Below are 143,013 nucleotides of genomic sequence, written 5' to 3'. Positions count from 1 at the left end.
TCAATGCGGTTGGAGAGCTACATAACTGGCACAAAAAGAGTATTTTCTGGGATCTACCATATTGGGAGAGTCATCTATTGCGGCATAATTTAGATGTCATGCATATTGAGAAGAACTTCTTCGATAATCTGATGAACACAGTCCTTAACATCCAAGGTAAAACGAAGGATAATTTGAAGTCAAGGTTGGATTTAGTCGATATTTGTGATCGTTCTGAACTTCACGTTGATGAGAACGGTACGGCCCCTTTTCCCATTTATCGGCTAGATGGTGCTAGAAAAGAAGAGTTCTTTGATTGGATTACAGAGAAAGTGAAATTTCCTGACGGATATGCATCAAATTTGGGGAACTGCGTTGATAGAAGCGAAGGAAAGTTTACTGGCTTGAAGAGTCATGATTGTCATGTAATTATGCAGCGCCTCCTTCCGTTTGCCTTTTCAGCATTATTGCCACGTAATGTTCATGAAGCAATTGCAGGGATTAGTGTTTTTTTCCGTGACTTATGCAGCAGAGTATTGACTGAAGAGGGTATTAATAATTTGAAGACAAACGCACCAGTCAGCATGTGCAACCTTGAGAAGATATTTCCTCCATCATTCTTTGATGTAATGGAACATCTTGCTATTCATCTCGCAAGAGAATTGGAACTTGGTGGTCCTGTGCAGTACAGATGGATGTATATTTTTGAGCGTTATATGCATCATCTGAAGAAGATGGTCAAAAATCAAAGCAGGGTGGAAGGATCTATAGTGGCACAGGTGATCAATGAAGAAACTGCAATCTTTGCTGAAAATTATTTTCCACCAGAAGTGCAAACAAAACACCGAAGACCTGCTCGGCATGATGATAGAGGGGAGAGAGCAACATATCATGTTACTGTCCCAAGCATGTTCAAGGAAATAGGACGACTTAGTGGAAAATTCACGAAGCGGAGACTTACGGACACTGAGAACGCTCATTTGCAAACATATTTGCTCACCAACTGTGAAGATGTTCTACAATATGAGAGGTAAAAATATTTATTCATTTATTGTTAGATTAATATTCAATAAATTTATTTCATATTGATAATATTTTTGTATATAGTGTATATATGGCGGAGTTGCGTATGACTCACAGGCATGCAACAGAAGATGAGCTTCGACAACTTAGAGATAACGGATTTGCTGCGTGGCTTCGTAGTTATGTGAGTCATATATCCTATTACCCTATGCAAATGATTAGTTTAAATTTAATATATATAAACTAATTAATTTTGCAATCATATATGTTTTTTTTTATAGGTGAATGATGGTTTGGCCAGAGGTCTTGTGTTCGATGATTGGATACGCGAATTTGTGCAGGGACCAAACTATGTGGTCAAATCATATCCTAAATTTTGTACGCGAGGATATGCATTCACAAGGAAAGGTCATTCTAAGACAACATATGATGCTGGTGTTTCATCTTCTTCTGGTGACGATGTCTACTACGGCAACATAAAAGAAATATTGGAAATCCAATTTCCTGGAATGGTTGGATTGCGTTGTGTAGTATTCTATTGTGATTGGTATGACACCACCCCAGATAGAGGAGTGAAGATTGATGCGTTTGGTGTTACATCAGTTCATTCGCGGCGGAAACTTCAATATTATGATCCCTTCATTCTTGGTTCGCAAGCTGATCAGGTATGTCAATATATTCATAATTTTTTACCAATATAATTAATTAATGTTATATATTGAACTAATACTTTGTATAATTGATATGTATAGGTGTGCTACATCAGTTACCCTCGGGTGACGTACAGAGACGATCCATGGGTTACTGTAACGCAAATCAACCCAAGAGGACGAGTGGATGGAACTTCTGATGATGATGAACCATTGCAACCAGAGTCTACCAGCAACGCCCAGGCAGTTGAAGATTTGGAAAATGTTCAACTCGTTGAGAATTTGACTGTGTTTGGACATGATGCTGTCGTACATTCAGAGCCGGAAGCCGAGGTTGGGGAGTTTGATGAAGATTCAGAAGATTCTGATTAGTTTTTTTTTTTTTTTTTTTTTTTAATGGTCCGTCGGAAATCCCTCGCAATATACCGACGACATAGCGACGACAACGGGTTTCATTGAAAATTGGAAAGGTCGTCGGTATTTCGTCGGAAAATACCGACGACATGTTTTTCTATAAAGTTTCAATCATAAAAATCTATAAATTTAGATGCCAAAACTATGAAAATAACACATAATAAGTGTTTAGTATAGTATTAGATCGCAACCGTTCAAATATAACAACTCATTAAAATATTTATGTATGCATATCATTGTTTTCATAACATCTCATCTTAACATTATGTACTTATACAATCATATTTATATAAGCTTACACTACAAAAAATATTGTTGTGTAAAATCGTGTTATAAAACATTTTTATTGTTAAATCTTTATGCAAATACTATATATATTATCAAAGGTTTGGATTTTGCATTTAGAAACTTGAAAAGAACACCCTAAACACTAAGTCGTCGGAATTCCGTCGGAATATACCGACGGAATGTGTCCGTCGGAAAATACTGACGGACACGTTCCGTCGGAATTTCAATTAGCCCGGGAGAACCAAACCGCTTGAAAATTTTCGCGAATCGGCATTTGGTATATTTTAAATATACCGACGGAATACCGACGAACCCGTGTCCGTCGGAATCCACGGAAATAAAAACCCTTCTCCTTTCTTCTTCGTTATCTCCGCGGCCTCTCTCTCTCTCAAAACTCTCCGGCGATTTCGGCGATTTCGGCGACTCTCCGGCGATTCCGGCCTCTCTTCACCGGCGAATCCTCTCCTCACCCTCCTATCTCTTCCCCAAACCCCAAATCATGTAAGAATCATCCCAAACCTTTTTTTTTCAATTGTTTAGGGTTTTGGAAGTTGATCTCGGATTTTAGGTTGTTTGATTGAACATTTTAGGATTGAATGGATAGTTTAGGATATATAAGTTAGGATTGTTGTTTTAGTTTTTTTTGGAACATTTTTTGATTTTTAAAAACGTTTTTTGATTTTTTAAAACGTTTTTTTTATTTTTAAAAACGTTTTTTGATTTTTAAAAACGTTTTTTGATTTTTAAAAACGTTTTTTGATTTTTAAAAACGTTTTTTGATTTTTAAAAACGTTTTTTTGAAAAAAATATAAATATTTAACACCATTTTTCTTCATTTATAAATTTTAACAACATTTTTCTATATTTATAAATTTTTTATAATTTTGTATACATATATATATATATGTAAATCATGTATAGTAAAAATTTTAAAATTTTAAAATTTTTTATATTTTTTTTTAAGTTTCCACTAATAAATATTTAACAACATTTTTTTTTTAAAATATAAATATTTAACAACATTTTTCTTCATTTATAAATTTTTAACAACATTTTTCTATATTTATAAATTTTTTATAATTTTGTATACATATATATATATATATATAAAAGGTTTAATAGTTTTTTTTAAAACGTTTATAAAACCTTTTGTAAATATATAAATGAAAATATGTTTGATGGGTTAATTTTTTTTTTTTAGGGCCGAGGATGAAGCCCGCCCCGCAGCCCGTCTTCGACGTAGTTCGGTGAGCGGTTCCCGTGCATCGGTATCGTCTCATGACTCGGTTCCCGCATATATTCCCGCTCCAGCTCCCTCTGCCCCTCACGCTGCCCCTCACGCTGCTGCTCAACAGGATCCGGGGGTCATGCCGGTTCATCTATTGGTTCAACAACCAGGTCGAGAGCATCTCCCGTTTCTCCAACTCAACCCACGACGAGGCCATAGCACTTGGTTAGTATTTTTTTTTATTTGTACCGTTATATTTTTTGCTTTAATTAACTTGCTAACTTGTATTTTTTTTTAAAGGTTCACCAAGTCGAAAAATGGCATTAGCCGGAGCATCAACCAGATGATGTACTCCATGCTCCGTTTTGGATATCCAAAGTGGAGTGTGATCCCTTCCGACGAACGAGAGTTGTGGTTTCGTCAGTTTGCGGTATAGTAACCCTTCATTTTTTTTAAGTTTTTACATTTTTTTACATATATTTACTTATTAAATTGTGTTTGTTTTGTAGCAAGAGTTCAACTGGCACTCCGATCTTACGGAAACAGTCCGTAAGAAATTCAACGAAAAGGCCATGGACTCTTACACAAAGCAGATAAACGCGTGGAAGACAGTTTGGCAGAAGAACAAGAAGCCACGGTTCATCAACGGGGGGGGGTGTGGGAGCAGTTGATAGCTCATTGGGAGAGGGAAGACACTGCAGAGACGTCTTCTAGGAACTCCAGGAACCGGAAGAGCGATCGTGGCGGGAAAGGTATGTATGTGCACAACCTCGGCGCTTGCTCCATGTCTACTAAGGAGGATGAACTTGTAAGTTTTTTATTATTATTTATCTTTATATTTTTTAAATAAATATTTTATATATTTTTTGGCTAATAATGGCGGTTTTTTTAGATCGAAGCAAATGACGGTAATCCCGTTGATCGTCTCCAACTCATTAAGGTGGCTCACACTAACAAGACGACGGGTCAAATTCAGGACCCCGTGATCAGAGGTGTAGTTGATTTGGTGGAAGCTGAGATAGTTTCTCAATCTCAGCCTCTCTCTGATGACGGCGACTCCACGGGAGCTTCAACCAACCTGTCTCTATTGCAAATAAATGAGATGGTTGAAAAGGTAATTTTTTTTATTATATATTTTTTTTATAATGTCGATTACTTACTTGTCCATATTTACTTACTTTAAATTTTTTGTAGGCGGTTCCTAAAAGGAAAGGAGGCCGTTTAGTTGGGTTGGCCCGTCGTGCTTCTTCGTATCCGGCATCTTCTTCGCAAGCTCCGTATGCCGATCCCATGATTCTCGAGGAGCTACATGACAAAGATGAACGGATTGGGGCATTGGAGGAGCAGAACACCACTATCCTTTCGGAGAATGCCACTATCCGTTCGGAGAATGCCACTATCCTTGCTGAGTTGGCATCCCAGAAGAAGTTCAACACCGAGATTATGCAGAAGCTAGATCGTTTGATGTCTTCGAGTTCATCTTAGTTTATTTCGGCTTTATAAAACTTTCGGAATGTTTTTTTTTTCTATTTCGGTTTGTATGAATTTTAAACTTTATGAATGTTTTTTTCCTATTTCGGTTTTTATGAATTTAAATTTTATAATATTATTAGTTTTAAATTTCCAATTTTTTAAATTTATTAATATCAAAAAATATATAAAAATGCAAAATTAATTTGTAAAAAAAAAGGGTATATACCGACGGACAACGGTCGTCGGAATATACCGACAGACATATATCCGTCGGACTTTACCGACAAACTCATTTCCGTCGGAATATACCGACGAACGTGGTTCGTCGGTATATTCCGACGACCGATGTCCGTCGGTAAATTCCGACGCCCAAAGTTCGTCGGAATAAACCGAGGAACCACGTTCGTCGGAATTGTAGTTTTCCGATGAACTCTGGTCTCGTGTAGCCGCATCGTAATATCGTCGGAAGTTCGTCAGAATGACGTTTCTTGGTATTCGTCAGAAAGTCGTCGGAATTTCTGACGAAATTCCGACGAATTTTTTTTTTCCGACGAAACGATACCGACGGACGGGTTCGTCGGAATAGACCGATTCCGACGAATTTCCGACGATTTCGGCCATCAGAATCCCCCTGTTTTCTTGTAGTGACTATATGGATTGATATTTTAATATGTTGTGATTGATTTGTTTGAGTAGGGGGCACTTATATATATTTATAGCATTTGTTAAAGAAAATTTTAAAATTAGTACGTCATACACTCCGTCCGTATACTTCGGTAAAAAGGGTTATATATGTTCGGTGAACACGAGTCTACTTCAAAGTTTGTAAAATGGGTAAAGATAGAACAATCTTATATGCCTAAAGGCTTAAGCATTTTTGCCACATATCAGTCTCAAATAACATATATATTAATGGAGGATTGTTTTCTAGTTTACATAGCTTTGTTCCAAACAAATAAATACACAAAAACACAATATGTTGATGACAAGCACTTAGGCAGATGATTGGCAGCAACCATGATTAAACGTCCCGAACGATAACATACGTACACAATAATAGTTAGACGTAGACATGGGAGCATGTTTATTTATAAATATCATCATGAAGGGAGTTTTGTTTTGCAGATCTTACGCAGCTCAATAAGGTAAAAAAACACCAAAGGCCATGGAAACAACTTTGATGCAGGCTTTCAGGTGTTTATGTAATTTGTATGTTTGGTTCTATCGATTCATCCTTTTGAATCATATTGGTTTTTTATCAATTCATAACTGAAATTTAGTATGTTATATCTCGAAAATAAATAAAAAAAACTTAAATTCTATTTTTTAATAAGATCAACTCTGAATTAAGGAAAAAAAACACTTGATGTAATCAATAATTAAAGATAATATACCTTTAAGCACTGACATGATGGTAACGCTATAACGGTGTAAAAAAGAACATAACGGTGTAAAAAAAGAACATAACGCTATAAATATTTCTCAAGAAAAAAAAATCATAAAGCTAGAAATGTATTTAACTTGCGGCTTATAATTTTGTTTAATTTTTAATGTACTTTCAAAGTCAACTCTTTTTGTTACGGAAATTTGTTTAATGTTCTTATAAAAGTAATGGAAAAAGCATACCACAAATGAGTAAATAAATTTTATAAAAACCAAAAATGAGCAAAGACAACCGCTCCGTTGCATGGTTTAAGAATATTATTGCATTATTTGAAACAACTGCTACGTACTTCTTCTCACGCTAAAGTAACTCATTGAAGTTTTGTACCTCGAGTAGGTTCTCCAAAGTCTCAACAAATTTATCAGTGTAACCGGTTAATAATCCAGGACTAACCACAAGCTCTTTCAACTTGGAGTGGTTCTTCCTCACCTGACTCCCAATCTCACTATCTTTGTCCATCACAGAGTTGACCGCAACACTCAAATTCTCCTTGGAGAACCATCCTGTTTCTTCTCTTTGCACTTCAACCGCAACCTCGAGTTCATCAGTCAACAATCTCGTGTTGAGAACTTGATCAGCCAAATATGGAATCAAGACTATCTGGCAATCACTCATTAGAGACTCCCACATCGAACCGAATCCACAATGGCTCACAAAGCAGCCTACTGATGGATGAGCCAATATCAACGGTTGCTGCACCCATTCTCCCCAAACTACTCCACGACCTTTTACCCTCTCCTCGAATCCTTCAGGTAAGGCTTCTTGAATAGTCTTTGCACCTCTTGGTGGCGTTAACGCTACAAAAAACGGCAAACCAGTGAGCTCCATTCCTAAACATAGCTCTTGGAATTGGTCTTTCTCCAGAGTGATTTGGCTGCCAAGTGCACAATACACTACAGATCCTGGTTCAAAACCTCTCAGCCAATGATTCCATTTTTTATCAAGTGGTTGGCTTCTGTCTAGCTCAGGAAGCATTGGACCCGTCAAGAAAACATTCTTCTTGTACTGACTCCCTATATAGTCGCAAAACTTACCTTCAATTTCTTCACACGTCCTAACCGAAATGAAATCACAATTCGTGAGACTTGTGGTAAACCGATCGTAAAACCTCTTGTAGTAAACAGAGAATGACGACATGGCGTGAGCATCATGTGCGCGGAACAACAACTTAGATGAAGGATAGCCAGGTGGAGGAACTCCGAATCCACCACCAGGGACAAGGTCATGAGCTATACATGTTGCTGATATCACGTTGTACATCATACTCTTTACTCCATTCTCTTTAGCCACTTCTGGAACCCAGTAAGCATAATCGAACAAGATCAGGTCCGGTCTCGAAGCACGAACCGCGACTTCGACTTGATCGCGTGTACGATCTATGGCTACGATCAAGAACTTCCACAACGTGATGGGGATGTCCGAGGGGGTCTCTGCGCCAGCAGGAAGACCATCAACATGAGGAATGGTAATAGGATGTAAGACGATGCTGTCTGGGAACAGGTTAAGAGGTTCTAATTGTTTTTTAGCTTTCGCAGGCAGCAAGAAAGTAACCCTGTGACCTTTCTCAGCTAACTTGTTGGCTAGATGCAAGTATGGAGTAAAGTGACCAAAAGCGAACCATGGGAACATAAGAGCGTGGAGCTTTTGTCCCATTTTTCTTCACTTATTGAAACAAGCAAAACACAAAAAAAATTAAACTCTTCAAAGAGAGCCAAAATTAAGAAGAAAATTTTGTTTGATAATTTACAATGAGGTATCACCCCTTTATATACACATTCCAACTTTCCTTATGGACGGCTGAGATCAAACCGATCTAACACATGAATATGCTTACCCCTTACCCCTTAAGCTGTGTATACAATTCCTTGAGTTTCTACATATTTCTACCCCTTTATCTGCAAGACTTCATATCTCTTAATATTATCTACATGATTTCATACCTCTTAAGATTATCTACAATATTTCATACCTCTTAAAATAGTATCTACATGATTTCATACCTCTTAAGATTATATCTACATGATTTCATACCCCTTAAGATTAATTATCTACAAGATTTTATATCTTTCGGTGACCATTATAGGAACATTAGGAATGAGTAGAGAAAAAATGCAGAGGAATAAAATTAGAAGAATGAAAAAGAAGAGTATTCCTTATTGTTGTAAAAGTAATGGAAAAGTCTATCTTTATTCATAACATAGAGGTTCCTTATATAGGAGATTACACCGTCATAGATAAATGGAAAGATTACAAATTATAATCTCTTGGTTATGAGTCATCCACAATTTGGTTCATAACACTCCCCCTTGGATGCCATAACCATTTAGAGCTTGTAATGTGCTTTAATGTTGCCTCATTAAAACCTTACCAGGAAAACCCAATTGGGACAAAACCATGGTGAAGGAAAAAGAGTACAACACACATTACTCTCCCTGATTTGGACATTACTGAAGGTCCCTTGGACCTCTCCAATTTTCTGCAATCCGTAGGTGATGAAGATCTTAGGCAGAATATGTTTCGTCCTCGAACATGATAGTTGATTCTTCTTTACCATCGGCCATGCCACAATCTGATCGAACATATTGAGTCATCGACCTCAAATACACACACACGAAATCTTGGATGATATTGCTGTGATATGCGTGTACCACCATGTGTAAAACATAACCTGTCTGAAAACAAATCAACAAAACCAAATAACCCCTCTTTGGGTTGGTTGGTATAAAATAAACCAAAATCAAAGGCTTCTTCATCGTCCTTCTTATGGACCAATCAGATCAGTGTCTAAAACAAGACTTCTGCATCGTCCATCTCAGGACTAAATGGACTTCTTTATCGTCCACCTTTGGACTGAATGGATCAGTGTCCAAAATAAGTGATCTCACGCCCATGTACTAGATAATGGGTGAGACTGGTCCATATTAAATATCTTGCGTACCATTTTCTGTATATACTATTTGATGCACAAGGATTTCATTGTTAATGTACTCAAGCTGTAATCCCAAACAAAACTTTGTTTTCCAAGATCTTTCATCTCAAACTCTTTCTTGAGATATTCAACTGTTTGGGAAATTGTATCCAGAGGTTCCTAGGACATTCAGATCATATACTTTGATGATTATCAATATTGTTCTCGAGAACTTGCTGTACTTTCAGCTCAATACCCTCTAATACTTTCATTATCCAGTGGACCATATAAATATGCAGTCACTACATCAACTTGCTGCAAGTCTAATTTTCTCTCTTATATAGCCAGACTTATGGGAAATCTAAAAGTAGTTGCATCCACCACATGGGAGTACATAATCTATTAATGGTCTTTGTGAGAATCCTTGTGCAACATCAGCTTTATATCTCACGATTTCTATTCCTCACGAGACCCATTTATATCCACTGGTTTTAACATCATATGGCGTCTTAATCATATGGCCTTTTAGGAGATTATATATGGCATCTTATATAGGAGATTACACCGTCATAGATAAATAGAAAGATTACAAATCATAATCTCTTGGTTATGAGCCATCCACAATTTGGTTCATAACACTCCCCCTTGGATGCCATAACTATTTAGAGCTTGTAATGTACTTTAATGTTGCCTCATTAAAACCTTACCAGGAAAACTCAATTGGGACAAAACCATGGTGAAGGAAAAAGAGTACAACACACATTACTCTCCCTGATTTGGACATTACTGAAGGTCCCTTGGACCTCTCCAATTTTCTGCAATATGTGGGTGATGAAGATCTTAGGCAGAATATGTTTTGTCCTCGAACATGATAGTTGGTTCTTCTTTACCATCGGCCATACCACAATCTGATCGAACATATTGAGTCATCGACCTCAAATACACACACACGAAATCTTGGATGATGTTGCTGTGATATGCGTGTACCACCATGTGTAAAACATAACCTGTCTGAAAATAAATCAACAAAACCAAATAACCCCTCTTTGGGCTGGTTAGTATAAAATAAACCAAAATCAAAGGCTTCTTCATCGTCCTTCTTATGGACCAATCACAGTATCGTCCATCTCAGGACTAAATGGACTTCTTTATCGTCCACCTTTGGACTGAATGGATCAGTGTCCAAAATAAGTGATCTCACGCCCATGTACTAGATAATGGGTGAGACTGGTCCATATTAAATCTCTTGAGTACCCTTTTCTGTATATAATATTTGGTGCACAAGGATTTCATTGTTAATGTACTCAAGCTGTAATCCCAAACAAAACTTTGTTTTCCAAGATCTTTCGTCTCAAACTCTTTCTTGAGATATTCAACTGTTTGGGAAATTGTATCTAGAGGTTCCTAGGATATTCAGATCATATACTTTGATGACTATCAATATTGTTCTCGAGAACTTGATGTACTTTCAGCTCAATACCCTCCAATACTTTCATTATCCAGTGGACCATATAAATATGCAGTCACTACATCAATTTGCTGCAAGTCTAATTTTCTCTCTTATATAGCCAGACTTATGGGAAATCTAAAAGTAGTTGCATCCACCACATGGGAGTATGTCTCCTCATAATCTATTACTGGTCTTTGTGAGAATCATTGTGCAACATCAGCTTTATATCTCACGATTTCTATTCCTCACGAGACCCATTTATATCCACTGGTTTTAACATCATATGGAGTCTTAATCATATGGCCTTTTTTTTTAACACAACCTTTTTTTTTAACACAACTTAATCATATGGCCAAATACACATTTCTTCCTTAAACTATTTAACCCCACGTTTCCATTCAATTCAATCTGTTCTACGAGTGCGCACTCTTATATTGACGTGGGTTCATGATCCTCGCTTATATTCATAAATTCAAGTGCTACCTTGTATGCAAATAAATCATCTTATGTCAACATTCCTTATTGGTTCCATTATGTTCCAGACATGATATAATCGATTGAGATTCATTATTATCAGGACCTTTAATACTTTACAGCTTGGCGTCCCAAGCTACATTGTTTGGTACATGTACCTTAGAGCCGGCCGGCCTTATCTCCATGTCTGGGATGGTTTCCTTAGTAACCTCGGATTTGGATTTTGATTATCATTCTCTGCACCTTTCTTTTGTTTCCGAGTATTCTTATCTTTTGGAACCTATTGGTCTACCACGTTTCATACGTTGTCTAGACTCTGTAGCAACTTGACTGTGTCTCTTCTTGGACATCAAATTCGTTGGTGCTTTACAAGCTGGTTTATATATGACTTAGTCATTCTTTTTGGGTCAGCAAATGTGTCTGGCATTTGATTAGCTAGCTTTGTAAATGTATAATCTTTGGACTTCTATTTCACATTCTTTAGTCCAAGGATCTTGCCAAGACATTGATGGTTGATTCCATTCTATTTCTTTTACCATTCTTTTACCAACTTTATTATTTTTTTCTCCTCCTGGTCTTAAAATAATCCGTGTATCTGGCCTCAAATATAATCACCCATAGTTGGCTCAAAGTACTTTATTATTGTGGAAGAATCATATCCAACATATATCTCCATTCTCCTTTTGAGGTCCCATCTTAGTTCTCTGTGGTGGAGCAATTAGTACATAGACAGGACATCCAAATGTCTTATGATGGGGTATGTCTGGCTCTTGACCCGTTAATAATTGTGATAGAGGATATCTATGCTCACTAAATGGCCTGATGCGTATTAACTTAGGTGCATGTAAATTTCGTGTGGCCCAAGCTGTGAATGGGATTTTTGACCTCATAAGTTATGGTCTATCAATCAGCTATTTGCGTTTTAAAATATTTCGGCCAAGCCGTTCTTGATATGGACATGTATCACATAATTGTCCACACTTACTACCCCCATGGACATACCTTAATCATTTAAACGCTTGGGACATGTATTCACTAGTATTATCTAGACATATAGTCTTTATTTATGAAAAAGGGGCTCGTAGCCGTTTTACTGGTGATGGCCTAATGAGTTTCCCTTGTGTACATGCTACACACGTGAGATTCTTTGGGATAACTCTACACACGTGAGATTCTTTGGACCAGGATGGCCAATCCGGTCGTGCCATAAAGTGTATATTTTCGCAGACTTTTAGCCTCTATCATACTGATCTATGCATAGTCTAGGTCAGTAGAGAATGCATGTATAGTCTTTAGGACTTATTATGGTCTTGGGCGATTTTATATATATATATATCTGAAGGAACTCTTTGTTTCATTCGCCCATTGTTTCAATATGGAAACTATTCATTCTTATATCTTTAAAACTCAATAGACTGCTCTTGCTCTTAGAGCTGGGTGAATATAAGGCATCACTGATTTCTAGATGCATACCCTTAGGCAATAATATATTAGCCTAGCCATAGTCTTCTTTCAGACTGGCGATACCTGTTTTAGTACTTATATTGGCGTTTTCCAGTGTACTCATATAGAAAAATCATTCATTCATTTAATCTAAGCAGACAATGTAATAGAAATAAATTCAAGGAGATAATAATCAGAGAAAGCATACAAGCAAAGCAATCACACAAGTTTGATGTCGAAATCAGATTATCAACTTGATTCTTTTAGGCAATCATAAGTCTCATATTCCATAAGATCATCTTGATCATGTTCGAAATTATTTTCACCATCTTTATAGACCAAGTGGGTTTCAGGATTCTTCCCTTTCAGACTCTCTTTGATAGAGGTCACAAAAATGTTTGGGAGTCCTTCATATCTTAGCCCAATGGTTCCCCATTCCACATCTATGGCACACTGATTTGGTCGAGCTTTGTGGTTTAAAGGATATACCACGGCCACTGCCTTGACCATGGCTCAAATTGGGTTGATACCCACGGCCTCTGCCATAGTGATTCCCACGGCCAAATGTGTTATAGTGGCCATGGCCACGTCCTTTCCACCCTCCACGGCCATGACCGTGTGGTCTATCATTCTGGACGTGGTTACCTTTTTTTTCTTCTGCGGCCTTATTGGTATCAGGTAATGGGGTTAATCCAGGAGGTCTCAATTCACTGTTTCTCATCAGTAATCCATTATTTTGCCCAGCTAGCAATAGACTCATCCACGGACTTATAGTCCTGGATTCTGGGATTCCTCCAATCAAATAGGGCCTTTGGTAATAACACCGTTCTTTGGTGATCATATCTCGATTTTTAACTCTGTCCAAAGGTCTAGAGGATTCTCTATAGTCAGATACTGATCTTTGAGACTCTTAATAAGATGATGGCTAATAATTAATATTGCCCTGTATCAATCTTTCTCATTGGCATTATTGCCTTCTATGATACATTCACCAAGTCTTTTTGACTTTAGGATAATCTTTGTATCCAATGCCCACCGTAAATAATTATCTCCAGAGAGATTTAGGGCAGCAAAATCCAGGTTGATTTTCGACATCTCAAATCATATATCACTCAATATTTAGGTATAATTTTCATGCGGCCTTACTCTTAAAAACAATCAATTCGGATTTCAATCTTGTGAGGACAATGAGACTATCAATCTTAAAGCATTTAATCAATCAGTCAATTTCTAGCAAGTCTCAGCAATAATATTTCTATGTGCTCATAATATTATGTTTTATCAAGATTAGCAAAAACAGATTCAATTAATCATGCAATTAGGGTTTAACAATCAATGGATTTTAGCAAGACTAGTAAAAAGATTTATTAATCACTCAATCAGTTTCAAGGCTGATTTTAGCAATACTAGAATATAGATTTCAAGCATGAATTTCAATGAATCAGTTTCAAGGCTGATTGGTATTTAGCATAAACCATGTGTAAATCATTTATCTAGTATCCGAATTTATCAAACCTCAAAAACATATAATCAGATCAATCAATTTAATCGAACTTAGCATACAATCTTAAACCTCAAGACATTAGATTTTATCATGAATCTATCAACCTAGCATACGGATTCTCAATTCTCAAAGACATCCAAATCAGATCAATATAACCTATCATATGGATTATTTAGGGTTTCTATTTAAAACAGATCAGATTACAAAACTATCAATCCTAGCAGATGATATTAAACCTCAAGAATCATGCAATCAGATCATTCGGATTTTAAACAAGTAAACCTCAATCAATCTATCAACCTATCGGATTATATAAGCAAAGCAAGCTAGCAACCTATCGGATTCAATCAATGTTTTAACAGGCTGGTCGGTTTAAACAATTTTAAATCAGATGAACAATTAACCAAGCAGGATGAGAAAATAAATCTATCAATTTAACGGTCAAACAATTCTAGCAACATAGCATCAGATTCAATCAGATTTAAAACCTCAATGATCAAAACCGAAAACAGTTTTGATTTCAAAATATTCGATTAGGGTTTTAATATGTGATTTGATAATTATAGTATAATTAATTCTGATACTTATATTATTTAGGGTTTATAGATATAGGGTTAGGGTTTATCGGATTTTAACTTGTAAAAACCGATTTGGGGTTTTAATCATGTAGGAACATGATTTAGGGTTTGGGGTATCAAACTTTTAGAGCTTCGATTTACTCAATTAGGATTTTTGATCTATTACCCTATGGTTTTGATTCATAGAGATTAGGGTTTTAAGGATTCATTTTTTATCAATCAATCCAAGTTCGATTATGGGTTCTTAGGTTTTGAATTACCTTTTAACCTTAGATGATTGTTGAATCGGACCACCAAAGGAGTTGAGCCGCGAGCTGGACACAAACGGGACGCGAGCTGGAATGGATCGAGTCGCTTCTATCGGGTCGTGGACATCCTTTGTTACTTGATCGGGAACGCCTTGATCGTCGGACGCGAGCTGTCTAATGTTGTCGCGAACGAGGAAGAGGCCGCGTGCTGGAGCTGCTCTCGAGTCGCGAACGTCTGAGCTAAGATCAGGAACGCCTTGGGCTGAAGCTGATCGGGGACGCGAGCTGGAACAGATGCGGGAACAAGAGACGCGATCGGAGTTTAGGGTTCGTCGGATCGCCGGCTAGGGTTAGGGTTTTAGGGTTTTTCGATTTGGGTATTAGATTAGGGATTTAGAGTTTCGTGCTGATAACGTGTTGTAAAAGTAATGAAAAAATCTATCTTTATTCATAACATAGAGGTTCCTTATATAGGACATTACACCGTCATAGATAAATGGAAAGATTTCAAATCATAATCTCTTGGTTATAAGCCATCCACAATCTGGTTCATAACACTTATCAATTTTAGTGAGGAACAAATTTGTTCTATATTCCTCTAAAATAAAAAGTATGAGAAGGAATGAAAAGAAAAAAACTATTCCTTATAAATGGTAAAAAAAATTAGGAATAGTAAAAAATATGAAAAGTATTAGCTAAGTATTTTCTTTTAATTTTTAAGACAAAACATAGCTATAAATATTTTACATCTATATTTAGGTTTAAGCTTCCACATATAATTTTTACAGAAAACAAAAGTATTTATATGAAAAGTATTACCTGAGTATTTTCTTTTAATTTTTTGATACAGCTCAACTTTTTATTATCCTTATTATATCTCATGATGCTAGCATAACTTTTAATTTTGATGTTATTGTCGTACATGAGTATGTGTGAATATGATAAAAATGTGTTTGTATGTATAAGACAAAATATATAAATAATTAAACAGAATTTTTCTATTAAAAATAAAATAGTTGTATAAAAATCTAAAATAAATAAAATAATTAATTTTCTTTTTAAAAGTCTAAATAAAATAAAAACGTAAAAGTAATCTTATTTTTCTTATAATTAACTAACTTTACTTTTTAATAATTTTTAATAGAAAAACACCATGACTATTGAAATAGAAATACTAATCAAAATTGATGTAAGAAAAGAGATTATTTTTACTAAAATAAGTCATCAATATATATTGGAAAATCCAAGATCTAATGTGAAATAATATTTTCATTCTTTTTATGTGTTAGTGATAACATCAAATAAAACCCGTGCAACCCACGGATTCATATCTAGTATGATAATAACTCATATCTTCATCAAAGTAAATATATTCAAATATATCATTAAATAATACAATAATGGAAATATAACAAATTTCAAAAAATTCCAAATATCATAAATTTTAAAATATTATTTAATTCTACTTTTTATAATAATACATTTTTACTAACAACTTCTTCAAAATTTTATGTATTTTTTAAAAATATAAATTTTTATCTTAATACCATTAGTTTCTTTTTGATATCTAAAAATCTTAGAAATACTATTTAGTTTTACTTTTTGATTATTATACAATCTTATATCAAATTTTTTATTCTTAAATTTATACAATGATCTAATATATTTTAACAAAAAGATATAAATAAAAATATATATATTATTATAATTTAAAATATATATACATATATATTTTTAAATAGAACTTTAAATAAATAAAATCGTTTATTTTATCTTGATTTTTAAGTTTAATTAAATCAAAAATTTATGAAAATATTGGTAAGGAAATAATAAAATCTGAAATATTAACAAAATTTTAAATTTAAATTTTGAAAATTTATTGCTGTATTTAATGAAGGAAAACACCTAGATCAATATATATTTACATATATATATATATATACAATCTATGTTTAGAGAATGCATAACCAAAAAATAATAATAATCTAGCCCAAAATTCTTACTGAGAATTGGGAGAAACGTGATGGAATATAATTTTTTCACCTCAGTTTATATCACATTTTGTATCACTCTGGGTATGTTGTTTCTCATAAAAAGGTTCTTAGGACTTCTTCTTGGGGGTGATGGTGGTGGTAAGCAGCTCCCTCCATGCCCGCCTGGAATTCCGATGATCGGAAACTTAGTGGGAATGCTCATGAACAGACCAACTACCAAGTGGATAGTTCGTGTGATGAACGATATGAAGACGGATATAGCTTGCTTCCGCTTCGGTCGTGTTCATGTCATTGCCATAACGTCTGATGAGATTGCCCGTGAAGTCGTCAAGGAAAAAGACTCGGTGTTTGCAGACAGGCCGGACTCTTACTCCGCCGAATACATAAGTTGCGGGTAACTATATTTCATAATAGAGATATTTATCCACCACTTATAATATGAATTACCTATGTTCATCGTTTGAAAATTAAAATAGCCGTTTAATGTCCAAAAAAAAAATGGGTAACCTACGTCTTCCATAAAACTGTATACATGTGAAGTGATTAAGTTTTGCCTAAACATTAGGTACAAGGGGGTGGTGTTCGATGAGTACGGCGAGAGACAAATGAAGATGAAGAAAGTGATGACGTCCGAGTTAATGTCCACAAAGGCTTTAGACTTATTACGCGACGTTAGAAACTTGGAATCCGACAACCTCCTCGCATATGTTCTTAACCTATACAAGAAAGGTAGGTTAGTGAACGTAAGGGATATCGTATGCACCCACACTCACAGTGTGAAGATGAGACTCTTGTTTGGTCGAAAGCATTTCAAGGAAACGACAAAGGATGGGAGCCTCGGTCCGATGGAGAAAGAACATTTTGACGCCATTTTCAAGGCTCTTGATTGTTTCTTTAGCTTTTACATAGCTGATTACTACTCTTTATTTAGAGGATGGAATCTTCAAGGAGAGGAGGTTGTGTTAAGAGAAGCCGTTGATGTTATCGCTAAGTACAACAAAATGATTATTGATGAGAAGATAGACTTGTGGAGAAAAAACTGCGATGCAAACAAGAACGTGCCCAAGGATTGGCTAGATATCCTCTTCACTCTCAAAGATGATAAGGGCAAGCCGCTGCTTACGCCCGAAGAAATCACACATCTTTCCATTGTTCGTGTTAAAAATCTACTCATTATTGCTAATTTAAATTGTATATATTGTTGATAAGTTCTTTTTCTTGCTGGCAGGATCTTGATGTAGTGGGCATTGATAATGCAGTGAATGTAATAGAGTGGACATTAGCGGAAATGTTGAACCAAAGAGAGATTCTTGAACAAGCAGTGGAAGAGATTGATAGGGTTGTGGGAAAAGATAGACTTGTTCAAGAATCAGATGTACCAAAGCTAAATTACGTCAAAGCGTGTATCAGAGAAACTCTTAGACTTCACCCTACCAACCCTTTCCTCGTCCCTCACATGGCTCGTCAAGACACAACTCTCGCTGGATATTTCGTCCCAAAAGGTATATATGTATATATCTCTTTTATTTTTCTAAAATTAATTAGGAAAATTGGATGTACATATCCATTAAAACATGTTTTCGCAACCCTAATTGTATCTATCTTTCTGCTTTTCTTCAGTAAATTGCCCTTAAGTTAAATAACCTTTTTGTTCCAACATATATAAAGAATAATTTTGTTATATCTCCTAATTATAATTGTTACTTTTTTGCTTAAAATACCATGATAATTTCTAATAACAATTTCTTTATTTTTCATATCCTTTTTATTTTTATATAAATAAATAGGAAAACTGGAGGTATCCATTAAAAACCCCATGTTTTCTCAAACTAATTTTCTCTATCTTTTAACTTTTTTTGTTTTTCCAGTAATTTGCCCTTTAAAAATAACTTCTGTTCCAACATGTTGAAAAGAACAATTTTGTTATATCTCCTTATTATTATTATTATTATTGTTATTATTATTATTATTATTATTTTTCTAAAACACCATGATAATTTATTAAATAACTTTTTTATTATAGAACACATTCACCTTATAAATAACTTTTAAGTTCCCCTCTTTCCCTTCAACTTCAAAGCGATTAAGCAAAATTTCACTTATTATTGTTCTTGATATATCTAGAGTATTTGTTAATTCTGTTATGTTTACGATATAAAGAAATGCATTATGACATGGATATTGTTATCACTTTTAAGTTTTTCTTTACTCAGTTCAATATAATATTTTTGAAAATGTGACAGGCAGTCATATTCTAGTGAGTCGTCCTGGTATTGGTCGAAACCCTAAAACATGGGACGAGCCACTCATCTACAAGCCTGAGCGTCACCTAACCGGTGATGAAGTGATGTTGACTGAGCCAGACATGCGACTCGTTTCATTTGGAACCGGTAGGCGTGGCTGCGTTGGGACTAAGCTTGGGACCTATATGATTGTTACATTACTGGGAAGGCTTCTTCAAGGGTTCGACTGGACGCTTCCTCCAAAGACGGGCAAAGTCGAGCTAGTCGAATCGAAAGAAAACTTATTCATGGCTAAACCTCTCTTGGCTTGTGTCGAGCCTAGATTAGATCCCAACATGTATCCTAAACGTCGGACCAGACTGGCTTGATCACAACGGTTAACTATGACCCATTAGTTGTTTTTCGAATTTCGTATTTATTTTACAGGGTCATTTATGAAAATTAATACAAATATTTAATAAAATATCAATGGGAACTTGATGCAGAGAGAATATTTGGATAAATTCTAAATATTAAAGAGTACGTCTGTCTTCTTCTTCTGGATTCTAGCGTTTTATTTGTGCGTCACTTGCTCTTTAACTCCTGATTTTAATTACCAGTTACCGATTACTATTTGCGGTTGTGGGTTTTATTTTGTATTTTTGTATCTGCTAAATATAATCTCATGTATGTTGAAAGACTTTCTATCAGGTCACCATATTCTCAAGAACCACTCATTACATCCACTAAGGAGCTGTTCGTTTCGGCATCTGTCATCTTCATCCAAATAATCCATTTGTATGATCTATTCAGATGATCCATTCAGATTTTTATGAATATTTGTTTGTCCATCCAAATAGCTCATCTAGATGAATCATCTAAATGAATTTTATGTTTGTTTATTTATTTTCATTTCCATCTAAATGAGTTTAGTAAACAAATTACCAAAATACCCTTGTGTTGATTTAATCATATATTTGATATTAATTTTAACTATATTATATTTAATTATTTAATCTAATATATTTACATTAGAATTATTTCAAAATTAACGAGTTTTTTGCGGTTTTGGGGGGAAAACAAGATTTTTTTGTTTTAGCGGGAAAACGCACTTTTCGATTTTTGCCAGAAAACGAGATTTTACGATTTAGGCGGGAAAAAGCGTTTTTGCGGTTTTGGCGGGAAAACGAGATTTTCGGTTTTGGCGGGAAAACGGGGTTTTTCGATTTTGGCCGGAAAACAAGATTTTGCGATTTTGGCGGTAAAACGCGTTTTTGCGGTTTTGGCGGGAAAACGAGATTTTCGGTTTTGGCGGGAGAGCGGGGTTTTTCGATTTTGGCCGGAAAACAAGATTTTGCGATTTTGGCGGGAAAACACGTTTTTGCGGATTTGGCGGGAAAACACATTTTTGCGGTTTTGGCGGGAAAACGAGATTTTCGGTTTTAGCGGGAAAACGGGATTTTTCGATTTTGGCCGGAAAACGAGATTTTGCGATTTTGACGGGAAAACGCGTTTTTGCAGTTTGGCGGGAAAACGAGATTTTTCGATTTTGGCCAGAAAACGAGATTTTGCGATTTTGTTGGGAAAACACATTTTTGCAGTTTTTGCGGGAAAATGAGATTTTCGGTTTTGGTAGGAAAACACGTTTTTTTTTGTTTTGGTAGGAAAACAAAAAAAATCGGTTTTGGAGAAAAGAAGATATTTCATTTTGACGGAAAAATGATATTTTGCAATTTTGACGGGAAAAAGCGTTTTGCGATTTTGGTGGGAAAACACATTTTTGGGGTTTTGGCGTGAAAACGTGTTTTTGCAATTTTTGCGGAAAAACACGTTATGGCGGGAAAACAGGTTATGGCGGGAAAACACGTTTTTGCGGTTTTCGTGGAAAAACGCATTTTTGTGGTTTTGTCAGTTTTCGTGTGTGACAAAATAACATTATGTTTAGGTTTGTAATTTGTGAATTACATTAAGGGCATAATAAACATTATACCATTTTGAATGAACCATCTCTATTCAAATGATCCAAATTGGTTCAGCTGGATGGACTTTAAAATTAAGCCTAAATTTTTGAAAGTCATTCGGATGATTCATCTGGATGAGTTGTACTTTTAGTGCCTAAACAAACAAAACTCTCATCTTCATCCAGATGACTCATACAAACAGCCCTAAAAAGAGTTGAATACCTTTTAAAAGATCTTGAATTGGAACAAAGTTTATATAATAGTCTTGATGAATATGTCGACAACGAGGACGACCCCTGTCCAAGAACCGACCGAAACCGGAGCTAGTGGCTCCGGCAACAACAACTTCAACTCGGCGGTAGGAGAGCACATGTTCGACAAAGTGCTAACACCAAGCGACGTCGGGAAACTAAACCGGCTCGTGATACCAAAGCAACATGCAGAGAACTACTTCCCTTTAGAGGACAATCAAACCGGTACGGTATTGGACTTTGAAGACAGAACCGGAAAGATGTGAAGGTTCCGCTACTCGTATTGGAGCAGTAGCCAGAGCTACGTGATGACTAAAGGATGGTGTCGTTTCGTCAAAGAAATGAAACTCGAGAGCGGAGACATCGTCTCGTTCCACCGTGGATACGTCCCCGACGATAACGAACCGGAGAAACGAAAGAACATATTTTTCATTGACTGGAGGCATAGAGCCAACACAAACCTCGTACACAACATTAACTATCATCATTACCCTTTGTTGGGTTAATTATTGTCTCGGCTCTAGAATATGAACTCAAGAATTATAGAGTTGATTACACTAAAAGATACTTTTTGACTTTTTATTACATCTATAGACACTTCTTACATGTGACACATTTTGTTGTGGGCCACCGACAAATTGTAGACAATTTTACCCTTAATAGAAACGACACTTGTGGACACTCAGGTAACATGTGGATGGGTGATTTGTGGACGGGTGATGCGTGATTGGATGTTTTGTGGACGGGTGATGTGTGGATGAGTGATGAGTAATATGTGGACATGCAATGTTAATGTGTTTATAGTAGATAATGTGGACAAACTCTGTGTTTTGATTCTATAAAACTATACAACAATACGTAGACATGTACTCATGTTACTAAAATTATACCATAAAACATGGACACAAACTCTCTTATCAAAACCCTCACCAAAAGAAAAAAAAAATTTGTCGATATCTAACTTCTTTGTTTTGATACCACAAGTTGTGGACTGATACAAAGCCAATACATATGTTTTTGATACAATTGGTTGTCACTGCCAAGAACTTCTAAAGGATACCATTGATATGCATAGAAAATCCTCTATTTTTCTTATTTTTCTCTCTCATATGGACCTCCTGAGATACATTACAAAAGATAATATTGAAGTTTTCCTTAGATTTAGTACCACCACCAACTAGAGATGAAGCAGTAGGTTCGTCATCTCCAACACAAGCAATTTGCTTCTTCAGCCCAATTGATAAATTATCTGTAATTAAACTTCAATCAAGATGAGAAGAGATGATAATGTGAGTATGAGCGGAGAGAAAAAAATTGAAGAAGTGTTTACCTTCTGTCGGAGAATAATAGATTTTGCATGTCAGAGATTTTTAATCTAAGGGATATGCGCTTCGTTATGATGTGGATGGATGCAAATTTGATTAGAGTTGAATTTAGATCCCAAGATGATGAATGGAATCGAATGAATACTGCTCATGTTCACAACTAGTTTATAACTAATTTATAATTCTGTTAAGATGTCCATGTCCACAACTAATTTATAATTAATTCTATTATCCACGTTATGGTATCCATTTCCACATTTAATTTTGTTTAAACATTAATATATATAAAATATATATATATGAAAATAGATCTTAAAAAATAGAGAATTTTATATATAGTTTATTATGACAATTATTTTTGTTTAATATATTTTAGAACTTAAGATAAAAGTAAATGAAAACATAAAGTAGAAAAAAAATGAAATAAGAAGAGGAGAGAGATTCCCTTTAGTTTAAGGTCATAAGAGTATTTTTGACAAATGAAAATGTGTCTCAAGTGATAAGTGTCTTGTAGTGTAATTGGAATGTGAAAAAGTGTCTCTAGATGTAAAATTTCAGAATTATAAGTACTCACTTATATTAATCTCTCAAAACTCGAGCACACAATATTCTCTCAAACTCATATGTTCTGCAACACGCATGCATCTCCATATATATAACCACACAAACTTCCTAAACTCATTAGGTAAGCATCAATAGATAATTTTCTAATCTATAACTCAATTGATTTAGGTTGCTTGCTTCTCAAGCTAACTCAAGCTTATCCAACAATCTCCCCTTTAAGCTTGAAGTGAACTTGATTGACATCTTGCACTCCTACTAACTTTCTCATCTCTTTATACTTGATTCTTCCCAACGCTTTGGTTAGAATGTCTGCTTTCTGTAGCTCTCCTACGACGTGTCCTACCTCAACTTTCTCATTGTCAACCACTAGTAAAAATCTACCGCATAGCCATGGTAGTGCCACTACATAACCATGGCTATAAGCCACGCTACCTCCACGTCGCAGCCACGAAAAAAATATTAGCCAAAAACCCAAAACAAAGCCACGATTAAATCACGAAAAAAATAGCGTTGCTACACTAGCCACGAACTAGCAACGCAATTTTCGTGGGAACAGACCTAGCCACGATTTAACCACTACAATAATTAGTGGCTATGTTTTGTTTTTATGTGCCGACATCGAAATAGTACTGTTATATCCAATCGTATTGACCAAATGTAACATAGCCACGGTTTATTCATGGATGTACCGTGGCTGAGATGCTTTATGCAGTGATATTTTTCAAAAGCCACGCTACTTTAGTGGCTAAAGAGTGGCTACATTCTAATATATAAACATCTCACAGATGAAGCATTAAGAACTTTTGATGTTCACCCAAATTTTCTAAACAAAACTATGTCTTTCTACTTTGAGTCTAGGAAATGGGTGGATCAAAGGATTGATCCTGAGAGTAATTCCGTTTCAGAAGTGTTTCTTGGGGGCATTGACGCATTTATTCAATTTGGGTGTAATCAAGCAGATTACGAGGAGCGGCAAACTTTATTGTGTCCGTGTGCTCGATGCAAAAATGTGAAGCAACGAGATGCAAAAGTTGTCGCAAGACATCTACAATTTTATATGCTACAAGATAAAAGATATATCTAAAGTTTATAACAATTCATCTATGCACCATGATTATAAAATACAAATATTAACTTGAACTTATGTGTGAAAACGGATTTTAATTATAAAATAAATCTCAAACAACATATGCAAAAAATAATCATAATACTATAATAAAATGATTTATTATTTTATTATTTTTATTAAATTAAAACATCAAACAAAAACCCGTTGTGATGCAACAGGCTCATATCTTGTATATTATAATACTTGCTAGTGGCAATAGCGGTCCTGAACTATTTCAAAAAAAAAAGCTAACGACCAACTCATGGTTCAAACTCAGGGTGCAAGGGTTCCAACTTTACTCTCAATACCACTAGACTAATGAACAATTTAAGAAAAATGGCTGAAAAATTTATATATATTTTGGAGGTTGGAATCTCATGCTTCTAGAGCTTCCTATCAGGGCAGGGCCTGGCTAGTGGTTGATTAAGGTTAATAATTAGTAAGGGTTATGTGTAAGTAGTGCATTCTACGTGAATATTAAGTTAATTATGCCATTTATTTAGAGCTGAGCACAATACACGGATCCAGATCCGAGATCGGATCTGATCTGGACCGGAAAAACAAGCCATACCGTGAACAAGTTGGCCACTATACTTTTCATTGTATACTTGATAACAGTGAATAACAAATTCATAGTTGTAGTCTATAGATATTTTGTATTTTGTACCTATGAAAGTTTAGGAGACTGATATTTTGGAACAACAACCGATGTTATTTGAAAGGAAAATGTAAATAAAATAAATGAGAAAATATATGAAACTTATTATGAGTTTAGAATGAAATATAGTACGTAAGGGCAGCATTAACGGGGACGCTTAGACAAGTGCTAAGGGGTGGGCTCCATAGCAAAAGAGGAAGCAGTGACGCCAAAGACGCCAGATCAAGCGCCGTGTTTTTTCAGTGCTTGCACTGTTTCACGGGTTCCACTGACTCGTGGCGGCCCGTGATTGGTTAGTTTTTAATTTTTTTTTTTTTAAATCAGACAAAAAACTTAGAAAAAAAAAAAAATTAAGCACTCCAAGCGTTAATGGTGCTCTAACTAGCCTATGATTTTAGTCTATTCAATCACGTGATAAGTACGAAAGAACGGCTCACGTACGTAATCAATCATGTTTTGAAATACGTTTTTAGCGTTCTTTAATTCACTGTCCGTAATTTTCTAATATTCTCATACACACGACTTTATTTGTTAAAACGCTACAAAGTATTTCATGATTCAATTTATGGACGAAATTCACTGATGCTTCTACGTACTTGTCCGCATAACCACTCATTATTCCACGTCTGAACAAATAACCCTTCCACTTCGTGTGGTTCCTTCTGACGTGATTTCCAAGTTCACCATCACGGATATGACTGCATCTCTCAGGTTATCTTTAGAGAACCATCCTATTTGCCTCTTTTGGTGGCTTTACCGCTACAAGAAACGGTAAGCCTGTTAGTTCCATTCCAAGGCAAAGTTCTTGGAATTGATCCGTCTCTATATTGATTTGGCTGCCTAGTGCACAAAACACAACAGACCCTGGTTCAAAACCTCTCAACCAGTGATTCCATTGATTTTCTAGTGCTATAGTTTTGTCTAACTCAGGGAGCATTGGACCGGTTAAGAGAACCTTCTTCTGGTATTGAAGCTCGATGAAGTCGCAGAACTGACCTTTGATATCTTGGCAAGTTCTTGACGAGATGATATCGCAGTTCTTAAAGCCTGTGATAATCCGATTAATAATCCTCTTAAGGGCATTTGAGGCGGTTGGCAACAAGGAATAAGCGTCTTACTTACGGAAAGTGACCTTGGATGAAGGATAAGCCTGTGGGGCAACTTCTGGTTCAGCATTGGGGACAAGTGAATAAGCTATTGAAGACGCAGATACCACAAGATGACACACACTTTTCACTTTTAATGCTTTGGCCATCTCGGGAACCCAACAAGCGAAATCGAAGAAAACCAGGTCTGGTTTCAAAAGAGAACCGCAGCTTCGACCTGATCACGTGTGAGGTCCATGGCTTGGTCAGGAACTTGCCCAAGGAGACGGTGATATCGGAAGCTGTTTGAGCGCCAGGAGGGAGGCCATCGACATGAGGGATAGTAAGAGGGTGAAAGACGATGTGTTGTGGGAAGAGACTGAGATGCTCAAGTAGTTTCTGAGCTTTCTTGGGCAGCAAGAAGGTGATTCTGTTACCTTTCTCGGCAAGTTTGTTAGCTAGATGTAGATATGGAGTCATGTGACCGAAAGCAAACCTTGGGTACATAAAAGCATGAAACTTTGAATTCATTTCTACTTTTTTTCTCTTTCTGTCCCAAATTGTGGAAACAAAAGCTCAACACCGTATCTTAAAGAGAGCCACAAGAGATACATTTTTATCTTGTTTTATAGAATCATTGCTTCTTTGTTTTTCTTGTGGCTCTAAATAAAATAAAACAAAAACTGTCAGGCTTAGGACAAACCATCTGTTCTGTGTTTGGTAAGATAAGCGGTCGTGGTTGCTCAATTATGATATCGTCGACAAAATGCACGTCGAAATAGACATGCATCTCTTTATTTTTTGTCTTATCGAATGAGGTTTATGTACTTATGATATTTTGTCTTTTTTTGTCAGCATGATATTTTTTTCTAAAAAAACATATTAAAATTATATTTATTAAAAAATATTATAAAAATAAATAGTAAATCATAAATAAAATAATAAAATACAATTAGTTACACAATTTATTAATAAATTTTAAAGTAAAAATATCTGATATTGTGAACAACAATTTTCTTATAGTACATTTTATAAATTGAAGCAGATGAAATATAAACATATTTGAATCTGTTTGTATGTTGGGAAAATTATCTGGGTTTAAGCAATAAGCAATCAAGTCAATTTGACTCAAAAAGAAAATAATTAATAAGATTGGTTGAAATTTTGAAATTTCGAGAGAAAATGTTTTCATCTGAGGACTTTAACTATTTGTTAATGATGTTCCGTTCTTTTTGAAATGATATGAAAACTACATGTTCAAATAAGATACCCTTGTATTGACTCGCTATATTGTCGCAGAATTTACCTACTATCTCTTTGCATGTCATTACCGAAATAACGTCATAGCTCTTAAGACCCGTAGTAATCTGATGATAACCCTCTTGTAGTAGTAGATCGATAAGGTCGCTAAAGCACGACCGTCATTCTCACGGAACATTACCTTCGATGAAGTATAACCAGGTGGGGGAACAACTAGTTCACCACCAGGGACAAATTGAGCTATAGTGGTCGCAGATAATATGAGTTAGGTGAATTTTGGATACTTAGTGACTAACTACTAATTAATGAATTAGGTGAATCAATTAATGAACTTTACAAATGAGAATATAACCCCCAAAAAACATTGCAAGTGAGAAAATGATGATGTCTTTTTTTACCCTTTTAGGTTAAGAAACGTTCTTTTATTTTGTTTTGATTTGTTTTCGAATATTGATCTTCTTTTTGTGTAGAGAAAAAAGTCTCGGTGAGAAAAACTCTCCCAGACACAACTACCGAGGCAAGGAGTTCTTGAAGGACCAGCGGACATTAGCTTGAAAGTGACTACTCACTTTCTTGCCCCAGAAGGAAAGTGCACACCGGTCTCTCCTAAGCATTTTCGGAAAACCCTATTTTCCTAACCCAAAGTAGCATCCTCCGCAGACGGCAAACTACCTCCAAACCATCCAAATCCGATCCAAAGAGATTTTCCAAAGTCTGAAACATGTTTCCAGCTGTTCAAACACCAGAGAAACAAGTCCATCAGATCAAAGCTTCCATAGACAACCGAAGAACTTTCAAATTACAAACCCCTTACACAAGCTACCTGAAGATCCCTAAACGCCGAGTCTTTTCAAGTTAGTATACGAGTGCTAGGAGTCGACTTTCACTCCTCCAGCAACGAGTACTACACAAAATCATGGCGACGAGATTCACTGCAGCTGAGAAGGATAAACACCAGATGAGAGAAGGAAAAAACACCAACGTTAAAAGAATCAAAGCCCCTAGCATTGATACTTCAGCCCTCATCAAAGACAATGCCCTCACTTTGATAGGAAGACTTACCAACCCACAGGAGCAAAAAATCTGGGCCCTCATCCCAGCCCTTCCACGCAAGTGGAACCTGCAAGGCAGAGCAGTAGGCTCAGATCTAGGAAACAACTGCTTCCAGTTCAGATTCGAGAAGGAGGAAGATCTAAGACGAGTATTGGATAACAGACCTTATCACTTTTCTTATTGGATGGTCATTCTTCAAAGGTGGGAACCAGTTATCTCCAACGCCTTCCCGTCCATGATTCCCTTCTGGATCCGGATCAAAGGTTTACCGCTTCATTACTGGCAAGAAGACATGGTCCTCAGAGTGGGCCAGGAGCTGGGAACAATGGAAAACCATGAACTAACAAGAACAACAGCAAGAGTTAAAGTGTCAGTGGATGGTTTAAAGCCTCTGGTGAAGGAACTAATTATTGAATTTGACTCAGGAGAGGAAACATCAATTACCCTAGAGTATGAGAAGCTGGAATACCACTGCACCTCCTGCTTCTCACTACTACATTCGAGGAAGAACTGCCCACAGCGACAAGATGAGGAACAACCTTGGACCTGCAACCCCAAGATAACATCAGAAGGTACCCTCTATGGAAGAGAAACAACTGAAGCTCATCTAAATGAGAGGAGAAAAAGGGAACAAAACAGTGAGAAGCAGAGTACGGACCAGTTTGATTTTAAGGCAAGAGTGGATAGACATGGCAACCCATTTGGAGATAGAATCAGCACGAAACAAACTCGGGTTGCCCCACCCATGCTGACCATGCAAGAGGCTGTACACCCAAGCCAACAACCACTCGAGAAACCTCAGCACTACTCAGCCCAGCAATCTCAGCAATACTCATCCCCACAGTATACTCAGAGCAGACAAGCCAAACACAGAGGTACACAAAGAGGGCGAGATCTCTTCTCCCAAAGAAGCCAAGGCCACTGGAGAGCCAAGCAACTTGTGAGTCAAGAGGAAAGACCCAAAACTGAAGAGAAGCAGAACTCTGATCTCAGAGAGGATACTGCAGTGGGAAAAACACATTTGAACCACACAGGTCTAAACATTCCATCCATGGAAGAGGTGATGGAGGACCTACAGCAGGTTACAAGACAATATTTGAGCTGCCCCGACCCAGTGGAAGCAGCAGCAAGAAGGCAAAGAGTCCTCCAAGGGGATGCATCTGGCGAAATGGAGGAGACGGCAGCAGCAATCATCGCAGCGGAAACCCGTCGACAATCTCTAATCTCCCAAACGTTGGGGTCTGAGAGCAATCCCAACACACCACCGCCAAATCAAGAATACCCTCTCTACGCTCCACCCTACCAAGCTCCACTAGAGACATGTAGCCCCTTAACCAGGAGAAATGAGGTGGAGGAAGGAAACATGGACCTAGAGACTAGGCACAATGATGGTGACACAACTCCTACGAGAGGCAATGAAGGGCCTGCAAAACTCAAATCTATAGTTATTAGCCCAAATATGGAAACAGAGGTAGCATCTCCGGCTCCACAAGACCCGGCAGAGACGCAAGGGGAGGAAGAAACACTTCAAGAGTTTCAAAACAAAGTAAGGAGGAGAGCCAAAAAATCGAAACAGGATAAACCGTCTGGCAGCAGTCTTAATATTCTAAGGGGAAATAGCTCTAAGAAAAGGAAGATATCACAAATTCAACGCTCAATAGCAAGAGCAGTAGGATCCCCAAAAGGACATACCTCCAAGCCTCAGAGAAGAGCTGACAAAGGAGAGTCTGTTGCGGGAACATCAAAAAGCTCCAGGAACCCACCAATACAGTTAATCCCTGCTATCTCGAAGAAGAAGCTGGATTTTCGGGTTCCTCGACCCCAGGCTCCTTAGTTGTACTGAGCTAGAACTGCTGCGGGCTTGGGAACCCTGCAATAGTCCAGCGCCTGGAGGAGATATACCGAAGAAACTCTCCCGATATAGTCTTCTTGATGGAAACAAAGAACCCTACAGAGATGGTCCTTAAAGAACTCCAATTCTTGTTCCCGGAGAACTTCCATGCTGTCGCCCCACATACACCAGGAGGGGGAGGTCTGTTCCTCACCTGGAAAAAAGAAATAGAGTTAACGATTCTCTCATCCACATCAAACTACATCAACACACATATCGTGAACAAAGGAATCTCTTTCCAAACAACCTTCGTCTATGGAGAGCCTGACCATTCAAAACGGTGGGAAGTATGGAACAAGTTAACGCAGCTACAACCTCCAGCAGGACAACCTTGGTGTCTCACTGGTGACTTTAACGAGATTGTCAATAATGACGAGAAATGTGGTGGACCCTGCAGAGCTGAAGGAACGTTTGTAGCATTTAGAACATTCCTATCGTCAAATGACCTCTACGACCTTAAACACCATGGAAGCTTCCTCTCATGGAGAGGAAAGAGAGGAACGCACCTGGTCCAATGTAGGCTTAACAGAGCAATAAGTAACTCCTCCTGGTCTGATCTGTTCCCATCGTGTAGAAGCCAGTACCTTAAGTATGAGGCGTCAGACCACCGTCCGCTGTTGTCTTTTCTTGACACTACAAAGAGGAAAAGCACCAGAATCTTCAGATATGACAGGAGATTAAAAGAAAACCAGGAAGTCAAAGCAATCATACAAGACACATGGGCAAAATTTGCATACCTGCAAGTTGAAGAACGCCTCACCCAATGCAGAAGAGCAATTTGCAAATGGAGTAAAGCAGCATATGAAAAAAGTAATGAACTCCTAACCAGACTCCGCAGCCAGCTGGACCAAGCTATGTCTGATCCAACACCAAATGATTCATGGATACACGAGCTAAACGTCAATCTACTAGAAGCTTATAAACAAGAGGAGGCTTTTTGGAAGCAGAGAAGTAGACAATTATGGCTTACACTAGGAGATGCTAACACAGGATACTTTCATGCAATGACAAAGGGAAGAAAAGCAAAAAATAGGATGACAGTCATAGAGGATGAGGAGGATAAACCTTGGTTTGAGGAAGATCAAATCTCAAAGGTGATTTGTGACTTCTATGAGAAACTCTTTACATCTTCCCCCTTTGACGGATCCAACACGATAGCAGAAGCTCTGAATCCCTGCATATCTGATGAAACAAATGAGTCATTGATCAAGGACCCTACAGCAGCAGAGATTAAAGAGGCTACCTTTTCGATCCACCCAGATAAAGCCCCAGGGCCAGATGGTTTCTCTGCTAGTTTCTTTCAGTCAAACTGGGAAGTGGTTGGGCCAGCCATAGTACAAGAAATCCAGCTGTTCTTCACAACTGGTTCACTCCCAATCTCGGCAAACAACACACAAGTTAGACTAATACCAAAATCCACAGATGCAAAGAAAGTAGCAGACTACAGACCAATCGCATTGTGCAATGTCTTCTACAAGATCATCTCTAAGCTATTGTCTATGAAGCTCAAACCAGTGTTGTGCAAAATAATATCAGAGAACCAATAAGCATTTGTACCAGGGAGAGCTATATCAGACAACGTCCTAATAACACATGAAGTTCTCCAGTTTCTAAAGACATCCAAGGCGGAAATTCATTGCACAATGGCGGTCAAAACAGACATGTCTAAAGCCTACGATAGGATTGAATGGGAATTCATGGCTGAAGTACTAAGGAGACTAGGTTTCCATGAGAAATGGAACAACTGGATAATGCAATGCATAGCGACAGTCAGGTACTCCTATCTTATAAACGATTCAGTACATGGAACAGTCATACCACAACGCGGAATTAGACAGGGTGACCCTCTATCACCCTATTTGTTCATACTCTGCGGGAAAGTTCTATCAGGCCTATGCACTAAGGCAGCAAGAGAGGGTACCTTAAAAGGAGTCAAAGTAGCTCGAGGAAGTCCAAGAGTGAACCATTTGCTATTCACAGATGACACCATGTTTTTCTGCGAAGCAACTTCACCAAACTGCAGCAAATTAAAAGCCATCCTGTTAGAGTACGAGAAAGCATCGGGACAAAGGATCAATACTGGAAAATCCTCAATCACGTTTTCTTCCAAAACACCACCTCAGATTAAAGAAACAGCAAAAGTCATTCTGGAGATACCGAAAGAGGGAGGGACAGGAAGATACTTGGGCTTACCTGAAAGTTTTGGTAGGAGAAAGAAAGATCTGTTCACTTCTATAGTGGACAGAGTGCGCCAGAAAGCAGTGAGCTGGGCCTCGCGGAGACTCTCCAAAGCAGGTAAGCTCACCATGTTGAAAACGGTCCTCACAGCAATCCCATCCTATACCATGACGAGCTTCGAGATCCCTGTCAGTTTATGCAGAAGAATTCAATCAGTTTTAACTCAATTCTGGTGGGATGGCTCTGAAGAACAAAAGAAACTATGCTGGGTTGCGTGGGATAAGTTAACTAAGCACAAAGCAGAAGGGGGCCTAGGCTTAAGAGATATACAATTGTTCAATCAGGCCTTACTCGCTAAACAGGCATGGAGAATTCTAAACAACCCGGGGTGTCTTCTGGCTCGGGTATTACTAGGAAAATACTGCCATAGCAAAGCGTTTCTAGATGTTAAGCAACCACCAGTCTGCTCCCATGGATGGCGGGGCATACTACATGGACGGGACCTCCTAAGAAGGCACCTCGGAAAAGCTATAGGAAATGGGGAAACTACAAGTGTCTGGAAGGACTCATGGATCTCCTTGGATGAGGATATCAAGCCGTATGGCCCGGTTCCAGAGTCCTTCATAGATTTAAAGGTATCTGATCTACTGACCTTGGATCTAAAGTGGAATGAGAAGAGACTAGCAGAAATTCTACCTCAAATGGCTTCGCGGATCAAGTGTATCCATCCAAGTGAACGGGGCGCAGCAGACATCTACATTTGGCAACCTGTAAAGTCAGGACAATATACTACAAGATCAGGCTACAACTCAGCGGTTAGGAATGACACTGGAGGAGCAGCTATACCTAATAATGGTTTCGATTGGATAAAAGATGTCTGGACGGGAAAGTTTTCCCCAAAAATGAGAGTCTTCGTCTGGTCGATCATCCGGGGAGCAATACCACTAGGCCACAATCTACAAAAGAGAGGAATCATGTCAAACATCTCTTGCCCTTACTGCAACGGTAGTGAAACCACTATGCATACCTTTTTTTAGTGCCCTGTGGCGATGGAAGTCTGGGAACAAATTCCCCTCCGACAAGTAGCTCAGATAACTACAGAAGACGACTTCAAAACGGCACTGGTCAAGCTCAGAGGTATGATATGCCTTCCTCCAACAGGGATCACTAATAGTGTGGTTCCTTGTGTTTGTTGGTCTCTCTGGCTAGCAAGAAACACCAAAATCTTCGAAGGTCGAACCCTCTCCCCTATAGAGATCGCAACGAGAGCGTTGAGATTAGCAAGGGAGTGGAATACGGCTCAAACCCCTACAGAAAAGAGGCCAAGAAACTTACAGATCAGACAGCCAAATGCAAACCGACCCTCGAGCTCAACAATCGCATCGCCAATAATCTCTTGTACGACCGACGCCGCTTGGAACAAGCAATCGAAGCAAGCAGGACTAGCATGGACTTTCTCTGGTACTGATCTACCATCAACAATCACTGGTTCAACCACCCAACCCTTCGTTAGCTCTCCCCTACTAGCGGAAGCGCTAGCGGTGAGATTGGCCCTCATCAAGGCAGCGACTTTTGAGTTCCCAAGGCTCAAAGTGTCCTCCGACAACCAAACGCTCATAAGAGCAATCTCCAACGACTTGCAGCTTAAGGAAATCCATGGAATCATAGCTGATATCCACCAAATCTCCTCTGCCTTCGTCAATATCTCATTTAGTTATTTTCCTCGTGAACAAAACAGAGACGCCGACGCTCTTGCTAAGCGGGCTCTCAATTCTATCTATGTATTGGACCCTTAAAGGGCAAACCTTTGGGTCTGAGGCCTTTCAGTTTAATTTAAGTGTTTAAGTGCCAGAAAAAAAAAAAAAAAGATCTTCTTTTTGTGTGGTCCACTTAAGTTATATAAAAATATACATAAGATAGTTGTAACGCACAAAGCTAACACAGAAGTCACATATTGACACAAGAGATCGAAATTTATTGAAGAAGCATGGAATCCTCATGTAAAATTCATACAAGACCACCAAAGTTTAAGCAAAAAAAAAAAAATTCATACAAGACCAGCGATATGACATCGTTTATTCATAAGTGATTAACAAAATAAGCAAATAAGTCGAGCGATATGACGTCCTTTATTCATATGACGTCATTATTTAAGACCAACAAAGTTTCCTTGCAAAGCAATTTATTTCATGTTTTGTCTCTTTAGACTAGTTTCTCCAGTGCTTCTACATACTTATTGACATAACCACTGATTATTCCAGAGCTAAGTAGAGACTCCTTCAATTTGGCGTGGTTCCTCCTTACTAGGTTCCCTAGCTCGGTGTCCTTGTCCATCACTGACCTAACCGCCCCGCTTATCTTCTCCTTTGAAAACCATCCTGTTTCCTCTCTTTTCACCTCCACCGAGACCTCAAGTTCCTCGCTCATTAGCCTGGTGTTGAATATTTGCTCACCCAAATGTGGAATAAACACTATTTGGCAGTCATTCAATAGAGACTCCCACATTGATCCAAATCCACAATGGCTCACAAAGCAACCTATTGATGGATGAGCCAATATCAGTGGCTGCTGCACCCATTCTCCCCAAACCACTCCACGCTCCTTAACCCGATCTTCGAACCCTTCTGGTAATGCTTCCTGGATGGTAGATGCGCCTTTTGGTGGCTTTACCGCTACAATAAATGGTAAACCGGTCAGCTCAATTCCTAAGCAGAGTTCTTGAAATTCTTCCTTCTCAAGAATGATTTGGCTGCCAAGCGAACAGTATACTACTGATCCTGGTTCGAACCGGCTCAGCCATTGATGCCATCGATCTTCTAGTGGTTTGATATTGTCCGGCTCAGGAAGCATTGGACCCGTCAAGAGAACTTTTCTTTGAAATTCCCTTTCGATAAAATCGCAGAATTTTCCTTCCATTTCCTGGCAAGTCCTTATCGATATGACATCACAGTTCACAAGCCCTGTCATGATCCGTTCGTAAAACGTCACTCCATCACCAAATGGATAGGACAGAAATGACAAGGAATTGGTTTCTTGTCCGTGAAGCAACACCTTGGACGAAGGATACCCCGGAGGAGGTATAGCTAATTCATCTGGACTACGACCAGGGACAAATGAGATAGCTACACATGCTGCAGAAATCGTTACAAAATTCACACTCTTGGCTCCACAATCTCTAGCTATGTCCGGAATCCAGTGAGCAAAATCAAAGAAAATTAGATCCGGTTTACCTAATCGAACCGCTTCTTCGACCTGACCGCGTGTGCGGTCCATAGCTGAGGCCAGAAAACCCCCTAACGTGATTGGTATATCCGCGGTTGTTTCGGCGCCATCAGGGAGACCATCCACAGAAGGGATGGTAAGAGTGTGAAAGACAATGCATTCTGGGAACAGATTGAGAGGTTCAAGTTGCTTCAGAGCTTTCTTGGGGAGCAAGAAAGTGATTTTGTGACCTTTCTCCGCTAGTTTATTAGCCAGATGCAGAAATGCAGTCATGTGACCAAAACCAAACCATGGGAACATAAAAGCATGAAACTTTGATCCCATTTCTGTTTTTTTTTTTCTTTTCTTTTCTTTCTCTTTCTTCTCTTCCAAATTGTACACCTTATCTTAAATAGAGCCGCAAGAGAGCCGACATAAACACGGCCACGAGAGAGATAAATTTTCATATTTGTTTAGGTTTTACTTTTTGTAGAATCATTGCTTCTTTGTTTTTCTTGTGGTTAGGTAAGATGAGCGGTCGTCTGTTGCTCAATTGTGATATTATCGACAAAACACAAGGTGATTGAATGGACCACATCATTTAGGGTAGACAAAGATAGGATATATAGTGCTTTTGAAATAAAATTGCCAGGCTCGTGTGTTGGGTAAGATTAGTGGTACTCTGGTCCTCAATTATGATATTTTTGTCAAAACACATGTTGAATGGACCCACGTCATTTAAGGTTGACACAGATAGGATGTATAGTTTTTTTTTTTGTAATAAAATTGCCATGCTTATGTGTTTGGTAAGATGAGCGGTTGTTCAATTGTGATGCTATCAACAAAACAAACGTTGCATGGACCCACATCATATAGGTGTTTGATCGGAAAACGGTAATAAAGAAGATATGGGTTTTAACAAAGACGTCTTATTTATGGTCGGAGAAAACGTTCAGTCGGTTACAAGAGAAATGAAGAGAATGTGACAGAAAGGAAGCCGGTGGCTCGATGAGCTACCGGAAAAGTACAACTAGCGGCGAGATGAAGCAAAGGTGAAAACCCTAATTTAGCCGCCAAGTGTTAGTCAGTGATTTCGGATCCTTCTCTCGTTGTCTCCCCTTTCCCTTATATAGACGTCCTGATGCTTCGTCCTTGACCTAATTTACGCCATCTTGGTAGGCCTCTTCTGCTGGGCCGAGAAGCCCGTAGGCGTCCGAGCAGCCGCTGAGCCGAATATACTTTAGTCGATGACGATCGACTAAAAGTACTCAAGAGTCAAGCCGAGAGACCTGACTCTTGAGCCGACCGATCGAGCCGTCGCTCTACCTAATCCGGGCCAGGCCTTTCTATTCCTCGGGCCTTGTGGGATGGTCAAATCCATCCTCTACAGTAAGTCTCCCCCCCCCCCACTCCATTAGTGAGCGAAGTGCTTTCTGGCTCGTGATGGATTCTAAGGTTTGAAGGTTTGAGGGAATAGAAGGCCTGTCGGAAGGTTGGAGCGGTTGGTCGACGAGTCGCACAGCGTCGTTCTTTCGGAAGCGAGCAGTAGAAGCTTTCTCGCTCCTTTTGGTCGTTGTGTCGCAGAGAAGGTTCTGGCATATTTCCGCTTGAGGCTGATTAGTCGCGGATATTCGGATCCCGACTGACATGTCTAGATTAGCCGTTGGTTTATTCTGATTTTAAGATGACCGACGTCTGATTTAGACGAGAAGCTGAACCATCGCGAGGGTCCGCTGGACATTTTGGAGAGTTTCGAGGCCCATTTAGGCCCGTTTAGGCTTAATGACGACGCCTCGGATTCCCCCCCCCCCTTTTTCCTTTTTAAATGCACCGAGAAGTCGAAACGTCGCGAGGGTTCGCTGGGTTTTTAGGGAGAGTTTCGAGGCCCATCTAGGCCCGAATAGACCTAATGATGATGCCTCGAATCCCCCCTCTCATTTCCTTATAAATACGCAGATCCCTTCTCATTTCTTCAAGTTTCCTCCGTGATCAAAGGTACTTTCTCTCTCTCCTTATTTTATCTCTCTAAGTGTTATAGCCTTCATTCGACGCGTTCTTCGCCGCCTTGTTCTACCATGTCGTCAGCTCAGAGGTTATCGAGGCAGCAAAAGGGGAAATCAGTCGCGGCGGCATCAGCTCCGGCAAGGAGTCCTGACGGAGGTTGTATCGGGGATCTCGAATCGACTCATCACGAGGCGATGATGGACACAGTTGATTTGTCTCGCTCCCAGAGGCTTTTGGTCGCAGATGCTACGCGGCTTGCGAGAGAAGGGAGCGAGAATGTCGTCGTGAGGGATGCGACGGAGTGTGCGAGAGACGGACAGAGCGGGGCGGTACCCATTGACTCGATTACCTTGAGAGCTCGCGCAGTGGAAGACGATCCTTCGGAAGACGACGATTCTGAAGCCGAGTTGTTTCCGACGACCTTCTATCCCGAAGGGATTTTCGAGGAGCTTCCACGACTACATCCTGACTTATTGCGCCCTACTTTCGTGGCTGGTCAAGATTGGGACGGCGTGGACGAGACTAAGTCGACCCTGAGGAGCGTGAAGAGGGTTCTTCGGGCCAATAACGCTACAGGCGTGACCTTCCTCATTCCTACAAAGGAGCAAAGGCCTTGTTCTCCTCCGATCGGGTACCAAACGGTATACGAGTCCTACTTCCAGGATGACACTCGCTGTTGGTTCCCCATCCTGCGACTGATCACCGCGTACGCTAGGCGGCGAGATCTCGCGATTAGTCAGTTACTGAACGGCTCGCTGCGACTAGCCGTCACTCTATCAGTTCTAGCGGAGCAGATTGACGTGCCGATGAGCGTCAGGTCGTTCGAGGAGATGACCTCGATAACCGACATGAAGGACGGAACCTACTCGGTGAAGATGCGACCAAACTGCAATGTGTGCACCGGTCATCCCAACAAAACGCAGAATTGGCAGCGTTCCTATTTCTTCATCAAGTCCGACGACTCGGCTTTCGAGGAGCCTCCTCGAGAGGACTATCGGGTCTTATGGAACCGTTCTTGTGGTAGAATATCTTGTCGCGAGCTACGTCTGATTTTGTCGATCTTAACGAAACTTTCTTTTTGTTGTGCTCGCAGTCGGCCATCCCACGTCTCCAGTCTATCCTGAGGATTTCCTGAAGAGCGTTCGAGCCGTCACTTTGCTTCGAATCTACCGTTGGTCCGAGATTACCGTCGAGAGGATTTGCGAGCTTAAGGACCGGATCGCTCGAAGTGCGTTCTCTCGCCGTTTCTGGTTATTCTTTCGATCGCAAAGTTTATTTGTCGCGTCCTGACCTTTCTGCCTTATGTTTTCAGGAGAGTGGAGATCTGATCTTCCGACTGTTCTTCCTATTCGCACCAAGCGACTGGACATCTTCCCGAAGGACATCCAGAAGCAAGTTTCTAAAGCAAAGAGGATGGGAACTCTTCCTGATTTGAGCGCGATATTAGCCGCCCAGCTGGGACTGGCCAGCGAGGAGGGACCCTCGACGACGGTTCCTCGCGCTGGTGAGGTTCCCCCTTCTGGTGCTGGAAACGCGGGGAAGGGTAAAAAAAGGAAGAGGGGCGGCTCGGGAGTCGAGGGGAGCGCCGAGGAGGCGAGCGACGTTCCTCCTTCTGGCGAACCCCAGAAGAAGAAAAAGAAGAAGAGGACGAAGAAGCCCGTTGACGAGCAGTCGGAGAATCCCGAAGAACCGACTGAGACTGAGGAGGGTGATGTTCAAGAAGATGAACTTCAACCCGAAGAGGAGGCTTCTGAGGGCTGGGAGCGACATCTCACAAGCTACTATTGAGATATTCGCCGAGCAAGAGAAGAAATACGAGGAGGAAGCCGAGAAGCTTAGGGTGGGCGAGGTACCCGAGGAAGATCTCACACTTTCTCCTCTCGTATTGGACTCTCAGTTCGTGGATGCTCGAATCTTGGCGAGTCTCGATCCGTATGGGTCCAACGCCGGCCTGATCGATCCGGAGACTGCAGCGATTCTTCACGTTCCGCCTACTCATCCGACTGAAGAGCGGCGCGAAGATCCGACGCCTCTTCTTGAAGGTCCTTTGGCTGATCCAGAGATCGTCCCGAGATCAGACGAAGTGCATGTTTCTCCGGCTGCTCGTGAGTCAAGCGTCAGGGCTTCGGAGCTCTCCGTCCTCAACGATCGCGAGAGTGATCGGGAAGCTTAGTCTTTTTTGTTTGTTGTTTCTTTTGAGTCCCGGAGGACTTGTGTTGTTGCTTCTTAGACGTTTGCCTTTTAAGACTTCTACTGTGTTGTTTCTCTTTTGTTATTTCCAATTCTTCGAATCGTATTAACTGTTTGTCTTTTATCGTACTTGTCTATCAAATACATGATTTCTCAAGATTCAAAGTGACTGTTTGTTTAGTATAAACGTTATTCGAGATGTCGAATCGTTGTAGTGTTAAGCTCGTCATGACTTTGTCTCGGTCGATTTCTTTGACTCGCGATCGTTCGCCATTTGAGTTTCGTTGTTAATTATGAGTTCTCGACGTTGACGGTTCCAAATCGACCCTAACGTAATTTTCAAGCGTTCGGTAGGTCAAACCTTACTTAGTAAATTACAGGGTGAGTTGGAGTCATTGTCTCGGCCGTGTTGGTTTAAATCGCAACACAGTCGTCTCCCGTGAATACGTGTCTGATCAGGACATATCCAGCGTGGGATGCGAGTACCGATACGCTTGTTCGAGAAGCCGGGGCATGCTCGTGTCGGCATCGCTTAAGTGATCGTCTGCTACGGAGATCGATTCCTCAGGGAGGAGGTTTGTTTTTTTTTTTTTTCGGCTGGACCCCCCTTTTTTGGGCTGCCTACCTATCCCTTTGCAGGAATCAAGCCATTAATAGTTCTTAGATTGTGAGTAAAAGTGGCATTAATGGCGCATTTACTCGGTTTTTTTTTTTTTTTTTAAAGAGACCGAGTAAAAGTGGCCTTAGTGGTGCATTTACTCGGTAAGGCGTTCGTCTTGACAAAGGATGGAAGAAGAGGCGGAGATGTTTGGAGTTCCAAGCTCTCGGTACTGCTTCGCATGTTGAAGTCTCGAGGCGGTATACTCCTGGTTTGATGACTTCGACTATCTTGTATGGTCCTTCCCAGTTGGCTCCAAGCTTGCCGGCTTTCCACTCCTTAGAATTTTCGAAGACCTTTCTTAAAACAAGATTGCCCATTTCGAGGGGACGCGATTTAACCTTTTTGTTGTAGTAGCTCTCGATTTGATGCTTGTAATTCTGGATTCGGAGTACTGCTTGGTCGCGCTTTTCCTCGATGTCGTCGAGTGCGTCGAGCAGCATGTCGCGGTTGAGTTCGACGTTTTGTGGCATTCGCGATCGGCGTAAACTCGTCACGTTCACTTCTGGCGGAGCCATTGCCTCGACGCCGTAGGCCATTGAGAAGGGTGTAGCCTTCGTCGCTCCGCGAGGAGTTGTTCTGTGGGACCACAGGACACCGTCTAGTTCATCTGCCCAGCAACCTTTCTTTAAGTCGAGTCGTTTCTTCAGACCGTCGATGATGGTCTTGTTCGTCGACTCGGCTTGGCCGTTACTTTGCGGGTTTCTCGGGGTCGACATGTTGAGTCGAATTCGCCATCTGTCGCAGAATCCCTTGAAATGATGCGAGATGAATTGTGAACCGTTGTCTGTAATGATCTCGTATGGGAGCCCATGTCGGCATATTATGTTCTTCCAGATGAAGTTTTGCACCTCCTTGTCGGTGATGTTGGCGTAGGCTTCGGCTTCAACCCATTTGGTGAAGTAATCTGTGAGGACTAGAATGAACTTCTTTTGGCGAGATGCCGGCATCAGACCGATGATGTCCATTCCCCATTGCATGAATGGGTATGGAGCAGTTAGGGTATGAAGGAACTCCGTTGGGCTGTGTAAGGTGGAAGCATGATGCTGGCATTTATCGCACTTGCGCACGTATGTCTCGCAGTCGGCGTTCATGGTTGGCCAGTAGAATCCGAGATTCTTTACTTTTAATGCGAGAGCTCGTCCGCCCGAGTGATTGTCTGCTGCTCCTTCATGTGTTTCGGCCATGACTAGTCTCGTTTCTTCGTCGGAGATACATTTGAGTAGCACCTTCGTTGCGGTCCATCGGTGTAGTTCCCCATCCATGACAACGTAGTGTGCGCTACGTCGCTTCAGTCGCCAAGCGTCCCATTTCTCGGTGGGTAATAAACCTTCAGCGAGGTAATCGATGAGTTCCTTGCGCCAATCTGTTGGCTGATCATCCTGCGAAGGAGGTTCTGCTTCATCGATGTCCATCGCTTCGCTAATCGCTGCTGCGATCACAGTCTGTTCCACCTTCGTGTCGATGCTCGGTTTCTCGATTTTATGGATTGGGATTGTCCTCTTGACTTGATCGTGTAGCTTGCTTCCTAGAGCAGCGAGGGCGTCGGCACAGACTTTTTCTCCGCGAGGAACCTTCGTGAGTTCGAAGAACTCGAAGTCTCGCGTGAGGTCTTGGACGAGTTTGAGGTAGGCGTCCATCCTTTCGTTGCAGACGTCGTAATCGCCGAGGTACTGGCTTACGACAAGTTGAGAGTCGCAGTAAGCGCTGATTCTTTTGGCTTTCACTGCCTTGGCGAGACGGAGCCCTGCGATGAGGGATTCGTACTCAACTTCGTTGTTTGACGCCGCAAAACCAAAACTGAATGACTGCCGGATGAGTTCTCCTGTTGGTGATTGCAGTTGCACTCCTGCCCCCGACCCTTTACTCGTGGATGAACCGTCGACGTGTAGGATCCAGTTTAAACTTGGTAGGATGAGGTCTTGCTCCAGCTCTGGTGTTAACTCGATCAAGAAGTCGGCAATGACCTGTGACTTTGCTGCTGTGCGATTCTTGTACACGATGTCATGTTCGCTCAGGTCCATCGCCCATTTAGTCAACCGTCCTGACTGGTTTGTATTCTGCATAACCGTTCGGAGTGGTTGGTTGGACAGTAATTCAATCGTGTGCGACTGAAAGTAGGGTCGCAGTTTCCTGGCCGAGGTGACGACAGCTAAGGCCATCTTTTCGAGTGTTGGGTATCTCGTCTCCGGCTCGGACATTCTTTTACTTGTGTAAAAGATTTGTTTCTGTTCTCCCCGGTCTTCTCGAATGAGCACGCTGCTGACGGCGGAGGATGTGACGGCTATGTAGAGAGACAATGTGTCGCCGGCTTCTAGCTTTGATAGTACTGGGGGGTTGTGAGGTAATGCTTGAGTTGATTGAACGCCTCCTCGCACTTTTCGTCCCAGATGAACCTCTTGTTGCCCCTTAGTAGCTCGTAGAAGGGAAGACACTTATCGGTTGATCGCGAGATGAACCTGTTGAGAGCTGCTATGCGTCTTGTTAGTCGCTGTACTTCGCGGCTGTTCTTTGGGCTTGGAAGGTCGAGGATCGCCGAGATCTGCTTGGGGTTAGCCTCGATTCCTCGTTGAGTGACAATATAGCCGAGGAATTCTCCCGAAGTGACACCGAAGGTACACTTGGCCGGGTTGAGCTTCATCCCGTAGTCATTCAAGATCTTGAAGCAGTCGCGTAAGTTGTTTAGGTGATCGTCGGCCTTGAGCGATTTGACTAACATGTCGTCGATGTACACTTCCATGGTGTTGCCTAGCTGATCAGCGAACATTCGGTTGACGAGTCGCTGATAAGTCGCGCCGGCGTTCTTTAGCCCGAAGGGCATCACCTTGTAGCAGTAGGTCCCTCTGTCGGTGATGAATGCCGTCTTCTCGCGATCGTCGGGATGCATCAAGATCTGGTTGTATCCCGAGAAAGCGTCCATGAAGGTTAGGAGTTCGTTACCAGCAGTTGATTCGATGAGACGATCGATATCAGGGAGTGGGTAACTGTCCTTTGGGCACGCCTTGTTGAGGTCCGTGAAGTCGACGCATATGCGCCATTTGCCGTTTTTCTTTTTGACGACAACCGGGTTGGCCAACCATTCGAGGTATCGGACTTCGGTTATGAAACCCGCGTCGAGGAGCCTATCGACTTCTTCGTTTACTGCTTTAGATCGTTCTGGACCGAGTTTTCGTCGCTTCTGTCGGATGGGTCTGAACGTCGGGTCGACGTGCAGTTCATGGGACGTAACTGCGGGGTCGATCCCCTTCATGTCGGAAGTCTTCCAGGCGAACGTCGAGGCATTGTCCTTGATGAAAGAGATGATCCTTGAACATACGTCGTCGGACAGGTAGACGCCAACTCGGATGATTTTCGTCGGGTCGGATTCATCAATTGCGACTTCGCGAACTTCCTCCTTCTGGGGGTATATCTTGTTGAGTGGTTTACTGACGGAGTTGACAAGGGAAGCTTGTTGCTGCATCTTTACAGTTGCGATCAGTAGTTCTATCGCGGCTTGTTGATCTCCCCGAATCGTCTGAGTTTTGCCGTCTTTTCCGGGAAATTTGACGCATTGATGATAAGTCGAAGGGACGACTTGCATGGAATGCAGCCATGTTGTTCCGAGTTTGGCATTATAGGGTGCTTTGGCGCGGATGACGGAGAACTTGACGGTGCGGGTTATACCACCTGCGTAAACTGGAAGGCGAATTGTCCCGATCATTTGCTCTGAGGCTCCGTTAAAGCCGGTGAGCGTGCGAGAGGAAGGCTTCATATCCCTTAAATCAACTCCCATTTTGTCTAGTGTGTCGCGAAAGATGAGATCGACTGAGCTGCCGGTATCAATAAGGACTTTTGCGACCAGACATTCGCCGATGTCAAGGTCGACGAGGAGAGGATCGTTATGTGGCATGTGGACGCCCTTGGTGTCTAGTGCCGAAAAAGTGATCTTGTGATCATTTTCGACTGGAGAAGGCCACTTCTGAGAGGTGGTTGCTTGACGTTTGTAATCTTTGATGGCTCGAACCGAGTCACCGCAAGGTGGTGATCCGCCCATTATGACACTAATGTGCGGGGCTCGGGTAGCTCGCATTGATTCGAGTTGCTTCCTCAAATCGTCAGTTGTGTTCTCGAATGTAGGAATTTCTGCGGGCTGTTTCTTTTTTGATTCGATACGTCGTCGCAGATCGGACCCTTTCGAACGGTTGAGTTGGATTCGCAGGTCGTCGGCCTTCGAATTGAGCTGGTCGCGAAGATCGCCAGTTTGACCGACTCTCCGAGCGTTGCATTTTGAGATAGTCGCACGGAGGTCGTCGGTTCCTGTGTTTTCGTTCGTGGCGCTTTTTCGCTTTAATAGAATGCGCAGGTCTTTATCTGTTTTCGAGGGAGCGAGAGACTGCTTATCCTTGCTGTCCAATTTATCGCGCAGATCTGGTTGCACTGTCTGGATGTCGTCATCAGAGGAGTCGCAAGGGCGAGAGAGTATGACTTCCACTCGTCGCCGGTGACGCGGGTGTTCATCTTCTGACGAATCGTTGGCGGGGCCGACGTTGTTGACAGGAGTGCGCTCAGGGCTTGCTCTTTCCTCGCTCGGGGCCGTGTTCTTTTGAGACTTCTGTGCCTTCTTCTCCTTGCTCTTACTCCAACTTTTGGTGTTTTTCGGGGTCGTAGGAGAGGTGGGCATTTGGATTGTCCCATTAGTGATCTCGTCGAAAAACTGCCCGATGAGGACCTTGCATTCCTTCGTATCATGGGAATCCCTTTTGTGGTAGAGGCACCATTTTTTTGGCTCCTCAGAGTTTGAACTCGCTGGTTCGGATGAGGTTGACTGCTTCGGAGTGGAGTCTCGATCCCAGTGGTTCCAGCCTTTCTCTCGCGTGATGGCTGCTGATTTTGGAGATTCCTCATCACCGACCGAGCTAACGTAGCCTCGCTTCTGAGAGGTATTTCCACCGGAGGAGTGCTGGCGGGGCTCGGGCGGGTGTCGTTTGTTCGGGAGGGTCGCTGTTTCGCTGCTGCTTCTTTTGTGAACTTTGCTCTGGTGTCTTCTTCCATGCGGATAAAGTTGTGCGAGCGAGCGATGGCGTCGGAGACAGATTTTGTCGGGTATCGGTAGAGTTCCTGACGGAATGTGGAGTCGACGTGCAAGGTGTTCATCAAAGATTCGCGGCGATATGGTCAGGGATATCAATCTTCGAGACAATAGCTTTGAATTTCTCCATGAAGTCGCGGAGACTTTGGTCGCTGGCGTGAGTGAGGTTCCACAAATCTGACACGGTCGCTTCCTGGTTGGTGAACATGATATAGTTCTTAAGGAAAGCCATCGAGAGGTCGTGGAAACAGTCGACGGAGTTTTCTCTGAGGCCGGTGAACCAAGTAAGGGCCGGTCCATCTTCTGGAGTTTCGACGAAGAGTTGGCAAAAGCCGGCGTCTTTGTCTTCGTCGGTCAGGTTTGCGCGTCGCATCGCTATGTTGAAAGACGTGACGTGAGTAGAAGGATCAGAGAGGCCTTTGAAGGTTGGAAGACGGAGTTTCTCCATCTTCTGGAGCCGCACGCCGGTAACCTTTTGCGTGAAGGGTGTACGAAGAGATTCCGCGAGTACATGCTCGATTTGGGGCGCGGACGTCGTCACCTGGTGGATCTTCGAATTGATGTCGAGGACCGACTGTTTCAACGCGGCTAGTTCGCTTGCGGTGTGCGCGTTGATGTCGTTACCGGCGCTTTGGTTATCGTTATCCCGCGTAGGTGCTACGTCGGTGTTTCGTTCTGTGGCGAACAGGTGTCGACGATACTGCGCCGTTGAAGCTTCGGCGTTTGCAGCGAGAGGAGCAAGGATCTTTGCTATCGCTGTGATTTGGTCAACTGCCGCCTTCTGCGCCGCTTCTTGTAGGGCAAGGCGTGCCAGGATAGTTTCCATAGACGCAGGATGGGGAAGTGGAGTTACTGGTGTAGGTGTAGGTGTCACCTCTGGAGCTTCGCGCTCCTCGCCTGACGAAGAACTGTCGTTGTTAACGACCATAGTTCTGACGTTACTTTGCTAGTTGCCCCACGGTGGGCGCCAGCTGTTTGATCGGAAAACGGTAATAAAGAAGATATGGTTTTTAACAAAGACGTCTTATTTATGGTCGGAGAAAACGTTCAGTCGGTTACAAGAGAAATGAAGAGAATGTGACAGAAAGGAAGCCGGTGGCTCGATGAGCTACCGGAAAAGTACAACTAACGGCGAGATGAAGCAAAGGTGAAAACCCTAATCTAGCCGCCAAGTGTTAGTCAGTGATTTCGGATCCTTCTCTCGTTGTCTCCCCTTTCCTTTATATATACGTCTTGATGCTTCGTCCTTGACCTAATTTACGCCATCTTGGTGGGCCTCTTCTGCTGGGCCGAGAAGCACGTAGGCGTCCGAGCAGCCGCTGAGCCGAATATACTTTAGTCGATGACGATCGACTAAAAGTACTCAAGAGTCAAGCCGAGAGACCTGACTCTACCTAATCCGGGCCAGGCCTTTCTATTCTTCGGGCCTTGTAGGATGGTCAAATCCATCCTTAGAGGTTACATATTTTATATATATATATATATATATAGTATTTTGAAGTTATTCGTGATCTTTCTATTTTGGGTGCAATTCATGATCTGCTTTAGTTTTCTGTCCAAACCATCATTTTTATAATCCCTGATTGTTTAATCTAAATATTTGTTATTTATATATCCGGTAAAATTTATATTTTAACCTAAAATTCAATTTACATAAATAAATAAAATTAATAAAAATAATAATAATAAAGAAGCCTAAAATTTAGACAAAACAATAATATTTATTACAAATTTTATTAAAAATAATAAATCAATATTGTAAAATCTGCAAAGATAAAAATAATTAAAATATATATATATATATATAAATCTGTAAAAAAAATCATCTTTTAAAATTTAGTACTTGTGATTTAATTTATTTTTAATGGGCTAGAAGAGGATTTGCACCTTCTACAGACTAATATATATATATCCAACAAAATTTTATTTTGATGTTAAAATTCTATTAAAATCTAAATTATTAAAGATACAAATTTTAAACTAATATTAACAATTATCTAACTTCAATATCCATATTGAAAATTGATGTATTAAACTATATTATTTTGTTTCAGTTTTTTTTATTTATTTAAGAGATGTAAATTTTGGATCATAATCTTCTCTAAAAAAAACCAAACTATCTCATTATATAACTTGTATTTGAAATAAAGCACTTCTTGTAGTTATAGATAGAAAAGAATCTTAAAGGCATTGAAAGTATTAGAGGCAATTACAACTCCAAAACATCAACAAAATAACAACATCTAATAAATATCATATATTATCAATAAATTGATCTTATAAACTGTGACACAAAATATAAAAATAATAAATTACAAAAATTACCTTTGTATTCTCGCATACATTACAAATGCAATAAATTACAAATACAATGCCTCATTAATTAGATTCAAAAAATTAAATTAGCATCAGGACACAAATATAGCATAATATAAAGTAAACATTCAATAACACTTATGTTGTGTCACTTATAGTTAATCTAATCTAATATATTAAAACTGAAGTACATTTATAAATTAAACCATGTTTCATCTTAATAATTACTCTTTTTGCCACTGGCCTCATCTCTGCACCTTTAGTGATCATTATAAGACCTTCACGTCATTTAACAATAATGCTTAACCAGCCCATTTCAATTTATTTATCCAATAAGTACATGATCTCTCAAAGACTCAAACCAAGCATAACTCGATATATAGCCACCAACATTCTCTGCATAAATCGGTTTATAACAATTAAAAAATCAAGCATACAAAATCAAGTGAACATAAAATTATTATTATACATCATATTATATTATTCTAAATTTATTATTATCATTATCAAAGAATGATTTTGATTTTGATGTAAATTTGGATGTCCAATCCCTGTATGATGCGGTTCACAACTTTTAATAAACTAGGAATGTCAAACCAAATACATCAGAATCTTAATGTTCAAATTTTAAAATATACAAAAATTCATTATAAAAATCTTAAACCAAAATCGTTCGACATACATACATATAGAAATGTTTGAATTGTATTCAATATACTACTCCCAATCTTAATTAGCTCCACATAATATTCCTAAAATCAAGCACATTCCATCTAACTTAGCATAAAGATACCCTTATTTTTTTAATATTGTGTACCAAAAGGGTGTCAAACTTAAGAAAGACAATTAATCTTCAAAAGAATAACTTGACTTTTTTTATTTCTTAAATACTATCACATAAATCAAATTTAATGATTGATATTTTCTTTGAAGTTTTATTTCCTATAAAAACTTTCGATGAAATACCTATTTGTTAAAATGTATCAATCAACAAATATACTCAAACAACGAATATTATATGTATTAAACCACCTTATAATTGAATTTGTAAAGTGTTGTTATTAATTTAAATATCTAAAAGTCTGCTTAACATACCAAATATATTATACGTTTTAAAATATCAGATTTTTTTTAATTAATTGTTCCAATATACGTATATTCCTATTCCTATTCCTAAACCTGTAAATCATGCTAAACTAGATATTTAGTTTAGATTTCTTTTTGCATCGTACACCCACAAGAACAATATATATAGAATTCCTTCAGCAAGATTTCTACTCGTATAACAACCAAAACATGCCTAGCAAAACAAGTATTACTCCTCTCCAAAATGTCAAATCTTTTAAAACCAGATTGCCCATTCAAGTAAAATTCCTAATTGCTTATTACTGATATAAATAACTGTCAAATTATTTTTTTAAATAAATTATTTATAAAAAATGTGATTAAAGCATATTTGAATACAATATCCAATTGGAAAATTTTATAACAAGATAAATATTTATAAAAATGGCTAAAACCATAAACTGTTCAAGACTATATAAAATTATTGTCGATTTATGTATAAGATTTTTGTGTTTACAGAAAAAAATTAAATGTCTAATATTGGTAAATGTTTAAAATATATACATTCAACAATATAAAATAATTCTTTTTACAATAACAAAATTCAAGTTAACATCCGCATTCACAATATGACCAATCTATACTATTAAAGCAAAATTCCTAATAGGATTCTGCCATTAGTTTTCAATTTATTTACATTGTCATGTCATTGCTTATTTTAAAGATCTTTTCAATTAATTTCACTCATTTAATAAGGAAACAAATCTTTTGAAAATAATTTTGTTTACATAATATACAAGTTTGTTTAGATTATTTGTAAATAATAAGTGTTTAGTTCGTTTATAAATAAGCAATTAATTATTGCTATTAGGTAAGTGTTTTTAACATTAAATCATTTATGGATTTATTTACACTAACATATCTCATTTTACAGCATGAATTTTTCTTTTCAGGTTATAATATAAAATCAGTTGGAAATTAAACCATATAAATCTATACTATTAAAGCAAAATCCCTAATAGGATTCTGCCATTAGTTTTCAATTTATTTACATTGTCATGCCATTGCTTATTTTAAAGATCTTTTCAATTAATTTCACTCATTTAATAAGGAAACAAATCTTTTGAAAATAATTTTGTTTACATAATATACAAGTTTGTTTAGATTATTTGTAAATAATAAGTGTTTAGTTCGTTTATAAATAAGCAATTAATTATTGCTATTAGGTAGGTGTTTTTAACATTAAATCATTTATGGATTTATTTACACTAACATATCTCATTTTACAGCATGAATTTTTCTTTTCAGGTTATAATATAAAATCAGTTGGAAATTAAACCATATAAATTTTATTTAAATAAAATGATTACTATTTTCATAGTATTGATATTTCAAAAAAATCGGTTGTTTAGTATTTTGAAATACAGTTCGATAAAAATGAAGTAATTGGAATAATTGATAAACATGAAAATTTATTGGGTTAGAAAAATTTATTTTCATTATATAAATTACATAATATTATATAAAATAAATTAATATAATATTCATGGCATCGAAAACATATATATACCAAAATTAAAAAAATATGAGAATAATTAATATATTTTTTACATAGTATATCTTTAGAATGGGTTAAAATTTAATATAATTTATAGTATATATGTGCCAAAAATAAAAATATTAACACAACAAAAAATAAAATATCAAAAATTAAAGTTTTTTTAGAAAATAATCCCGCAATTTGAAATCGCGGGTCAAAATCTAGTAACATTTAAAACACTAGACATTAGAATAAAGTACTAATGAACGAAGAAAACATAAGTAGGACACACCAATTACATAATAACACACTATGATATAGAAACTAACCACTAAGACTTTTTTTCCGTATTGATGTCCAAATATTTCTTAAAATTATTTAAAGTAATTTATTTGCCTAATCTTTTAGGAAATCATTACAATGAGTTATTTTATTGTTTTATAAAAGTTTATCTTACAAGATATAAGATTAATTTTATTATATTATATAGTTAATCATTTACTCAGATCAAAAAAAAAAACTGAAATCATTTAGATCGGAAGTTACCAATAAAATGTTCACAGTAGATGTGGAAATCCTTGTTCCCGGATTAACATCAAATCGTATAACTAATGGAAATCAATAAAGAAAGATAAAATATTATAGTTATATCGTTATTTAACAACAATAATTCAAATGAAACCATTTTTTTATTTTTTAAATGTATTCACTACCTGACAAATAACGTCTAATAAGTAACTAGTGAATTAAAAAAAGAGTTATTCTTGGGTTCACCCCTAGGGTGAACCAACCAATAGAAAATTTTCATTTTAAATCTAGTATCTTTTAATTAAGGAAACCAAATAACTTGTCAAATTATATTATTTTTTCAAAATAAAATTTAAAAATAAATAAAAATAATATATAAAAAACGAATTCAAAAAAAAAAATGTTGTCAACAAAACACTAAACCCTAATACTAAACCCTAAACTCTAATCCTAAACCCTAAATCCTTGGGTAAACCCTAAATCTTTGGGTAAACCCCTAAACCCTTGGAAAAACACTAAACATGTTGTCAACAAAACACTAAACCCTAAACTCTAATCCTAAACCCTAAACCCTTGGGAAAACCTTAAACCCTTGGGTAAACCCTAAACTCTTGGGTAAACCCTAAACCCTTAGGTAAACCCTAAACCCTTGGAAAAACACTAAACATTTGGATAAATTCTAAATTCTAAATCTTAAACACTAAACTCTAAATCTTAAAAAAAAATATTTTTTTTAAATAATCTTTTTTTAGAACTATTGTTATTTCTCTTTATTTAATTTTTTATTTTTTATTTTAAAAGCATAATATAATTTGGTAAGTTATTTTGTTTCCTTAATTAAAAGATACTAGATCTAAAATGACAACTTTCTATTGGTTGGTGAACCTAAAGGTTCACCCTAGGGGGTGAACCCAAGAAAAAGTCTTAAAAAAACACAAGTAGGATACACCAATGAAAAGAAAACAGACTAAGATATTGAAACTTACAAGCTTTTTTTTTGTGACAATTGAAACTTACAAGCTAAAACTTCATTTTCATACCAATGTCCCAATATTTCTTTAAATTCTTTGAATTTATTTTTTGGCAACTCTTTCAGGAAATCATTACAAGGAGTGATTTGATTGTTATATAGATGTTTATCTTACAAGATAGAAAATTCATTTTATGTTATGTGGTATATATAGTTAATGATAGCAACGTTACTAAGACCAATGCAATTTATTTCATGTTGTCTCTTTTAGACTAGTTTCTCCAGTGCTTCTACATACTTGCTGACATAACCACTGATTATTCCGGAACTAAGTAGAGACTCCTTCCATTTGGCATGGTTCCTCCTTACTAGGTTCCCTAGCTCGGTGTCTTTGTCCATTACTGACCTAACCGCACCGCTTAAGCTCTCCTTTGGAAACCATCCTGTTTCATCTTTTTTCACCTCCACTGAAACCTCGAGTTCCTCGCTCATTAGCCTGGTGTTAAATATTTGTTCACCCAAATGTGGAATAAACACTATTTGGCAGTTATTCAATAGAGACTCCCACATTGACCCAAACCCGCAATGGCTCACAAAGCAACCTATTGATGGATGAGCCAATATCAGTGGCTGCTGCATCCATTCTCCCCAAACCACTCCACGCTCCTTAACCCGATCTTCGAACCCTTCTGGTAATGCTTCCTGGATGGTAGATGCGCCTTTTGGTGGCTTTACCGCTACAATAAATGGTAAACCGGTCAGCTCAATTCCTAAGCAGAGTTCTTGAAATTCTTCCTTCTCAAGAATGATTTGGCTGCCAAGCGAACAGTATACTACTGATCCTGGTTCGAACCGGCTCAGCCATTGATGCCATCGATCTTCTAGTGGTTTGATATTGTCCGGCTCAGGAAGCATTGGACCCGTCAAGAGAACTTTTCTTTGAAATTCCCTTTCGATAAAATCGCAGAATTTTCCTTCCATTTCCTGGCAAGTCCTTATCGATATGACATCACAGTTCACAAGCCCTGTCATGATCCGTTCGTAAAACGTCACTCCATCACCAAATGGATAGGACAGAAATGACAAGGAATTGGTTTCTTGTCCGTGAAGCAACACCTTGGACGAAGGATACCCCGGAGGAGGTATAGCTAATTCATCTGGACTACGACCAGGGACAAATGAGATAGCTACACATGCTGCAGAAATCGTTACAAAATTCACACTCTTGGCTCCACAATCTCTAGCTATGTCCGGAATCCAGTGAGCAAAATCAAAGAAAATTAGATCCGGTTTACCTAATCGAACCGCTTCTTCGACCTGACCGCGTGTGCGGTCCATAGCTGAGGCCAGAAAACTCCCAAACGTGATTGGGATATCTGAGGTTGTTTCGGCGCCATCAGGGAGACCATCGACGGAAGGGATGGTAAGAATGTGAAAGACAATGGATTTTGGGAACAGATTGAGAGGTTCAAGTTGCTTCAGACCTTTCTTGGGGAGCAAGAAAGTGATTTTGTGCCCTTTTTCAGCTAGCTTGTTAGCCAGATGTAGAAATGCAGTCATGTGGCCAAAACCAAACCATGGAAACATAAAAGCATGAAACTTTGATCCCATTTCTGTTTCTGTCCCTTCGTTTTTTTCTATTCTTGTTCTTATGTTTCTTATGTTTTGTTTATAAAATTTCAGTTGCAGATGACCTGAAGTTTAGGAAAGTGCTATTATGAGTTGAATGATTCAAGCCTCCACGGCTCCACGAATAAGCCAAGTCTTTAGTTTCGTTTATTTATTTTTTTTACGATCTGTGATTTCCTTTTGCTATCTAGGGGGTGATTGGTAGTTGCTGTAGGTGTTGTCCACAGACTTATTTATTTCAAAAGCATCAAATTCAGAGCAATCAAGCTTTAAATATTTTTTTGAAACCACAGCTCTTGAAATAACCTACAGCTGTACAAATGCTCTACAAAGCCAAATATCCAAAGCAATTTTTTAGTGCTTTCCATAAAATTCTACAGCAATAAAATCTAAAGCCACAGCAAAAGGTTTACAGATTTTTTTCTACAGCAAAAATTTTAAAGTTACGGTCGTTACCAATCAGACCCTAAAGTCTCCTGAAATTATCCCCTAATCTATAGCATAATTATATTTCTATGCTAATTAACTGCATAATCAAGACTACGATATTATTTCTATGCTTCCAGATGTATATCATAAGCTTATGGAATTTGCGAAGATCATGACTTTCAAAATTGTTACGATTATGCCAAATACAATTGGGGGCATTCATTAAATTCCGTGATTTCTTTTTTTGTTTATAAGCTAATGTTGAAAAAAAGAAGTTATAAGCTAAATTTCGTTCCAAAATAAAATAAAATTATATAAATAAATTCTCACATTAATTTAATAAAAAAAATTAAAAGACATTTTTAAAAAATTGTTCATAATCCATAAAGGGAATAGAATATAGATTTATTAGCATCTGGAAGAAATTTATTAATTAGCTAATCTTAGGGGACATGCAAAGAGCATGCAATGCAAATATGCAACATGCCCTACTACAAATCTATCTCTCCGAGACTCAAACAATACCAAACATGACTAATTTCCAATTAAACCGAACTAAATGGAATGACTAAAAATGATAATTCATGTCTTCACAAGATCAATTAAGTTATGTTTAAACTTGCTGATATAACGATCAGCAAAACCTTAGTCACTCAAAAGTCAAAACACATCTCCACTTCTCATGATTCTTCCAACCTCACTACTTTCATCCGTCACACTCTTAACAGCATCTTCCAAGGTCCGCCGCGTAAACCACCAATTATCTTTCCTCTCAGGTCTCAACCTGCATCTTCCGTCATAAGCCTCGCGTTCAATATAAGTTCACCGCGCTGCAGGCACCAAAACGATACGACAATCACTCATTAAAGACTACTACACTCGAACCAAACCCGAGATAATTCTGATTTTTAGTTAGTGGTAATTGTCGGAGAAAAGAACCATAGTGGCAAACACTTATCAAATATTGTTGAAGTAATATTTGGACACCTAACCAAGTTGCTTTGGTCTAGTGGTATAGGAGCTCCAGCTGGAGTGTCCGCCCCTGAGTTCGAACTTTGGCCACTGCGGAATTTACATGTGGGCTGCAGCATCCGAGACCGAAGACCGTTACACGGTGAGCCACATGGTGACGCCCTGGCAGCGTCCATGCTCACTTTAGTCTCTAGTCTGGACTACTTCGGTGGGGCCAGGATACTCGGTTAGCAAAAAAAAAAAAAAAAAAAAAAAAAAAAAATTGGACACCTATATACCTCAAAAATATTATAATTTTAAACTAAAGAACTGATGGAGGTTTATTTCTAAACCATTTTCCAAAAATAGGCGTATGCCGTTAAATGCAGAGAGAACACGATATCCTAACCAGGACGAGTTAGTCTGGTGGTATACGGTTTGCGGCTGCAAGTACGGCCCCAGGTTCGATTCGCACTGGCCACCGAGGTTTTCACATAGGTTCTTCGGCCCGAGGAGACCAACACGTGGCCTGATCCAAAGCGGTCGCCAAAGGCTCTAAGTCTGCCACGTGACTAGTCTGGACCCACAAAGTGAGGGCCAGGAAGCTCCTCGTAAATATCAAAAAAAAACACGGTATCCTTTGGTAAAAGGCGAAAGAAAAGTTCGCTTTGCCCTCAGTGCACGGCTCCGTGAGTCTTTCTTTATCAAACTGCTCTGCGTCTAATTTATAGTTCATATTCATTAGTGTTCTTGAGTTGTGTAAACGATGTGGGAGAACAAGCTCATTAAAGCCCAGTTCAGTCTAAACCCACTAAAGTTGCTAATACTACTCTGCCATGTCTGAGAAAGAAAAAAATAAGAGTCTCTTCCTCTGTTTTTCTTCTATGAATGGAGTGGTTTAGATTGATAATAGAAAACGTTTTCAGTCTATAATCAGAAAGCTACAAACAAAAAATTGAACTAAAGATTTGTAGAGCTTTACCCCGAAGGGAGCCCTTCCAGAAATTCTCGAAGGCCCAAGACAAGCTTAGGCCCAGGAGGGGGTTTGGAAATAGTTTTCAACCAGCAATAGACGCGCCTCGGTTAGTACCTCATTAGCTGCGTCATTGCCCCAAGCGCAAAGATGGTTTGATAGTGTGAGAGAGCCTCTTTATTTATATCTACGCAACACCTATCAACTCTACTACTTGTTCCGATGTGGGACAAAGAAAACTTAGCTTTACCTTTACTGAAACAAAAAATCATTGGTTAATTTAAAGCCCATTTATACCTAAGCCCAACAAATAGATACGTACCACGCTGGATAATTATAGAAATTAGTTTATTGTTATACATGTGGCAGCAATAGAAATACGACAATGATGAGAAACGTACATATTACAGAGTTGAGAAATGAGTTTAAAGGGTTGCAAGAGGCTCTTCGTTAGTTTTGGTATCACTGGCGGTTGTAGCCTCCTCTTGTTTTGGTGGCTCAGTCTCACCAGAAGAAGCTTTCTCATCAACAGCAGCTTCTTGAGTTTCCTCGGTCTTCACAGCCTCGACAGGCTTGTCTGCCTCCGCCGGTTTGGCTGGTTCAGCCTCCTTCTGTATCTCTGCTTCATCTACATTAGACTCTTCCTTCTTCTCTGCAACAACTTCATCTGCCTTCTCCTGTAACTCGCCAAGGAAGAACAAAAGTAATTACACATCTTTCATCCAAAAGCATTAGCTATTTTGCTCAGAAACCAAATGATATTTGATCCACAAAAACCTGAGATACAGCTTCGGTTTGGACGTTCTTGGACTCAACGACAGCGTTTTCGGTGGTGGCAGGGGTTTCAAGAATATCAGACTTCCTAGGCGTGCTCGCACAGGCTCCCATGGTAGTGTTGGTAAGAAAAATAAACAAAGTACGATGGGAAGAACTGTGAAGCAAACAATGAAACTCCCTTTCTGATCCCTTTTTTAATTTTCCTTATTAGAGGCTGAGCAAATATATAGGAGAAGACAACAAAGAGGATATATATATATATATACAGTGGTTGTACAGACAGCCAAGACATGCTATTTCAAGAAAAAGACTAAAAAAATGTTCATGTCACCATTAGATTCTTCGAGGCTCTTGTCTGTCAACGACCTACGCCGTTCTTCCTCTAGGAACAGTTTCTTATCCTTGTCACAAGAGTTAGTCACTCCACCATAGCAATCAAACGACAAAGGGATATTGTTACATCGATTATCTGTTTAATGGCAAGCAATGCAGATGAAATGAAGATGCAAAAGAACAGAAACTAAACATTTTAAGACCAAACTTGGTGCAAAAATCTCCTTTCAGAAATTAGAGCTTAGATTTGTTTTTCTGTTTGCAAACTTAGAAAGATAAACTGTTTCTCACAGATCAAAAGAATTATCATTGTTCCTAGCTCTTCTACCACCACCACCACTTCTATTTCGCTTTAGACGAGGATTCCACAGCTGAAGTTTCTTGGATACCACCGTTGGGGACGAGGCTTTTGTACATTGTCAAGGCTTGAGCGATCATGTTTGCAGGATTTGCAGCTGAACTCGGAAGCAGCATCGTTGTACCCTAACAAAATTGATTAACTCTTTTAGATTAATAATACCCAAGGGAGGACGAAATTAACAAGTAGATAGGATGAGATAACCAAGTGGAATTTGGTATAGTAAGTTGTGGTGTTTACCTCCTTGGCGATGTTCCCAAAAGCTTGAATGTATTGCTCAGCAACTCTCAAACTCGCAGCCTGCATACCACAACACGATAAATCACGAGTTCTCAAGTTACTTAACTCAACACTACCAAGTCCTATAAGCCACATAAACCTCTAAGCAGATTCTAGACAGAAAGAATCATTTATGGGAAACAAACTCGTCTAAAGGATCAAGGTATAAGGTGTGAAACCAAACTCGTTTAAAGGATCAAGTTATAAGTAGCAGGATACGACTAACATCAGGTTAAGCTCATATTATACTAACCTCCACTCCACCAGTTTCCTTGAGGGATTGAGATAACATGGTCAACCCCCTCGCTGTTGCTTGTGCTCTAGCTAATATTGCTTCTGCCTCGCCTGAAAATCAATACAACAAAGAAGAAATGTTGTGATAAAAAAAAAGATTGAAGAATGGCTAGAGACATCTTATTATGATGCGTCAATGCTTTACTAAGTAGTTAATACAAACCTGATGCTCGATTGACTTGGTCCATCTTTGCAGCTTCTGATTCCAAGATTACAGAACTCTTCTTACCATCAGCTATGTTGATATGGGCTTGGCGTTCTCCTGTTCAAGTCAGTAAAACAGATCATCAGAAACAAGCTAAACAGGCTTTACTCTGTACTCTTGAGCTGTAGCAAAAGCACACTGTTCAATCACAGGACATAAGTTAGCTAATTCACCTTCAGACTCGAGAATCTGGGCTCTCTTTTTACGTTCAGCTTCAGCTTGCATTTCCATAGCAACCCTCACTCCATTAGGAGGCATGATATCCCCTGGCATACAACAAAACATGTACTTAGAAATAGCCAAACAAGAGAACCCATCAAAAAGAGTCAAAAAAGAGAAAAAAAGTACTCACTTATCTCATAACGAAGGCACTCAAGACCCCAATCTTTAGCAGCAACATTGATGGCTTCCTGCAAGAATGATACCATCTCAAAACCATTACATGCTTGTAACAATATCCAATACATAACTACATTCCTCAGCTGCATTTTACATACTCTTATCTAACAAAAATTAAACTCAAACTCAGACTCAGCAAAACGATTAAAAGAAGCAAAAAGCTAAACTAGCATGACACTGAAGAATCCCTAGTGTTCAATTCGAAACTAGGCTCAATTTAAGGCAAAAAGAATCATCACATGCTTGTAATATTCAACACATAAACCACATTCCCAAGCTGCATTATACAAACTATCATCAACCAAACTCAGACCCAGCAATGACTAAACGATCAAAAAAGCTAAACAAACTGCAATCTTTAAGTACTAAAGATGACAAAAAGCAAAGAAAACGAACCACAATCTTGACATTCAACGCATCTCGTTCCTCAAAAGTCTTGTCAAGAGTAATCTTCCCAAGTTCACTCCGCATAGTGGTCTGAGCCAACTGCATAACAGCGTAGATCGGATTCTCAACGCCGTAAGACGCCAGATGCGGATTCACAATCTGCAAAACACAAGTCCAATATATCAAACGCAAAAAAACTCAACACAGATCTGAAAAGTAATCAAAGAATAACAACAACCTTGACGTAAAGAACACCATCGATGTGGATGCTGACGTTATCCTTCGTAATCGCAGTCTGGTTCCCAATCGGAATCGCTTCCTCCTTGAGCGAATGCACATACGCGATACGGTCCACGCCGGGGACGAGGAAGTGGATCCCTGACTCCAGAGTCTTGACGTATTTGCCGAACCGCTCAATCACGCACGCTCTCTTCTCCGGGACGATTCGGATTCCCCAGTTCACCGGCGGCTTGATTTGGTAGCTATATATAACAAGAAGAAGACGATAAACAAACATATCACCAACCAAATCGAGCTCTAAGCTAGACGAATCCGTTCACATTCCGCAGAGCGATTACGAAACCCTAAGCTTTAGATTCTACCTGTTGCCGGGAGAGGTGAAGTGGCGGACGGGGGTGGCGGTGGCGCCGGAGAGGAGTGGAGAGTGAACGAGTGCGGAAGAGTGGCGGAGGTAGCCCAAGGATCTAACGGCGGTTGTAGCTGCGCTTCTTGAACGGATCATCATCTTTGTGTAACTAACTCTGGGAAGGGGAAGAAGCTCGACAAACTAAAACTCTCTTAAATCTTTTTATTTTGATTTTGAAATCTCTTTTTCTTTTTCTTCTACAGGCTATACATACACACTTATATATATATATATACCCATGTGAAAGAACTTGGAGAAGAGGCAAAAAAAAAAAAAAATTTGTTTGGATTATTTGCTTGACCCCAAAGCAAAATTAAAGCCAATGACCTAACCTACGGATGGGTTTTTTTTTTTGGTCAACGCGGATGGTTTATTATTATCATCACATCAAGTCCTCATCTTATTATTATGAACCTTGTTGTATGTTTATCTGATTCTAATTTTAAGATTATGAGTTATGACATGTTGGATTTAAGATAAGAATGTCATATGTATATCCTTTATTAGAAATAAGAGCTTACACTAATATTTCAATATGAACTAAAATATAAAGTGCATAAAATTACAAGATAGGATTTTAAAAGAACGAATTGATAGAACTAGACGTACAAATTGCATAAACAGATTCCGCATTAGCAATATGGGCAGTTGATAATTGAAAATGCAAAATGATCGAATCTCATACACATATATAATGCTCATGTCCACATACAATCATCATGATCATTGATCACACCTTACACTGCTAACATAGTAACATGCATGCGGCATGCCTCATCTACTCAATCTAGGGACTTTGGTATTTGAACAAGGAAGTTATATATATTCTCGGAAATGCTTGGTTTGGTTCTGAATTTCTGATTGTTTTTGTGGTTATATGAATATGGTTTGTGTTTCCTTGGAACAAAATTATGTAACTACAGAAATATTGAAACAAATCAACAATCCTCTATTTTATGTGGCACAAAGCTTTAGGCATATAAATTTGCTTTGTGCTTTCCATTTTATGAACTTTGGGCACATATGACCCGTTTTACAGAGGTTTGTACCGAATCCTCAAGCAAGAAACAATATAGCCTAGCAAATCACCCATAAAAATCTCATACTAAACAGTTATGCATTGTTAATCCATAGTCTTCCAAGGCTATGTTGATCTACTACTCATTCAAAGATGTGAAAATGCAAGGGAGAAACTGTCAACAAAAAGAAGATATTAATCGGAGTAATAGAAGCTCTGACTCTCAGGGGTTGGTAACTTCCGCCCCATAGAGTCCGCTGAAGTATTGCAATGCGACATCCATTGTGCACAAGGAGCAGGCTTATCGCAGACGCAACAGTAACACTGCATATATTCATTCATTCATGTTAATCTCTATAGTTAAAATACTTGCCATATCTAAAGGAGGAAAAGACAATACTTGAACACCAAGTTAACCCATTTCATACTTATTTTTTCCTTAAATCCTTTAAAAAGAAAGAGACAAGTAATTACCAGATGACAATGGGTTGCATTAGGAGTTGATCCAAAGGGAAAAGTCGAAGCAAAGGTGTCTTGGATGTGGGTAATCCCTACAAGCCACCTGAGATTATATCACATTTTCAAAAATAAAGTTAATTAGAGCAAATATAGAGATGAACCCCAGAACTAATCCCTAAACTTCAAAACTAAGACCTGGCCTGTCTCATGGATAATATCCAGATCTTTATCACCACCACTGGAGACTGAGAGCTTTTTAAAGTCGAAAGAATCAAAAGGGTCAAAATCAAGAATGAAGCAGTCTTCCGTCTCCTCGATTCTCTTCATGTCTTGTCTGTTTTTCACACATAATATGTTTCTGAGGGGAGTTATTTCTTTCTTGATCTCTATTTTAAAGTCGAAAGAATCCGAAGTGTCGCAATCTAGAATGAAGCAGTCCTCTGTCTCCTCGATTTTCTTCATGCCTTGACTGTTTTTCAGACATAGTATGCCTCTGAGAGGAGTCATTTCTTCTTTATTCGTCTCCATTTTTTCTCTCAACTTGCATATAGATCGAAAGGAAAAAAAAGTGAGAGTCCAAACGTTTCTCTTCCTCTACAACAGTTGTTTCCGACTTTCTAACTTCTTGCTTTAGTCACGTTAGCCCTTAGCCCATAATTAGGCCCAGTTATTTTCCAAAAACTACAAATATAAAAGATAGTATAGTGAACTGAATCAGTTTGGTCCGCTCTGACCAATTGGAACTTGGTTGGTTGTTATGAATTATGATAATATGGAAATTTGCAAAAATACCTTCAAATTAAATAACCATGAACGTACAAAAAGAAGTGATTCCTCTCAGAGGCATGTTAATGATTGAAACTTGGTTGGTTGTTAATGATATGTTAAGGAAATTTTGCAAAAAAATACGTTCAAACTAAATAACTTTACAAAACAATTTTACCAAATAAAAACTTACAAAACAACAATTAACGTACAAAGAAATGTAAACTAACCTTTGAACCAATTACAAAAACGCGCTTCATTCTGAGAATAACACAGACTAAGGTTTCAGCTAATCAAACTGAATATATGGCTTAGGGTTTCAGCTATAGAACTACGATTTCACTTGTGGTATATGCTATGATTTTATGATAGATTATGTGTTGGAATCATGGATATTTTATCAAATTTCATTCCTTCCAAATCTCAAAATTAACACTGACCGTAAGACTGATACAATGGTCTAAAGGCTAGTTTAGGAAAGAAATTGAATTTCTTTTCAAATAAATTTTGATACCCTTAATTTTTAATACTACATTTTTTTTAATACACAAATTGCACAATACGAAATTTTATGTCTAAATGCAACTTAACCATCTTTTGTTAAACACTTTTTTATATCTAAATTTTATGGCTAGTTTATCGTTCATTTATGTTTAATGCAACGAAATTTTATGTCTAAATGCAACTAAACCACTAGTACGTATATCTCACCGATTTATTTATGATTGTTGCGAATAAAAACTAGAAAAATAAGCGGTGAAATGTTTAGCTACATTTAGCTTTCTAAGCTCATACACTAATCTGTTTTTAACCATAGTCGACCGTTTTGTTATTAATTTCTATAAACCTGAGAATTTTTTTTATTATTCAAACAATATATTTTGTAAGTTTAAGTTCGTTCAAAAATGTCAAAATGAACGAAGAAATTAAAACGAGCTTAGAGAAAATAAAAATCATACAAGTACATAACATTGATGATTACCAAAAGAAACCCATACAAGTATATAAATACGTTTGCTCGTACACTTATTTCTATTCACGAATACCAAAAGTTGTAAGTTGCATGTCGAACAACCAACCAAAAGGATGTACAACTCAAAAAAAAAAAAGGATGTACACCTCATTTCGTGTTTCCATTTATTTTACTTACAATTCATTTAGGTGCCAAAAAGGTAACAGATTACATCGATAACACTGTTTTATTATCCTTTAATTGATACAAATGAACGTTCTGTGATCATGACGTATCACTAACACGCTAGTAGGTAGGACTTTGGATTCTTCTTTTTATTTTAAATAGAACTTTAAAATTAAGATATCTGATTTTTGTTTCTTTCCAAATTGCTATTATAGACTCATTTTGATTAAAAAAATTCTAATTTCTGAAATTGAGATAATTGATACAAAATTTTAATTTCTGAAATTGAGATAATTGATACAAATTTCTAATTTCTAATTTCTAAAAATTTGAGATAATTGATACAAATTTCTAATTTCACATTAATTAATTAAAATAATAAAAAAGTATATTAATTTCATTAAACCGATATCAAATTTTTTTATCCAAACATTATTTATGATCCAATCATAATTTAGAACTGGTTTCTCACACAGATTTAACCTGAATTATCTCAACCTTTTTATATAAAAATATGCTATACTTTTCAACCTTTTTAATATAAAACAAAAATGTTCTTTGGAAAACAAAGCTAACGACTGATTAGAAAAACACTATCAATTTTAACGGACATGAATCATATTTAAATGTTTAATTAAATTTTTATATAACACGATTTTCTAATTAAATGAATGAAATTACCAATTTCAGAAAAATATATATCTACTAATAAGCGAACATAATACATATGTACGTCAGAGACTGGTGGTCCTATAACTATCCATTTCAATTCAAGTGTTCACAGCATCTTTCAAAGGAGTAGGTGAGAATGGTTGGTGTGGTTGGTGTGAATGAATATTAAAAAAAAAAACAATTCGGTCAAAAAGTTTGAGGACATATACAACCAACTACGACTTAAATAATTAACAAATTATTACTTTTTTTGCAACTAACAAATTATTACTTGCAACGGCATTTTTAATTGTTAACCGATATTCATCACATATTAGAATGAATTATCTTTGATATTTTTGTTACAAAAATACTTACCCAGTTGAATTATTTAATAATTATAGATTGCAAAATACTACAGACTTTCTCAAAGATATTTTTCTCAAATAAAATATGTAATACATATCATCTTGTTATATTTTGAAAATGAAATTTTATATGAAACAAGAATTTTGGATCGAAATTGGTTGAAAATAACAAAATATGACGAGACAAATGTTTGTGACCATCCCTAGCTAAAATACTACGTAGTTTACAAGTCACAACTGAGAAGAAGAATCTTATACCGAACTATTTCATAAATAATTATATATTTATTAATGTAAATTAATTCAATGTATTAGGTTAAACTTTCCAATCCATTGTTTCTAACATTCTATGAAAGCAAAATGTCGATGAAATGATTTAGCGTTGAATAAAATGAATATTAAGCAAAAGTGGGTTGTAATTAATTAGAAATGGCGTGTCGGTTCTACCCACCATACCTTATGTCCCAGTTATTACATTTGCATAGTCTTCTCAAGTGTCAAGCCTCTTTCATTTTTCCTTTTATGAGTTTATTTATTGATGTATCTAATCTTAAAGTGGTCTCTCTTTTTTTTCTTTCTGAACGGTTTATAATTTTAAGATAGCCTTCAATTAATAGTTTTTAGTGTATTAGTTTCTGGTTAAAATCATTAATAAATTTATTTTTCTATAGTTTTCATGATACATAAAATCCACACATTCTTAATTAATAGTTAACATATTTTCATTTTCCCCTTAACGCATCTACTATTTCATTTTTCTAATCAATTGGTTGCAATCAAATCTATTTTATAATTAGTGTAATTATGGTTACAGTTTCTATCTTTAATAGGTACATTAAAGATATGACATTGAAAATATTATGTTTTGATTAATAGAAGATATTGGATTTTGAGTTTGTATTTATTGATTTGTTTTTTATAAAGCTTAGAAAATCAATAGGATGATTGGTTGGTTGATATATCAGGAAAACAAAAACTATAGGTGGTTTCAATATTGTACATCGATCGATGCATGATGTAAGTTGACTATATAAAACTTGAGCATGATCATTTCAAACTAAAGTATAGGAAGGTTATATGCATTTGTTATATTGTAGTTAATATATTTTAAATATTATATACATCAAGTGATTCACGTTTTCGTAAAAATAAAATTCAAGTTCATTATTGGGTTGTACTCGTCTGTAACAAGCTACGTTAAATATGATGTATTTTTAGGTTCATTTAATGACATTAAGTTTAAATTTGATTAAGGAAAACTCATTCATTTAACTGAAAAAGACAAACATAAAAATATGTAGGTTCATTTAATGATATTAAGTTTAAATTTGATTAAGGAAAACTCATTAATTTAACTGCAACAGACAAGCATTAAAATATGTAGTTTAATTTAATTTTCAGTGGCATGGAAGTGTAAATAAGTTAAAAAAACTTAGAAGTATATTTTAATGGGTACTTCTCTTTTAATAATATAAATATATGATGTCTACAATTCATCGACTCACCACATCCTTCTTTTCTACTCTCTATTTATCTAAACATTCTCTCAAGCAAACATCAACATGATTAACATTGATGGGTTTTTTCCAAAATTATTTTTGAACTCAATGATGTTCCAGAAATCGATGCATTCAGAAAGAGGTATATCAATTCGTTTAGTGAATTTGGTAAGTAGGTATGTTTAGTTTGGTAAATTAATTCTTAGTTATTTCTCTCTATAGGATTGCAAACCACGAGTTCTAAAAACATTTTTCACGGAATTTTGGTTTTATCAGTTTTTTATTTGTTTCCTTATAATTGTTTTCTTCGTATTTTATTTTTCTATTACCTATGTTTCTTTTAATTTATAATTATAATTCTATTATGAAAACAATAATTCTATTTTCTATGTTTTGTGTTGTCTTAAATTCATAATAAATTAATATAAGTTATTGCATACTATTATACATTTTTTCCATACAATATATTTAATTTACACATAACCAATTACACAAACTTTTTCAAAAAAAAAACAATTAAGCTTACATTATATATACATGCATAATTTCGTTTGATATATATTATTAAATCTAATATTTGTGCCTATAACTTTAAATTTTTTAATATCGATAAATTAAAAAATAAAAATCGCTTTTGTTCATTCTTATCACCTAGTAAAATGAATATTAAGCAAAAGTGGGTTGCAATTAATTAGAAATGGCGTGTCGGTTCTACCCACCATACCATATGTCCCAGTTATTACATTTGCATAGTCTTCTCAAGTGTCAAGCCTCTTTCATTTTTCCTTTTATGAGTTTATTTATTGATGTATCTAATCTTAAAGTGGTCTTTTTTTTTTCTTTCTGAACGGTTTATAATTTTAAGATAGTCTTCAATTAATAGTTTTTAGTGCATTAGTTTCTGGTTAAAATCATTAATAAATTTATTTTTCTATAGTTTTCATGATACATAAAATCCACACATTCTTAATTAATAGTTAACATATTTTCATTTTCCCCTTAACGCATCTACTCTTTCATTTTTTATATCTTGATTTTTATAGTTTAACAGTTTTTTGTTTTATCTATAAATCTCTTTTGTATAACTGTTATTAATTAAGCTAAACAGCTAAACATTGAAAATCTAAAACCAATTATGAATTTATCATCGGCTTTATATCAGATTTAGGATATATCCTTTTTTTTTGTTAGAAAACTTTGATGACAAATTTCTTTTTAGTAGACAAAATCTGATATGCTAGAAAAAAAATTGATGGGGAGCTTATGGGTTATGTATGACTTATTAACACTTAAAAAAAATTGGCTTAGTTTTTTTAGAAAGAATAATATGTAAGAGTGATACAAACTTTAAAAAAGTTACGATTAATTTTAGATATAATCTGCTTTGTTTTTTTTTATCAACTATAATCTGCTTTGTTAAAAACAAAAGTTAGCAGTTCATAGAATTGTCAAGTACTAGCTAAGTCTCGCTAAAAATGGAAGACTAGTTACTGGTACCGAAATTTATAGAAAGTTTAGCACTTTGTAAAAAAAGAAAAAAATTTATAGAAAGTTTAACATATTCAATATAACAAAAGACGTTAAAGTTGGTATGGGCCAACATAATGAATAACTATTTCCTACATGAAACGGATACGTGAGAAGCAGAAGCGTATAGCAGTGCAGAAGCGATATTTTTTAAAAGAAACTTAGGAAGTGGGTAAGTGTTGGAAGCGTATCTATATATATATATCAGATTTTTTTAAAAAATCTAAAACTAAAAATTATATGATTTAAATTTAAAATAAAACATTTATTTATTTATAATAATTTTGAAATGATTTCATATTAATACTGTGAAAATACACATAAATTAAATTTAAAATAAATTATTGCATTAATTATTTTTAATACTTTTATAATTAATTGACATAACGTATTTTAAAAATGATTTCTCTTTAATAAAAACTTCAGTACATAAAGATAATTTATAGTATTAATTTTAATATTTGTATATTTGTATTCTCTCTATTCAATATTATTAAAATTTGGATTTTATATAAATTAAAAACTATAATCTAATATTTTTATTAATATAAGACATTGTCTTTTTTTTTTTAAAGAATGGAATCGTGATTCCAAAACAGAATTGTAAGCTTCCAACGTGTTTTAAAGAAAATATTTTAGAAGCGTTGTGAAAGCGAGATTTCGTAAGCTTTTACAATGTTCCGATTCTGATTCCGGTTCTGAATCGGGAAGCAGACGTACGATGAAACTTCAATCGAACGTAATTCCAATGTTTAAAGGGTATGGATGAAATATATGCACATAATAAAGTGTACTGGTTTCTCTAGAAGGGATCGTAATTAAATACTTCAGAAATAGCAGGCTTATTTAATGATACTAAAATGCAAAAAAATCTGAATTGTTTTCATTCAATTGGACCATGTGATTAAGCTAGATCAGAAACTTGAGTTAAAATTAAAGAAAAAATGCCATTTGTCTACCTTCTTGTAATATATTTTCATATAAATAAACCTCTTAACGTCCTACTTCTCACCCATCACACACTCCTCTCAAAACAGAGAAACAAAAGAAAAAGAAACATCCCAAGAATATCTTAGAGATTTCAAGAAAAATGGGATCAACGGCGGAGACACAGATAACTCCGGTACAAGTCACCGACGACGAAGCCGCTCTCTTTGCCATGCAGCTAGCCAGCGCCTCCGTCCTTCCCATGGTTTTAAAGTCCGCGCTAGACCTTGATCTTCTCGAGATCATGGCCAAGAACTCTTCTCCGATGTCTCCCTCTGAGATTGCTTCTAAACTTCAGACCAAAAACCCCGAAGCTCCGGTCATGCTCGACCGAATCCTCCGTCTTCTCACGTCTTACTCCATCCTCACCTGCTCCAACCGAACCATTCTCGGCGGAGACAGCGTCGAGAGGATCTACGGGCTTGGTCCGGTTTGCAAGTACTTGACCAAGAACGAAGATGGTGTCTCTATAGCTGCTCTTTGTCTTATGAACCAAGACAAGGTTCTCATGGAAAGCTGGTAAGTTTTTTTCGATATTACCAAGACATCTTTATTGGATAGATCTTGTGCTATATCAAGTTAGAAAAAAAAGCTTCTTCTTTGATAATTTTGTTTCATTAGCTATAGTTTTTGGTTGATGTGAATCATGTGATGATTAAAATTGAATTGTGCAAAGGTAAAGATGAGAGAGACTCGGCCACAAAGTGTCATAGACAATCAGACAAAATGATGCGCTGACACGTTTTCTATATCTGCTTCCACTAAAAAGCTATCTAATATTTTTAGTGGTTAAGCGAGCTCTATCGTTGAAATTTTTGTTTGCTAGTACTATACAAAATAATAAGAGGAAAATTAAAAAACACACTATGTACTCTAGTTGTTTCATAGCTTTAAATATTTTTGTTGTATTCACTCTAGAGGTTTTTTTTTAGAAATTCCGTGGAGTAACATTTCTAAGTTTTTTGTTACCAAAATAGTACTCAATAAAAAAAATGACCAAAATAAATTTTATTAAATGGTAAAAATATATTTTTACTTTAGAGTTAACTAATCTAAACTTATGGTTTAGAATTAAAGAGGTGGAGTTTTGGGGTAGGGTTTAAAATTAAAAAAAAAAATTAAAATTAAAATTAAAATTTTTAAAATAAAAGAGGTTATTTTAGTTATTTTCTTTCTGGAAGACTATTTTGCGAAAAAAACTTAAAATAAACTATTTGAAAGAAATTTTTTTTTTTGCAGAAAATACTCTCTATTATTATTATTTTATTTTGTGTTTCATTTTCTTGTCAACGTGTTTCATGGTTCTAAATAGAGAAGATGTAATTGTTCTTCCCTTTACTGAGGATCATTTAAGGAAACTATAATAAGAAGAGAACCGGTCTTCCGGTTATTTAGCAGCTAGCAAAGGAATATAGAAACATAATTTCAAACCGGCTGGTTCTCTTTGCATACCGGCAGCTCTATCATGATAACCAATTATAATCAACCTCAGGTGGATCAAGTCTGATCAATAGATTATCGTGAGATCAATTTATAAAAAAATATCCTAACTAGTGATAAATAAAAACGGTTAGATTAAGCTTTGTGTGAATGTGTGTGTTTTCTTAAACTCATACCAAAGATACTTGTTTCAGGTACCATTTGAAAGATGCAGTTCTTGATGGTGGGATTCCATTCAACAAGGCTTATGGAATGAGCGCTTTTGAGTACCACGGGAAGGATCTAAGGTTCAACACGGTCTTCAACAATGGAATGTCTAACCATTCAACCATCACAATGAAGAAGATTCTCGAGACCTACAAGGGTTTTGAGGGTTTGACTTCTTTGGTTGACGTTGGGGGTGGCATTGGTGCTACTCTCAAAATGATTGTCTCTAAGTACCCTGACCTTAAAGGCATCAACTTTGATCTCCCACATGTCATCGAAGAAGCTACTTCTCATCCCGGTATATTTCATTTTCCTAACATTTCACAATACTATATATGATTTCATTTACATATGATTAAGAGATTTGATTAATTGTTAAATTTAATACAGGTATTGATCATGTTGGAGGAGATATGTTTGTAAGCGTCCCTAAAGGTGATGCTATTTTCATGAAGGTTAGTAATAACCAAAGCTCCTATACCGAAAACTCTTTTGACATTTATAAGTAATTAATCAAGGAAATTAAATCTCAAAACGTTTTGATTTGTTTCATTGTTGTAACAGTGGATATGCCACGACTGGAGCGATGAACACTGCGTGAAATTCTTGAAGAACTGCTACGAGGCGCTTCCAGAGGATGGAAAAGTGATACTAGCAGAGTGTATACTTCCAGAGACACCAGACTCAAGCCTCTCGACTAAACAAGTAGTCCATGTTGATTGCATTATGCTGGCTCACAACCCTGGAGGCAAAGAGAGGACCGAGAAAGAGTTCGAAGCATTAGCTAAAGGATCAGGCTTCAAAGGGATCAATGTTGCCTGCAATGCTTTTGGTGTTTACGTTATTGAGCTGCTCAAAAAGATGTAAAACACACACGCACAATCCATGTAATAATGATTTTATATGTAAACAATGCTCTTATGTACGTCTACTTCACCGTCTTTGTTTTAAAACTATGATGTTTAATAATCCCTTATATATTATAGGGGTGTTCAATCCGGATATCGGTTCGGTTTAGGTTCGGTTTTTTTCGGTTTTCGGTATTTTGGTTAGTAAAATATAACTACCATTCTAAATCCATATTTACTTCGGTTTGGTTCGGTTTATATACCGTCGGTTTTCGGTTTATTCGATTTTATACCAAAAAACATAATTATTTAGTTTGAGATCATATTATATGAAATTTAAAATCATTATAAATATATTACATGTTCAAATAAATGAACAAAAAAGTAAAAATGCTTCTACCATCAAATAAAATAATCAAATTTATAACTAAAATCAAAGCTTGAAATTTTGAAAATAAAAATATGAAACAAAACAGAAACATGAAAGAAAAGTTTTTCCACTCTTCCATATTTAGTGTTCATTAAAGTCATGTTTTTTCAATTGAACACGAAACTCTGTTTGTTTACAGATAAAAAAAAAGTTGTAAAATTTTTTCATTAATTATTGTCCATCAAATTTATAATCTTCATATTAATTTAGTGAAGACTAAAATAAATCAAAAAGATCAAAAGAAGACTTAGAAAATAAGATGTGTGAATTGCGATGTATTGTTATTTAATTATAGTTCAAGTGTTTTACAAATTAAGGTGCTTTATTACTATAAAATTATGGTAATAGTTATTAACACAAATTTAACTTATGTAACAAATGGATTTTCATGTATTGTTATAAAATATATACATATTTACATGTTTCTACTTTTAATCGGTTTTGTTCGGTTTATTCAGTTTAATCGGTTATATACCAAACCATATCCAAATCCTACGGTTTTTATAAAATTATATCTATTCGGTTTATATGGTATATACCAAAACCAAACCATATTGTCTATTTTGGTTCGGTTCGGTTCGGTACGGTTCGGTTTTACCATATTGAACAGCCCTAATTATTTGTGAAACATTACAACTTCTTTTTGTAGCCACGTGTCATCACTAGGATGATTCTTAGAATTATTAGAGAAATAGGTTGGTCCATCTAATTATATAATAAACTTTTTATTAAACTAACCATAAATTCATTATTAATGTCATTTATTATTTCCTTAAATAAAGATTACGGAATTTCCTAATGTGGATAAAATATATATGACAATTAATGATTTTGAATAATAAAGATCTGATAAAAAAATAATGTATCTTCTATCAAATTTGTTTAATTTTAAACTATTAAAATAATTTAAAAAAACACAATAACCATATTATAAAAATTTAGATTTTTCTGTATATGTTATATTTTGAATTTTAAAAAATGACTATAAATTACTAAAACTGTTAAAAATCTCACATTCAAATTTTGCGATCCATGGTTTAAAATTTATGTTATGAAAAAATACAAATGATTACAAAATCATATAAGTAAAAGTCTAATTTAACTAATCCTTAATATTTAAAATATATATGTATATATATCATTCTAAATTAAACTATAAACCATATTGAATAAATAAATATTTTAGTTTCAAAATTTACTTTGAATAATTTTTTTTTGATAAAAGTTTTGAACTAACATTGATAATTTTTTTTTTAAAATTATCAATTACTAAAATTATTAATCCCACAATAAATTTTTTGTTATCAGTAATTTAAAATTTTTGCTATTAAAGATACACATGATCAAAAAAAACATATGAGTAGAAAGCATCATTTAATAGACATTAATATTAAAAATATACTATGTATGTTAATATCATTTAAATTTAATTACATATCCTATCAAATTTTTTTAAAAATTGTTTGGATTAATAAAATTGATTTATACTTTCGCACTAATTTAATTATATATCTAATAGTCACTGACTTTTAATTATTCAATATATATTTATTATTTCATAATATGTAATAATATATAATACATAAAATAATATATATATATAATGTTTATTCCGCGCAAGGCGCGGATCTTAATCTAGTGGTTTATTAAGAGATTGATCTAAAGTTTTCACTTTTTGCTCAAAAAAAAAAGATCTAAAGTTTTCACCTATCTGGTTATTGATGTATCTTATTTGTTTGGAACAACTTATGTAATTAAAGAAAAATATAATACTGAGAAAGTATTATTGAAGCAAGTCAAAAATCCAGTGATGGACAAAATCTGAACCGAACCGCTTAAACCAACCAAACGAACCCAAGTCGACCCAACCAATTCATAGTACATATTCGAACCACTCAGTTGATGTTTCTAACAACCCAAACAGTTTAGTTGATTTGGTTTAAAACCAAACCGAATAAAAATGAATATATCCATTTACCTTTAGTATACAATCTCATAATTTTTAATTTAATGACCATGGTGACTTTCTTTTATGTTTTGTAAATTGGATTTTAATTGTAAATACACTTGAACCAAATTAAAACCAGCATGGATTAAACCAATATATAAATACATGTATATCTTGATTATATTTAAAGTTTTTGATGTATAAAATTATATAATTATTATTCTAACATATGATTTGATAAATTATATTCACATTATTACTTATATAAAAGTATTACATAACAGGAAGATAACACATTTATGATAATTATAATTTTTTCTTAAGTTTTGTGTTATTATAATTGTTAACTAAGTTAAATTTTTTTTTATAAAATATGTAGATTCACTACTTATTTTAATTTTTATCCTATATATCTTGCAAAAAAATATTTTACAAAATAAATTTGTATCAAAATTTTAAGATCATTTATATTAATCAAAACATATGAGATATCCGTAAGTATTCGTAAATATCCGCAAATATCTATTTATTTTCCGGATATCCGTTTTTCCGAATATCCGTTTTTCTGAATATCCGTATTTTTCCAAAACAAAGAAAATAAAAATATTAGATATCCGTGATATACGAAGCAAATCATAAATACCTTCAAAAAACCTGGATATCGAATCCGTGTACAGGCCTACTAAACTGAACCAAACTCAAAATCTAATAGAAATGCCCACCCCTATAAAAAAAAAATCTTGTGGATAGACATAAACTGATGCAATTAGTCAACATTCAAACACAATCCACGTGGACTATTCCTTAACCGACCAAACCAATTTCACGGAATCTTCTTCACAAACTCAAGACTTGTCAAACTTCTCTTACTCTTTCTAGACCTCTCTAGCTTTCCTGCTCGTTCCAAACTATATATACTTTAATCTACCGTTCCCTTCTCGCCAAGAAACAAACATTTCCAATCTCTCAAAAGCTAGAAGAACCTGGATCAAGAACAGCAAAACACAATTCAAGAACGATGATGTCGATCTTTAGCCCTTTCGAAGCTCTTCACGCTGAATCAAACGGCTTCAAGATGAAACTCCTAGGTGGCCAGAAACAGAGCTCTGGTGATAGTCAGTCGCCGGCGGCAGAGAAGCAGAAGAGCTACGGGAGGATTCCGATAACACCAGACGACGAAAAGAATAAGAAGAAGGAGAAGAAGATCCAACCGATGAGGATAGCTCCAGAGCTAGACGGTGTTCATTGTTTTGAAACAATACTTCCTTTTTGATGATCATATAAACCAAAAAAAAATTTAATACTTTTCTATTTTTTATTGATTACTTTCAAGAAAAATATATTTCCCTTTGTATAAAGGTTAATCAAAACTAATCTTGAATTATTTATTTTCGTTCTATGAAGAAGAAGTTTGACTTTGACTTCTTGCAGTAGTAGTTGCTGTTCCTTGGGGCTCACGTTTTCTTCCACCAAACCTTTTCCCAAACCCTAGAAGAACCGCAGGAGGAACAAAACCGCCACCACTCAAAGTGCAAGCAATCGCAACAGCTCCACCGATAAACAACAGTTTCTTCAAATTCTCACCTCCATTTCCTCGGTCCAACGTAACTGGAGCTTCAGTTTCAGGAGCTTCAGCTTCAGACGTTGCACCGTTGCTGAGCGAAACGATATGTTCTGATGTGATCTTTGTGTTGATCTGAGCCATGAAAGCTGGCCGAGAAAGCTTGGACCCTCCTTCTCTTGAGAGTCTTTGCTCTTGGTAAGCGCGTAAACCAGGCTCCATCTTCTTCACTGCTCCCCACATCCCTCGTTTGACTCCGAGCTTTGCGATCTCCTTCGGTATCCCCATGTCTTCGTGGTGAAACAAAAGCACTTCGCAGGCACTTGTTACTCCATCTTCTCTTCTTGACTTCACTGCATAAATCGATATAAAACATCATTAACTTATGTTATGTTAGTCCTGGGATGATTACAAAATGGTTGATGTTAATTTTTACCTGGTCGAATGCACCAGCTAGAGTAGAACAAGTCCACACGTTTTTGTTTGTTGTTACGTGGTATACAAGGAACCGAAACACCCTGAAACAAGAACAAGAGATGATCATTAGAGTGTTATTAAAACAACTGCTTCACTTATACTCTCTATGCTCTCCATACCTTTGTAACACAGTAATAAGATTTGCCACAGTTCCATATCCTGCGACCGATCACATACTCTCTATCACTACAGAAAAACGGGAACTGCGAACATATCAAAAGAACAAAGTCAACACACAAAGTGAGTAATCAAATCAAGAACTGATCAACCAGAGAGAGAGACTTAACCTTGCGTATCCATCTAACAATCATGGTCCCAGTACTTGTACACTCTTCAACAGTTGTGGAACTAGCAAGCATTGTATCCCACTTCGGTCTAAACTCATCATCCCAGAAAAAATCTCTTACAACCTCAGGAGTTGCATCTTCAAACACAGTTCTGCTTCTATACTCAGTAGGACCATTCTAAAACACACGAGACAAAACTATGAGAAAAAACTCATCCACCCTCTCTATGACAAAACCAAAAGAACAAGTGTTGTGTTACCTTAGGTTCTCTTAACCAAGCTTGATATCTCATACCAGGAATAAACTGATCCATCATCTGAATCCAAGGAAGACCACCATCTTTCCTCTCAACCAGTTGCACAAGATTCCTCAAATCTAACTCTGTTACAGTATTAGGCAGCCTCTCTGTTTTCTTCCCTCTACACAAAAAAAAAAAAATTAACTAAAAAAACCAAAAAAAAAAAAAAAAAAAACTCCTTTTCATAAGTCAACCCGTAAACTAAAGCTTACCCATCAAGTACATGTACTTGTTCAGAAGAAGAAACAGGAGAAACTGTTTTCTGTTGTCTTAAAGCCATATTCCGCGTGCCACAAACAAGAGCTTTGAAGCAAGGAGCTGAGCCAAAACCCTTTAACGGAGAAGGAGATGATGGCGAAGACAACTCGAAAGATCTAGGAGCAGAGCATTGTGACTGGACTTTTTCTTCACTAGGAGAAGAAACCCATCTGGGTTTCCATGCCCATCCTATGAGCAACCCAACAACGAAAGCTAGCCATCCTAAGATGAGCCCTAAGATGATGGTCATGAGCAAAGCCATAGTCTTTAAGAAAGAGTTAAAAAAAAAGGGTATGTTTTGAAAAAAAGCGAAGTTTGTTGGATAAATATAAAAAGAAATGAGGAGGGAGAGGAAGACAACAGAGAAAGTGATACGCGTGGTGAGAAGAAGTGGAAGAAACTTGTGGTTAAGGTGTTTTAGTTGATATTACAGAGATGGAGTTTCTTCTTTTAAGCTAAAACAATCATTGAGGGAGGTTGAAAGGGCATTGCTTTTTAGAGGAGAATGGTGGGCGGAACAGTGTGAAACTACGACCACCGTCCACCTCCGACCAAATCTGTAGTTCCTAAACTACTTCTTTTAGGGTTTATTTTTCTTTCCTCATTTAAATCGTGGGGGTTTTATTAGCATTATTTAGTTTAGGTCTGGGCATTCGAGATTTTGGATAGAGTTTAAATTTGCATGTCTGATTTGGACCGGTTTGGTTCTATCACTGTGGGTGTGGTAGCTCAGCGATTGGACCGGTTTGGTTTTATACACGAAACAAATATTGTGCTCTAAATTGTTATTTTGACTTCATTATAAAATGGTCACTGAAATGATTTTTACATGTATATAAAACACTTGTATATGAATTTTCTTTTTCCAGCTATCTGATTCTTCACATAAAAAAAATTATATATGTATTTGCTAAAGATTTGAATTTTAGAGAACAAATAAGGAAAAAATAAATAAAAGAGGCGTGGTAAAAAAAGGAGGTAGGTGGAAGAACTAACCTTCTCTCAATCTATACACTTTTTTTGAATAGAGATGGTTTTTACTTGAGTAAAAAATAATTCACTTTCTTCTCGTCTTCATAGACGAACCGGTAATCCAAAATTCTGAAAAGTTCTGATTTCACCTCGTAAACCGCCGGTCACGATCACCATAGACCAAGCCGAAGCATTCGGTTTTGCGTTAACCGGTCCATTAGACAAGTCCACGCTCACACTAGGACTAGTTCGTGCTCGGTTCTTTGCAGCAAGCAAAAGCTTCTCATCGGGCCATGTCGCTGACATTCTATCGAAGAAGTATCGGTTTGTGGCGCTCGAAATGATACCGTTGGTGACGGCTGTGTTGTTGACTGGATCGTTGACAGGTGTTGGTGGGTTATTGGCTGTGGAAGGCGATTGGTCGGGGCTGTTGTTGTTGTTACTGATCTTGCCAGGCCAAGGTGCAGCCACTGAGACGTCCCGACAGTAAAAGTGTTCGTATGTGTTTGTGACTGTTACGCGTTTGCTTCTACCAGCTCGAGTCTCTGAGTCGTAGTTCCATAAATACACATTAGAGTCTTCGCTCGCCGAGACTAAGAATTTTCCGTTTGATGTAAGTGAGGCTGAGATTTGGCTATTCGTGTTGCGGAATCCTGCAAGACCAAACGGAGAAAAAAAAAATAACGTTGAGCTTATTCACTTTCGAGATAATGTGTAAAAGAACATCATCAATCTTGCTTACCTTTAAACTTGTGAACAAGATCAACACCGTCAACCACACGCGCACGTGAATCTGCAGATGTGACAAGCACTTCCGATGAACTTCCCGCCACAAACTGAATCACAAGCACCCAACGTTAGTAAGAATAAATCAAAAGAACAGAACATAACGGTGTTAGCTTATTGTTTTAGCTTTTACCTGAAAACCAGTGATTTTCTTGTGATTGGATTTCTTTTTCTTGTTCTTCAAATTGATTTCCTTTCTCTGCTGCAGTCTGTTATCTAGAAACCCACAAAAAAGTAAGTTCGAAGGACGAGACGGATAAACTATTTAGACTTCAAAGGACGAGATAAGTAAGGTTAATGAGTTTATATACCACTTGTGTTGTATAAGCAACAAGTCCCCTTGTATGAACCAACCAATGCACCCTTTACAAACCAGGAGAGCTTCATTGGTACTGTGCGCTTTAATTATGCCCCGAACTCACTTTGTTACATATAGAAAAAGAAAACTTAATGGTGTACCTGACCATCCGGTGTGTAGCAGGCAGCTGTGACCATCTCATGAAGATCCTTCCAATCAACAACTTGATGATCAGGAATGCTCCATATTCTAACTTTTGCATCCAACGATCCACTGATGAAGTAATTGTCGTCAACGGGATTAAACTGGATGCACGTCACTGTGCCCACGAAACAAAAGAGCTAGATGAGCGAAAATCTAATGTTACTTAGCCGACATGTGTAGATTGTTATCTCTTCTTCATGTGTTGCAGGGATATGGAAGAGGCTTGGGACTAAAGTTTCTTTAAACAGATATATATTGACATATGAATTTTTTCCAGAATGAGAGTTAACAATTAAGCAGCTTATTTGTTCTCCTTTCAATGTATGCTTAGTTTCCTAGAGACTAGCAAAAGTAAATCACTGTCACTGACAGGGAACAAGAGAGTATATACACTCACCGTAGTCACTATGCGAGAAGACTTTCAAACATGCCTTGCTAGATAAATCCCATAGACGAACTGTCTTATCCATCGAAGAGGAAAGCAAGTGCTGGAAACAAAAACAAGTGGAAGTGCATCTGATTAAAGAAGATCAGCTGATTCTCACATAAAAATCCAGAAGGCCTACACTTAGTACTAACAAAAAGGTTGGGAATAGCAAAATGAGATGCTCAGGAGTAGTACCAACCTGAGATTTCGACCAGGCAAGGTCAAGCACATCATCCAAATGCCCTACAAACGAGCACACGGGTATCTCTGAAAGACCAAAGACAGTTTCTGGAACCAAAACATTGTCCAGGCTCACTGATTTTCTGCTAAAAGAAGTTCTCCCTCTTCTCATTGGAGACATTGATGAAGCTGGTTCTGGAGATCCATTTGCCAACACAGACAAATTTACACCTCCATCGTCTTGTTTATCCACCAACAAGAGTTCCCCTTTTCTTTCTGATTCAACAACCTCCCAAATCTGAATAACACAATCCTCACCAGCACTAGCAAGATACCTCCCATCCAAACTAAACCTAATACTCCATATCGACCCTTTATGAGCATCAATCTCCTGGCTCTTGAAAAGCGCCGTGAGCTCTTTACACGCCTTCCCATACTGCCTAACCTTAACTCTCTCCGGGTCCTGAAATGTCACGTCTCGGCTATCATCAGTCGCGGAGCTAAGCCTCTGCCCTCCTCTCTCGGACGGCGAATCCCTATCATCAGTGCTTCTTCTCTCTTTGTACCCTGTCACGCTACTAGCAACGCTCTTTATACTCTTGAACCAACTCCCTTTCCGTCGATGCTTAGTTCCACTTACACTAGTACTCAAATCCACAGAGTCTTTACAAACGTCTTCAACGCTTTGCCTCCTCATCAGCTCTAGAACGATGGGTGATGTCCCAGCACACATCTCAAACTCCTCCAGAGTCAGTTGACGATCGGTACCTACCTCTTTCAACTTCTCCAACACTCCATCTTCTCTGACTTCGTTCACAACGAACTCTTTGCCGTTATCAAGATTCTTAATCGTGCACATTTTCTCCTCCAGTACAACGTCTCTGCCGTTGTTAGTTTCTATCGGATCTTTGCTTACGAAATCAAGAACCACATTGTTACCATTGCTACGATGATGATCATTGAGAGAACAACGAGGCTTACCGTGATCGACTACTACTACGTCTGATCTCAGCGAAGAGACGCATTTACCGTGGTGACTCGATCTGGCGAAATGAGAACTGCGAATGCCTTTTCTACGGCGGAGACGGCTCGCCGGAGCGAGATCCGGCTCGTTGCTGAGTCCTAACCCGCGTAGGAGCCTGATTCGTCTCTCGGATACGGACTCAGGCTCGGATTTCCACAGATCGAATCCGGAGGGGAGGGGAAACGGATTCGGATCGTGGATCGCGCTGGGGTCGGAGTCGTAGTCGGAGTTGGAAGTGGAGCAAGAGCAGGAAGAGAGAACGCGGTCGAGAGACTCGAAGAAACATTCGTCTTCTTCTTCTTCGTTGTGAGCTCCGAATCTAGCGACGTCGTTTCGTCCGGTCATCATCATTACCTTCATCATGGTTGTTGGTAGGCTACATCAGGGGCAGAGGAAGATTATGCCTTCCTTCCTCCGTCTCTCCCCTCGCTCGATACGTTGACTTTTTTCTAGGAGTTAGGGGTCGCGAGAATCAAAACGACGTCGGCGGCCAATGGGAGGCTTGGACGCTTGGTTGAGTAGAGAGTCAGATCGGAGTAATGGTTTCTTTTTTTGGGAGTGAGGAGAGAGAAAAACAGTTTGGTGTTTATTGTCCTGCCAGATAGAGAGGACGCACCGCAACGATTTTAATTAAATTCGATGTTTTTTTTTTCTTTTCTTTTCATTTAATTTCGTTTTTACATTTTTAATACAATATTTGGTAAAAACGTTATCACCATTTACCATTCAATTTAATTAAATAAATCATATCTACTACTAATTCTTACAATTTAATTATTGCTTAAAGAAACCAAAAATTCAAAATAAAATAGTGACACGGATATACATAAAAAATAGGGATATAAAATGATTCAATTTGTTCAAAATCAAATGACTAAAGTTAATTTTATGTATGTAATATGCTTTATTAGTCTTTATTATTGCAGAAATCGTGCCTAGAAACTATAATGGAAAGCAAAAAACTAGAATGGAAAGCATATGCACATGCAGATGGACAGTACTAGTGTTTTATTTTTATGATTATAGATAATTAATATAGCTATATTTGTTCGGATGTAGAGAGAGGTGTATGCATAAGAGGAGAATGATATATCAAATCTTACCAATTTTTTTGGCAAATGATTAAGACTAATATGACTGACTGATACCTTAATAAATTCGTGAAATGACTTCAGAACTTTTATATAAAAGAGAGACGATCTGAAAATTAAAATCATAACCATTAAAATTAACAGCAAATAAATAAATGTAACTGTCGCTTGTAGTTTTTTAGATATTGAGAAACAACATAATTTTCTTTAAGTTACGTACATTTCAAAATTTTGGGATAGTTACTTAGAAAAATATATGACAACTACCAGTAACAAGATTTTTTTTTTGTTAATCTACTTAAATGTCAGTTGGATATACAACAATATTATAACATTCTAACACATTGTTAATGCACGTTCATATCATATAGATACAAAGCTTTTTAAAAATTTGCCTCAGTTTAATAAAAAGAACGAAAATAAGCAATGATAGTGCGTATATATAATAAGAGGAGATTGATATATCAAATCTGCTACTTTTATTCAGCTCTATGCCTCGCTATACAAAAGAGTTCGAATACTGAGGTGTACAAATACAGTTGAACTAAAAAGAAAATATTTATATTTTAAAACAAAATAAATCTTATAAATAAATACAAATTTTGTTTGAAGAAAAAATATAAAAGAATAATATGTGTTATAATGTCTAGAAATTTTGTAAACGCAACTTTGGTTTGCTATAAAAGGTGAGGTATATATGACCTTATGAGAAAAGTGACTATAGAAGAAATAAAAAAGCGTTTCATTAGGTGATTGTGGTGGTGCGGTGGATCATACGTTGTTTGTGATTTAAGTTATCACATGCGTATTGAGCATTTACTAATGTCACTATAAGTTTATTGATGTTTCCGTACATGTGTGCAATGTTCTGGATATTTTTAGATAACTGAAATGTAGATTAAGGAAAATTTATCTCATAATTATCTCAAGGAGTGAGAAGAAATCGGACATTTGGACTTCATTATAATTTTTTATATTTTTATTTACTTCATTTGATTTTTGCCACACCCACACAAACATACCGTATTTAAACAAGAAAAAAAATGCATTTACTAAAATACTTGATGGTTGTCTGATATGATGTTGCAAGTCATTGCGCATTATAAAAAAAATAGCGTTATTATAGTATAGTAGATCCTTTCTCCGCGCTACGCGCAGATAATATATTTAAATTTGTTACATTTATCATTTTTATTTGTATTTGAATTTTTGTATATTAAATTATATATAACTAATTTTTAAATTTGATTTTTTTTTAGTTTGAAGTAAGTATTTCTATTATATGTAACATAATTAACTAATAAAATACGAAGAATCAAGTCCGAGATTTTAGAGTTATGTAAAAAATATAATTATGTATAGAACATAGATTATCTTAGGCCTTGATTGGTAGAGCATTATGCTCTACATTATCCAATCAACAATTGTCAGAAAAGCAATTAGAGAAGCATTTAAATGCTAATGCTCTCCAAATGCTCTCTAGCCAATGTTTTCTAGCCAATGCTCTTATATGAAGCTTTTAGAAGAGCATTTGCATTTATAATTTATAAAATTAAGGAAAATATATAATTAATTCATTTATTTTATCTAATAATATCATAAAATTATTTTTATATCCAGAAAATAAAATTTTGATTTCTAAAATTAATTTCCAATAAAAAATATTTTTTTAAAAAAATAGTATTTCACATTTAAAATATAATTTAATATATTTCAAATTTGAAATATATATTTTATAAACATAACTTTTAAATTGTTAAATAAAATAAATTAATTATATATCTTTTTAATTTTATAAGTTAGTATATTTATATATATATATTAGAAATATATTCATTAAAAATAAATATATTATATGTTATATACTAATTTTTATAATAATTTTAAATATCATACTCATATTGTTATACCAATCATCATATTAAACAGTTTAGCAAAAACATACAGCTCCTGCAGCATACTGCTTCTATAGCATACTGCTACTGCTACTGCTAATGCTCTACCAATCAAGGCCTTAGTTTAAAATATCAGAATCTCATCTCGAATAAATTCACGAAAATAAAAAGTACTCCAATAACCTGCTTAAAATATAAAATCCTCTTTTCTAAAAAAAAGCGTACTGAACAATAATCTTTTACGTGTAATAGTTGAAAATTGACAATTGAACATCGATCTAGAATATTATTTTAATATATCTAAAGGTAAAATAAGAATTGTAATAAACAAATTTTGAATTTTGTAATATTACATGAATTAGAAGTCTTTAAAATCTAAAATATGTTTTATTAACGTAATATATTTTTATTCATTTATTATTTTGACGTTACAAAATATTGCTTTAGTTTTATTTTTATATTAATTTTTAATAATTTAGCTTCTTTTAAGTAATTTTAAAATTATCAAGAATATAATATATTTAAAATTATTTATTTAAATATATCCAAATATGATGTCTCACTTTTATGTGTGTTTGCGTTGAGCATATTTAATTTGTAGTTTGTATATTATATAACATCTTGTTGCGTGTCGTTCTATGGATTTAATAAATGTGTTGTCATTTCATTTTTATTACTACTAACATATTTTTTTAGTGATCAGTGATAATGTATTTTTAACGTTATGTATTATATTTTATCGTATATTTTCTAACTCTTCATGCTGACACTTTTTTTTAGAATATTTTAATTAGATAATAGGTTTAAAGATGCAAATAAAATTGTGCAAGTTGTAAATTTAGACTTTTTAGTGTAACTGAACACTATCAATTATGGAAATTATATTATGATTTTATTTTACTAAAGCTTTCTTTCTGTGTATATTTTTTGTTTTATTTTGTATTTTTACAATTTTATTCTCTTATTCTTTAATTGCAGAGAATTGTTATTTTCAATTTTTGTTTCATATACATCAAAAGTCTTCATTTGATTTTTGTTTTTTTTTTCTCCAATTACAATGTACAGTTCGACCGTTTTTTTTTTGGGATCAAACTACTAATATCATCAGATTGAAAAGCTTAAACTCCAAGAATGAAGTGAGTATTTGTGCTAGAGAAAACTAATTTAGCTTCATATCTATATAAATTTAGTTTATAAATTACTCTATCTATTTCAATATCGAATAAATATATAACTACATTGAAATATAAATACAATTTATACAGTGAAAAAAAAATACTTTTAAACCATTATATTATAAAACAAAGAGAATATTCAAATTATATTGAAACATTAGAATAGTAAGAATCAGAAAAAGTGAAATCTCAACGTCGGTCATGCCTTAGACCATCTCCAATGTATTCCTCTATTTTTTTAAAAAAAAATAGATGAATTTCATAATAGAGATGAATTTGTCTCTGATGTATTTTTCTATTTTCTCTCGTGAAAAAATTATTCTTGATATATTCTCCAATTTATTTTAGTATTTTATAAAATTATGATATTATTTACACTAAATATTTCTTTACAAACTATTATGTAAATAAAAAATATAATTATATTTATATAAATAATATATTTTCACTAAAAAAATATTTTCGGTTATAATTGTTTAACTAAAAGTTAAAGGGTCATTTTGTAAAAGCAAATAGAAGAGGTGACATGACAAAAATATAGTTTCTCATTGGTCGATTATTTTCGCCTACGTGGACACCTATCTAAGACTTATATCCTTTTTTTATTACTTGTTTGATATTTAATACTTAATTTTTAATATATTTTTGAACCATCGCGATAAATAAAAAACTTTTAAATTCTTAACTGGTTTAAAGATCCAATGATAATTAAATAACTCTATATACATAAATGATTTTATTTGGTAACAATCGCACAAAGAACAACAACTCCAAGCTTGTAAGACTTTGACATTACAGAATGTTAATAAAGCAGATTAACCGAGACCTCAGGTTTCATCTTGGAGAGGAGCGTCGTCTTTGATGCGCGGTGGTCTAACAATGATAAGTCTGTACTCTATAGCTTCTTCTGAGTTGAACCTTTTCAATCTGCTCAAATCTTTGAAGATCTGTATCATCATCATTGTTTAATTATTTTCATCATCATCAGCATATGCACTCAGAGGTGTCAATTATTATTATGACAACAAAACTAACCCTTTTCCGCAGGTTGTCCTGTATTTTTTGCTAGTTAGTTGAAGAGGTAATCTCTTATCCTTGAAAGCTCCTTTGCTTCATTTTGAATATCATCAGCCTGAAGAAATTTTGCAAGTGTATATATATAGCTTTACCATGTTACTATAAGAGAGGAAAAATATTTTTTATAGTCCATAGAGATAAGCGGCTTATAGCTGCACCAGCTGACCACGAGCTGCACCAGCAGGTGACTGGAGAGCGATCCTTAACAATGGCATCGCAAACCGTTGACCCTTTCACAGAAAACAATAATTCAACTTCAAGTTCCTCAGAGTCTAGCTAGCATATAAGATCAATTTGGTTTTCACATGCTTCAAAAGAAAGTGAAATTAAGAGTACCTTTTCAGCGGCAGCAGGAAGAAAACCTGCAAGGTTTTAGGCAAGCCCATTATGTAGGTGTACCTATAGGCATCATCTTCACCCGTGACCAACTCGCTTTCCCTGTACTGCAATAACACAAACCACAAAGCTAATGAACCCTGCACATTCAAAGGCAAGCCTATTCCAAAAGAAGAACATTGAGAAATACCTGGATTGCAAACTCTTGTGGATCATGCCACAGAACTCCTATTCAAATTCTGATTCCCATTTGTCAAAAAGCCTGAACACAATTCCGACAAACAATTGTAGTAACATTAAATAAATCACTTCACTCGTAAGGGACTATTCATATTCGATTTAAAGACAAAAACTTTCGAAAAGATTCAGAAGAAAAAGGAACATACTTATAGATTGAGGCTTCGATTTAAAGACAGAAACTTTCAAAAAGATTCAGAAGAAAAAGGAACATACTTGTAGATTGAGGCTTCAAGCCAGAGTAAAGCTTGATGCTACAGCTATAAAAAAACATATAAACAATCAGAATCATGTTATTTGCAGAGAGAGAGAAAGTGATTCCCATGAATTCACTATACTTCTTGATGTTTTTGGAGTCCAAAAACGTAGCAGGCGAGCAACAATGAACTGTGAAGATCTACCCAGTCGGAGAACATCGAAGGCGGATTGCGCAACAACATCGGAGGAAGACATTTTCGAAGGATCAATTAATTAAGAGTGATTGTGAAGATTCATCCCACTCGCAATCCTCTCCAATCATATATAAAAGGAAGGAAACAGAGAGGTCGAGAACGTTATTGGGTTGAATGAGAATCACATTAATTAAGGGAATTTAGTAGGATACGTTGAACCTCGTTGAGCGTTAAGGAAGGTAAAGAGTTTGAAAGAAAAAATTCAGACTAAGTAGAGAGACGGTGAGGTTGAAGAAGGGTCGAAGAACAGAGAAAAAAAAAAGACGTAAACGGAATGGATGGTTTATTGATTATGTTTTGTAAATTATTATAACTTTTGGTGAAATCTTTTAATAACAAAAAAAAATTGTTGGAGGAGAAAGAAGCGTTATCGGAGAAGGTAGCTATTAGTGAATATACTGGGCCATTGTCCATTGACATCAACATTTGGACTCACAAAAAAAAAACGAAGCCCACATTTTTTTAGACAATAGTAACGTGTGAAAATAAAATATTCTGATTGGACAATTTTTTGTGCCTACGTGGACACTCTAAGAGGAGCTTATATCCCCCTTTTAGTATAGTATAGATATAATAGAGACTAAATTATGGGCATTCTGTAACCAAAGATATAAGGGAAAATGTTAAGTAAAAAAAAAGATATAAGGGAAAATTTTGAGTCTTAACTTCTTTTACTATATAAATATACCATATATTGTATCTATATAATATGACAGCCGTTCATATTCTAAGTTTCAATACACATAGTTGGCCGGAAAAAGACGACCAAATCTTGATAAGAATCCATTAATAGCAATCATTTTACTTAAGCAGATTAGAAATGCTTTTCTGGTCTCCTTTTAATAATCTTAAAAGAGAAGAAAACAATAGAACTACAATTAATTATCGACAGACTAATTATAGAAAGAACTATATGAATATGAAAATCACAGACAAGCCACATGCGTTGATTCTTATAACACAGCTGTTTGGTTAATTAAGCCTACTAATACGATTACTGTCCTAAACCACTGAATATCAAGCAAAAATATTTATATGACGAATAATGTTTTTCTCTCTCTATATATATACATGTGAGGTGCTGGTGATGATTGTTTGATTTTAGTTTAATCAAAATCTAATTTGCCTTAACAGCACCCAGGACTACTGTCAAGGCCATTTGCAAACTAAAATTTATCCAGCGTTTTTTTACGTTCTTTCATTTTCATGGTAAGAGCATGATTAACCCGGTCTCTTAGCCGAGGTTCTTAGATACTGCGAGTCTGCGACTATCCAGCCAAGACAATAAACAATTGTTATCTTCGTGAATGATAACAAGTTAACAGCAACGGCGATAACAATAATCAACTAAAATTTCCTGAAAATACGATAGCAAATATAACAAATTGATGGGGTTCACACTCTTTTTATGGTTAATATATATAAATTTAATTTTTATGGTTAATATATATAAATTTAACTTGCCTAACTATTAGACACCCATCTATGTCAGCATGATCTAAAGTTTTATTAGGTATTAGATCTGCTGATTACGAAGATTCTCTTTCATTGTTTGCTTTGCAGTACGTAATCGTTTCTAAATAGGAGCTCGAACGCGCACCTAACGTCAATCTCAGTGTTAACTTGAAGCCTTGAAGTCGTTTTTCACAATAACCATCCTCCATCGTTTCCTTTCTTGCTTGATAAGAAAGTGACAAAATATCGTATCACTATTCTTAGCTAAAAGAAGTCTACAGAGTATATAGGACTTAATACTAGATGGAAGACTGTAAAAATCAATTAATGTTTCCTTTATTGTTCTTTTGGAACAACATTTAATGTGTCCTTTAGTAATTTAGTTTCCTCACAAGAAAAAATCCAAACATTTGCAATTATTCAATTTTTTGATATAAAATTTAAATTTTAAGAAATATATTGGATAGAAGCAAATATGTATTTTTTTGCAAGTTAGAAGCAAATATACATTAATCAAGCGCATTTGTAGATGTGGTAATATTTATAGAACTTGAATCATGAACATCTTAATTGATGATTCAAATTATACTAAAACTATCAAAGAAAATTATTTTTAATAAGTGGTGTTAATTCATTTTGAAAAACACTAAGATAAAATCCTTATTTTCTTTTGATATATACTTACGTTGATAACTGACAAAAAGCATATATACGTATATACGAGAAACATCAGTGAATTTTTTTTTTTGAAAATAGAAACATCAGTGAATTAAATGGTTGTATATAGAAACTTTGAATTTTTAGTCTTGTATAACTTAGATAGTGGATTTGAAATTTGATACTGATCTGTTAGAAATCAAATTACTATATGCAAAATAAATATCATAAGGTACATGACTTAACATTGTACCAAAAAACTATTAATGTACAATAACTTAACATTGTACCAAAAAACTATTAATGTACAATATTGTTATATTGCCCATGAAACAGTATTAATCAGTTAAATGGAAATGAAAATATATAACTTCTTTTAACTTCCACTTCATTATGTTCCCTCTGAAACATCTGAAAATAACTGACATGTAGCATATGCTCTATAAATGATTTCCCTGGTTAATCTCAGAATATAATATTGTCTTACAAACAATTTTATTTATAAAATAAATTATTTATAAAAAATCATACCATAATTTCAATAACGATCCACATTCGAGCTATTAACAAACATGTAATACGAAATACATCCATTTATTTTCAATAAAAATATAGAAAGTAGCCCTGACCAGTCTGCGAACATCGAAGAAGGCGGATTGCATTTGTTGATTACTTCTGAGTCCTGACCAGACATCAAGGCTGTACCCGCATGACAGTAGGAGGTGATCCCTCGTTTCTAAGAGCATGATTAACCCGAGATTCTAAAGAAATTTTTTTTATCGGAAGTTAAAAAACAGTTTTTTAATTTCTGTTAAGAACCTCACTTTAAGACCCCCGGGTTAATCAAGGTCTAAGCTTCTGACCTCTCTAATTATATGTAAACTGTAATTTCTCTATGACAAACCCTTTTCCTTGCTACTTGTGAGAAATTTCTTTATTATAACATAAAACCATATCTTAAGAATTTGGACCATTTTTATAATTGCATATCACACTCTAATTTATTTCCCTTTTAACTGAATTTTTAATCAAAGCATAATTATATAACATAATTAAAGCTCTCTTTAATAATCAACATTTATTTAGTTTATTTTTGTATAAAAGCATAATTATATACTTCAATTTTGATTTTATAACTTATAAAATAATTGGTGAATTAAATCATTTAGTCATATTTATCATTTATTTTAATAATTTACTTATACTTAAGTAATATAAAAAAAAATATCATAGAGTTCTTAAATTTTTGTATATAAATGAATTAAATTAATATAAATTTATAATAATGTTTCAATAATAAGAAAGAGATGATTAATTATTTAATAAATACATTTAAAAGATATGATTATATTTTGTTGTATAAAAGGAACATATATTTATATTTAAGACAAAAAAGATATTAAGAGATATTAAGAGTAGATTAGTTACAAAATCATTTTACATAATTATCATTAATGAATATCTATAATTTTAAAAATTTAAATAGTGTTTTCGGTAAAACATGATAGGGACACATACAATGTTAAATTTATATATTTTCTGTTTTAATAGAACGTATTATGAAATAAATTTATTATTTTAAAAGATATGTAAACTAATGTTATTATACTTTTGTAATAAAAAGAAACATCTATTTAGTTCAAAATAGTAAAATATATTATAAATAAAAAGTTAGGAATTAATTTTAAATAAATTTCATTAATGAATAATTAAGAATTTTAAAAATCAATGGTATTTTTGGTAAATCACATATAGAGACAATGAATATCTATTGTTTTTCTTAATAGAATAGATTTGCAAATATTAGGTATCTATATCTTTAATTAGGTTTACATAAACTAATGAAAAAAAAGTTACTATCTGCATATTTGATATAGAAAGTAAAAAGTAGATTTAGTTACCTAATTGTATTACTACTCAATAACTGGATTTGCTTATGTGTTTATAGTTTTTTAAAGTATTGTTGACTAACTTTTTAATGTATTAAGTAGAGATTGATCCGCGCATCTGTGCGCGTATTGTTTCTTATATTTTTAGACAAAGATATTTGTTTTTTAAAATTAGTTTTTCATATTTTAGATGTGTCGTAATATAACTAATTGTATTTAAAAGACATGGACCAAATCATGTAATATGGTAATTTTTGGTATAAATATCCGAACTCATTTCAGATACATTTGTTATTTAGATATTTTTAGGTTCCTATACATCAGAACCGAGCTCATCCAGACCCAAAAGGACTCAACTCAAAACCCACACATAAATTTATAATATTTAAGCTGTGTCTAATTTAAAAAAAAAATGATACCCGAAAAAAATAACTCATACCTAAATGTATAACCCAATGTTCATGCCTAACTGATTTTATAAACTAATAAAAAAAACTTTTTTTATATGTTTTTCTAAATTAAGTGAAATAGAAATAATTTTTTATTTAGTAAAATAATTACACAGAGTGAAAAATTAAGTGACAATAAATGTAATATTTTTTTATTATTTTGATTTAAGTTATTATTTTATTCACAAAACATTCTCTGAATTATATTTTGGCTATGTAATATTCCACCGATTGAAACTATTTAAAAAAAAATTAGTAAAACAAACTAAACCGAATGTCTAACCATATGCAAAACCCAATTATTTTTCATTTTTGATTCTATAATTTGCACAAAGTTAATGTTAATTAGCAAATAAATAAAATCTGCACTATTATTATTATGGTAATATAATGAAAGATGTGATATATTGTTAAGATAATATAATTAATGAAATTGTTAAACTAAGTAAAATATGAAAATACAATTAATGTAATTATATTAATGAAATTAATAAAAACACTATATCTTTTTTTATACTGATATCCATGTTTCTAAACAATTTTCATTTATACTGTTATCTATGTTTTCAAACAATACCAAAAGTTATTTCAATTTTAATAATATAGATCAAAGATTCTCGATAATAAGAAAAAAATGAAAGAATCTGAGAAAACTAAGCTCATGATCATTAATTCTCCAATTATAAATTTATCACTTTTTTATTCTCACTCAATTTACATCAAACTATATATTAAGAGAAAAGAAGACAACTCTTGGTATAGTTTAAAAGAAAAAACGATTGAGTGCGAGACATTTATAAAATGGGTTCTTCAAAACTCTTGGTCGCATTCGCGCTAGTGATTACATTGTCCATCTCCTATGATCATTTATCCGGTATGTCGTCTATCTATAATTTATTAATGTTACATTAATCACATATTCAAGTTGTACTGATTTTAATTTGTTTTCATCTTAAAAATTACTTTGTATGATTGTAGGAATAGGAATAAACGCGATAGTTCTGCCTCCGGATTGTTTCAACGACAAGCCATGTAACATAGCGTTTAATAATCAAGCATGTAACAAAATGTGTAGAGGAATGTCTTATAAAGATGGTCGCTGCACGGACCCTGAACTCATCCCTCCCTATTTCTGGCGTTGTTGTTGTAACCCAAAATAACTACATTTTCTTTGATCAATATATATTTTTTTAATGCTTTAAACATCTAGGAAAATAAAAAAATTTGTAAGAATTTCATATAAATATCTAATTTTATTAGTGCATTTATTGTATTTTTGTGCAGAAAATAATATTTTTTTATTATGACATAATTGTGATTGATTTTTTTTTACATCGAGATAATTGTGATTGTTATTTAACAAAAAAACTTGTCAATAAATATTTTTCTAAAATCATAAAGGTGTAAGAAAATCTGAGAGACAATGGTTATTCTAACTGAATTTTTATGCATAATTTTCGTTTCTAATTATAGATATGTGTCTAATTTATCATGAACTCCGAAATATTTAAATAAACTATATAATTTTTTGAAAATCTATCTAAATCAGTACTGACCTTAATCAACTGTTAATTCGAATGATTAAACATCTAACATGGAAATCAACTCAATAAACCAACAAGCCTTAAGATCCACGTACCTTCTATTTCCATACCTTTGAACATGTAGGTAATGCTCTGATAACGTATTATGATTTCTTATGGCTGTTTCAACATCTGAGTTCGTTCGTTCACGAATGATTGATTTCAAATTTCCAATCTCGATGAGTATTTCAGTGAGCTATACGATAACATAACACACAAAGATTACTTATTCTGTGTTCAACCAATGTGACTACTCACAGAGGAGGGATCTGTATCCCTCAAGCTCAATATAACTTATTTATCCTGAAAACACACTGAAATCACCTCTGATCTTGGGATCCTTTGTTAGAACTATTTTTTGAACATTATGAATAAGGTATTCATATGTCAAAAATGAAGTTTTATTTGAATGAGAAATGGAGGTCTAATGTGTGTAATTTGAGAATCTTGTATAAAATAGCAAATACATACATTAGATATTTGATCTTGGATTTGGGTTTTGATTTGTTAGTTGGACTTCATGTTCATTAACTTAAATCAAATATATGCTGATCTTTTATATTGATAAAATATAAAAAAAAATCCATTTTAAAGTATATTATTTAGTTTGAATTGGTCAAACAAAAAATAATTTTACTCTTTAATTTTTTGGTCAAAATGTGGAATAAATTCACATAGTAATTGCAAGAATTAAAGACTCCATTAGTGCACCATGGAGGTTTCATTTTTTGTGTTGAAAAATGATACTTGTTTTTCTCATGATTTTTCTATAAAAAGGCTTGCTAGCATTATAGAAAATACACACATTCATACAATCAAGAAACATTTTTCTCACTCAGAATAGTTATGCTAGTATTTTTTTTTATTTTGAGTCTGAGAATGCATCACATAAATAGGGTCGATAGATTCTGTTTTTCGATGATAGTAAACATAAACAATGCTGCAGTTGTATCCTGAGAATCTGAGCGCCATGAAACCGTCACACTACGGGGCGTTTAAATATTTAAGGAAAGAAATTAACTATCTCGACTCTGCAATTCTTCTTTATTTTTTTTATTTCGGTATTGTAATTTTAATTTATGTTCTTATTATTCTTTACAAATATCAGTTGTCCTATGGTAGTAAAATAAGGTTCCTACACCTTGATAGTGATAATGACACTATGAGCTAAATTATCTCACTTGTTCTCTTCTCCGATCGATCTTGATATAGTCTCTGAGCTCTCTTTTCTCAACTTTTCTCTCTCTTCTCTAACTTACTTTTCACTATTCTGTAAATCGTATGAAGAAAACGATGATTCTTCTTGTTATGCATCTGTTGCAAGCCCAATGGACTTATGTATTGGCCCAACCGTCGGCACAAGAAAAGGACTGAAACACAAAGCACATTAAACAGTGTTTGACTGAGTAGTCTTACACAACTTGGAAGAAGTTATGGATATGACGATATTAGAACAAAAGCGTTATGGTTACGAGACCTCTAACTATTATGTAACCTCTCCTTTGTTATTCGTAAGAAATTTATTTATTTAATATTGCTTTCTTTATTATTATATATCAAACCATATCTTCAGAACTTGGATATCTTATGTAATTGTATAGATAGACGCTCTTTTAATTGGGGTTTTTAATCAAAGCGTAATTATAATGGAAATGACTTACTCCTTCTAACTTTAAAATATAATTACTGTTAATAAATTGGGCCATAACCATACTTCTAATATAAATCTCTTTTGTTTAGTTTTACATAAACCATATATTAAGAACATGGACCATTTTATCTAAATATGATATAACCATTTTAAAGCTCTCTTTAATAATTAAAATTTATTTAGATTATTTTGAGTCAATGCATAATTATAATAAAATTTCTTGCTCCTGATGCATTAACCATATATGGATTATTGTTAATAAAGTGGTCATAACCATAACTAAATTATGTATATATATATATATATATATATATATCTTGTTTATATATACATCAAACCATATTATGTTTTAAAAATTTGAGTGCTACAGAGTGAGTTTCAAAATGAGTTCTTTCAAATACTTGATTGCGTTCTCTCTGGTGGTTGCGTTTGCCATTTCCTATGACCTTTTTTGTGGTGTGTTTCATTATACTTTTAAATATATTACTGGTGTAACTCTTCGTATGTTTTCCCAATAACAATTTCTTATGATGATTCATGGTTGTAGAGATGAAAATTAACGCTCAATCTCAGACGTGTTTTGACTATTGTAAAGAGTCAAAAATTGGTACAAGAGTAAGCGCATGGTACCAGAGTATGCAATGCAACACACGGTGTTTGGAAATGGCTTTCAGGGGTGGTAGTTGGCTAGTTGCATTCAATACCATGAACTTCTTCACAAACCTTCTATTGATTATTCTCGTCGTTGTAAACATTATGTATAAATATTATTCTTTTAGTGCTAGGATCATATAAATATATAGTTTTATTGTTTTTTAATTTTACTTAAAATCTAAATAATCCGCGAAGTATGTGAAGTTCTTCATCAGGGGTTTTGGTGTACATTCTTGCAAAATTATTTTAGAATTTCATACGCATGATAAAAAAATTATATTTATAAAATCTATTATTGGCACTATAACTTTTATAATGTAATTTTTTATATATAATCTGTACAACTGTACTGTAAATGTGGCGTAGAAATATTATAATTTTATTACTGGTTATTTGCTTAATCCATTTGTTTTTATTAACCATTTTCTTGCACATAGTTGGTCTGGGATATATATATATATTTATTTACTTGAACTTCCGAATACAAATCATAAAAGAAGAGCAAAGAAAGAGCTGTATTTTCAGGTTAATTATGAAGTTAGGGAATGTTGAATACAGTACCGGATATAAAAGCCCTATTCTGGAAAACTATGAATGAAGCTTTAGCTGTAATAACAAAACGGGCATTCAATAACGTTTTAAACTTTCAAGTTACAAACCGTTAACATATGTCATCATTCATCTATAATTTCATCTATTTAAAATGAAAAATAATTAAAGATTATAGCTGAGGGATTTTATCACTAAAAAAACTTGTAAAGTAATTTATAAAAACTTGTAAAATTAGATTATAAATCCTTATAAATATTTTTATAATTTCTTTTGACTTTTATAACCAATTGATACATTATTTTTAAACTCATAAAAAAAATTACAAGCCTTTAAACTTAACTTATAAATTTATAACTTTTTACAAATGTTTACAAATGTTTTATCAATGATTTTATGAAAATTCGCAATTCTTACTACAATGCTTATCAACTTTTATAAATAACTTATAAGCCTTAATAAATTACTTTATAAATCTTTATAAGCAGTATACGTTGTTTATAAATCTTATAAATATTTTATATCTTTTAAATATTTTATAAAATATTTAAAAGGTCTTATAAATAATATTATAAACATTTCTTTATTTTTGAATTTTTCCCTTTATTATATTTAATTTATAAGTGATTAAGTCTTTTTAAATGATTTTATATGCCTTTATAATCTCTTACATGTTCAAGTTACTATAAATAATTTTATCAACTTTGGTGATTTATAAACCTTTATCATAACTTACAAACTCTTACAAATATTTTGGAGTTTTTTAGTGATAAGACCCATCAACTAAATTTTTTAACTGTTTTCTATACAAAATAGACGGAATTGTAAAGAGAAGGTGACATATGTTAGTAAGTTGAAAGTTTAAAGCTTTAAAATATTAGTTAAAGTGTTGTCTTCCGAGTCAAAAGTTACCTAACAAAACGACTGCAAACTCAAGGTTTAAAAGCATAGGGGTGGTACTTCTTGTGTCCTGAAGAAGTAGAAACAGTGAATCATACCGGCTTTGAATGTTCTATAGCGCAACAAGTGTGGACACTTCTGAATGTTCAGTTACCCGCTTCAGGCCTCCATGGTTCTATCTAGGAGAGCATGTTTTACTTACGGAAATGTCAAAACAAATCGATATCCTAGAAGAAATCAGACAAGTGACACCTTGGATTCTATGGATATTATGAAAGAACAGAAATAAATGTTTATTGGAAGGTGTCAAATTTCTGTCAGAAAATAGTAGAAATAGCTTATGACGATGCACACTACACCAAAGAGAGAGATGGAAGCGAGTACTACTATACAAACCAATAAAATTAAATGGATCCAGTGAGAGGAACGCTGTTTAAAGTGTAACATATATATGATTTGCTTGGTCGAAATCAAAAACCATATCAGGGGCATCCTATTTAGCGGAAAAAAATGTCAGGGGCATTCTTAATGGTGGGAGATAGCTCAGTTTTGGTTCTACTTCATAGTCACCGATCATCCTTACAGGTTCTGTCTTTTTTTGATCCATAAGTTAAAAGCTGAGAATGGGAAAATATACGACCCGACCGTCCACGGCTAATAGGCCACCCACGCCCGCTTTCTCGGCCCGTGGGCCCATAATGTTTCAACGGTCGGTGCATTAATTTTTCAAGGCCCGAAAGACTTATTTATACTGACCATGCAATGCAATCACCACATGACATTTCTCCGTGCTTTGTCTCAATCACACGGTATCTCGAATCACTTCCCAATAGGTCATACATCTTTCTACTCAGTGCCGGTCTGGACTAATTCGGCGCCTAAAGCGTACAAGAAAATAATGTCCCCTTACTATAAAACTAAAAACTCTGTTAATTAATACTAAAAGATACCGTGAAATTATGTTGTTTTTCACTGAAATTAATAAAATAAACAATATCAAAATATTATTTGTGAAAAAATCAGTCTTGATTTTTTCATAAAAGCAGTTTACTAATTTCAAATAATCAAGTATTTTAGTTAATTCATATATAATCTATTGCTCATGAGAAATAGTTTTACGTTATATAATCCTTTATGGAATTCAATGAAAATTTTATTTCTACAGAAGCAACTATAATCCAAATTATCGATAATCAAACCATGCATTTTCTTAGAATTTTAAGCATGTCATCAATTTTTGTAATTGCTTTTGACAACATTTATAATTCTAATCCTATTTGCTAGTAGCATTTTCTACAAAACCAAAAAGTTCTAATCTATATAGTAGAATAAAACATATGAAAAATCATGTCAATATCAATTTCACCTTGCATAATTTTTATGTGATAATTTTAAGTTTGTTTAAATTTGAAAAGTTTATAAAAAATACAAAAACTTACAAAAGAAGATTTAATCACAATGAAACGTGTCATATGAGCAACTGGTGATTAGGGTTAATTGTTTAAAGGAAAATTGTTATGGTTGAGGGATTTGAGTCCTTTTTTTTCATTGGGCAACCGAGGGATTTGAGTCCAAGCATATTATAGTTAATTTAAATGTTATAACATCACTTTTAACAAATATGGGCAGAAAGAAAAAGAAAAAGAAAAAGAAAGGAGAGCTAGCTAGGAAGAAATAAAAAAAAAAGAAAGGGGATAATAATTCAATTAGCAAAATCTTACGTGCAAGAGAATCAAAGCTTTAATTGTTAGTAGAGCTTTTCCCGGACTATGCCCGGGTTTATTTCCACAAATCCTTAATTTATTTTAAGGTATTATGTTATTTCTATTTAAATATGTAATATGTATATCCGAAACTCTGGCAAATATAAATTACTAAACTGAATTTTAACTTATTAGAACGCAAAATGTAAATAATGATAAAATACATATTACATTATTTAAAATATTTTACAGTAAAATAGGTTAATACTCCAATCATTTAAAATTTTGATTTCCTAACTCATTTGTTCATTCTGGTTCGTAATATATAATTAGTGGCTAAGAGTTTAAATTCTTACCAATAAAACCAATCTTTCTAGAAGTATAAGTATACATGAGTTAAATTTGTAGGAATTTTTATTCCAATTTCAAAAATGTTGGATCTAAAAAATACTTTTCTAATGTGTTTTTGATTTTGTATTAAATTTCTAAAAATATTCTGTATATTTTTTTTTCTTACAAATTTTGTCAGAATAGTGACGAAAACTTCCCGGTTTTGTTTGTTGTAAGTTTGCAAAATAGAATTCTATTTTCCCTTCAGCATACAATTTGTGTTATCATTAAATGTTTATAATTTTAAAATCAAGAAAATGAGCAACGCAACAAAATATGGGGGAATGTAGTTTGGTCTTCTTCTTTGTTGTATTCGTCTTACTCTTATCCATCGTGGTGTAGAACTTTTTTTATATTGCAATTTTTTTTTTTTGAATCTGGCATTCATAAATCACTTTTATATTGCAATTTTCCTTTTAAAGTTTCAATAATATCAAAGGTACAATGGAAGTAAATCATCTTGATGGTGTTATTAGCAATCTTGTTTTCTCCATTCTTTTGCATTAGTTTTGTAGGATATGTTATATAATTAAAAGAGAAAATTATTTTTTTAGGCCAAAAAATGGTAACTATGTCTCATTAGACTAATCTCATATATTTAATGTCCTATTAGACTAATTATTTTCAAAATGACAATAATGCCCTCAAATTCAATTATAAATTCGAAATTACAATTAACAAAACAATTGTAAATATTAAAATATAATAAATAATTAAAGTATTTAAAATAAAAGAAAAAAAATTAAAATCCTCAAATTAAAAAAAAAAACTAAACATACACTTTATGTCCCACGATTTAATTTTTTTTTCTGAAAATTTTACTTTTTCATATATGAAAACTAAATATTTCCAAATAGTTTCTTTTCATATTTTTCGGAACTGATTATTCTTATCCGTAGAATGCAATAAATCTGTAGAACTCTGTTTCTACAGTTTTTTAGATTTATAGTAATGTGTAGATTTTGATTTCTACAGGTTTTAGATTTACAGTAAATCTGTAGAACTTGTTTTCAACAAGTTTTTAGATTTATAGTAATGTGTAGAATTTGATTTCTACAGGTTTTAGAGCGATAAGTTAAGCGCATAATGTGTATTCTAAATATTTTAGGGTACTATTATTCATGTAGATCACGTATTCTAAACATAGTAGATTCAATAAAAAAGTGGATTTCATTTTCTACTTTGTAAAATGTCAATTCTACTTTATGTAGAACATAATTTGAAATTATGATTTAAATATTTTTAGAACTCAAAAAAAAATCACTAAGTTCATAAGGATATTTCATCAATAATTACTATTTTTCCAATTTTTTTTTTTAATTTGTAAAACTATTTATTTGATTTATTTTCGAAAATAGTAAAGGGCATTAGAGGTAAAAGTAGTACAAAATAGAAATTAGTAAACATAGTTACCATTTTTTTGGCCTTAAAAAAAACAATTTTCCCTAGTTAAAATGGGTTTTTAACTTCTATATATTATGAGATTGATGATTGCGAGTAGCATGGTTATTTTTTCGGAGGGCTTTAGTGCTCAGTAATTGTCTGAACACAATTTTTATTTGTCTCGTATAGAAGGACGGACGAATATGATAGCAATATAAGATGTAAATCTATAAAATAATTCAAAATCAGATACCGTGTGAATAGTTGGGATATAATTTCATTTTGTTTATATTCAATTTATTTTGTTGTATTAACTTAGTTTAAGCTTCATAAATTATCTCTTTTTGTTTTTTTACTATTTACGTAAACATTGCATTGACTTAATCTTTAATGGTAACATATTTGATCCACTTTATTTATAACAACACAAATTGACGTGCAGTCAAAACATTTCAACCGTACACATCGATATAAAGTAGAATAGTGGCTCACCAAACATTTCAATTGTTTATATACAAATTAATTCTCATGTCTTGCGTGAGTGAGAGAACCAACCGTGCTGTACTGTTGTTCACAATCATAATCTCATATGCATGCGCTTGGTGAAGGAGGTGATCACACAAAATGTTTGTGTTGCTCTAACCATGCGTTTGTCTCAGGATCTAAATTTGTATGACAAACATAGTAGTGTGTATACAGTTACTAAACAGAGAAAGATTTGAGGAAAAAACATAGTATACCTCCAAAATATCCCTTAAAAATCTCAGCATCAATCAGATAATATGATAATACCTATAAGATCTATGGTGGTTCCATCTTCCACAGTGACATGAGCAACAAAAGCTCCCTACAGAGCCACCACATGAAGAGGGGTTATTCCTCCATCTGATGCTCTGTTTATCACCTCGTGAAGAACACTGCATACATTTGAAAGATATCTTCAGCTAATCATGTCAACTGAAGCCATAAGCTTTAACTATTTCAAAACACTATTAAACATTCTACCAAATCCAGCAACTGAGGATTAGTTACTCTTCAACAGGCTCCAGCAATTGGGGACACTTATTATATACTCGGAAAGCAATATCCTGCTACACCGAGGATGACCATTTTGAGGTGCAAGATACAGAGCAGTACTACTATTTAAGCTAATATGGTATGTGATTATATCAACCCCAATAATAAAACAAAATCACTATGTCAATCTGTGAGAATAAAAGTTTATCAAGTGCTTACATTAGCACCAAAATGAATGAGAATCAACCGACCTCCCAATGACCATGTTGGCAAGCTTGCATCAAAGCCGTCTAAAGAGCTATTACCTTTCCGCGGTAGTTCCAGAGATTGATGATATCAACTCCTGATTCCACCAACAGATATAACTATTTATGAATATAAACAACAAAAGCTTTATTAAGATCATCATAGTCAATTCAGCATTACCATAAAGGTCAGAACTTGTTGGAATCTCTGAGATCTTACAAACTGGTTTACCTCGTGGTGGCCTTGGCCGGCGGCATAATAGAGAGGAGAGTTAGGGACAACGAACGTGGAGTAGGGAGCAGCTTCCAGAAATTAAAAACGAAAAACTTTTGCTATTCTCGTGCTCTGAAAGGAAAAACAGTAATTCCATATCATCTGATTGGGCAATATTATGTTGCTTGAGATGTTAATTACAGTTGCAGCACTGTGATATAAACAAATTGGGAACACTGAATAAGAGGAGCCAGATTTCAATCAAATAGAAGGTTTCTTAAACTAAATTTTACCTAGTGTTCTTCTGTCGGATGAGAAAAGGCCACAAAGTTAGGACTGACATGGAAACCTGACTTTCAAAGCGGATCGGTAAATTCAGTAGCTCTCTTTCCTTACTCCTCCGACCATGATCTGAGAAAATAAGATAAAAAGGTTTCAGAAAGTCCGGTATGGACAGGTTGAAACTCATTAGTTAGAGATCCTAATGCAAATAGTTTCTTTGACATAAAACATAAAATAGTTGGGACTGCAGAAGTAGCACCTAGCCATGGACAGACATTTATGCTCCCCTCCAGTTCATACTCCAACTCGGAAATGATTTGAGCAGTATTAGAGAGTGGCGACATTGGCGTGTATATATATAGTGTGGAGAGGGGAAGTCGAATAGTAATTCGTGGAGTTCTTGTCTTTGATTTGATGAATCATGAATGCAATAATAGATGTATCCAGTGGGAGGAGGAGAAGTTGGATAGCGATTTAAATCTGAAAAAGAAGCTGAAAGGCGACGAAATGGAGGAAGTGGAAAAGCCAGAATCTGTAAGCACTACGGCGACAAAAACTGAAGAAATAAGGATGCTTAGGTTAGATGGGCCAGCTGGCTCTTTTCTATTGGTTTATTAATCCTACGTGGCATAGCTAGAATTTGAGTATATCCAACTTTTAGCAATCGTTAGATTATGATTAGAAAAGGAAAATGTTATAAGAAAAGGAGGAAAATAAGAAAGTGGGTTCGAACCCTGCTCGGGAACGCGCTAGGCGCTAGTCGGGCGGTTGGGTTGGACCCAGCGCATAAAGAGAAAATCAGGGATTAATAGGAAACTATGCGGGGTAAAATTTTTAAATTGTTCACTATGTTATAAAACATGTTAATCTTTAATTGTGTATAACATTAATACATTTTCATGTTTAAGATTGTATAAAACACACAAATAGAATATATAAACTTAATATAGTATAATTTTCATCAAAATTATGAATATAAATGATATTTATAAAAGTTCAGATCAAATAAATAAATAAAAATATTATTAAAAATAAAATAAATAATAATAATTAAAAATAGATTAGACGACCGCCTAGGCGGTCTAGGCAGTGTAGGCGGAGAAAATCGGATATCTGATTTTTTAACCGATTTGGCATACATCGGAGCGGAAGAGTGACGCGTAGCGCCTAGGCGGCCGATTTTTAGAACAGGGGTTCGAACCAACTCCATGAAGGACAAGCAGACAAGATTACAAACCACTAGACTAAAACATATTTCGGAAATTTTGGCGTCCCTAAACTTATTATACTTTTTGGCGTCTACAGTCTTTGCTTTACGGGCTTTGGTCCAGGGCCGGCCTTGCTTTACTACTCAAGCTGAAGGATTTGATATATCTAATTGGGAAATTGCCACAAATACCACATTCATAGTATCATTTTTCATGTTTACACTAACCACTTTTACCCTCACTTTTAATGAAGGGTAAAATACACTTATACCCCTAGGATTAACTAATCTAGACTTAGGATTTAGAGTTGAAGGGTGGAGTAGAGTTTTTAGAATGTAAAATTTAGGATTCTAATAAATATATAAATAAATACTTAAAAAATATAATTTAAAAAAAAAAAATAGTTTCAAACATAATTTTTGATTTTCAAAAAGAAATTTTGAAAAAAGTAATAAAAAAATTATAAAAAATTATAAAAAATTCAAATTTGAAAAAGTATAATTAGAAAACATAAAAAAATATGTTTTTATTTATTTATTTAAATAATGATTTATTATATATATATATATAACAAGGGTATAAGAGTCTTTTGCCACTTAATGAAGAAGATATTTTTGAAAATGTCATTTAGTGTTGGTAAAGATGAAAATTGGTACCACTAAAGTGGTAAACATAAAATTTCCCCTATCTAATTCTACAATATTACTTTAGTTTTTTTTCTTAAAGGATTTCTATGACTAAAACATAGTCACCAAATCAATAACCTGACTTATTTGTTAATGTTCTAAAAGGGAAAACATTTCTAATTAAGGTTCAGAATCAAAAATTATATCACAAAAGTCTATAATTTTATCATGGTCAATTGACCATACCTTATATATATATATTTGTTGTTACTGTTAAACATACCTTATATATAATACTTTATATATATTGTATGAGTATATACAAAATTATTGGTTATAAACATGAAGGATGACCAAAACCAATTTGGTGCATTTATAAATAGACTAATACATTCTTGTGAATTAATAAAGCAAGAAAAGAAAACTTAACAAAAATCAGTTAAGCCGTGTTTAAAATCAAATTATATAAAGATGAATTTCTCAACAATGTTGCTTTTGTTCACCTTCTCCGTTTTCATGGTGGTTTCTTCCATTCATTGCCAAACAATTGATCTCGTTCCGGGTATTTATGCATATTTGCCAAAAAAAAATTACATTATTGTGGATATAATTTTAATATGATATGAATATCAGTATCTCGTTCCGGATATTTATACATATTTGTAAAAAATATTTACATTATTGTTGATATATCTGATATGAATATCAGTATTAATTTTGATTAAAATAACCCTCCAAATTATAAAACATATCCTTGTTTTCATAAAAGCTTTCTTAATATTTGAATTAATAAAAAAATGGTTATGAAATATATCATAAATAATTGTATTTGTTGTGTTAATATGACTTTATCAATGAATTGTTTTTTTTTAATAGGCAACTTTGCACCGGACGAACCCTCCATTTGCTTCAATCCTTGCACTGTTAAACTTGGCGACAAAGAGTGCAAAACGATTTGTTTGAATAAGACATACAAAGATGGTTCTTGTATTGGTTTTGGAATCCCCACTTCTCTCAAGTATTGTTGTTGTACAAAATGATTTATACATGAGTGTTTGAACAATTAGAGAATAAAGCAAAGTCTTTGTTACTTAATTACCAAGACTGTCATGTTTCGTGAATCTCTATGTTTTTTTTTCTTGGCTTGTGAGTTCCATCTTTGTTCCCTGGTCGATGCATTATAGTTTTTTGGTATTTTTGGCACGCCATTTTCTTGGGTAGTATATAATTCATAAACATATCCTCCTCCAGAATATTAAATAATTAGTTTTCTTCTTTTTGTTTGTTTGTTTGATGAAATAGTTTTCTTCTTTTACTGATGTTACAAACAGATCCAAGAATGTGAAAACTGTTGCTTCATTTTCTGTTATGTGTACACCATAGTGTTACTTCGAAGGATTTCAATCTATTTTATTAAAATAAAAAGTACTCTTTGTAAATAACTTTAGTATTACGTAATTTACTGATTATGTCACCAAAATTTTAAACATGATTAAAATTTATTAAAGATATTTTCGTCATTGTTGGTCACAAAATATAAATTTATAATAAAATATAAAAATATGCTCTTATATCTATACTATTAAAAGGGAAGAATTCATAAAAATCTACTTAAACAAAATTGTTGGGCCCATTCATTAATAATATGTTTTATTAAATATTTTCCTTAATCAATCAAAATATATCTATTCCTATTTATAAGGAACCCACTACGTTAATTATGTTAATTAGTGTTACTAATCCATATAAAAGAAACACTACTTCCAAACAATAATTAATCTAATATTAAATGGCAGCTTACGAAACTAATTGATGTTTATTACAACATAAGTACTTATGATCATACATTATTTCTTAGAGTTTAAAGAAAGAAGTACTATAAGGAAGCATATTATGATACGAAAACAAAATCATAATAGTAAAATCATTAATCTAACAGTTTTGGAAAATAGGTACAAAAAATATTTAAAACTAAAAATATTTATGATAAAATTTAATTATTTAATAAAATTTTAAAACCTATTAAAAATCCTATAGATATATTCTTTTAATTTATCTTAAGTATGCCAATTAATCTCAAGTCTCACAAACTTAACAAAATCTCAAGTCTCACCAATTTAACAAATGTAACTATTAAAAAATACACACAAAATATTAAAGGATAGACATCGATTTTTTGGGTTGGGTACGGATCAATTCATTTCGGGTATGAGTCCTTAAGTTATAGATATTTGGACCGTATCTGAAAATATTTGATTTGAGTTTAAGTTGGTTTTCTTTCAGGTCTGGATCCATACTTCAAATATCTGTAATATACATGTAACTTTTGGATACATAACGGGTCTGATCGGTTAGAACATTTAAACCCGAAAAAATTTGAAATATCCAAAAATTTGAAAAATACTCGAAAACCTGAAAAATAACTGACACGAAAACATACCCAAAAACTCAAATGAATACCGTAAATATTAAAATATCCAAAGAGTCATAAAATTTTACTTCAAAATCTGACCCGAAGAACCAAATAATACCTAAATTTTAATCCGACTACCAATTTTTTTTTTTTTAAATGAAATTTTACCTGAAACCCGAAATGATAACCCAAAACCTAAACCTGAAAATTAAAAATGATCCGTAATATCAAAAACATATTCAAAATATGAAAATATACCTAATAAACACAACATATTTTTGGTGCTTTGGATACTTGATTGGGTCTCGGGTAGGACTTAGACTCGATAGAGACTTGCGGGTCCAAAAATACCCAATAGATACCTTGCCTTGAATCCATACAAAACCCGAACCTATAAACTAATTCATATATTACACAAAAAAATTAATTTCTTTTTGATATAATACAATTTTGTAACATAATAATACACAACAATCAAAAAATACTATTTCATATCAAAATTTCTTTATCATCCAAAATAACCCGCGCTTTCGAAGCGCATGTCAAAATCTAGTTATATATTATAAGGTTGCATATAAAAAAATATTATTTTAAACATAAATACATAATATATATATATATTCGTATTTTATGTGATTAAATATTCTTATCCAATATCAAATTTTTAATTCTTAATATTTATTTTAAATTATAATAAAATTATATAATATATATATATATATATATTTAGTATGCATAATTAAATTATTATTTTGAATAATAAATAAAGTTAAATAACTTAATATACACACAAAATAGCACAGACTCATTAATTTTACAGTATACTTCATTTAAAATATTTAAAGGAAATATTTTAAAAGTAATAGTTAGCAATAATTCAAAAATAAAAAAAAATCAGAATATTAAAATTTAAACGGAATTTTTTAAAAATATTTAGAGGGGCTTATTGAATTAGGTATTTGAAAGAATTCTGGTTTTTTTTTTGGCAAATCTTACCTTATTGGATTTAGTATTTATAAAACCTTTTACAAATCCATAGTTATTGAACTTATCATTTGTATAAATCCCATTAAATCACCCCTTATTGGAAAATTAGAATTTCATAAATAATATTTATCAAGAATTATTTTGGATTATCTAAAATAAATTTTGTAGTCAAAATTCAGTTAGAGCAAATACCACCTAATGAGATGGTATTTCACAAAAATAAAAAAGGGATTTCATCCTCTTCGTCTTATCATCCGTAAAAAAATACGAATGCGACTAGATGTAGTTCTATTACCCTATGTGATCCCATAAAGCCGTGCTATCACCACTGACTATCGTCATCTCCAACCACTATCAATAAACGCTAGTCGCAGACGTTTTCACCACGTCGGTTCCTGGACCCACTGCTAGATATACACTTGACATGGTTCGGTTATGTTCTTTTAACAAAATTTTTTTTACTTGATCTGATGATGATTCATATGTTGCAGTATTATTCACTGTGATGATGAGCCTCTTAAGATAATTAAAGTTTTTGTTTACTCGTCATAGAAAGGTTTGTTTCCAGATTTTCTGTGGTTAATTCATAAAAGAAATTTAAAGTTTATTCATATCTGAAACTCCTAAATCCATTTTAACCACCTCCCTAAAATTTTGTTTAAATCCCGAGTTTTTAAAAAATCTTTTGAATTTTGTATTTAACGAAATCCTCTCAAATTATCAGTTCAATAAGCTCCCCCCCCCCTTTAAACAAAATTTTAGAATTTTTTTTTGTATTGAAAAATTCGCTATATATATTTTAAATTTTTTAAATAATACTTAAAATTCTGTTAAAAATTTATAAAAAAAACATAAAACTCAAAAATACACATTGAATAAGTTTCCTATCTAATTTGTGAATATTTGGATTTAAAATTAGAATAATACAGATCATTATTCTCCTCAAAACCAAAAAGTAAGTTCAATTAATTTCCATAAATTAATTTTTTTTAATAAGCCATTTACATAAATTTAATTATAACATATATATAATTTAAATTCAGAAATCATATAATAAATTGTAATTTTCTTAACAAAATTTTGTAAACTAAAACTAATCATGCGCTTTCAAAGCACACTTCAAAATCTAATATAGTTTTACTTTTTAGTTTATATAGGTAATCGAACAATCTGTTAAACATTATATATCATTTTTGTTCTCATCTGTACAGGGTTTGGAACTATAGAAGGATTGTCTTAGATTGTATTACTTAAATCATTTACTTAATTCATACAAACTACTTCATCATGTTTACATAATACACGAATACTACTTTGACTTGAATACAAAAGCTTGCTAATGTTTAGTCAGCCTTCTAAATTTGTCATACTATTGCTGGATTATTTCCTTAAATGAGATATTTCTGATGAGCAAACGAAGACTTTATCTTTTAGTCCAAGATGCACATTTATTGTATCAACAAAATTGAAAGAAACAAAAAAAAGAATTGGATAGGCTTAGATCTTGGACAGACTCACAGAAATTTGCTGTTGACCGTATTATTTAACCATATATTAATGGATCATTTCATCCTCAATCACACAAACCTACATCTTGTCTTGAATATATAATAGAGGTTGGGTTGTTAATAGAGCTTAGTTTAAAAAGTTGAGTGCCAGAGAGACTTATTTTATAAATGGATTCTTCAAAAGTGTTGCTTACATTTGCGCTCGTGGTTACAATGTCCATCTCCTACGATCTTTTCTCCGGTATGTCTATTTATATTTTATGGTTGTTACATTAGTCACATATTCAAGAATCAAGACTCAAGTTGTTTGCTCATTAATGTGTTTTTTTTTAAATTACTTTGCATGATTGCATGTATAGGAATAAACGCGAGAATTGTGCCTCCGACTTGTTACGAGGGATGTAACGCAACGTTTCATAATCCAGAATGTAACAAATTTTGTATAGGATTGCTTTATAAAGATGGTAGTTGCTTTGACCCAGAAGGTCCTTCTAAACGACCTTATTATCGTTGTTGTTGCGACCCTATAATTCTTCCACCTCCTTCTCTTTGATCAATATATCTGTCCTTCTGCTTTATAATATCTATACTTGATAAAAAAACAATTTTCTTTCTCGAATTTCATAGAAATATCTAACTTTAATAATGTCCTTATTGCATTTTTTTCCGTTTCTTAAAACAGTTTTTTTTTATCACGGAATAATATTACGAACTAATAGTTATTGTTATTTAGCAAAACAAACAATTATCAATATATATATAGTGATAATTTCATTTCTTATAGTAGAATATGTAGATTAGCCGGCCCTTAGGCCAAGCGGATGATGCCCATGCTTCCGGCCGCATTTAAATAATTAAAATATCGGTCGCAAATTTAGTAAAGCTATCGCTAGTGGTTCATTTCCCTGAAACAAATCTCCTCCCGATTAAACCATTTTCGAATCCTACTAGTTACATGTTTTAATTTTATTTTATTTTTTTTTAACAATAAAATGGCCAATTTTTTATTTTGCTTCTAGCCTGTATAGTGTCAGGACCGGCTAGATATGTAATATCTTTACCTATGATGTATAGGAAAACCATTTCTGGCATATATTGGCAGTACTCACAAACGATTTTAAGAAAATTATAATCAGTGATATATATGAAATTATCATCGGTAGTGTACTAATGTATGGATGTTATCATATGAATCATATAGTCTGTGTAGTTTTGATACAATAAATTTGTCAGCTGTGTGACCATGTAGTTGATGTTTCGTTTCTGTAGTTAGCAGTCATTTTTTTTCTTTAAGTTACGCCTTTAATGTTAAGTAATAGATGCAACTTGAATAATAATTGATGGAACAAAGATTGACTATACATCTCATACAACTGTATGAACAGATTTATAATTGGGGTTTGGTGTCTCGCGCAACGTTGACTATAGATCTCATAGTTTAATTTCTTATACACATGTACTTTTAATTGATCACTATTGAAAGCTATCTTAAAGCTGTATCGGACATTATGCACGGGAATACAAGTTTATCATTTCTTTTTCTTTTTTCCTTATATATATTAAATTATCGTAAGAATGCATGATAACTACCCTTTTATAAGTAAAGGACCAGTTACATCTAATCATTTTTATGTCCTGCTACATTAACTGTATTCTTAACTATCAAAATTCAAGATGATTTATTCAAATGGATAAAATTTTACATTCTTTCAGATAAAATACATCTTCTGACCTTTTGAGAGTAAACAAGCGTAAAATTCTTCGGACTATTTTTTTTTATAAGATACTAGAAGTAAAATTAAAGCATAACATATCCAAGATAAAAAAAGATCAAATTCTTCAAATATGTAACACAATTACAAACCTCAATAAAAAACAAAAAAAAAACAAGTAGGATCAAGAAGAAGAAGAAACATATTATGATAGATTCAAAGCATTATTATCATGATGATGAAACATCAACATGTCGCTTCCGTAACTCTCTTTGTCATCTTCGCTTCCAACATTGATAAAAGACGTGGAAGATGAATTCAACGGAGTCGAGCTGCTCGGTAGCATTGAAGAACTGAAATTCCACCCGACCTTATAATTCTCACCGTCATTAATGGCCGATGAGTAGTTTCCCGTTAGAGGGACCTGGTTAATAGATTGGCCACCAGAAACGGTGTAGCTGAGATAATTTTCCAAGCATTCTCCATTGTTTTGCCATTGAACCGGTGGTGTTGAGTTGAGCAAACCGGTGAAACTGGTTTGGTGGTCGTTTTGAAGCTGTTGGTTTGCTTGGTGAGGTTGGTATGATTCGGTTTGAACATTGCTTAGAGAGGTATTCAGTTGATTCAAGAGTTCGGGATTAATACTTGTATTAGCGAGACCAAACGGAATGTTCACTGGTTGTGACATAGATTTGAAGAGAGATGAGGTGAGAAAGGAGGAAAGTTGAAGAAGATTGATCCTTGGACAATGAGTCACCGGATCAATCCCCATTCGTAAGAGTTTCTTTTTTATGTGAGTGTTCCAATAATTTTTTATCTCATTATCTGTTCTTCCTGGCAAGTGAATAGCAATGGCAGACCATCTATACATAGAGGAGAAAAAAAAACAAGTTAGATTTTAAAAATAAAATGGAATGAAAAAGTTTTGACTTGCTAAGATATGGATTGGTTTCGTAAACAGTTGTAGATCGCAAGCTTAACTTTAGACATTTGACTTTGGTATAGTACTTATGTTCTTGTCTTTTAGTTGAATTACATAAAATATGCAACTAGTATTTTTTATAGAAAATATAAAAGACATGGAAGTCCAACAAAGTAGGTGTAGTAGTGGAAAACTATGTCACTGGTTTAGTTTTAATAATATTTACACACAATAATCACTAAACAATTAGTATAAACTAAAATGAGATGAAAAACAAGTTGAAGAAAGACTAACTTGTTTCCAAGAAGACGATGGAGTTGAATGATAGTCTCTTCCTCTTGAAGAGAGAACTCTCCTCTCTTAATATCGGGTCTTAGATAGTTCGTCCATCGCAATCTACAACTCTTCCCGCATCTTTTTAACCCTTTTCAAGATTTACACCAAGAAAATGGAATTAGAACCATGATTAATTTAAAGGTAATACTAACATAGACGTTCATATGATGTAACATGCTAATCTTTATTATTATTATTATTAAATTTTAAGGGCAAGTGTTGATGTAAACATTAAACGCAAGAAAATAATCGTAGCTTAGAGGATTTAGCTACGGTTTGCGCGTATGTTTACATGCTTAAGTGTTGACACTTAACATGATAAAATGCTAATGATTATTCGTAACTTTTAGACCACAAACGTGAACACAAAACGCAAGAGCACAATCGTAGGCTATAGATCTTAGCTAGGGTTTGTGCGTACGTATATATATTAAGGGTAGTAGCTAGATTCTTATAACTTATAAAGTGGTAGTAACTTACCGGCGTTTTTGGGAAGGGTTCGCCATTTACCGGGACCGTGCGCCTGTATATAGCTGACGAGCTTCTCGTCTTCCTCTGGAGTCCATGGTCCTTTCTTCACTTCACTTTCTTCCGAGCTTGAAGATTTTCCCATCTCTTTAGAAATGTTATTTGTTGAGGAAGCTAGAAAAAAATAAAAGGAGCTAATAGTTTGAGAACTTGATTACAAAGAAAATATGTTTCTTTCATGAATATGTATGTATATATATGTGGTATACGCAAAGTCAAGTCAAGGTGATTCGGTACCGCCCTTCCATTATCCATCTAAATACGTGTCTTTTCTTGATGATATACGGAGAAAAAACAGCTTATTTTGTTGACAAAAAAAATTAGGTGTGTAACTTTTTTTTAAGACGTTAACAACAAAGATCTCTGACCAAACAAACAAAACAAACAAAAAATATGAGACTAAACCATCTTTGTTAATGGCTTAATTGTGATGAAGCGATAACATGCATGCACTTGGCAAAATCTCAATGGTCTATGTGGATGTGTGATAATATAAATTGGGAAGCTTCTAATTTGTTTTGGTCTCTTTGTCTCAAATCATCAAACAGTTAGCAAGATAGATCTGTTTTTTTTTTTTTTCGGTAAATGCAAGATAACTATGTTGCGTGCATGTTTTACTTAAATACCAATACGCATATCGATATGTAGTTATAATATTACTAGAGACGAAAATGAAACATATTGTAGGCATGATAACATTTATTATTTATTATTTTGTCAAAAAAAATGATTACATTTATTATATTTTTGTGATTATAAAATTCTAGGCTCATAAGCTAATTGCGCATATCTCTCGGCAAACCCAAACTATATATTTTCTCTTTTTAAAGAAAAAATTCCTTAGTTACTCAAAACAAAAAAGCCTTCCAACTCAAATCTATGATCTCTGATTTTTATGTTTTTTTTTTTCGCTAAAATCTCTGATTGTTATAATGAAGATAGCCAAAGAGTTTAACCACAAAATCAATTTATTGTTAGTACATTTTATATTGATCATATACATAGATGCATATAATACGATACTATACTAGGTGATAATCCCGTACCTATGCACAGATATAATATTTATAAATTAAATATATTGGAATAAGTGATTGATATTTTAGTTTTAGTTTTAATTTATTTTATAATATTATCTTATTTTAATTAGAAATATAATTTTAGATATGTAATATTTAGTCGGTTTTGTTATCACTTGGATATATTGGATTGCATTTACTCCTCTGAATTCAAATATAATATTTTTTGTTCTAAATAGATTAATTTTTGATTAGTTTTTTACTTGCATTAGTTTGGTTAGATATGTAAATATATTATATTAAGATTATGTATAATTTAATATTTATTATTTTAAGAATAAAATAACAAATTAACTAAAGTGTTTAACTCAAAATTGTATAAAAAAAATGTAACAATAATATTTTCAAATCTCATCCCTATATATAATTTTATAAAAGAATTAAATTGTGAAAATTGGTTAATATATTTTTTAAATTAATATGTTTTGATTCATCACATAATTTATATCTATAAAATAAGTAAAATATTATTATAAAAATATCTATTTTATTTTGTTAATTCTTTTATTTCAGATATAAGAAATTAAACTTGTTGAGTTACTCATTTTGTAAGAATGTTGAGTTACATATTTTTTTCAAATTCAAATTGAAGTATAATTATTTTAATATTCTAATAAATCTAAATTGAATAAGTTTAATTTATCACATTAGTTCAGTTCTTCATCTTAGACGTTTAAGTATATTTTGTAATATTTTAAATAATTTTCTTAATTAATATCAGATTATTTTTGAACTTTCTTTTCCATTGAAATCACATTATATATAAATATATTTTGTTTCATCAAAGAAAATAGATAGATATAAAAAAATATTTATTACTTTGGAAATATATTTTATGTTACTTAAATTAAGTTTTAAAGAGAATATTGTTTCTTTTCTTAATTTTAAGATTATTTTGCGAATTTTTTTTTATGAAATCACATTCTATATAAATATATTTTCGTTTTTAAATTCGTTTTTAATGTTTATAAATAGTTCCCTCTTATTATTTCTGTTATTTGGAAAAAAGAAAACACAACTAAAAAATTTTAGTAACAGGAATTATTAAAAACAAGGAAAAAGTTTTAAAAAAAATCTAAATGGAACTGACATGACTTTTTGAAGTTTTCTTTATTGATAAATTTTGAAATTATTGTGTCATTATTGACTAAAACTGTTGAAATTCAGTTTAGATTTCCTATTCAGCCAGAATTGAGTCTGTTTATTTATTCATTTTTGATTCAACAATTTATTTGAGTACGACATTCTACAAAAGTTTTTTTTTTAATAATTAAAAGTTTTCTGAACACTTATACTTGTATATTTTCTAAAGCAAAAATATACCATGTAATTTAATTCTTTTTAAAAATAATTATCTTTCAGCAAAATTTGAAGATGTGATATCTTATTTATTTATTTAATATTCCAATAATTTTGCAAATAGGCCAATTCATTTGGTTTAAAAGAGTGTTAATAACATAAAACGAAAATAGAAAGATCGTTCGTAATATTAGCAAAATAAATTATTTATAATAGACTATGTATATATTTATATATATAATTTATTTTCTTCATAATTGTCTTCTATAAAAGTTCAAAAATGGTATTTTTTATTCTCATATAATCTCTTAAGTGGAAAGAATATTTTCTAAATTTTAGTAAACATATGAGAATTTTTTATATATATGTGACTAGCAATTCTATTGCACAGCATGCATATAACTGATAATCTAAGGAGGGTGTATTCAATTAAGAGTTTCAAGTGATTTTTATTAAAATGACAAATCCACTGTTATTCAAACATGAATTTTAAAAAACACTTTAAAATTTAATGTTATTGAACTTGTCATTTCATAAAACACTCTGAAATCTACTGTTATTGAACAAAATTTAAGTTGGAAATTTTAGAGTACTTTAATTATTTCTAGAATATTTGGAGGGAGTTCTTTAGTTATAAAAATAAAAATAAAAATCTCATTGTTTTAGATGAGATTCTAGAGTGTTTTAACAAAAATTACACCAAATTCCTTAATTCTCATGTAATTATCTACAAACTGATTAAAAATCAAATTACTTTAAATTTCAGATTCAATACACCCCCCTCCCCCCCCCCCCCCCCCCCCCCCCCCCCCCCCAACAAAGACATTTACTTTTGTTAGGCCAGTTTTCAAAAAGTACATGTACTTTTGTTTTTACCAAGTTAGGTGAATTAACGACAAAGGTCGTTGTGGTGCAACAAACGTAAGGAACAAGCAATAGTTCCAGTCAAAATACACGAGTGTGTAATTAAATGATATTATAAATGTGTCTGAAAGTGAGAGCTAACTTGCTAATACAGTAATACCGCCGGTATCATTTATTGAATATTTTTTCCAGTAACATTGGATTCTGTTAAAACGGTGAAATATGAAATATTCGGAACACTTCAATAGATTGTTATTAACTTGCTATTAAATTTAGAGAATTAAATTTCAATGCTAAATATGAAATATTCGAGACAGTTCACCAATCTGTATTAATAAATATTCTCTCTGATTTAAAATGATACTCCTTCCGTTTCATATTAAGTGTCGTCGTAGAAAAAAAATTTCGTTACAAAAAAGTGTTTTTTTTACTTTTAATACAAAATTTATTAATTTTATTCAGCAATTTATTTTTATATTGGTTTAAATATGGTTAGGTGTATAAGTAATAGTGTTTTTATATAAAAATATATATAAAATTAATTATTTTTTTAATCTGTGTACACAAACCCAAAACAATACTTAAAATGAAATAGATGGAGTACATGTTTTATTTTTTTTTTCACACAGATTAATAAAACATATTTTTTTTAACACAAACTAACTTTCATTCAATCTTGATCTTCTTCAATACAAGGGCAAAGGGGAATTATCTATCCTTTTTGGCAATAAGCATAAACTACAACATATAAATAAACTAAACAAGATAGGTCTTGAGAAGAAGATGACAGCGAATTCGAGATGATGCTTGAACGCGTCGGTAAAACCTTCACGACAATGTCGGAGAGCTGGAGAATAATCACAAGCGACGTTGGAGTCCAGACCCCATCTAATAAAACATATTAAATTACAGTATTAAGTGCATAGTTTTTGTGATTATCTATTTTTCATAGTTTTAAACCAATAAATTAATTAATTTTCATGAAATTTACAATTAGCTATTACTAATTGAAAAAAATGCATTGAAAATATTAAAAATGTATTTTTTTAAAACAATTTTTTTCTCTAAAACATGTATTTTTGAAACGGAAAGAGTAGTTAATATTTATTTAATATAAACGTTTTGATTCCACTGTAATATTATTTTACAAACTGTTAATATTGTTTATTTTTTCTTTTGTTTCACAAAATTATCATTAGAATTTTTTTCACACATATTAACAAACCATTAATTTTCTGTTTTACTTCTACTTAATATATTATTTTGTTTAGTTTTTTTAACTAATAATTTAAAAGCTTAAGGGTAAATTAGAAAATTCATAAAATAAATGCATTGAAAATGTAAAATAAAATTGTAATAATTTTATTTTAATTTTAAAATAACACTTAATATGAAATAGGTGGCGTGTAAGTTATATAACCTGCAAGTACTAAGCCTTTGAGAAGTAGTTTGGTTTTGTGCATCGATAATAAAATGTTTAGAAAGTTTTTGAGAAAACAGTCGCTTTACTATAAGTTTTTAGAACCGGCAAAATACAAAGCTTTTTCAAGAACAAGTCCCTTATTTACGTTAAAAAAAACAAGTCCATTATATATTTTTGGGTAAAAATGTCCATTATATATGCAGAAGACGTCAATCGGTTCTTAATATACTGGTTGAATGATTCGATCTTTAGATTGAGATACCAGGATTTGAAAATTTAATTATAATGATGTTTTTTTTTAACATTAATTATAATGATGTTAAAACTCGTAAATGGTATTAAAAAATTGGCTCTTCCGCATTTCTCATTCATTATAAATTTATTTAGGTTTCGATTCAAACTCTTTGTTATTTACTAAACTTACTAAATATATTTATAAAATTAAAGTAATCTTCTTCTTTTTTTTGTAACTTGAAATTAAAGTAATTTTGTTACTACTAGATCGTATTCGGATACGAAAAACGAAATTATTTAGAATTTTAGATCCCTACCAGAGTTCAAAGAATAATGATAATAATTAGTGAGACGACAAAATTTCATGTTAATCTGGTCAAATAATATTTAATTTCTCAACTAAAAGATATACTAGACGCTACTATTGGTAGATAATGTTATTGCCTGATTATCCCAACAAACCAATATTAAATCAGTTTCAAAATAATGTGGCTTCTTAGTATCATTAAAATAATCAATGTTAGAAAACTATGAAAACTATAATGTGGCTTCTTGTTTCAAAATATATTTGGTCTCTTTAAAATTTGCGACTATCAATTATGCAAGTCTTATCACACAACAAACTATCAATTTTCAAGTCTTTTCATATGTCAATTCGTTAATCAGCTACCATCTTCCATTCAGTTTTCCATAAGAAATTAAGTGTAATTTAAATTCAAATAATAAAAGTTTCCTTTTCTCGTCTTTCATTTGAGATTTTTCAAACTTCATTACATCATTGCTTGCATGTCTTTCTTTCTCAAATTTTTAATTGTTGGAAGTCTTAATCCTCCATATCCTCCATATACATCATATACGCTCGGAATAATTGTGACAAGGGACATTTAAGTTCATTCTAGAATACGCTCTACTGTTATAAGTGAAAACGATCGGAATGAAAAAAATACAAATATTACCTGTTTTGTAAGAACCCAAAAAAAAGTCTTCATGCAATATTTTTTCATCATCCTTATTCAAAATATATTCTACAAAAAATGTTACTTATAAATCTATTTTGCCAGATCTGACATATATGAGGGTAACTTTTATGATATTGTATCTACAAATGAATACAAACACGTAATAATCGCAATAGTATCAAATTAGTGTATATTTATATTTTGGGAAATTCATATATAATTGTATATTCGATAGTGAGCATATCAAACAAATCGTCACCTAGCTCGTAACTAGAAATTTGTGTGTGGTATGAAGCCCACGCCTGTATGTAGCTACATTTTATATTATTTCCAACTTTTTTTTTGTACAACATATATTCTTTCCAACTACAGTATCATATGGTTCATTTATATATATATATATATATATATATTATATAGCAAAATTTTTACTTTTCCAACAATATACCTTTAATTATGTGTATTTAAATTAATATTTTGTATACAAATATATTTATGAATTTTTGTTTTTCTTGTTTAAATCAATCTAATTATCCTAAATCAATTTAGAATCCAAACGTTGAAACTATAATTGTTTTTAAAAATTTAAATTATGAAACTGTTATTATTGGTTAATATTTTTCTGAAAATTTTTTCTTTATAAAGATTTTCAATAAATGCAAAATAAAAAAAATATTTTTTTCATAGATACAAAATAAAATGATACTTTTATAGATGTAAGGTGGTAAGCAATTAGGTTCGAAATCTACTATCTCAAATATATTTATACGTGTGGTTAAATGAACATAATTTTCGTTACGACAACCAAATTTATTTAGCACCAATAGATAGATTTTTAGAGAATTAGTCGGTTAGGCTTTGATTCGCCAAATACTATCGAATAAAAAAAATTAAAATTTTGAAAAACATTTTAACAAAGTAAAAGATAAAATATAAGTTCTTATTGATTGATATTTTTTTTGGTTAGAATGACAGTTAAAGCATTCTTTTGGAGTTTTGGTTGTTAAAAAAAGCATTCTCTTGGTTATAAATGATCGATAGGTTTTCCAACGAATAACAACATAAACAAAATGAAATGGGTCTAACGATTTAGCCAAAAATATTAAAAAAAGAGACCTAACTCTAAGATTGTATGATCAGTAATATACCCACGATATATTTTTATATATTAGCTATAACATTTGTTCTTTAACAAAAAGAAACCATCCACGACACATTTACACGTAAAAGTGTGACGCAGGCAGCTTAATTAACTTTTTTTTTCTTTTTCTCATATTCAGTTAGAATTTTTTATTAAATTACCTTGAACTTAAAAGAAGGTGGATAACTAGTTGGGCTATCAAAGTAGAAATTTTTGGTTAAAATATCTTTTTGTTGGGCTATAAATATAGAAGTTTTGTTGTATGTATGATTTTAGATGTATCTGGTGTATTTGTAAAAATTAAATGAGAAAAAATATTCATGCACCAATATTCTTTCTAGAATTTATTTATACGTACTTAAAAAATAGAGTTCTTTCAATAATTTTGACTTTTTTCTTTAACTTTAAAAGTACATAAAGTATAATTAATAATTTTAATTATATGAACAATTAGTTACTTGGAAGATATTTGGAAAGCAAGAATCAGAAAATTGTCTCAAGATCAGATGTTGAGGATGGGTACAGAAATATGGAAAACATCACATGTGAATCAGTTTGGTTGAAGTGTCTTCTCAAAGATCTTGGAGTAGTCATCAGAACCGACTATATTGCACTGTGACAATCAAATATTGCCTCTAACTGTATATTTCATAAAAGGACAACAAATGATGGATTTTCATTATATCAGAGAAGTTTCAAACTGGTACCATTCTTCCTTCCTTTGTAAAGAGTTCAGACCAGGTAACTGATGTGTTCACCGAGACAGTGATACAAAGACATGTGATGAGTTTCACATCAAAATGGACTTACTGGATTTACACCAGCAAGCCATCTTAAAGAGGGGAAATGTTAAAAAAAAATAAAGGAACAAGCACACATACTACAAAGTGAAATCCAAGGTACAAAGTGAAGTATGGAGATCATTTTGTGAAGTCTGGAAAACAAAAGTGAAATCCGGGGAACAATTGGAGTCTAGACAACAAAATATTGTTCATCATTAGCTCATAACTACATGTTTAGTGGTTATGACATGTGCTTAATTATCTTGACAACAAGTTTTTTGGTTAAGCCACATGTCTTTTCTCTTGCATATCTAAAATCATCGTAAAAAAAGAAAAATATACAATAATATTTTATCTATGTTCATTCTATCTTTGTTTTCCATCATAATCCTCATTTCTCTACAACTAACACTTGAAATTTTACATTTTCATCTTCCTTGTCCAGCTTGGTGTTGATCACTTTCCACATGAGTTTGTCAAATTTCTTCCGGCTCTACTTCGCTAAGAGCCTAAGACTCTCTCCACTTCTGATTTTAAGTACTCTATGGCAGCCTCTTTCTTCGTCATCATCATGACGTTTTCACCCTACTCTATAGTCATGTCTTGATCTCTCGTGGCAAAAGGAACACAATCTGTTCAGACGCTGAAGGAACATCTTGTCGGAGGACCTCAAACATATTTTGAGAAAAATCGATGCATAATTTTTTGTTTCTTTGATTTTCCTCTCCTTGTGTCTTTATATAGGAACCCACTTTCTTCTCTACATGTACTAATGCATGTAAGAACTATAATGATATATCATAATTTCCTTATATTTTGCCAATTTTTTACTTTTTCATATTTTTATCAAAATAATTTTGTTAATATTTTACTTAACTTAGTTATATTAGTTTATTACTTGTACATTTACATCTACATTATATATAGTTAAGTTAACATATCTCCTAAACATTATTTGTAAAGTGATTTGCATATGATTAATCACTACATTCAATTTCAATAAAATATGATGACATGGCTTTTGAAAATTATGACATGGCAATAAACTAATTATGACATGTAAATTTTGAATTTCTCGGTACCAACTAAGGAAGAGGCTGCGATAGAGAATCTGAAATCAAAATTGGCGAGCTACGAGGATACGGCAGAGTACCGATGGAAGAAATTTGACGAGCTCATGTCCAAAGTGCTTACACCGAGCTGGATGAGGAAGATGAAGAAGCTATCCTCGCAGAAGCTGGAAATGTAGAGAAGGAAGCAAGGGAGGTGGATGGAGGCGGAAACGGTGGTGACAGCAGCGGTGGAGGTGGAAGCGGTTGAGGCGGTGACGGCGTTGATGGGGAGGACGTCGACGAAGGAAACTGACTCACTGTCCAAGTTAAGGTCGCTTGTGTCTTTATTTAAATCTCATTGCTATGCTTGTGTTTTATGATTACTGCGTGTACACACAAGTCAATTAATCTAATATGTCAACAATATCATAATCAAATGATATGTTATTGTAGCATTTTAGGATCGAATCCACAAAGAACTAGAGATTTATAACACCAATAATACACAAACATTCTTAATCTAAGCAAATAGAAAGAGGTTTATGATCTAAACTAGTGATATAGAAAGACACCAAAAAGCAAACACAAGCAAATAAAGACAAGTTCTTGGGTCAAGTTATTGATTAGAGTGATAAAATACTATCTCAAGATGCTCAAACAATCAACAATTGCTAATCTTTAGATCTAAGATCACTAATTTAAGCTAATCCATTGTCGTGGCAATAACTCCTATGCTAATCAAGTTCTTAACATCAAATGTCTTTGGTTAATTATCATCAAGCATGCATTTAAATCAAGTCCTAAGAGCCACTAAACATCCCTCGCACCAACCGTCGTTGGCTAAGCAATTAAAGCACATTGATTGATATTTCCAGTATTTCATAGAACATTTTCCGGGCATGAAATAACTTATGATCAAAATATGATTTCCCAACCTATATCTAGCATTAAGAACATCAATCAAATAAAGATATCTAAATTAAACACATAGCATCATAGATCAACACTAATCACTCTAATCTACTAAACCCAAGAACTCTAAAGATTCTATTCACTAACCACACAAATCCATGATAGATTATTAGATAAACAAGAGATTAAGAGATAGATAAACAAAGGTTAACAAAATAAATACTTAAACCAAGCAAGATTCACAAGATTCAATTTTAGAAACAAGAAAATCACAAAACCAATGCTTAGGAAGTTTAGGGTTTATTTTGCCCTCAAATACTTATTTATAGGCTCTTAAAATTAAAGCGGGTCTAACCGGACAAACCCGGATTAAACCAATTGAATTTGGATAAAAAGCTGATTTAAAAACGTCAACCGCACTTTCCAGATCGCAAACGCAAACGATCGCGTTAGAAACGCTGTTCTTCGCCGCGGTTCTCCCTGGAGCTCTCTCTGCCTTGATTCCGCGACTCGTGTTATCCCGCGTCCACAGGTCCGCGGTCCTCGCCTCAAGTCTCTGCCATGAATCCGCGGTGAGCCCCTGTCCTCAAGCCCCTGTCGTGATTCTGCGGTCGTGCTCAGCTCCTCCTCCGTGGCCGACTTCATCTTTGTTTAGTAGTTAGTACGTCCTCAGCCTCACGTCTGGTCGTCGTCTCTTTCAGCCATGAACCTCCGCTTGCCACTACGAACTCCGCCGCGGATCATCATGTATGTCTGTCTCGGGCCTGAATCGCGAGCTCCAACTTCTTCTTCTTCTTCGTCTCAGGCTTGGCTCGTGGTGGTGGTTCAGTTCGTGTTCCAGCCAGCAGCACCGGACTCGCCCTCTGCAACTCCGGTTATCATCCCGTCATGGCTGAGCTTCAGATCGAGAAGCTTGACAGCTCCTCCAATGGATATCTCGTCAGATTCGCCTACTCCGTCGTGCTCTCGGCCATCGCCATCGTCGGAATCAGCCGTGGTAACCGCCGAAATCGTCGGGATCGAAGTGAAGAAGAACGACAATGGTGATCTTTAGCTGTTTTGCACATCTGGTCCTTCACTTTTCTTGTATTCATGATTTGACCTAAAAACCCTTGATATTACATATATGTCCTCACGAATTAACCCCCAAAGTTCCGATTGAACATTCCAGACCTCTTAGAAATTTCACAGTGGTACCTGGCCTTTTGATAACGTCGTTTCTGACCCCGTACTTTGTAAATTGTAACCATAACCTCACGATTTTGCTCCAAACTTCTTTAGACCCTGTCAAATGCAAATGAACACACAAATGCAATATATACATCTAAATGCAACCTAAAATAATTAAAATAAACTATAAACAAGTGCTAAAAAGCTATAAAAACATGATATATCAGTTTATCTTATCGATCCTGAAGACTTTTATGTTGTTAGGGTTTGTTAAGGATTTCCAAATTAAGGCTTGTGTGTTTCTGTTTCTTTTAATGTTATCTTTAATTAAGACTTGTTTATCTAGTTAGGGTTTGTTAACAATGTAAGACTTCGTGTTTTCTATTAATTATTGTTAAGACTTGTTTATCACGTTAAATATAATTATTCTAAATTTCTAAGCCAGTTCTAACTTTAGCTACTGCTGATCACACTAACCACGTACATCAAATTCATTTATGTTATACTGGCTACATGAGTTTCAGTCTCTCTCTCTCTCTCTCTCTCTCTCTCTCTCTCTCTCTCTCTCTCTCTCTCTCTCTCTCTCTCTCTCTCTCTCTCTCTCTCTCTCTCTCTCTCTCTCTCTCTCTCTCTCACACACACACACACACACACACTCATGAGACCAGTTGTCTTCCCTCCTCTCTCCAAGGAGTAGTTAACTCGATCTGACTCTCTACTCAATCTTCCATAACTAGCGTGTTCATTTAATCTCCGAAAAGTCAAATTTTGCAGCCGTATCGGATCAAACTGGTTGCGGATGGAGGCATTTTTGCAAGCCCTATATCACAATATGAAAGGCTCTCATAGCTTCAGAGTTGTTGCATGGTTTTCTTGTAGAAAACACTGAACATTAAAATAAAAAATGAAGCTATAATTTTGTTTTGATATTTTTGCCTCGAAGGGAAAACAAATAAACACCTATGTATAATTCAGTTTCTCGAAATTTTAAACCTATTATTTGACGGAGTAGTAGAGTGCAATAGTTACAAACTATATATGGTCAAAAAAATGATGTTTTGTCCCAACCTCAGCACTCGTACACTAGCTTTTTTTTTTGGTAATATTTTTCGTGTAAGTTATTGTAAAAATTGTAATATTTTAGCAACAAAAATAAATTGTAACTAGATAGTAACCCGCGATTTGCGCGGGATAAGATATCTATATTAATGTTGAAAGTATATATTATGATTATGTATAACATAAGGTATACTTTAATCGATAATTAGATAGAACTAAAGGTATGATTGTTATGAGGGGTGAAGCCAGAGACATTTTATAATGAGTTTACTAATATTAAAATTTAATATATGGTGTTTGCAAGTTTGAGAAGAAGCTTTGGAAAACAATTTTTTTTATATTCCGCCTATCACGTTGTAGTAGTTATGAACTTAGGGGTTTAACAAATAAAATCGAAAAATGTGGATCAATAACATATTATAATCAAAACAATAATTGAGTGAAATAAAAAAAAAGTATAGCTCCTTTAAATTCAGAAAACATAGTTGCATAATAAAAGAAAATGAAGGTTATTTGACCCTACAAATTGTAAAGGTTGTTCCAGATGCGACCATCATGTGAGACTTGCTGGTGGTTCGTTCCTGGAAGTCTCATCTTCAAGGTCGTCTAATGCAGAGCTCTCATGGCGGCGAAGGTGGTGACACTTACATGCTTATATTGCTTGCTCGGGAAGACTAATACACTAAGCCGAGACAATTTATAGTGATTCAGTCTCCTCGAAACAAAGATCACCTCATCGAGCAGTAACAAAACCGAGTACGACATATTTATTTAGAAATAGATTTTCAACGTCCTCTTTCAGTAATGAGAGGCGGTTCTCAAGAACGTGAGTACTCTGTTAAATGCATGAAAGCAGGTATGGAGAAAAGGGTTCTTTCATTAACACTTGGCATCATACTAAAGTTTCATCGCTTTGTCGTCTCTGCGGATCTGTCGACTTAATGGCGATAGATCAGATGGGTTACAGTTTTTAACAGAAACATATAGAGGAATAAGAAATCTTTATTGAAGCTATGATTATATTGAGAGGATTGATAAATCAACTAATCGAACTTGAAGCTAAAGGTTTATCACGTAAAAGTGTTCGTCAAGAAAAATATATATGTTATGAAGTTCTTTTTAAGGAATGTTAGTGTGAACGAATTAAATTGACAGTTTTTGTGAAAAACGTTCGCTGCGTGACACCTAAACGTTTTACTAAATAAAAGCTTCTCATGAAACCACGTCACCATGTCACAATCCTTGCTAGTAAACTTTGAAGGTAAGTTTTATTCATTTATTCTTCTGCGTACAACTGAAAGCTCTATGCATGCCTCTCAACGTTTGCATGGAACCATAGCGGTACCAGCATCTGCATAAATGCTTTCCATTTTTTTTTGTCGACGACAATGCATATGCTTCTGCAATAACTAATTAAGAGTTTAAGACTAATAAAGTATATATCATATACAACAAAGTAACATCATAGTTATTGATTAAATTAAATTAAGCACCTTTCTTAACAAAATTAAATTAATGAAATCAAAGAAAAGATCATTAATTTTTTTTATGTTAGACATTTCTAATTTATGTTAAAAATTATTTAAAAAATATCATTCAGCGTTGCGTTTTTCTCTAATGTGATTTACATGCAATATATATATATATATATATATATATATATATATATATATATATATATATATATTTCTATGCAGAAGAACCGAACCAGCAAAATATACAAGCGTTAGTAGCTGAAAGCAGCCAGCTGACAACTTTTTTGCCTTATGAATGGAGCGTCACCACAGAATGATATAGACTTGAAAATCGGTTCCCAAATACACTATGAGATGATCACTCTATCCTCTTTTTCAGAAGATGGATCCAGTTAACGATATGGATGATAAACTAATTTTATACTTATGCGTTCAGTCCACATAATTGTTTTGGTATAGATTGTACTACGTAACACGTCCTGATTTTTTTTTTTATGATTATTCTAGATCTTGAAGAGAGTTAATTATTCTCATATTGGCCATCATATTCGTACAAAATGTACAAATCACACAATTTACTTGCATTTGGAGCTTGTATATAAGAAAGTAACAACAGCTGTAGTGCTATATGTATATAATCACGAATGAGGAATGATCTAGCTTGTCAATATATATAATCAAATCATACATCATATAATAAATTGACACAAGTCTCACTAACTAGCAAGATCAGAAAGACATTTGAGTTATTAAGCAACACAGAGCTAATAAGCTATGATCTGTGACTTCGCCAACTGATAAAATTGAAACCTACTTGTCAGTGACCGACACTACAAACTAACTAGTCTAAATATTTTGAGGAGGAATATAGTAAGGGGCCGAGTATTTGACCAGTTCTACTATAGCCGAAGGTGTAGTCAGCCACATTGAAAATTGCGATTTCGTGAAAATCTAATATGTAAACGAAGTTAGGATCCGTGCCAGGAAGGGAAGCGGCAGGGACACAGAAAGATTCCGACCTCGAGAGGAAAATGCAGAGATCTCCAATGTCTTGAGTGTAAAGGGAACCCAAAAACCTGAACCGAATCTGATCTAATAAAAATGAATCTGAATTGATCCAAACCCGACATAAATATTGAATGGATCTTGTTTTATGGTATTTTGGGTTATGGATATTATCCGAATCGAACCCGAACCTAAATGTATATCCGATAGAACCCGAAACATGTATTTAAAATCCAAAAAAAAAAGAATTTGTACCAAACATGATTTCAGTTCCTAATATGTATCCAAAATACTTTAAAATATTATTGAACATCTAAAATATTTATCTATTACATGAAGGTTGATGGTTGAAGGTGGCGGTTTAAGCTTGAAATTTTTAATTTTTGGTTTAGTTTTCATTGAATGATATTTCTCATTTCATGAGAACTTAGTTTTCATTTTATGCTTTCATTTATTTGGTTTTCTTTCTATCAATAACTATGTTTACCTTTCGTTTGATTTTGAATGATCACGTTTCACGTTTATTTCGATTTTACTTATGTTTTGGTTACAAAATATGTACAAATTAGGTACTTTAAATCTGAAGAACCAATTTTACTTATGTTTGGGTTATACAGTTCTTTGAAGATTTACTAACCCCGAACCGAATCCGATAGAATCCAAACCGGTCCCGAACTGAACTTTCATATAACCCGAGTGAGGCTGATTTTGATAAACTCAAAAATCCAAGACCCGATTGGATAAAACCGAAATCCGATTGTGACTCGAATGCCAAGGCCTAGTTGGAACTTCATCTTACATGTAGGATCTGATTATCTTTTTTTCTGGAACAAATGTGTGCCTATGCTTTAATACCTTGAGATGCTTCTGCTTTTCGACTATTATCTATTTACAGTTTGCTTGTAAAATCAGAAATTAATTTCTTCCTAAGACAGGTCAAGCCACTTCCGTTAATTTCTTGGATGAAGGAACCCTGGGAGATTCACTTGGAAACTTGTTGTATTCAGCTAACCAACAAGCTAATGAAGCTGTTCAGGATCAGCTATCAGCTCTCACTGCAACAAGGTTTATTTCTCTGCTTCTTTTCCAACGAACAAATTTCTGAGAGTTTGACATTCTTGTAGTTCTCTGACTCTTCTGCTATTATCCTTCTTGTAGTTTGGCAATAATATTTGTGGCAGGACTTGTGATAAAAGTCCTTCTCCATGTACACTCAACGCCTCTGACATTTGGTTATATTGGTATGAAATGTTAAAAATTTCAGTTTGATGTTCCCATTCTTTCCTCACCTATTATTAATGTGGTTGTAACATATAGGTGCATTTGGGACTGGCATAAACAGAGCTCAGGTCAGTGGCTGTTCAAATCAGATTTCTATAATAGCTGTAGCATTACGAGTTAGTTATATCACTTTTAGCTACGTTTGTAGCTCTCAGCAACATTTCAGCTCTCCATGATGCACTTCGGTTATTAGAGATGCAGTTGCCTTCTCACTGTGATTAGCAACTACCTTATTTTATTTAGTTATTTAGTTGATTCGTTACTGGAACAATAACAACTAATAACTTGATTATTTTTAGATAATAGTAGATAGAAAGAAAGCAAGTTAAAATAGAAAAATTCACATTCATTGGGTTTATGGATAATCAGGCTCGAAGCCCTTATCTATCTTTCCTTAGGCAAAAAAAAGGACCTTTCAGAAAATTCTAATATCTAATAAAAATGGACATGCATGTCCAATGGATTTCTTACCGTTCGAGTTTATTTATGGCATGAAACAACTCGTGAAATATTTATTGCTTGTTGAACCATGTGAATTGCGCATGTGAAATCAAAAGACATTATTTGAATGCTATTGCGGCTACATGCGAGTGGCATTCGTCGAGGTTATTTGTGCAAAGAGATATAATCCATGTAATTGAAAAATTATCAAAATGAAAGAATTTACTTTGATCCATCTAGGCCCATTGACAAGTAGGAAGAGGAGAAATTGGGGGACTCCCTGATCTCGTTGTCTATCTTGTAACCATTTGATTCCGTCTGACTCCTCCTACTCCTCCTTCTCCGACCATACAATACAATCTTTATAAGAAAAAAAGATTTAGAACCGAAAGATAGGAAATAAATTGACTTCCAGAGCGGAAGGGAATATTTAACCACGCCTCGCTAATAATACCTTGATCCCGAACTTTTTATAGGTGAACTCCATGTGGGGAAGGAGCGTTGTTGTTTGCGAGGAAGACATCTTCTGCAATAGGATAGTATCCTCTTTCGCCGGAAAACCTAAGGACAAATAGGTCAAGGATTACCAGTAGCTGCATCTGGTCTTGCTATTGTAATGGGTCTCAATCTCCTTGAGGTATTGTAGCTGCATCTGGTCTTGCTATTTCCATCATCATTAGCATTGAATTGCCATGTCCAAAACAATCCTTTTTTTTTTGTTTTCCTCTTTACAGGTAATCGAACATCAGCTTCCATCTTTCTTTAACAATTTTGATCCTCGTGCTGCAGCAGCAAACTTCCCATCTAGTAATGCTCGTATGACAGATTCCTTTTTGGGTTGTGGACACTTTTTCGCGGTTTCTAACACTTTGGTAGCAAAATGTTTTATTAGGTGTACAAGCGTATCTAGCCGGTCTGACAATCGCACTTGCTGCTTCACCTTGTAGTACTCCAGTTCTAGCCACCCTTCTTGGCTATGTAGCTACTTCCAGGGTAATTTACTTTTTGTCTCCTTCAATTTGAAATTTGATGACCTCAGTATGAATATGAGAGCTGGTTTAACTTTTTTAATTGACTGTTATATAAATTATGTAAATGGTTGTGAAAAACAAACACAGGATCCAGTAGTAGGTGGAAGCTTACTATTAACTTATACAACAGGTTACGTTGCTCCAATCATCCCCGCTGCTTCTTTCGCCCGAGCTTTACAGGTAATCATGTGTACCATTGTATTCAACAAATAGTGAACTGCACACTGCGTATTTTTTTTTTTACTTAGACTTGAATTTCTGTAGAGCTTACTTTCGTTTCGAAAGGGATCAACCCAATGTTTTTACCGGATAATGAGTCGGTAAAGCTACTGGTTAAGTGGTCGGACCGGTTCAACCGGATTTTTTATTTAAAAATAAATAAATCTAAAATGTAGTTCTACATATAATATGTTCTATGTTCTCTTTTATTAATTAGATAATAAACAATAACCATAAGTTTAGTTATATATACAAGTGAATACTACATCAACTAAAATTGATTAAAAAAAAATGATTGACCATTTAAATTACATATTTATTTATTTTTCAGCTAAAAGTCTTAAATTTTATGAATATATAAAATGAGAATAAAATATGAGAGTCAAAAAGAAATTTTTTAAACTTTTTTTCTTAAAAAAGAGAATCAAGAGAAAACCAATTAAATAGTAAAAATCAAAACATTAATTATGAAATATTAAATTTTAATAACAGTTGAAATTACATTAATTATATGTTGATTTCTGTAGATTTTGAAGTTGAACCGGATCACCGGTTTTACCGGTTTTTAGCCGGTTTTCACCGGATTTTCTTAAATTCGGGTTTTAAATCGAACCGGATTCGGCTTTTTTAATGAGTCACGGTCGGACCAGTTCGACCGGCTGGTCCGGTCTGGTTTTCAAAACCTTGGATCAACCCCCATTAGGTACGCATCCTGAAGCATTTATTATTTAATCTATTTTACCAGGTCACAAAATATCGGTTTTATTTTATATTCTTTTTGTGTATGTCCAGTGGCGCTCTTCTGCTGGGAGGACGTTTGTATACTTATCTTGGATAGGCTTTTTCCTGCTGCTACAATGGGCATGTAAATATTTGTACACAGGAGAATTACATACTCATTTCTGCCAAAAAAAACAAAATGCGTAGTATTATAAATAATAATAATAATATTGTTTATAGAATGTAAAATCTAAGAAAGCAAACAAACAATGGATTCAATCACTAGTCACTGTCTACTCTCTGTTTACCCAATATCTTTCATTTAAACCATATGATTAATGTGATTTTTTTAAATTATAAATAGAACAATCATACATACACAAACAATCAAACATACAATTTTATCTTCCCATGAAGACAAAAAAAAAATCTTTTAAGTGGTTCTAAAAAGAGTCAACATTTGCGACTGTGCCGGTGCCGGTGCCGGTGCCGTCCTAGTCTTCTCCGACAGCTAAGAAAAAAACATGAATAATTTATTTACAAACGAGTCCCTCGATTTACCACCAATTCGTTATACTTAGCCAAAGATTCCAATCTTTGCAGTCTCATCTCTTCGTTGAACTTCTTGATAAACGCTTCCACGCGCCTGTTCAGCTCCTCCTGACCCGGCGACGGCTCGCGTTTCAGACGCGTTTTTCGCAACGTGTCATCCTCCGTAGAGTTCTCAGACTTGGTCGTCTTCTCCTTCTCCTTTGAGCTTCGGGCGTGCGACCTTTCTTGCCACTTGTCGGATTTCGACAAGTGTTTAATTAACGGCGTCGAGCGTCCTTCCGTTATCTTCTTCCACGTCGTCTCCAGCGTGTCATGTCTCCTCGGTGGCTTCGTCACTCCCAACGCAGACTTCTTACCTTCTTGGCCAGCTTTAAGCGACTTTTGCCGACCGAACCTAGGTGCTTTCCTCGTGTTCTTCAGAACCGAAATCTCCAGCGAACCATCTTTTAGTTTTGGTTTATCTGTCTCCGGTTCTGGTAAACCGTTACTCGTTCTTGGCTTCTCCGTCTCTGTCTTTACATCTTCTCCTATCACCTTATCATTATCAATGACTTCGTGGACATCTTTCACCGTCGCATCATTCTCCACAAATCCGGTATAATCAGAACCGGCGACGTGAGCCACGTTTAGATAACCGGCGTCGATATAAGTAGGTACCGGGACGACCGTATCAGGATCGTCAGTACTGGAACATGATTCATGCGTGAGCTTAGATGTAGCGACGATGGAGAGGATGATACAGTTAATGACTAGGTAAAGATACGGTGGCTTAAGGAGGAAGATGGTGTTATCGTAAATGATCGGAATGCAAGAAGCAGCAAAATGGGAAACTGATGGAACGGTTAAACTCACCGCCGCCACAACAGAGAAGACTCCGGCGATGACGACGGTGGCTGTCGTTTTAAAGGAAGAGGTAGGGAGGTGCTGCATGGAGATGATGATTTTTTTTTTGGTCAAGGCGATGATGAGCTTATTATCTACAAAAGAAGCTGAGGTGTGTGTATATATATATTAAATTATTAATAGAATGATGAAAATAAAATTAAGACGTGGTCCCTATTGTGTTGGCCTTTTACAGAATCATAAGTGAGACCGTATGTTTATCCCTATCACCCTAATGGGTTTCTTAATGATTTTTTAATTAATAAAAATAACTTAAAAATTTTAGTTAAGAAACTCTCATTTTGAATAATTCAATGGGAGTTTTTCAACTAAAGATTCTTAAAAAAAAATTTAAAGATAAAATGTATTTATAAAATTATTAAAAATTTAAGAACAAGAAGAGATACGATTTAAGAACAAGAGGAAAATGAGACTTTGTGAATACAAAGCTTGAATGAGACTTTGGAATCATCTCCAAAGCTTGAATGTTACAAAATGAAACTTTCTTCAATCCAAATGAGAAGTACTACACACATAAAAGTCATCAATAGATAGGGTCTCTAAAACTTAAACCAACAAATCAAACAAAAAGCTAGTCCAAAACTATCTAGTTGACTACTAAAAGGTAATGCAAACAAGGATCATCTATCTCCGACAACCAAACAATGACAAGATGAAAAACGTATATGAGTAGATAATGGAGCATGGAATAGAATTTAAACTAGATTATCATGAGTATTTACATGAAACATATATATCACACCTTAATCTTGTTGTGGGGTGTCTTTTGTCTCGTTGGTTTCGCGGCTTGAACTCCCCTCTGTGACGGTGTAGTTTTGTCCAATAGAGATGATACGTCGGACTCTTCTTGGCATGTACTTAGCACGGTGTGAACAGATGGCGTTTTGAGAGCTGCATCTCTTCCTGTGGCCTGAACTTGTGAAGGGAAGAGAGTGTAAGGCTGTTGAATCAACGCCATCGTCGTGGAGAGATATATTCGTTTTGGCAAAAGGGAGTCAGCGAACAAGGTAACAAGTAAATCTTTGATGATGATCAGTAGCTAATAAACTTACAACTTTGAGAGTATTGGTGAGTCTAACTAAAAATCTATGACGAAGACTTGGGGAGCAATTCAAAACTTTACGTAGCAAACCCAAGAATCTTTACTTGTAAAGCCAATGATGCACCAAGCAAAGCATAAGGATGAGCTTTCACCACCACTTTATTATCACCTCTAGTTCCATGTTCAGTCAAATCTAGAAATACAGCTTCCAACCAATCAATTGCCTGACTGGAGTTGCTAACAGCTATCGATTTGGGTGACTTATTAGCATCATTGTAAATCTCCATTATCAATTCCCATTTGTATATACTATTGCAATGTACATACAAAGCAACTTATTAGTCAAACAAAACCATAAAAAGATGAGACATGGAAAAGTACTAAACATTTATAAAGGTTTGGCATCAGTGAGGCCTCAGCGTGAACAAACTATAGTGATCTACTTGCTTGCCTCACTCTCTTACAGCAGCCAAAACACTTGGCTCGATCCCAAGTCAGCAAAGCCCGCAACAATCATGTTTTTCCCTTGCTGCAGTGATCTACTTGCTTGCCTCACATTCTACAAATAGGCAACAAAAATTAAGTAAAAAAGAGCAATCAATCAATAGCATTGATGGTACTAAGTAGTAGATAAGCTTACACGTTCAACATAATCGAGAGCGCTCTACTCTTCACATCCTTCATACGATCATCACCTTCGTTTTACTCGCCGGTCTTATCGGAAGCGCTCTACTCTTCACATCCTTCATACGATGTTCTTCCTCTGCTCCACCGCAAGCGCCAAAAGCCGATCGGTGGCCGCAGCGGCTGATTACTCAGCTACACCGATCCAGCTCCAAGCCATCGTCCACTATGCGACCTCCACCATAACCCCACAACAAACCATCCACGAGATCTCGATATCCTTCAACGTCTTGAAAGAGCTAGCTCCGGCCAACTTCCTCGTCTTCGGGAAGAATGGCGGTGATTTACTCGGCGGCGGTTATGGCTAGGAACAGGAAGAAGCCTGGAGTCACTCACGAAGAACACGACGTTAACCGGAGAGAAAACTTTCGACGGAGAAGACGAGGAAACAAAAGAGAGAAAAGAAAAGAAAAAAGAAAAAAAATTCTTGTGCCCTTTCTTGCTGACACGTGGTGGAAAAATCCACTTCAAAACCAATCCAAAAAACCTTAGTTAAGGATCGGTAAGCCCGTCTTTATTTTGTTTTGATTTAATTAAATGAGTTATTTTGCTTAAAAACTCACTTAGGACCTAGCGATAAACATGGTCTTACATAAGGTATGGTTTAGGGGGCTTATCTGAGTTACACGTGGCGGTTTGGGTGTGGTGTTCTCGCTTGAAGTTAGACCATACCTAACACTACAACAAGATTTGACAATAAATGTAAAATAAGTGTATGTATGGGCATTTAAAGATTATAGAATTGAGATACTAGAGAATCTACCAAGTGCGTACCAAGTCGTAGCGTTGATTTTTCTTTTCCCTTAGCAACAAAAGTTAAGCTGATTGTGAGTCTTCAGGATAAGAGAGACGGCAAAAAAGAAACTTCAGGATAGAGATACATCGGTGGCTCCAAAACATATAATACGGTAATAGTCATTATAGAGAAATGTGTCTGAGTTAGTTTTTTTTTGTTGGTAAAAAAAAAAAATGGTTTCACTTTTTTACCGGAAACCCAAGCATTGTAAATAGTTTTTCCTAGCACGAATTGAATCTGAGTGGTGAAAGTTACACACCGCAATCCTTTTACCACTAGGCCAACTCGACTTTGGTGTGTATGAGTTAATTGTCACAGGTCATAACCATTACAAACTGCCGAGGTATGATTTTTAGGTATTGTTGTAGGCCATATTCATTGACATTATAAAATTAATAGTTTGAAATTCAGAGTGAGAATGAGAATTATGATATATGCTCTCATTATGATATATGGTGAACAATGCTTCAAATAAGGACATGCAGATCTAAAAACAAAATAATTGAGATGAGTATGCATACACATATACGTTCATTCTCATCTCATTTCTAGCGTTCAATTTTGTTTTGCATAACGCGCCTATGCATAGTTTATTACTATTTTTGATTTGACAATTCAAACCAATGAAAGATATACATCGCATTACAGGTCAACAAAAAAACACCGACCATTTTGGATTTTTTTTGGCTTGAAAATGATTGATCTTCTTGTATTTTAAATGCATGTTGGCTATATTGTGTATATCCTCTTCTTCTTATTGGTTAACGAATGTTGTGTATATCCTTTATAGATTATAGAACTTAAAATATATAATGTGTATATATATTATATAAACAACAAAATGAATAAGGCTCTCAAGTCTGACTTGTCTCCTGTGTTGCATTAATTATCATAATAATACGTGTTTTATTAGCTTGATTGCGACAGACCTAAAATGGCAAGATTCACAAGAATTTAAGAAAACTAAAACAACAAATCCAATGTACACAACTTAATTAGATTAGATCTTAACTGGATCAATCGAGGATTTGAACAAAAGGCATTTACAAGTTGTCTTTATCATATTGCCGAACTTAACTATCCGGTGCGCACTCTTTGAGTCGTTAGTTTGCTGCTATATAAAAAGGCTATTTAAGAATCAAACATTAATAACTACTATAATCTTATCTACAATTGAATTGGTTCACGATCATGACATCTTAAAAGGAAAAAGGTAAACAAAGGTTGGCGAGAGGGAGGTACAAAAACTTGTGGTGAAGGAGGAGAATGAATGAGCTTTTTATTTAAGCCATTTGACCGAAAGCCCGAACAATGCCAAACTTAAACCTTTTGTAACGCTTAAACAGCCGTCCATACATAACAAGTTCAACATCAACACGTAGCCTTTATTGATCTTACCAATAAAGGTCGATAACTTTCTGTTTGAACGGGTTTTCTAGCCGTTTGTTTTCTTTGCTTAGTTCCAAAAAGCAATCGTACGTATCCATCTTTATATAAGCAAAGCAACTATCAAGTTTGGTTTCTAGAACAAAGCATACTTCACATAGTTAGGTGTAACTAACAACAACTTGATTATTCTGCTTGAATTTTGCGTTTGATTTTTACGTTTACATGTTATATCTTTTCACATGAACCTATAATAACAGTTTATTTTTAAATCAGAGCCCAAACTATAACAAAAGATTACAAAGAATAAAATTGTTTGATGAAAAAGCTGATCGCAGATGATTGTATATATTTATTTTAGTTCTTCACATATATGACAAATTTTAAGATAAGCAAAATTCAGAAAAGGTCCCTCTGTTGATCAATGTTTTGTGAACATTCCATCCATCAAGGAAGAAAAATCAAACTCTTTGCCTGACTGAGAAGATGGTGTGGTGCCCGTTGGTTGTTGTGCTGCGGTTGATGACTGAGGTTTACCGGTGGAGTATGAGGTCATACCGTTGGCTGCATTGTTAGCTTGGCCCGTCGTGTAGAAACTGCATTAGAGATGATACAACCAGAAATCAGTATATATATATATGTATCAGAGTACATAAAGAAAATTTATCTTCAAAGGAAAAATTGAATGAGAGGGGTACAGTTTCCTCCTTTTTAATCAGTATTGTTTACATACTTGGATATTGGATATTGAGGAGTGTTCTCTTGCGGTTGTACAGGTCTCATGTTCATGTTTGCGTTCATGTTCTAAAGTTAAGAGAGAGCAAGACCCAGTGAGAATTTTGCAAGAACTTTGTCAAGGGTAATTTAAATCTTGCTCAAAAAAGTAGAAGCAAAATGGAGATCGTACTTGCATAAGTTTCTGGAGATCAGGTTGACCACCTCCTGGTTTAGTCATTCCAGGGATCTGGTAGCCATTGTTTGACCAATTTGCGGATGCTATGTTAAGAGCATTAGCAACAGCTTGTTGATTCACGCCGTTTGGAGTACCTCCTGCAGCTTTTGCTGCAGCCATGTAAAGGGCTTGCTGCTGAGCAAGCATAGCAAACTGTTGCTGCTGCATGGCAAAAGGCGACACCATATTCGACTGTAAACAAATGAAACACAAGAGTTATATTTCCAGTGTTGAAAGAATCAGAGTAATTGAACACATACTCACACTATATATGTAACTTGTGAGTTTAACGATAAACAAAATAAATATGGAAAACTGAGAATCAACAGAAAGGTAGATAGATCCAAGAAAGCAGTATATATGAGAAGAGTATATAATTGACTTAAGCGTTTACCTTCTCAAATAGGCTCATGATATCGCCTTTCACATCTTTCTGTGGTGCTTGTTGGGCTGTAAAGTTAGGTGTGTCTCTAAATAAATCCTCGATCCCGGTAGCTGGTGGAGAACTGCTCTCATCAGGCTTTTTCTCCTCCAGCTTTGCTGTGACAATTTTCTCTGCCGTTTGACCATTTCCAGCCGCTGTGGGATTCAGAAATTAATATTTTAGTCTAGAGCATTTTTGTAGAGAAGAAAGGGTAACATAATGAAAAATGTGCCACAATAATCATGATCATGCACTAGATAAGATATATACACTGAAAGCCATCCCATAAGTTATCATCAGCAGGAGCTGCCTCTGAGGTATTTGCACTCGGCTCATCCACCGATAGCATGTTGAAGAGGTCAGTAGCAAAATCCACCTTTGGAGGATCTGATGCCGGTGCAACATTTACTGCTGGTTTCGTTGGCTCCACAGGAGCGGCTACAGCTTCTATTTTTTGCTGTGGCTTTATAACCTACGAATTTTTAAGCATCATGTATCAGAAACCAGCCTTTGGATACTTTTAATAAGACTAAGAATTCACGCTTAGAAAGATTGTGATGCTCTAGAAACAAAGTTGTCTACTAGATGGAAGAATATAAGGTCTGACATCTATCTCATCATATGCATTGTTTCTTATATCCTAAGGCTATCAAAAAGAGCATGGCATCGGGATTCTTGATAATTATGAATAACTAAAGGCACTGATATCTTTAGTTACACATATCGTCCAGGTTGTATGTTTGGTACCTGCTCAGGTCCCCGGGGAGGCACTGGAAGACTTATCCTCGTTGCAGGGATGCTACTTCTTGTTCTAGGTGCTTGGACAGTTTTCTTCTCCTCGAACAAATTTACAGGACTACTACTGTGGCCATGCTCATATCCAGGCACAGCCCTCTCCACAGATCTCCGCCGTTCCTGCTCCACTCTTGGGGGTGATCTAGCCTTTTCACCTTTAGAAACCCATCTCTTCTCTTCATACCTAGAAGAGATCATGTCAACTCAATAAGTTGGAATTAACTGAGGAGTTTGTAAACTGAAAAGAGAGAGGGACATACTTTGCACGTATGAAATTCTCAATTCCCACTCTATCATAGTTAGGGGGTAGCTCAGCTTCCCAGTAACTATTTGCTCTCTCGTTTCCCATTGCTGCATGCAAGCAAATATTGACCTTATATACTTTACACAGCGAAACTACCCTGCCTAAAAATGGACCGCTTATAAAGAACTAAAGTTTGAAAGACACTTACAATGGATAAATGCAACCTGCTCGGGGAGCCATGTGTCCAGAGTGGCAGAACGAACCTACACTCATCAGCCGAAAAGTCGAATAAATAAGTCGCTTATGCTGCTAAGGTTAACATGGACTTGACCAGAAGGACCCACATCATATAAAAAATCAGAAGTCACAACTTAATCATGTACTTTTGCACATAATTGTTGGAGGTTCCGGTATAAACTACTAAACTGGATAAATGATTTTTTTTCTACTCAGGAAGGGGCAGCACAGAAAACAGAGAAATATGGTGCATTCAAGTCAGGCTTCTCAGCTACATAACTACAGAAGTGACTCTTGAGATGGAAATAAACGATGAAACTGCAAATACGAAAACCTAGTAAAAAATAACAAATTGACAGAATGAAAAGAATCAGAGCCAAATGGAAGGATGAGTCTAACAATTAAAAGAACATTGAACAAAGATCTGAGCTTTTCTATTGAAACGCAGCATCGAGAAAGGAAAGTGAGAGAGGACCTTTGATATGTGTACCCCGAGACTCCTGTGAATCCCAGAACATTGCATGCAGATAAAGATACCTAAGTTAACACTAGCCCACCTTGGACCTCTGCAAAGAAAATGGAATATAGTATAAATGCGAAGCCCATAATGCTGATAATTTCACATGTGCGACAAAAACAATACTTTGTTTTGCAGTCAGCACATTCTCTGTTCTCTGGATGCTTAAGAAGCCCTTCCAGAATCTGCAAAAAAAAAAAAACAACAACAACGAAATATTCAAGAAATGCTCAACAAAACAAAATGAATCAAAGTTCTCAAATCGTCATGATAAGTTTACATCATTAGATATTCAACTCAAAGGCTACCACATGTATATGAACGAGATCATATCTCATTGACGTGGTGATCGTGACCAGCTATTCTCACATAAAAGACAAATCGAAGAACTATCCTAGCTCAAAACGATCGGGACCTCACCTAACAACATGAAATCGACGGAGAATGAAGATTCTCTAGCTGCTAAAACACACAGATCCAATCGAATTAAGATCGTACGTAATCCTTGATCAATCATCGACGAGAATTACAATAGACACAACTACAAATCCGCAAAGCTAGGAGAAAACGAAAAACAATCTGAGATTTCGAGAGAGAGATAGAGAGACCTTTCTATGGCGGGCATTAAGCTCCTTAGAGACGTTGGCTTTCTCGTTCATGGTGGGTATGGGAGAATCGGATGAGGAGGAGAAGAGGAAGGAGCTGAAGATGGAGAAAGAATCTGCGGGAGACGAGGAGGTCAAAACCGTCTTTTTACTCTTTTCAACGCTCTCTCTCTCTCTCTTCCTCTATGGGGTCAAATGCTTTTGGACCGTTCTGATTTTGGGATTGGTTTACCGATTCGGTTTAATTTTTCCTTAATTTGTCGGGTTTGGTTTAGTTGTTGGTTTTGTCAGGTACGAGTTTTATCGGTCAGAAATTCTTAAAAACTTAATATGACTTTGGTTTGTCAATTGTGTGATACAAACTAATTCTAACATCCACAATAGGTTAGATATGGGCTGGGCACGGATCGGATATCCGAATTTTTAGAACTATTTGTGATTTGTTTCGTAAGTTACGGATAGCCAATTTTTTGATTTGATTTGCTTCGGAAAAATACATATATCCAGAAAATAAATAGATATTTGCGGATATGCATGCATGAATATTTATAGATATCTCAATTTTTTTAATTATTACAAATAATCTTAAAATTTTGATACAAATTTGTTTTTAAAACATTTTTTTGCATGATATATAAAATAAAAATTAAAAGAGGTAGTGAAGCTACATATTTTGTAAATTTTAAACTTAGTTAACAATTATAATAACAAAAAAACTTAAGAAAAGGTTATAATTATCATCAATTTTTTTTATGTTACACTTTTATATAAGTAATAATTTGAATAGAATTTGGCAAATTAAATCATATATTAGAATAATAATTATATAAACTATACATTTAAAACTCTAAATATAATCAAGATATACATGTATTTATATATTTCCGGATCAGAACAGATATCATCTTCTCAATTAATATATGTGATTTGTTTCAGTTTTAACGGATATTAATTTTAATATTTCTTTGCTTCTAATATTTATAGATATCCGAAATTTTCGGATCGAATTGAAAGAAATAACAAATTGAATAAAATTTAGCAGATAAAATGCTCTGCTCTAAGTTCAAGTATATATTAACACAGCGTAATTTCTAAACTGCGATTGGAACAAGAGGTTTTGAGATATGCTATAGATATCCAGACTCAAGAATAAAAAACGTAAAAATATTATTTACTTGCAGAACATGTATAAGTAATATATTTTTGAATGTCCCCTAAATTTTATATAGAATCAAATGCCATAGGGTAGTGTTTTCTGCTTTGCTTGTAAAATGAAAAGTTTCAGTGGAAAATTATTTTTACTTAATTATTTACAGGAAATGATTTGGAACGAATAAAATGTTTGTATTGGTCCCTGAGAAATTATTTTCATAATGCTAGCTACTCTAGTTTTGTAAAGAAAAATGTACCTAATAGACCACATGCACTATCATTTAACATTGTCTTCACTGTCACTATTTTCCTAATAATTAATAACATACAAAGTAAGGAAAAAACAGATTTTTATTTATTTAGGCATGATAAAAATAAGCAAATTTAAGCAAAAAAGAAGAAGAAAAAAGAAGCAAATGTAGTAAATCTGACTAAGATAGAGCTGTATATATTGAAGAAAACAATAACACTAGTTATAGAGAAAAAAATTCAAGATAGTAAGATAAATAACTATATAATATTGAAGAAAACTATAGATATGCATTGTAATTAGTTTGTATGGTTTCAATTTACCCTCAGAGATTTTATACCTTAATAGTTAAACAGACAATAAAGAATCCTCTCAATAAATAGAGAGTTCCTGTCCTTGAATCTAACACAAAAGAAATAAGACATCACTCAATCCGACCAAAGTTTTACAAAACAAATTCTTAACCAAGCTATGTCTCCTTCAAACTCCTCCTCCTCACCCGAGACTGATCAGAGACTCAATGATATTGTTGTGGCCGTGCAGGAGAAGAGTACAATGACCAATCCAAAACAAGTGTCTCCTCAAGAGGTCGTGCCTGACGTGAACAATCCTAAACAAGTGTCTCCTCAAGAGGTCGTGCCTGAAGTGAACAATCCAAAACAAGTGTCTCCTCAAGAGGCTGTGCCTGGCCTGAACAATCCGAAACAAGTGTCTCCTCAAGAGATTGTACCTGAAGTGAACAATCTGAAACAAGCGTCTCCTCAAGAGGTTGTGCATGAAATGAACAATCCAAAACAAGTGTCTCCCGAAGAGGTTGTGTCTCAAGTGAACAGTCTGAAACAAGTGTCTCCTCAAGAGGTTGTGCCAGACCCGAACAATCCGAAACAAGGGCTTCCTCAAGAGGTTGTGCCTGAAACTGAAAGCAAGAAAACTCAGAGGGCAAGTTTCGAGTTACGTGTTCTCCGAGCAATAAACAAATTGATAAAAAAATATCCATCGTTGGATAATCATGCCCTTATTTGCAACATCTGCAAGAGAGGGTTCCCCAACGCTAACTCCCTATGCGCTCACCAAAAGACCCACAAGCATGACCTAGAGCTGGAAAGAAAGCTGAAGCAGGTGGAGCCAATCTATTCTCCTCCTGGTCCTGGACAATGCTTTTGGAAGAAACATGATAACTCTTACCAAGGTACGTCTAACGCTTTGTCAAATGATAAGCATCTTGAGATCTCTCGTGAGTCCATAGGAGGAGAGGGTAGTAGCGTCAGAAAAATGGACATTGGCGAGGTCATAGGTTATCCTTCGCCTCCTCCATACGGGAATACTAACTATGGTTTTTCTTCAGGGGCTCCCTTAGTCACTCACAACTATAACCGCCCTAATTTATCAGATCTCAACCGTAGTGGTTTCTCTTTTGGTCCTTTTAAGCCTAATGGAGGCGGTAACTACCCATACCCTCCTTTCACAATGAACCCGAGCTATGGCTCACATGATTCAAAAATTATGAATTCTATTTCTCAACCTAATACCTTAGGGAGCTGTAGCAACAACAACAACAATAACAGTAGCTCACAAGGTGCAATATCACTTGAGCTCTCTCTTGGTCCATCTAAGTGGATGGGAGGCAGCAACAATAACAGCAGCTCGTTGAATGGTGGAGTCACTGGAGGAGGAAGCATGGACTTGAACATGCCAGTGCGTCCTCTTGTGTCTCGAAATCATTTTTACAGCAGTTACCCGCTTGATTCGTTCACTGGAAACGTTCCTCCTCCTCCTCCTCCTTCTCCAGCTACCAGTCTTTCTAATGATGAGAATGTTCCGGGCTCTAGTCTCATCTCAAAGGAGAAAAACAAAGCCATGGTGGTTGATGATGATGAAACGGATAACGGGGTGACTGGAGGTCATGATGCGGATAAGCCGGCAGAAGTTTAAGCTAAGAGTTGGGGTCGTGGTTCATCTTCTTCCCTTTGTGTTTTTCAGTTTTAAATGCTTTGTATTGTCTCATAACTATTTGAATCATTTCTTCACCTCATTCTCTTTTTTTCTCTGTTATGCTTTGTTGTCTTTTGAAGATTGAAATGTTACATTTTGCGCTTAGTTAATTTTCCGATTTATTCCTGAATCCCCATTTATCTTTTTTTCTCAATATTGTTTTAAAATTTTCTGAAAATTTCAAAAGTCCTGGTCTAAATATTCGAATGTGAATTTCATCTTTCAAAGGTTAAAGAGGTTCTGCTTTTTGCATTGTAATCCTTTATTTTTTTGCAAAAAAAAAAGATTTTTAACGTTAAAACACCTCAACTAAGTTTGTTTTAAGTAAAAACCCTCAAACTAAGTATTTAACGAAAAAACCTCCAAAGTAACTTTATTTAATGAATTAAACTCTACCAGGTCATAATTACCATTACTACCTGTAAATCTTTACTTTAGGAGTTTCTACATTAAGTAAACATAATTGAGGTGTTTTACTATTAAAAAATAAAAATAAAAAAAAATCAAATTTTATAATATTATCTAAAAATTAGTAACTTAAATTTTCAAAATTATCATTTTTAAGCTTTTTTTTTTGTAAATATATGAGTTTGATGTGTTTTTAACATCAACATTATATATGTATAAATTTAAAAAAATAAAACCGAGAAAATATAATAAAAATTATCTAAAGATATACCTCTAATAAAATTACTAGAAGACTAAAAATGTAAAAAAGAAGAAAATATAATAAAAATGATATCTTATCTAATAAAAATGTAGTAATAAATCTTTAGATAATTTTTATTATATTTAATAGGGTTTACATTTTTTTTTTATACATATATAATGTTGATGTTAAAAACACATCAAACTCATATATTTACAAAAAAAAATTAAAAAATGCTAATTTTGAAAATTT

General features: G+C 34.5%; 16 protein-coding genes, 2 long non-coding RNA genes, 1 other non-coding gene and 3 pseudogenes across 20 annotated transcripts; 8 read left to right on the top strand and 14 right to left on the bottom strand.

Moving 5' to 3' along the window:
- Positions 1 to 5,760: 5,760 nt before the first annotated feature.
- On the bottom strand, positions 5,761 to 8,783 carry LOC106441692 (UDP-glycosyltransferase 79B10-like). Its single transcript, XM_048752347.1, has one exon. It carries the CDS (start codon positions 8,150 to 8,152, stop codon positions 6,800 to 6,802), a length of 1,353 nt encoding a protein of 450 aa, XP_048608304.1. The 5' UTR covers positions 8,153 to 8,783; the 3' UTR covers positions 5,761 to 6,799.
- Positions 8,784 to 16,987: 8,204 nt separating this feature from the next.
- LOC106441284 (dihomomethionine N-hydroxylase-like) lies at positions 16,988 to 20,124 on the top strand. Its single transcript, XM_048752346.1, has 4 exons — positions 16,988 to 17,492; positions 17,664 to 18,249; positions 18,327 to 18,600; positions 19,342 to 20,124. Exons 1-4 carry the CDS (start codon positions 17,128 to 17,130, stop codon positions 19,707 to 19,709), a joined length of 1,593 nt encoding a protein of 530 aa, XP_048608303.1. The 5' UTR covers positions 16,988 to 17,127; the 3' UTR covers positions 19,710 to 20,124.
- A 5,428-nt stretch (positions 20,125 to 25,552) lies between these two features.
- Positions 25,553 to 26,803, bottom strand: LOC111198482 (annotated as a pseudogene).
- Positions 26,804 to 33,703: 6,900 nt separating this feature from the next.
- LOC106441694 lies at positions 33,704 to 34,450 on the top strand. Its single transcript, XM_013883475.2, has one exon. The coding sequence runs from the start codon at positions 33,704 to 33,706 to the stop codon at positions 34,448 to 34,450; it is 747 nt and encodes a 248-aa protein (XP_013738929.2).
- Positions 34,451 to 34,608: 158 nt separating this feature from the next.
- On the bottom strand, positions 34,609 to 36,353 carry LOC106437531 (UDP-glycosyltransferase 79B6). The gene is made up of 2 exons (XM_013878431.3): positions 35,885 to 36,353; positions 34,609 to 35,785 (listed from the first exon to the last, which is right to left on the bottom strand). Exons 1-2 carry the CDS (start codon positions 36,198 to 36,200, stop codon positions 34,857 to 34,859), a joined length of 1,245 nt encoding a protein of 414 aa, XP_013733885.2. The 5' UTR covers positions 36,201 to 36,353; the 3' UTR covers positions 34,609 to 34,856.
- Positions 36,354 to 40,340: 3,987 nt separating this feature from the next.
- Positions 40,341 to 42,869, bottom strand: LOC106441695. The gene is made up of 3 exons (XM_048749355.1): positions 42,327 to 42,869; positions 41,049 to 42,281; positions 40,341 to 40,376 (listed from the first exon to the last, which is right to left on the bottom strand). The coding sequence occupies exons 1-3, from the start codon at positions 42,867 to 42,869 to the stop codon at positions 40,341 to 40,343; spliced, it is 1,812 nt and encodes a 603-aa protein (XP_048605312.1).
- Positions 42,870 to 52,067: 9,198 nt separating this feature from the next.
- Positions 52,068 to 53,847, bottom strand: LOC106437532 (UDP-glycosyltransferase 79B6-like). The gene has a single exon (XM_013878432.3). The coding sequence runs from the start codon at positions 53,803 to 53,805 to the stop codon at positions 52,462 to 52,464; it is 1,344 nt and encodes a 447-aa protein (XP_013733886.2). The 5' UTR covers positions 53,806 to 53,847; the 3' UTR covers positions 52,068 to 52,461.
- A 2,327-nt stretch (positions 53,848 to 56,174) lies between these two features.
- BNAC03G14750D lies at positions 56,175 to 57,171 on the bottom strand. The gene is made up of 2 exons (XM_013878436.3): positions 56,954 to 57,171; positions 56,175 to 56,853 (listed from the first exon to the last, which is right to left on the bottom strand). Exons 1-2 carry the CDS (start codon positions 57,062 to 57,064, stop codon positions 56,602 to 56,604), a joined length of 363 nt encoding a protein of 120 aa, XP_013733890.1. The 5' UTR covers positions 57,065 to 57,171; the 3' UTR covers positions 56,175 to 56,601.
- On the bottom strand, positions 56,178 to 56,328 carry LOC125584804. The gene has a single exon (XR_007321712.1). It is a non-coding gene; the product is annotated as a U4 spliceosomal RNA (small nuclear RNA).
- Positions 57,172 to 57,270: 99 nt separating the features above from the next.
- LOC106437533 (stomatin-like protein 2, mitochondrial) lies at positions 57,271 to 60,069 on the bottom strand. Of its 2 annotated transcripts, XR_007321199.1 has the most exons (10): positions 59,811 to 60,069; positions 59,447 to 59,690; positions 59,218 to 59,367; positions 58,775 to 58,832; positions 58,596 to 58,688; positions 58,381 to 58,479; positions 58,177 to 58,268; positions 57,885 to 57,944; positions 57,578 to 57,769; positions 57,271 to 57,422 (listed from the first exon to the last, which is right to left on the bottom strand). XR_007321199.1 is itself a non-coding variant. In XM_013878435.3 (9 exons), exons 1-9 carry the CDS (start codon positions 59,951 to 59,953, stop codon positions 57,629 to 57,631), a joined length of 1,080 nt encoding a protein of 359 aa, XP_013733889.1. In that variant the 5' UTR covers positions 59,954 to 60,069; the 3' UTR covers positions 57,495 to 57,628. The 2 variants fall into 2 exon arrangements, 1 of the variants encoding a protein (XP_013733889.1); XM_013878435.3 differs by lacking the exon at positions 57,271 to 57,422 and having other exon boundaries at positions 57,495 to 57,769.
- Positions 60,070 to 60,927: 858 nt separating this feature from the next.
- Positions 60,928 to 62,680, bottom strand: LOC106437534 (annotated as a pseudogene).
- Positions 62,681 to 68,159: 5,479 nt separating this feature from the next.
- LOC106437536 (flavone 3'-O-methyltransferase 1) lies at positions 68,160 to 70,882 on the top strand. Its single transcript, XM_013878437.3, has 4 exons — positions 68,160 to 68,785; positions 69,901 to 70,211; positions 70,304 to 70,368; positions 70,478 to 70,882. The coding sequence occupies exons 1-4, from the start codon at positions 68,370 to 68,372 to the stop codon at positions 70,778 to 70,780; spliced, it is 1,095 nt and encodes a 364-aa protein (XP_013733891.1). The 5' UTR covers positions 68,160 to 68,369; the 3' UTR covers positions 70,781 to 70,882.
- A 3,275-nt stretch (positions 70,883 to 74,157) lies between these two features.
- On the top strand, positions 74,158 to 74,536 carry BNAC03G14710D. Its single transcript, XM_013878439.3, has one exon. It carries the CDS (start codon positions 74,158 to 74,160, stop codon positions 74,410 to 74,412), a length of 255 nt encoding a protein of 84 aa, XP_013733893.1. The 3' UTR covers positions 74,413 to 74,536.
- LOC106437537 lies at positions 74,434 to 76,839 on the bottom strand. Its single transcript, XM_013878438.3, has 6 exons — positions 75,975 to 76,839; positions 75,724 to 75,883; positions 75,465 to 75,641; positions 75,297 to 75,380; positions 75,137 to 75,218; positions 74,434 to 75,053 (listed from the first exon to the last, which is right to left on the bottom strand). Exons 1-6 carry the CDS (start codon positions 76,280 to 76,282, stop codon positions 74,536 to 74,538), a joined length of 1,329 nt encoding a protein of 442 aa, XP_013733892.2. The 5' UTR covers positions 76,283 to 76,839; the 3' UTR covers positions 74,434 to 74,535.
- Positions 76,840 to 76,901: 62 nt separating this feature from the next.
- Positions 76,902 to 80,521, bottom strand: LOC106437539 (WD repeat-containing protein 44). Its single transcript, XM_013878440.3, has 7 exons — positions 78,907 to 80,521; positions 78,678 to 78,768; positions 78,238 to 78,395; positions 78,090 to 78,141; positions 77,912 to 77,994; positions 77,735 to 77,828; positions 76,902 to 77,645 (listed from the first exon to the last, which is right to left on the bottom strand). The coding sequence occupies exons 1-7, from the start codon at positions 80,272 to 80,274 to the stop codon at positions 77,095 to 77,097; spliced, it is 2,397 nt and encodes a 798-aa protein (XP_013733894.1). The 5' UTR covers positions 80,275 to 80,521; the 3' UTR covers positions 76,902 to 77,094.
- Positions 80,522 to 94,205: 13,684 nt separating this feature from the next.
- Positions 94,206 to 94,677, top strand: LOC125584221. Its single transcript, XR_007321198.1, has 2 exons — positions 94,206 to 94,314; positions 94,406 to 94,677. It is a non-coding gene; the product is annotated as an uncharacterized LOC125584221 (long non-coding RNA).
- An 11,422-nt stretch (positions 94,678 to 106,099) lies between these two features.
- LOC125584220 lies at positions 106,100 to 108,556 on the top strand. The gene is made up of 2 exons (XR_007321197.1): positions 106,100 to 108,178; positions 108,297 to 108,556. It is a non-coding gene; the product is annotated as an uncharacterized LOC125584220 (long non-coding RNA).
- A 1,114-nt stretch (positions 108,557 to 109,670) lies between these two features.
- LOC106443367 (transcription factor MYB102) lies at positions 109,671 to 111,791 on the bottom strand. The gene is made up of 3 exons (XM_013884930.3): positions 111,388 to 111,791; positions 110,866 to 110,995; positions 109,671 to 110,512 (listed from the first exon to the last, which is right to left on the bottom strand). Exons 1-3 carry the CDS (start codon positions 111,518 to 111,520, stop codon positions 109,855 to 109,857), a joined length of 921 nt encoding a protein of 306 aa, XP_013740384.1. The 5' UTR covers positions 111,521 to 111,791; the 3' UTR covers positions 109,671 to 109,854.
- Positions 111,792 to 121,883: 10,092 nt separating this feature from the next.
- Positions 121,884 to 129,730, top strand: LOC106441696 (annotated as a pseudogene).
- A 183-nt stretch (positions 129,731 to 129,913) lies between these two features.
- Positions 129,914 to 131,290, bottom strand: LOC106437540. The gene has a single exon (XM_013878442.3). The coding sequence runs from the start codon at positions 131,061 to 131,063 to the stop codon at positions 130,119 to 130,121; it is 945 nt and encodes a 314-aa protein (XP_013733896.1). The 5' UTR covers positions 131,064 to 131,290; the 3' UTR covers positions 129,914 to 130,118.
- Positions 131,291 to 135,193: 3,903 nt separating this feature from the next.
- Positions 135,194 to 138,895, bottom strand: LOC106437541 (ADP-ribosylation factor GTPase-activating protein AGD5-like). Its single transcript, XM_013878443.3, has 11 exons — positions 138,722 to 138,895; positions 138,240 to 138,298; positions 138,072 to 138,162; positions 137,568 to 137,622; positions 137,376 to 137,466; positions 137,068 to 137,299; positions 136,591 to 136,792; positions 136,291 to 136,475; positions 135,852 to 136,088; positions 135,678 to 135,748; positions 135,194 to 135,540 (listed from the first exon to the last, which is right to left on the bottom strand). Exons 1-11 carry the CDS (start codon positions 138,770 to 138,772, stop codon positions 135,366 to 135,368), a joined length of 1,449 nt encoding a protein of 482 aa, XP_013733897.1. The 5' UTR covers positions 138,773 to 138,895; the 3' UTR covers positions 135,194 to 135,365.
- A 211-nt stretch (positions 138,896 to 139,106) lies between these two features.
- Positions 139,107 to 142,217, top strand: LOC111203918. The gene is made up of 2 exons (XM_022698067.2): positions 139,107 to 141,309; positions 141,466 to 142,217. The coding sequence occupies exons 1-2, from the start codon at positions 140,592 to 140,594 to the stop codon at positions 142,050 to 142,052; spliced, it is 1,305 nt and encodes a 434-aa protein (XP_022553788.1). The 5' UTR covers positions 139,107 to 140,591; the 3' UTR covers positions 142,053 to 142,217.
- The last annotated feature ends 796 nt before the right edge of the window (positions 142,218 to 143,013 follow it).

The sequence above is a fragment of the Brassica napus genome, chromosome C3 (genome assembly GCF_020379485.1).
Source record: "Brassica napus cultivar Da-Ae chromosome C3, Da-Ae, whole genome shotgun sequence".
In the NCBI taxonomy this organism is placed as follows: domain Eukaryota; kingdom Viridiplantae; phylum Streptophyta; class Magnoliopsida; order Brassicales; family Brassicaceae; genus Brassica; species Brassica napus.
Note: the sequence above shows the minus strand (reverse complement) of the source record. Positions and strands in the feature narration are given on the sequence as shown.

Coding starts and splice junctions, on each gene's coding strand:
- LOC106437540 (XM_013878442.3), bottom strand. CDS start 131,063: ATGCAGCACCTCCCTACCTCTTCCTTTAAAACGACAGCCACCGTCGTC.
- LOC106441694 (XM_013883475.2), top strand. CDS start 33,704: ATGGAAGTCTGGGAACAAATTCCCCTCCGACAAGTAGCTCAGATAACT.
- LOC111203918 (XM_022698067.2), top strand. CDS start 140,592: ATGTCTCCTTCAAACTCCTCCTCCTCACCCGAGACTGATCAGAGACTC. Junction 141,310..141,465: donor ACATGATAACTCTTACCAAG/GTACGTCTAACG, acceptor GTTTTTCTTCAG/GGGCTCCCTTAGTCACTCAC.
- BNAC03G14710D (XM_013878439.3), top strand. CDS start 74,158: ATGATGTCGATCTTTAGCCCTTTCGAAGCTCTTCACGCTGAATCAAAC.
- LOC106437531 (XM_013878431.3), bottom strand. CDS start 36,200: ATGGGATCAAAGTTTCATGCTTTTATGTTCCCATGGTTTGGTTTTGGT. Junction 35,786..35,884: donor CGAAGAAGCGGTTCGATTAG/GTAAACCGGATC, acceptor CGATTTCTGCAG/CATGTGTAGCTATCTCATTT.
- LOC106437536 (XM_013878437.3), top strand. CDS start 68,370: ATGGGATCAACGGCGGAGACACAGATAACTCCGGTACAAGTCACCGAC. Junction 68,786..69,900: donor AAGGTTCTCATGGAAAGCTG/GTAAGTTTTTTT, acceptor TACTTGTTTCAG/GTACCATTTGAAAGATGCAG. Junction 70,369..70,477: donor GTGATGCTATTTTCATGAAG/GTTAGTAATAAC, acceptor TTGTTGTAACAG/TGGATATGCCACGACTGGAG.
- BNAC03G14750D (XM_013878436.3), bottom strand. CDS start 57,064: ATGGGAGCCTGTGCGAGCACGCCTAGGAAGTCTGATATTCTTGAAACC. Junction 56,854..56,953: donor AAACCGAAGCTGTATCTCAG/GTTTTTGTGGAT, acceptor GGCGAGTTACAG/GAGAAGGCAGATGAAGTTGT.
- LOC106437532 (XM_013878432.3), bottom strand. CDS start 53,805: ATGGGATCAAAGTTTCATGCTTTTATGTTTCCATGGTTTGGTTTTGGC.
- LOC106437533 (XM_013878435.3), bottom strand. CDS start 59,953: ATGATGATCCGTTCAAGAAGCGCAGCTACAACCGCCGTTAGATCCTTG. Junction 59,368..59,446: donor ATGGTGTTCTTTACGTCAAG/GTTGTTGTTATT, acceptor TGTGTTTTGCAG/ATTGTGAATCCGCATCTGGC. Junction 58,269..58,380: donor CCAAGTCAATCGAGCATCAG/GTTTGTATTAAC, acceptor ATTGATTTTCAG/GCGAGGCAGAAGCAATATTA.
- LOC106437537 (XM_013878438.3), bottom strand. CDS start 76,282: ATGGCTTTGCTCATGACCATCATCTTAGGGCTCATCTTAGGATGGCTA. Junction 75,884..75,974: donor CAAGTACATGTACTTGATGG/GTAAGCTTTAGT, acceptor TTTTTTGTGTAG/AGGGAAGAAAACAGAGAGGC. Junction 75,219..75,296: donor CTTATTACTGTGTTACAAAG/GTATGGAGAGCA, acceptor TTCTTGTTTCAG/GGTGTTTCGGTTCCTTGTAT.
- LOC106441692 (XM_048752347.1), bottom strand. CDS start 8,152: ATGGGACAAAAGCTCCACGCTCTTATGTTCCCATGGTTCGCTTTTGGT.
- LOC106437539 (XM_013878440.3), bottom strand. CDS start 80,274: ATGATGAAGGTAATGATGATGACCGGACGAAACGACGTCGCTAGATTC. Junction 78,142..78,237: donor GCTACACACCGGATGGTCAG/GTACACCATTAA, acceptor TGGTTTGTAAAG/GGTGCATTGGTTGGTTCATA. Junction 77,829..77,911: donor AGAAAATCACTGGTTTTCAG/GTAAAAGCTAAA, acceptor CTTGTGATTCAG/TTTGTGGCGGGAAGTTCATC.
- LOC106441695 (XM_048749355.1), bottom strand. CDS start 42,869: ATGGCCTTAGCTGTCGTCACCTCGGCCAGGAAACTGCGACCCTACTTT. Junction 42,282..42,326: donor TGGACGCCTACCTCAAACTC/GTCCAAGACCTC, acceptor GAACTCACGAAG/GTTCCTCGCGGAGAAAAAGT. Junction 40,377..41,048: donor AGAGCTACTACAACAAAAAG/GTTAAATCGCGT, acceptor AAATTACGTTAG/GGTCGATTTGGAACCGTCAA.
- LOC106443367 (XM_013884930.3), bottom strand. CDS start 111,520: ATGGGAAAATCTTCAAGCTCGGAAGAAAGTGAAGTGAAGAAAGGACCA. Junction 110,996..111,387: donor AACCCTTCCCAAAAACGCCG/GTAAGTTACTAC, acceptor AATCTTGAAAAG/GGTTAAAAAGATGCGGGAAG. Junction 110,513..110,865: donor CATCGTCTTCTTGGAAACAA/GTTAGTCTTTCT, acceptor CTCTATGTATAG/ATGGTCTGCCATTGCTATTC.
- LOC106437541 (XM_013878443.3), bottom strand. CDS start 138,772: ATGAACGAGAAAGCCAACGTCTCTAAGGAGCTTAATGCCCGCCATAGA. Junction 137,300..137,375: donor GAGAATTTCATACGTGCAAA/GTATGTCCCTCT, acceptor GATCTCTTCTAG/GTATGAAGAGAAGAGATGGG. Junction 135,541..135,677: donor CCTCAATATCCAATATCCAA/GTATGTAAACAA, acceptor TCTCTAATGCAG/TTTCTACACGACGGGCCAAG.
- LOC106441284 (XM_048752346.1), top strand. CDS start 17,128: ATGGAATATAATTTTTTCACCTCAGTTTATATCACATTTTGTATCACT. Junction 17,493..17,663: donor GCCGAATACATAAGTTGCGG/GTAACTATATTT, acceptor CCTAAACATTAG/GTACAAGGGGGTGGTGTTCG. Junction 18,250..18,326: donor AAATCACACATCTTTCCATT/GTTCGTGTTAAA, acceptor TCTTGCTGGCAG/GATCTTGATGTAGTGGGCAT.